General features: G+C 39.4%; 4 protein-coding genes across 6 annotated transcripts; 2 read left to right on the top strand and 2 right to left on the bottom strand.

Annotated features, from left to right (window-relative positions):
• The first annotated feature begins 9,353 nt into the window (after nt 1-9,353).
• On the top strand, nt 9,354-10,681 carry LOC148154896 (asialoglycoprotein receptor 1-like). The gene is made up of 4 exons (XM_088014030.1): nt 9,354-9,853; nt 10,099-10,244; nt 10,338-10,435; nt 10,531-10,681. Exons 1-4 carry the CDS (start codon nt 9,616-9,618, stop codon nt 10,679-10,681), a joined length of 633 nt encoding a protein of 210 aa, XP_087870156.1. The 5' UTR covers nt 9,354-9,615.
• Nucleotides 10,682-12,682: 2,001 nt separating this feature from the next.
• gpatch4 (G patch domain containing 4) lies at nt 12,683-16,270 on the bottom strand. Its single transcript, XM_014969106.2, has 8 exons — nt 16,174-16,270; nt 15,478-15,556; nt 15,337-15,410; nt 15,172-15,264; nt 14,593-14,712; nt 14,401-14,513; nt 13,854-13,904; nt 12,683-13,618 (listed from the first exon to the last, which is right to left on the bottom strand). Exons 2-8 carry the CDS (start codon nt 15,554-15,556, stop codon nt 12,982-12,984), a joined length of 1,167 nt encoding a protein of 388 aa, XP_014824592.2. The 5' UTR covers nt 16,174-16,270; the 3' UTR covers nt 12,683-12,981.
• A 3,185-nt stretch (nt 16,271-19,455) lies between these two features.
• pear1 (platelet endothelial aggregation receptor 1) lies at nt 19,456-79,588 on the top strand. Of its 2 annotated transcripts, XM_014969105.2 has the most exons (20): nt 19,458-20,890; nt 50,106-50,216; nt 51,981-52,082; nt 52,162-52,262; nt 56,670-56,762; nt 63,023-63,269; nt 67,098-67,200; nt 67,311-67,447; nt 67,922-68,134; nt 68,611-68,785; nt 68,883-69,003; nt 69,083-69,246; nt 70,429-70,531; nt 72,266-72,418; nt 72,491-72,709; nt 73,335-73,444; nt 73,520-73,646; nt 74,659-74,721; nt 75,630-75,824; nt 76,237-79,588. In XM_014969105.2, exons 2-20 carry the CDS (start codon nt 50,110-50,112, stop codon nt 76,386-76,388), a joined length of 2,685 nt encoding a protein of 894 aa, XP_014824591.2. In that variant the 5' UTR covers nt 19,458-20,890; nt 50,106-50,109; the 3' UTR covers nt 76,389-79,588. The 2 variants fall into 2 exon arrangements, with proteins under 2 accessions (XP_087870410.1, XP_014824591.2); XM_088014284.1 differs by having other exon boundaries at nt 19,456-20,890; nt 72,266-72,709.
• A 35-nt stretch (nt 79,589-79,623) lies between these two features.
• Nucleotides 79,624-117,350, bottom strand: LOC106904678 (lamin-A). Of its 2 annotated transcripts, none has more exons than XM_014969104.2 (13): nt 117,161-117,350; nt 110,858-111,224; nt 89,092-89,248; nt 88,560-88,685; nt 87,762-87,932; nt 86,971-87,096; nt 85,768-85,988; nt 84,963-85,284; nt 84,774-84,881; nt 84,003-84,122; nt 83,865-83,924; nt 82,599-82,751; nt 79,624-81,307 (listed from the first exon to the last, which is right to left on the bottom strand). In XM_014969104.2, exons 2-13 carry the CDS (start codon nt 111,184-111,186, stop codon nt 81,272-81,274), a joined length of 1,929 nt encoding a protein of 642 aa, XP_014824590.2. In that variant the 5' UTR covers nt 111,187-111,224; nt 117,161-117,350; the 3' UTR covers nt 79,624-81,271. The 2 variants fall into 2 exon arrangements, with proteins under 2 accessions (XP_014824590.2, XP_014824589.2); XM_014969103.2 differs by lacking the exon at nt 117,161-117,350 and adding an exon at nt 113,300-113,850.
• Nucleotides 117,351-117,635: the final 285 nt, after the last annotated feature.

Below are 117,635 nucleotides of genomic sequence, written 5' to 3'. Positions count from 1 at the left end.
AAGTTCAATGTCAAAATCACATTTATAACCTTTTAGTTTCTCTGATTTAGCATTCATTTGTAATTTTATAATAACCATTACGTGTTAGTTACTCTTATTATAATCATGATGTGAGTTATTACAGACATTTCTGAAAATAAACCAAGAATAATCCATTATTCTAATTATTTGATACCAAAGTAAGTTCTTGTTTCACCTGTAAGTACTTCCATAAGTTTAAGAGTAAGTGTAAATATTCTTATAATCAAACCAACATCAACCACTGGTTAAACCAATATTAATTATTAGTTTAATCATAAGTTATCATTATTAATGTAAGTATTTTACTCAGGGTTTTATCCAATTACTCAAAATGTTTAGATTTTATTCTTTAAACCTTTAATGCTCCGAAATGAGCAATCTGAACTATTTTTATTCACTGCAGGCTGGAAACTTCCTCCCTTTTCAGGAAACCTGCTTTTCCTGTTCCATGACTCTCTTTCTGTCTGACTATGAATTTTTATGATTAAATAGAAAAAAGTAGAATTAAAGCAAAGTTTGGAGGACACTATAACAACACACACAACCAGATTAATTTTATTACCGTCTGACTCTACTGTTGGGTCTTGATGTCACCTGTGTAATTAGTTTTAAAGATAACTTTATTCCTTGTTATTATTAAACTAAAATCTCCAGCATGGGGAAGTGGGATGAGTTCGACTTTTCTCGACAACCACGACGTGCTCTGTTCTGTCTATCCGGATCGCAGAATCGAACTCGACACTTACATATCTCTCATAGCAGATCTCAATCTCAAGTATGGTCGTTCTTCATTCTATCAATATCACAAGTAATTCGCCACCAAAGCTGCAACAGTCCTTTCCCAATCTGGCATCTGTCTCGATTGGTCTGTCCTAGACACTGAGCTGCTTCTCATCCTTGCTCAAGCCTCAGCGTGCCACACCTGTTCCGCAGTCTGTCACCTAAGCACTCTCTATCCCACACTCCCATTCGTTCCCCCCGCTCCCCTTATCTAGCCGACACCACTCCGCCCCGACAGCCGACCTTTTGACAGCCGGGGAAGGAAAATAGAGGTATTTAACAACGCTCCCGTTTGTAATAATTTTAACAAGGGGGTTTGCACCTTCCCTCAATGCCATTTTCTCCATGTGTGCAGCTTCTGCAAAGGAGCACATCCGAAGTACACCTGTCCCGGTCGGTGTCCTCCCAGCAGAGAGCGCTGCGGATCCAAACCCTGATTTCCAGCCATCTTTCCACCCCTATTGTAATTTCCGAACTAGCCTCCCTTCTTCGATCCCACCCCGACTCCACCTTCGTTGACTTCCTACTAACCGGCCTTTCCCAAGGGTTCCGCATAGGTGTCTGTGCTCCTCCTATGCCCTCGCTCGTTTGCCCCAATCTTCAATCCGCGCTCCTCGAGCCTGACATAGTATCTAGCCTGCTCCAACGCAAGGTTTCAAAGGGATATATGATTGGCCCTTTTCGCTCCCCCCCTTTCTCTCAATTCAACGTCAACCCCCTTGGAGTTGCCACACGGGAAATACTCCGGTAAAAAACGTCTCATCCTCGACCTCTCCGCGCCTCATTCCGGTCCCCTCCCTAGCATTAACAGTCTCATTCCAAAGCCCCCCTTTTCTTTATTTTATGCATCGGTTGATCACGCTTTCTCTCTCATTAAAATCGCAGGACAAGGCGCATGGCTCGCCAAAGCCGATATAATGGATGCTTTCAAAGTGATGCCAGTCCATCCCTCCGACTGGCATCTCCAGGGCGCAAAGTGGAAAGGTTCATTTTATTTCGCCGTGAGACTTACTTTCAGCTGTAGGAGTAGCCCAAGCCTATTCGATAATCTTTCCGAAGCCCTGTGCTGGATACTTCTTAATGTTTCTGGGATCCCCGCTGTGCTGCACTTGCTAGACGATTTTCTACTCATCGACCCCCCCTTTCTCTTCTCCCCAGTTCGTCTTTAGCGAAGCTCCGGCAACTTTTCCATCAGGTGGGAGTGCCTCTGTCCGAAGAAAAAACGCTTGGCCCCGCGACGTCACTAGACTTCCTCGGCATTACCCTCAATTCAGTTTCCATGGTCGCTTCTTTACTGGCGGAAAAACTGTCCCGGATCCACGAAGTTTCTCGCTCTTTCGTGTCCAAGCCAGTCATCTCTAAACATCAACTCCTGTGCTTATTAGGCCACCTTAACTTTGCCATGCGCATCATTCCCCAGGGTCACTCCTTCATTTCGCTCTTGCTAGATCTGGCTAACTCTGTTCCCTCTCTTATAGACCAAGTCACCTTGGATGACGGCTGCCGCTCAGATCTGGCGCTCTGGTCAAAACTGCTTTCTGACTGGAACGGCCTCTCTTTTTTTCTATGACGACGTCATTCTCTCAGCTGATTCGCTCCAGTTCTATATGGACGCAGCTCCGTCATCCGGTTTTGGTGGGTTTTTTCAAGGTAAGTGGTTCCCAGGCATTTGGCCACCTTCGTTTTCTCAGTCAGAATCCATAGCTTTTTATGAAACAATCCCCATCACTGTCATCTGCTGCCTCTGGGGCCACCACTGGAAAAGAAAGCGCATCTCTGCGACAACGCCGCCGTAGTCCAAGCAATCAATAAAGGTCGCTCATCCTCTAACCCGATCATGCCTTATATCCGTCGGATCACATGGCAAGCCGTGACCGATAATTTCATCATCACAGCTCGACACGTTCCCGGTCTTCCGCCAGCTGTGTCCAGACGCCGGCCCACTCCCCTCATTTCAGGACCTGATCCTGAATTAAACAGCTCTTGTCTCCCTCTGCTCCAGTCGGCCCATTTCTACATCAAAGCAGGCCTCGCCCCCTCCACTCTCGCTTCTTACAACTTTGCCTGGCGCACTTTTGCCAAATTCTGCTCTGCTCATAGTTCGCATACCCTCTGTTCTCGCTTTCATCTCGTTCTGTTTTGATTAACGCCATTTTAAACCTCCATATATTTGCACTCTTTTGGCGGGAATTAATTTTCATTATAAACTCCATCAACTCAGCATGTCATCCAGCCTCTTCTCTAACCCCGCAATCAGGCTTCTTCTCAGAGGGATAATTAAACACAGCGCTCCTCTTCCCAATAATCGGAAACCCATCACTCTCCCTATTCTCAGAAACCTTTTAAAGGTTCTCCGTTCAGGCTCGTTCTCCTCTTATATTAAAGCACTCCTTTCAAGCGCTTTTCTCCTTGCCTTTTATGGTCTACTAAGATTAAGCGAGTTCATGTCCCCGACCACTACATTCAATTCTTCCTGAGACTTATCCACTGACGACCTTAAATTCTATCCCGACCACTATGACATCTTCATTAAGCATTCTAAAAGAAAAGGCCCCTGCACCATTTCCGTCGCACGTATAGGCGGCCCGTTTTGTCCTTTCCTATACATGTTCAAATTTGCAACTCGGTCGCTGGTCATCCTCGGCCTTCTCCTCCTACATCAGACCAGATCTCTCTGCAGTATTGGATGCCCAACGTTCCCTGTGTTCATGTAAGCATTTTAACAAATCTCTGGTGGTGGAGTACTCCGTCATATATAACACCTATTCTACATTTAGGGGGTCATCCGAGCCAACCAGGGTCGAATCAACCTGCATGCCACGCCTGTGTTCGCTGCACGTCCTCGCCCGAACCATCCCGTGACCGGCAACACAACGTTCATTCAGGCTCAGAACTGCCCATGACCACGGTTGACACCGCTGCCCTGCACCACCCCAATTCACCTGTAAGCACCTCGCCGTTGCACCAAACGAGGTTCGAACAGCCCGCAGGCCCCTGCCTCATTGCCCTGCCTATCAAAGCTTCGTACAGCTTGCGGGCCAGCTACCGTAGCGCCTAACAAGGCCTAATCCGCCCGCTGGCCATGGCCATCTCCGCCCGTCTAACAAAGTTCGATATGAGCTTGCAGGCCGGTCGCCGTTGCGTCTAACGTTGCGTCGCCTGCAGGCCTCAGCTTCTCTGCCTCACCTAACAAAGTTTGATATGAGCTTGCAGGTCCGGCTTCCGTTGTACCTAATGAGGTCGGTCATCATGCAGGCCGCAGCCATCACCGCCGCCTAACAAAATTCGATATGAGCTTGCAGGTAGGCCGCTGTCGCACCTAACATGGTTCGATCATCTTGTAGTCTGCGGCCGTCACCACCCGCCTAACAAAGCTTCACTATAAGCTTGTGAGCTGGCTGCCGTCGCGCCTATGAGGTTCGATCAGCCTGCAGGTCTCGGCTTCTTTGCCTCGCCTAACAAAGTTCGACATGAGCTTGCAGGCTGGCTGCCATGCGCCTAACAAGGTTCAAACAAGTCTGCAGGTCACGGCATGGCCTCGGCCCGGCACCCTCTTTTGGGGGGAAGACCTACCTGAGCTTCGTTTGAGCCGATCATTCAAGCTTGCTGCGATTCTCAGCACGCACGTCTTCCGCCGGTGTCCGAGCGCCAAATTCTCGGTCCAATAAAATTGTCTAACTGCTGTTTCTCTCACTGTGTGAGTCTCTACAGATTGAAATCACATCATCCTCGCCCAAAAACCTTTTATCAAAATATTGAGTTTTTTCAAAATTAGTCTGTTTCCATAAAGCAAATTTATTTTCAGAATTTCAATTTGCACAACTATATGGTTAATGGGAACACAGTTAATATCTCTGTTAGTTGAATGACTATGTTGTTTCCACTGGTGACAGTTATTTTGGATCATTAAAATTAAAACAAAACAGTATGTAAATCCTTATAAAACTTAAGTCACGCAGGAGGAAATGAGTGCTTTATTAGTTCAACTAAACATTAATTTAGCTTTAATGATTTGCTGTGTCCTCACTTTTTAAACAAAGACAAAACAAAGTTTAAAAACAGTTTTAAAGAAGACAAATATGTAACTAGTGTTCAGATGACTGAACATATAAATTTCCAACTGATTTTATGTGCACTCATGCAAATCCTGAGTGACATTTTAAATAAATTCAAACCAATCTTTTTTAAGTTCCTGCTTCTCACAATGAGTTCAGTCAGAAAACAAACCTCCAGTGAATTTACTCTTCATCCCCATCTGATGAAGACGAGTTGATCTCTACTGATCCGTTCTTCTTAAATCTTCACCATCGGGTTCTGATTTGCTCAGTGTTTCCCAGACATCAGCGATGGACGCCAGCAGAAGCACTGAGGCGATATATGAAAACGCAGAGGAGCTGGAAAGAGGTAGGAAACTCCTGGTAAATACTTCCTCCTGGGATTTTCCCTAATCACAGAAATCATTCTGAAACAATCAGAATGATTTAAGGGGAAAGATTTATTGTCATTGTTTTATTATTAGCTTAATTTGACAGAAAACCTAAATATACATCTGGTTCAGATTGAGAAGCAGGAAATAAATACTAATTTATCACTTAATACTAAAGCATATAATGATTTTATAGCTTTATGTTCAGAACTTATGTTCTTAAAATTAGAGATATTATTGTTCTTATCATATATCACATAGTTCCCTGATGGCCCAACCTGAGTATTTCACCACTCTCCTTATCCTGTTGATGGATATTTCCTTTAAATAAGTTTAAAAGAGGAAAGTGCTACCTGTCTGAGAACATTTTATTGCAAAGATCCTGTTTGTTTCACACAAATAAGATCAGAAAAATGACTTGCAGCTTCGTTGCAGCATTGTGCCCAGAATGGATTGCTAGGTTTAAACCAGAACCCAAAGATCTGGGATCTTTAATAACCGGGTTATATTCAGAAACATCAGATGAAACATGATGGATCTGCAGCCATTTATTAAAACAACCTTAGATTAATGAAGAGCACATGTATAAGATTGTTTTGGTTCATAACAATTTTCTGTAACTCTATTTTCCTGATGGTAAATATCACACTCTTTACAAAAATATAAGATTTTTCTTTAAAACTAAATCATTTGTTGTTTAATTTAAATAAATATCCATTGAACTTCTATTGAAGACATCTGTGTTTATTCTGTAACAGGCCGTAACAGACGATGTTCTTCTTTCCGCCTTCTGCTGGTTTCCGTGGGGATACTTTCTGTCCTACTTCTGGCCAGCATCGGGATCATCTGCTGGGGTTAGTCAGTCTTTTTTCCTTTCACTGAACTTTCATCAGGTGAGTTTTAGTCAATCAGAAGGCTTTAGATTCAGAGCATCTGCTCTCTCTGATGCACCATTTTGGCCTCCAGCACCCAATGATCCCATGTGCAGAAGTGCAACAGCGACTCCTAATGTAATTAGGCCTTTGCAGTGAAAACCACTTTAAATAACTTTTTGGAAGTTGGTCTCATTTGGTTCAAAGCACAAACAGTTTTCATTAGAGGCCGTTGTGGCGGGGTGAAGTCACAGGTCACACAGTTATCATACGTTTGGCTCTAAATTCCACATATTTCCGCCAAGCTGCACCAAACTCACTGTGATCGAGTCTAGTCCAACCCCCAACAGGAATCCAATCCAATATTTGGTGGGTCTGATATAATTGCTCCACACCGTCCCCTATAAATCTTTTTAAAATATCTGCCCCAAGCTATGCTATGACCAATTATGAAATTTGGTACACGTGTGTCTTGACAGGACCTATAAATCGTCTCAGAGCTGTTGTCCCACTGGAAGTCAGCCATTTTGGATCAAAGCTACTGTTTTGTCTCTTACACATGTTGTATCTGAGTGAAATGTTCTTATGGCTTTTGACATACAGACTTCAGAGTCACTCAGCACAGTCTTGAGGACCTGAAGGTCAAAAGTTATCAAAAGCTTTTGGCTGTATCAAAGCATGTGGGCGTGGCCAGGCCTCAACTCTGACCATGAAACCTCAAGTTTCAATAACTTACACAGATATTGTTCCTTTTACTCTACAATTCGTTAAGATTCGAACATGTGTTTAATGACAACATTAAACATTAAGTGTTTAATGTTTAAATGTTAAATTGAGGCTAAATTGTTCTCTGAACATCGGCTGGTAGCTGAACCATGTGGGCATGGCCGAATAGCAAATTCGGCCTCGCCTTTAGAATACGGCTGGATCTAAATCACACATAGATAATCTGATTTGCACCAAACTGGATATGAATGACCTTTGTTAACCTCTAAAAATCAGAATCAGAAGAATTTTATTGTCATTGTCAGGAAGACAAAGAAATTGCAGTTTCAGTTACAACCATCCATTGAGAGGGGATAGTTGGCTGAGGCCTCGCAGCCTGACAGGCACCGCCAATAGGATTATCTAGACTCCAGTGCGCCGATCGCCACCAGATGTTTTGTGTATTTTGTGCACTGCTACACACACTGGTGTGGAAGTTAGATTACATCATTTAAGCCACGCCCACTCAGAGAAGAAAATGAAGATTATTGGGTGACTCCTCCAACTTCTCCCTGCGTGTGATACAAGATTGAAACCATGTCCACTATCTCTTTATAACCACATGTAATGTTTAAAAGCATAAAGGAAGTCCTCACCAATTACTCACCATAAAACAGGTAGTGAACATAACTTCTTTGTGGAAGATCGGTTTTTGGACAAACTTTACAGACTTGCTGCTGGACTTTCACTGAACTTGACTAAAGACAATTTGGAAGATTCACCAAATGTGCCACCTAGTGGACAAACGTGTGAATGGGTTGAGAGCATCATGACGCCAATGGGATGGCGGTCCTGGAGCTCCAGCGGTTGCCGTGGCCCTGAGCTGTATGAGGCTGCTCACAGCTTTAAGATAGATTGTTTTTGCTCAAACACAGGTTTTACAGCAAGAAGAAATGTATATTTGCAAAACTACATTTTATAGTTACATTTCATGCTTTGTGCAAATGGATCTGTCAAAGGTCTACAGGTTTCCCTCCAAAATGCATTTTTACAGCAATCAGTTCCTTAAAATACCGACTGACAGCGTCACATATTAGTTATTAGAAACTTTGAAAATACCTTTACCACTAATAAAGTGATCAGAGTCAAAAAGTTTGCTCTCCTTCATGGGATGCAATGAAAACTTCTCTTTACTGTTTTATCACCTTTGTTTTTAAATCCATGAATACAGCAATGCCTAGCAATCGCTGTTCTTTGACATTCGACCAATGAAGCAGAAAGCTGCTTTCGCCTATCAAATTGGCGACGGGATACCTGGATGAAGGATGTGACAACTACGTATAAAATATATGCTATTCTATTCTACAACTCCCTGCTGCGCTCATGTCACTGTACCCATGCATGCTAATAAAAATTGAGAAGACATTTTGCTTCTGTGTTCATTTAAAGTCTTTGTCAAAGTGACAAAGGATGATTGTGGAGAGATGCTGCATAGTGGTGTATGCGTTTGGGTAATGCTGCATGGAGTTTTTTTCTTTCTTTTTCAAATTTTACGCACACCTTGTTGATGCATTGGATGACAGTAGAGACAGGAATTCTTTACTACGGTAAAAGCCTTTCCTGTCATTTTAGCATGCAGATTAAAAGTAGGTAAACAACATGACTGATGCAGTCAGTAGCGCCTGCAGCTGTACAGACACACCACCTCAACAAGGGAGTCTCCATCCCCCACGTCCCGTGGACCACACGGGGTAGGTTTTGCTTTCCTGTCTTTATTATTTAGTTTAATTCGTAAAAAACAACAAAAAACACAACACCAACAAAATGCTCATTACCCACGTGTGGCCTGTATTTGTGTGGTTCAGATTTGTGCTGGTTTTGTATGATATGCATATGATGCATGTTGGAGGTGTGGTTGCGCTCTTGCGCGTCAGGTGCAGTGACGGTATTGATGCAGTGTTCATTTTGAAGCTAAAGGAGGAGGAAATATTGGCAAATGAAGCACCCTCCATTCCTCTGGAACGCACTTTCTGTTTAATGTCTTTTCAAGATAAACAGTTCAATCCAAGTTACAAAGGTCCAAGTCAGTTCCTAAATCATTTGTGAATTTATCGAGACAAGTCATTAAATGTGTGACTTGAGTTTGAATCAATTTAAATGACGACTAGTCCAAACTTTGCTTTTTTGTCATGCCAAATTTTTTATAACACACCTGTCAGATATCAATAAGTTCAATCATGTTAGATAACGAATGTCAGAAGATCAGGAAAAACCAAATGTGCTGACTCCTTCAGAATAGTTTGTTTAGTTCCCTTTTGCTAAATCGAAAGCTGTATAAGTTGGATAACACAGCCTTACTGATCCAGTGGGCATTGTTCACCGTATTTAATTTGGTCAGTTGAGCAGAACCGGTTTGGCTGTACATGTGGTGTTGTCATTGGCAGCTATTTTCATGTTAACAAAATTCAACAAATCTACAAGAGCATTAACACTTTCAGATTATCAAAAATAAATGTAGTCTGATTGAAGGGAGATTTGAATAAAAATAAACTTGTTAAAAGCAGAATTACATTAAAGCTTTGGGTGAAATTTTACTTTTGGACTTCAAACTGGTCGTTATCCAGCAGGTTGTTGCTAAGCAACCAAAGAGTTGATGCCACCAACATGTCCGTCTTGTAATCTGTATGAACTAATAATTTCCTATGAAATCTGTTACTGTTCTTTAACTTAAATATTTTACAACAATAAATCTTGTATTGTATTGATTTTTCCTTTATAATCCGTTTCCTCTCATTTACAGCCGGTTGGAAAATGAACCAACATGATGAAGCCATAAAAAAACACTCAGAAGAGACGGCTGATCTGGGGAAACAGACTGAAAATCTGAAGACTGAGAATGAAAAATCACAGAACGAAACTGAGAAACTCAGCAGACACGTGGAAAACCTAAATGAAAAATCACAGAACGAAACTGAGAACATGAATCAGAAAATCCAGTTGATCCAGAAATTCAACACCTTTCTGATAAATGAACACTGCAATGGCAGTGGTGAGTGTCTAACTGAGTCATTTCTCTAAACATCCTACATGGTTAAGAACAAATAAAGAGCAAAGTAAACGTTTCATAAAAAAACAACATACGATAAAATAAATGTAGCTCATTTATAATTATAACTGACAAACAAGAATCAATAAATATTGATAAAATCTTAGTGTAACAGTAGAACCATGTTACAAAGGGACATTTTTTTTAAATATTATTTTTAAATTAGTATAATTATTTTCTGTCTCCAGAGTGTCTGCTGTGTCAGACAAGTTGGACCTTCTTCAATGATTCATGCTACTATTTCGGTAATGTTCGGTGGACCTGGGATGAAAGTCGTCGGTACTGTTGGGATAAATCTGCTGATCTGATTATTATTAATAATCTGCAGGAACTGGTGAGCTCTGACACCAATTATGTTACAAATTCAGATTTTAAATATGGGATAAAACTCTGTTGACTTGATAATTTTCAATGTTGTAATTAACAGAAATTCATTTATGACAACATGAAGACTTTCCACTGGTTGGGGCTCTATAGAAGTGGGAATAACTGGTATTGGGTTGATGGTCGTATCGACACACTAAAGTAAGAGATTTCACACACAGAAAAAAAGTAATAAGAAAAATAAATTAAAAACATCTGATTTTACACTTCCTGATGTTTGTGTTTCTCATTTTAAGGTTCTGGCGCCCGTCTTACCCGATCTCTGATCATGACTATGCAGTCATGTATCGATATGCGAATCTCACAGCGAGCTGGTACTCAGTATCAAATACATACGCACGCTCCCCCCTCTGTGAACAGAAAGCCTTCAAAGTGTCTCTTAATTAAATCTGTTTCTATTTCCTCCTTTTTCTGCTGCAACTTTTCCAGATCAACAAATTTTATATAAATAACCAGAATTTTCTGTCAACTTTAACGTGAATATATTTAATTTTTATTTTCTGATCATTTCACTATTCAGTCAGTATAATTGTGTTTTTACACATCTATACTGTTGGGTTTTTTTTGGAAAACAATCCAAGAACTAAAATAATTTAACTCAGTATATTTGGATCTACTTTTTTTCATAGAGTAAATGTTAATTACAGTGTGACATTTTTGCTGGATTTGCTTTGCTGATACTTGATATTTAAACTGTTCATTAATGACATTCTTAGTAATAATACATCAAGTTTATTTAGAGCTATTAAAGTCTGTTTCCATAAATCCTTAAACAATGATTGTTCTTTACTTTGATTCAGTTTGATTTGTTTTATTGTCCCATTTAGTTAAAGTGATGCAAATTATAATAGATTTTTATAGTTTGTTTTGTAATAATCCTGATGACAGAAACATTTATTGTTTTCATGTAAGGCTGTAAGTTTCAATATTTGCCTTATTATAAATAGTTATTATTGATCTCCACGACAAAAATGGACAGGATTGTAACCAAACTTTGACTTAAGATAAATAATTTGCTTGTAACTGAAAAATACTTTTGATAATTAAACCAAGCTTTTCTATAATGAAGTCTTTTATCTTAATATTTTCTGAAATAACAGAATTTAATAAAGTTTTTCATTATTTATTGTATTTTAGTGTAAAGCCGGGGTTCATAAAGCACACGGAGCTTCACATAGAAGGGGTTCTTTATTCTCAAAAAAAACGTGAGTGTAAGAAAAATAAAAGAATGAGATTCAATATATGGAGAAATAAATGGCCCGTATTTCGAACGGTAGAAAGCTTTAGCTTCAGTGAAATGGCGGGCTTACAATGCGGTTAGCACTCAACAGAGTAGAACGCAGCTTCACATAAAAGCTGAAATCGAACAGCATATAATGGCTTACACGGCTGAACAAACGGCAGTGGCACCTCTAGAAGAGGACAAACAGAAAAACATGACATTAGCATCATCTCTGTAGCTTTGTCCACGGAAGATAATTCAGTTCCAACATTAATTACCGAACACTTGGATTCTTTTCTCATGTGGCCATAGAGTCTCTTCTCCACCAGGTCTCGGATCAAAAAATGTCCTTCTCTTCCGTTTTACCAGTTAGTGCCACAGTACATAAACGAGGTTTTTTCTACTTCCGGTAATTTTAGACCTCTCTGTAACAACAGCACCACATGCTGACAAAAACAAGAATTACAACCAGTCGGTGAAATAAAAGCAAAACATGGTTTACAAAATACATTTGACATGTACCCATTTTTCACCTGGTTACATTAGTTTGAAATGTTTTTGCCTCTGATTGATTTCTGTCACTACATGATTGTAATCAGCTAGTTTATGATTTGTTTGCTTGTTTTAGCTTCATAATTTTTATCTGCAGATAAAATAATAAAACTCATTTATTGATGTCGTGTTTCAGCCTGTCTGGGTCCAGATCTGCCTCAGAAAACTGGAACCTGTTTGACTCTGACTGAGGTTGGATCGGGTCGGGTCGGTTCCCCTCACACACCAACAGGCTCCAGCAGAGACAGACTGAGACTACAAACAGCCCTGGACTTTGACTAGGCCGGCCCACAGGAATCAGTACGCTGAAAGTTATCAACACCTGGCACAGGTGTTATAATATTTATATACAATATTTAATCATGACACAAAAAGGCATTTAAACTAAACCAGCACTGATGCCGATTGTGGATTATTAATTAATGGGTTTTATTCCAGTCCCTCATTCCAGTTATAAAAAAAACTGCATCTAAACCTGAATAAGCAAAAAAGACTAGTTTTTATGAATCCAGTTGATCATATTTTATAATCAATCTTATTAATTTTTGGTGGAAATGTTGCTAAAACAAATGAGGTTCATGCAAATTATTGATGCTTAGTGAGGACAAAATTAATTTCATCAGAAAGTTTCACATTTATTTCATAAATCTAAACAATTTCTAGATGTTTCCATCAGTAAAATTCTGTTTTCATTCATTTTAACTCCAGATTTCATTCTGATGATTCGTTAAAAATCCAGGAAACAGAAAAAAACCTGCAGAGAAAAGCAGCTTCACTTTCTACCAGCAGAGATAAAAACCATTAAACTGGTTCTGAAGGTTCTGGTTCTGAAGGCTCTCTCCCGTTAGCTTGGGTCGGGTTCAGGTATCAGAACCGGACAGTAGTTCCAGGTCTACAGGTCAGAACCGGCGCCTCAGTTTGATCCACCATCGCTCTTCTTCCTCTTCTTCCTCTTCTTTGGAGGAAGCTCCTCGTCGTCGGCAGGTTTCTCCATCACTGATTTGTCCTTTCTGCTTTTTTTCCTTCTCTGCATCTCTGTTGCCATGATAACCTCTGTTTTCTGCTGGGATCTGTGATCTGATTGGCTGGATTCTCCAGGACTGCGCCCAGTTTCTGCAGGGTCAGAATCATGCTGAGCAGATTTCTTCTTCTTCTTTTTCTTCCTGTTGCAGTCAGAGGGAAGCGGCTCAGTTTCCTCAGCAGACGGATTTCCTCCATCTTCTTTCTGATCCTCAATGTTTCCTCCAAAGATCAGTTCTTCTTCTTCTGCCTCTCTTCTTCCCTCCATTTTATCTTTCCTCTTCTTTTTCTTCTTCTCTGCTTGAAAACGTGTTTCAGGACTTTCATCACCGTTTAGTTCACCACAGCTCTCTGTGCATTTCTTCTTCTTCTTCTTCTTGTGGTTCGTCTCCTCCGGATGAGTCGCTGTGTCACAAACTGCTGGAGAACTTCCTGTTTGGTTCTTTTTTCCATATTTGGTCAGGAACTCTGCTTCCTGCTGCTCCAGTCTGGCCAGCTTGGCGCTCATGGTCAGACCGTGCCGCGCGCCTCTGAAGCAAAACAACAGGATTTATAAAGAAACGTTGGTTAATATGGAGCTTCAATCTTTTACAGCAGCGATTTGAAATTAATCTCTGAAATTTTCTAGAAGAAACTTCAAAAGCTGAACAGTTTCTAAATTTTCAGAAATTTTTGATGGAAATTCACTTCTTCTATCTACTGTGGCCCTAAAATGCTGTTGTATCCTTCAGGATTTGATCCATTTGGTTTTAATTTTCAACTTACTTGTGAGCCGTTCGTCCTCCACAAACCTTCATCAGATCAGCGTCTGAAAGTCTGAAGAAAAGAAAAAGATTAGATTTTAATCTGAAAACCTGAAACAGGAGTAATTAATTAAAACAGTTAAAACCCAGACATCCCATAAATAAAAAGGTATTTCTGGGTTTTATGGTTTTACAGCCTGCCGTAGTTCCAGAACAGATTCAATTCATGTTTTCCCTTTAAACTTGACACAAACATCCTGAGTTTTTCCTGTCTTAGTTTTTGGTTTTTGGATGTCTGGATTGTACTTAAACAACACCCCTGAAGAGTTTCTGTTCTGCTTAAACTGACTGAACTCTCTGATGTTTTCATTATGTTGCTGATTTCAGCAGCAGGAAACCAGTCAGGATGAAGGGAAAGATGAAAACAGCATGATGGGGAAAACGTCTTTCATGTTGTTACTGTTCAGAGTTCTGTGTCAAATTCTGAAGGAAAAAATAATTTATTTCCATTTTAATTTTCCACCTGAACTGGAGATGAACTGGGATTCAGTGGTAATGAAAGACTTTACCTGGTGCTGCTGGACAGATCCAGTTTCTGCTCCTCTTCCTCATCTGAGCTGCTGCTGTCTGAACTGGGGGCCTTCGGCTCCGGCTCCTCCTGACCGGACAGCAGCGTGGCCGACTGGAACAGACCAAGACGTTTTAACCCTCTAACGTTGACCTACGACCCCGGAGCTCCGCCCCAAAGACAGAACCTTTACCTTCACAAAGCGGCCGTACAGTTTGGATTTGTTCTGCAGGAATTTCCGAGGCTTTTTGTTGGAGATCGCTCCCTCCTCTTCCTCACCTTCCTCAGACGTCTTTTTCAATTTGATTCCATTCTGAAGGAAACAGAAAAGTTTTCAGACTCGAGTTGGAAGCAAAATATGACAACATATCAAGTTCAAAGTATGTGTATATATATATATATATTTCTGCCAAGAAAGTCAGAAATTTTGAGATTAATCTCAGAAGTTTTCTAGAAAAAAAAAAAGGAAATTTCAGAGTTTCAAAGGGTGAATATTCCATATAGAAAAATTTTGAGTTTTTCTAGCAAATTTGTGACTTTTCAAACTCAAATTTCCACATTTTTTCCTAAAAATGTCTGAGCTTTTTGGTGGAAGTTTTCAGCCTTAATGCGCCATTGTAACAAAATGTTTAATCATAGTGAGGCCAGGTTTTCATTCAGATTTCAGCAGCTGATGGGGATAAAACATGAATAATCTCAGAAATCTACGGCGCTCTATAGAGGACATGGGGGGAACTTGTTGCCTCCAGGTGATGTGTGACCTTTGACCCACCTGGCCGGCCTCCACCTGCAGACTGGATGAGGCTTTGTTGAAGACGTGGTCCCACCAGTGGAAGCTGAACTGCTCTCCTTCCCTGTGGCCGATCTGAAGGAACAAACAGCTCCTCGCTCTGATTCCTGCAGATGTTTACAGACCCAGAGCTGCTGGTCGACTCACCCCTCCTTTGTCACATTTGACCTTGACCTTGATGGCCTCTGATATGCCGTTCTCCGCTCGGCCAAGTCCTTTACCTGGAGAGAGAGCGGACCCAGTAAGAACCAGACTGGTGGTTTCTGGTGGTTTGGAAGTGGCTCTCACCGCGTTCCCAGCCGTGACTCAGGAGCAGCTGCTCTGCAAACTTCAACCCTCGGCTTTTCTCCTGCTCAGCTTCAGCCATCTGAGCGAGAAAACCAACGAATTAAACACATTCACAGCTGAAACTGCATCTAAGTTAATCTGTTTAGTTAGTTACTGCAGAACAAACAGCAATCCGAACATTTCTGGCACCAATATTCACATCAAAATAGGAAAATCCAACCATTTTCTAGGTACGTTTTCAAACTTTTGTAGCACCACACAAACTAAACTTTCAGAATCAAGCGATTTGATTCACAAACAATTTTACTATTCAGTCAAGAGATTCTGCTTAAAGACCGTGTAAACAAACAGAACATGTCATTTCCATTAGTTATATTTCTAAAAACGTCGCTCAGTTTATTTTTCAGTTATTAATAATCACAGGAGGCTCCGGAGGTTTGAGGATCTCTGCACTATAAGACCTTCACGGTTTGGATAAAATGCTTTTTAGTTCAAACAGCAGCAACACGTTAGCTTTAGTCAGTTAAACTGACAGTTTTAGGGATGAACTCAGAGCTTTACCCTAAAATATAAACCACTGACGTCATCCAAACATGTACGTCATAAGCAGCATCCAATCAGATCGCTGCATTAATCCCGAAAAACTCAACAATGAAACCGGTTCATGTTAAATCGCAGAAGAAATGTTTAACGGACCTTTTCTTCACGTTTTGTTTTGTTGAAGTTTCCTCACCGGTGGCTGGGAAAGACCCACGTGTTTCCTGAATGAAACCGGAAGTACATTTCTTCTTCTTCAAACGCCTGGACGCTTTACCGCCACCTACTGGAATTCACCATGAACGATCCCAAATGTAGAAGAAAGACAGATATTTGTCCAAATGTGCCAAAAATTATACTCAATTTATGGTTAAAAACTAGCCGTTCAAGATATTTCGATAATAATAAAATATCTGAATATATGTAAATATTATTAAATATATGAAAAGGCAACTCAAGTACTGAGTAACTGATGATAAAATGATTTAATGTTTTTAAAAACTAATATAGATAAATAGGTACAACTATTTATCTATATAGATAACAGAATAGTTATGTGCAGATTCTGGCATTTTGAACACGAGAATAAAAAAGTTTAACAGTTTTCTAAATAAATTTGTTCCAACATCAAATTTATGAAACAAATATTTATATTATGGGATGCCGTTTGTAAAGTTACACAGCTAATTAACAACAATAATTCGGTTTATTTGACATGTCATAAAGAACAAAATGTGCGCCAAAAAAAGTTTGTGGTGCATTTCTATGCTAAAGAAAAATATATAAAACTTCAAATATTTCACAACGAGATATTAACTCAGAAAGATTTGAGAAGAAACTTGTAAAAACTCACAGTTGAAAAACATATAAAAAAGATAGGTGAATTAAGTTTGTGATCTTACAACAAATTGTCAGCAGGTGGCAGCATTTCTCACCAAAAAAAAGAAAGAAAAGCACAATATGTGGATTGTCATCTGACAATTAAAATTGATTACTGCCTGCCTTAAAGCGTGTTTTACTAAAAAAAAGTTCAACTAATCCACCTGCTTTGTTCTCTGTCTGATGAGATTATTTGAGATGCACTGTCAAAATGAAAAGCATTTTGTGATTTTTCAAGAAAATAAATATAATGGTTTATTATAGATAAAACTCACAAAAAATTTCCAGGGTTAAAGCTGCATTGTGTAACTTATAAAACATATAGGCTATGCATATATTTTTACATATTTATGATGTAATAACAGTATATTACGAGACATATAATCTGTGAAAAGATCATTCTCCTCCATCTCATCCCTGAGCTGAAGAATTTCTTTCTGAAAAAAGAAATTGTTCCTGACCAAAAACAACCAATCAGAGCTAAGAGGAGGGGCTTAGCGTTGTCAGTCATCTCGTATACTTGCTGCTAAATGTGCTATTAGAGAAGAAACACATTACAGTTACAGGGAAAGTATTTCTGAAGCATCATCGGTCAGAATGCATGGACTGGATCTTTAGCATTCATGACAGACTCTGCTAGCTGTAGCAGGGTGTGTTAGATTGATTAGCGTTATCAATCAACATCATGTACCTGCTGCTAAATGTGCCAGTAGCGAAGAGACAGCTTAGAGCTACAGGAAAATGTACCTGCCATTATCAGTTGCTATGCTAACTAGGTTTAGCAAGAAGGGGAACAGAGGAGGATGATTAACAGCGCTAAGGCCCGCCTCCTTGTTCTGATTGGTTGTTTCAAGTTAGTATTGGGAGAAGGCAGAGGAGCTTGATTTTTTTAGAGATTGCCTGTCTCATATTATAATGTCATAAAATGACAGTTTCAACAAATATGTAAAAATATATTTATATAAAAGTTACTGCAGCTTTAAATGTTTTTCTTTTATTTTTATGTTTTTAGTTGGAAAGCCGACCGCGTTTATCTGCTCAACCAGCAGAAACCAGTCAGGCTGAAATGTTTCCAGGATTAGGAAATCAAGCTAATCTGAATGTTAGGAATGAAGACAGTTACACCCAGAACGGCTGAGCTATGGGAGAACGTCTCTGAAACCAGTTAACCCTACTGGGTCATTCTGGGTGTCTGACAGGAAAAGAACCAGCTTCCTCCTGACTGGTGTCCATACTGGGAGGACGTTTCCTCCTGACTGGTGTCAGTCCCAGTATGACTGGTGTCCATACTGGGAGGACGTTTCCTCCTGACTGGTGTCAGTCCCAGTATGACTGGTGTCCATACTGGGAGGACGTTTCCTCCTGACTGGTGTCAGTCCCAGTATGACTGGTGTCCATACTGGGAGGACGTTTCCTCCTGACTGGTGTCCATCCAGGTTGTGTGTCAACATGGAGGGAAGCGCGCTGTTGAAGCCGGCCCACCGTTTGGGAAGGTGACGCCATGTCAGTGACATCCGTCACGCCGTCTGGGTGAAGAAGATAAACACTTCAAACGATTCATTGGTTTTGACTCAGTCAGTAAAAATCTCCAGACTGAGAGCAGAAAAAGAAAAACAGAGTGGATTATGCCAAAATGCTACAAAATATGTAAACAAGCTTTTATAATGTTTCAATAATAAAATTTATTCTATTTAATTAGTAAAAATGCTGCCTCATACCATCTGATTTTAGAGTTCTGTGGAGGAAAACTTTATTATTTTATCATTATTATGACTTTATTCACAGATCATACAATTTTTCATCACAATCCTCTGTTTCCATTATAAGAAAAAATTTAACTATTTGTAGTAATAATATAAAATGTAATTTCATTCACAAAGTTCTTGTGTTTTTTTTCTTTTTACTGACAGTTAATTTGGTCTTTTTCTTGAAAGAAATGTTTCCATTTCTTGCTTGTTTGAGACACAAAATGAGCATCAGAAATAAGGTTTAAATCAATTATTCTAAGATTATTTTTTAAGACTAAATAACAAAACAACTAAAGATTTGATGAAAATTTTAAGGTAAAAAAATTAAAGTATTAAATTCCTTAAATTACTTTTGCTTTTCTTTCATCAGTTTCTCTTTAATTTTCTTGGGCTCCCACAGCGCCCCCTGGCAGTCCCTTTTTGAATAACACTGAATTGAATCCACAGCATGGAGTCCCAGTTAACCTGAGCTGGTTGGTTTGGGAGTCCAGTGGGGGAAAAACAATCCCAGTTAGAGGAAATTTCCAGTTAAAAAGACAAGACTCGTTTTTTGGTTCTAAAGATAAAAAAAGACCTTAGAGGACAGATGATGCCTTCAAAGACATGTCCGTTCCCAGGACATTTCTGTATTTTCTGGTTCTGATCTGATCTTCATGTTTTGGATTATCTGGAAAACTGAGACTCTTTCCACCTTTAACCTCTTTCCACTGTTAAACTTCAAATTAAATGGTGGAAACTTTAAGCTCTTTTAATTCAAATTATGCACAAATTGGAGAACTTCCATCATATAAAATCCCAGCAGCCGATAATTTGTATTTCTGTCACCAAATGTGAAAAACTACCATGGGTGTAAATACTTTAGCTGCTGATGTTTCCTCCTGTTGAGCATGTTCTGGTCAGTAGAGACGATTAAAGAGCCATAAAGATGCCACCGACTGCAGGTGAAGTTTAATAAAGTTTATTCAAAGCCAACAGCAGCAGGAAACATGGAAACATAAATCCAGAGTTCAGATAAACTAAAATGACAAGAACATAAACTCAGGACCTCACAGAAGATCCGACCCGGGAGGAAAGAAACAAACCTGCGACTAAAAACGAAACGATGGCAAATCATAGAGAATGAAAAAAAGAACAAACTTATGCAAAAAAAAAAAAAAAAAAAAAAACTCAGAAAATTTGAAATGAAACACAGAGATTTCTTATAGAAAACAAGAACATTTCTCAGTTTGAAAAGTTGAAAATTTGCTAGAAATTTTTTTTAGATGAATCTCATAAATTTCCTTGAAAAATCCAGGAAATTTCTGAATTTGAAAAGTTGAAAAATTGCTGCCTGGAAATTTCAGAATTTCCAAAGGTAGAAATTCTCAATTTCATAACCTAATTTTTTTTTTTTTTTCAAAAAATTTCAGGGATTAATGTCAAAATTTCTGAGGGTTTTTTTCTAGGAAATATTTGGTTTTTCAAACTTAAAACTTTCTTTTTTTAAATTTTCTCAGACTAAAAAGAGTTTCAAAAGTGCAAAATTTGCAAGACAAAAATGTACATTTCACAGGTGGAAGATTTTCGAAAGTCAAAAACATACAATTTTGCCAAAAGCAAAAAAAACAAAAAAAAAACCAACTCAATCTCAGAAATTGTTTTTTTTTTTATTTTATTCATTTTTTTTATAACATTTCTGGGTCAAACGCAAAGACTTTTTGTTTTAGAGGAAATGTATTTTTTTTTCTATCTGCAATGACATAAATACACCCTCGTACAATCAGGAGAAAAAAGAGCCATAAATTTATGTAAAAGACGAAAATATTTATATAAAACAAAAATAAACTTATTTACCTCTGAATTATCCTTAGCAGACATGATTTTCTTCTTATTTTGTAAGTAAATGGCTTTTGTTCACCTATCAGAGAGGAGCTCGTCTGTTTTCCAGGTATTTTCCCAGCGGATCATTTATTCTGTAAAAACTCAGAGATAAAAACAGTCAGACCTCCTTCTCCTCTTCTTCCTCCTCCTTCTCCTCTTCCTCCTCCTCCTCCTGTCAGCCCCCCTCTTTCTCTCTCTGGCTCCCCCTCAGTTCCCTCCCCCGGTTGGATGCTCGGCTCTATTTCTTTTCACTTCTTAATGTTTACTCGGACTTGCAGCTTCTTTGACACCGAGATTCGTTAGAAACCGGAACCGAACGGGCCGTTTTGTCCTCGGTTCGGTTATGAACTGAGCTCCTTCCGACCCGGGCAGCTGTTGGCCGACTTTAGGTGAGTGAATTAAATTTTTTTTAAAGCGAAGTGAAGCTGAAATGTGTTGTTTTTATTGTTCAGCGTGAGGTCAACGTTGGCTGCTTTACTGCAGGAGAAATTATGGGAAATAAAAACCAAAAACTGGGAACTTGCTGAGCGGAAGAAACGTGATGCGCTGGCAGCTTTTATTTCAGTAGTTAAATAACCAACTACAGCAGGAAAACCCTAAAATAAAATGCCTTCACACCGAAATGGATTTGTTTAATCTTTAAAGTTAATTACAAGTTATAATTGTAATTTACGGATTTTGTCTTTATTTACGGTCGTTATGAGTTATCCTGTCCAGCTGTTGTATTATAATGGACTGGAAAAGCCTTAAAACTGAAAAATGGGCTTTAACGAAGTTTGACTCTTTAGATTGAACCCAGAGAAACTGTGAAATCGTCCCATCAAACAGTCCGGCAGTGATAAAAATGCTCCAGCTGCTTTTTGGCCAAATGATGGGTTTAAATCTGTTTAAGTGCTTGTTTAAAGACGCGTCTTTCACACCAAAGCGGGATTCTTTGCACTAGCTTTTTCATTTTTATTGACTTCATGCAATCTGCTGTGGACTTCCTGGATGTTTGGATTTGACTTTATTGTTTCTAAAACTGTTTAAATTGAGTATTTGATTGGTTGTTAATGTGATTATTTTATCCTTGGACCGTACTTGGATGAATTTAATTGATCTAATTGAGTTCAGACTGAGCTGATTCAGAACCAGAGCCTGCTGAAGAGTTTTTGGGGTCCATTTTCTACTTAAGTGAATTGAAATTGTTTTGAAAAATCCTGAATTTGATGTTTTAATAAGAAAACTATAATTTATTTACTCACTAATTTACAGCTACATTACTGTTATGAGACATAATCTGTGGAAAAAAAAATTGAGCTCCTTTGCTGTTTCCCAGTCCTTACCAGAAACAACCAATCGGAGTCAGGAGGCGGGTCTTAGCACTGTGTGCTATGCTGCAGCTAGCACCTGGTTGTGAATGCTAAGGCTAGTTAGCAGAGCCACTGATGACGGCAGATAAACGGTTTTTCTGTTCTTTCTCCACCACTAGCACATTTAGCAGTGACTACATAAGGATGATTGACAGCGCTAAGACCCGCCTCCTGGCTCTGATTGGTTGTTTTTGATGCATTTCTTCAGACGGCAGTAGAGCTCAGGGAGGTCTTAGAGGATTTTGATCACAGATCATCTCCTGTCACAACATGGTGAGATGTTTAATAAATATGTAAATCTGCAGCGCCCCCTGTTGGCTTGGAGTGGGCTAGCATGTGGTTTAATTTACACTGATATGATTTAGTGCTCTATGTAAATAAAATGAATCTAGCTGCCCCCTGTAGGCAGGTTCAAGGTGCAAATCTTAACACTGCAGCAACAAAACATGACTCGGAGCCCAGAAGTGGAACATTTTTAACAGGGTTTGATGTATTTAAAACAAAACAAAAATAATTTGGACTAAAAAATGTGATTAAACCCCATCAGAGGTGGAGGAAACAGGGATGGGAGATGTAAACCGTAATGTTTGTCACAACATTTGGGATAATATTACAGAAGTTAAAATAAGTTTTAAAAAATTCACTGTAATTTACTTTTTTGGCAATAATTGCTAAACTCGACAGCCAGAAGTAAAATGAAGACCAGTGGATTAAAATCACTCATCCTTGAAACATGAAAATGATCAGATATATTTTCTCATGACTCACAGACAGACTTGATGCTTTCATTACTGTAAAAGTATTTCCCTTAGTGTACTTACTTTAGTTAAGAGTGTTTAAAGTATTTCTGCTTGATTTGATTCAAATTTTATAAACAAACATCAGCATGTTTCATTTTCAGTGACAGATAAAAATCTGAAAAGTGTGATGTGCTTTTGTTTTCAAACCTCTGTGTCGTAACTTACTGAACTTCCTCTGAATCTGCAAATACAGCTCCAAGTTTTTTTAAACTTTGTTCTTCTATTTCTTCACAAAACAGCTCAGTTTCAGTCTGAGGAAAATAATCCCCACTGCATGATGCTGCCACCACCTTGTTTCATCGTAGAAGTCATATGTCCTGACTGTGCAGTGTTCCCTTTCTTACGTGATTACAGTTGTGCAACTTGAGTGGATTAATTTAGGAGTATCTCAGTAAATACAAAATAAAGTAAAAATACCAAGAATGTTTTAATCGGCAGTAATAAGTACATATAAGAACAATCAGTTTAATTTATGTTATTAAAAATAAATTATAGCATAAATTTATATTTTTAAGAACTCTTTCTGAAATTAGGAAGCAACATGGCTGCTCTTTTAACCCTTTAACATTTTTTACCAGTGTTGTTCTGAGAAGTAGCTCATATACCGAGCTCAGCAGATCTGCAGTTCCTCCAGGTGTTTGCTAATTGCTGCTGGCTAGTCTGAAGGAGCTGAGTGGAAGCTCGAAGCTTGGAAACTGCAACTGTGAGGAGGAGCAGTGCCCCGAAGGCGGGGCTAAGTCCACCCAGGCGTTTTGTTCATCTCAATGGTTGCCATGGAGATTAAATCATTCTGAAACATCCATTAAGAATCAAGGTAACACTCCATGTTGGCAGGTTTTTGATGAGGGGCTAAAAGTACAACATGATAAAAAAACTCAAGAAAAGAGTTAATTTTACTTAACACTGCCCCTTTAAAAATTACATTTTATTTTCCTTCCATTTTGTTTCCCTTTAATTACCTCTATACAGCTATGATTTATTCTCTAAACAGAAGGTTGGTGGTGTAAGTCCTGTGATCTACCTGCTTTATTTGGGATGTTATTTCTGCGCTCAGTCTCTCCGGACCTCCACAGTAAATGTTTCTGTATTTTTATCGGTGTCTGTCTCAACTTTTCTCATTGTGTTCTGTGATTTTCTGCCTTTCCCTTTCTGTGTTTCTGCCGCTTTGAAAGCCTCTCCAGATCCGAGTGTGACTCATTCACGCTGTCCTCTTCTGCCAAGTCTCCTCCATCGATTAATTGCAGAGGAAGTGGCTGGGAGTGGGTCCGCCGCTTCCTCCGCCTCTCCTCTGCCCCCGTTTGCTTTTCATTAAGCCGCTCCGACTGGGTCCAGGTTCTGGAGCGAGCCGGGCTCGTGAAACGTGGCGGCTGTGTGACGGTGACTCAACCGTCATGAGCTGTCAGAGAAGTTAAGCAGAAGAAAACCCGAGTGGTTTCTGCATCCTTGGAGACAATAACGTAACTTGTCTCTGGTCTGCTCCATTTGGACTTGGTTAAGGGATAATTCTGACATGTTTTGGTCCAGAACGTTAGAAAACGTGATGCTAAAGGACAGTTTTAGCACCAAGTGAAAGCTAAACCACTGTGAACAGTTGTCTGTAGTTTGTGTTGACAGGCTGATGGATTAATGGGTAGATTTAGAGTTTCAGGATGATTAACTTCATGAGCATTGAAGCGTACTGTTTTGGCAAGAACAAAATCATTTCTTTTTCACACTGGAGCCATAAAAATGACAATAAATCACAGCAAATTTAGCTTTGTTGCACTTCTGTGTCTGGGAATGAGAAGCTTTTTGATTAAGAAGGTTTCAGCACTTTGTGACGATATCTGCTGAAAATCGACGATTAGCTTCTGTCTGGATCTGACCTCACCTCCGTTCTGAACGTCAGCGAATTAGGGTCAACCTCAGAAAATTTCAATGAAAAGAACGTGGAAATTTCCGGGTTTCCAAAGTCGCAAATTTGCAAGAAAACACATCAGAAATCTTTTGACTTTTTTTATGTCTGAGATTCAGAAGTAAAAAATTATCGAGTTTTCTGAGTCTCAAAAGTTGAACATTTTTGACATTTGAAACTCCTGAATTCCAAATTTGTGCAACTTTTGAAACTCAGAAATTTTCTTGTTTTTCATGGAAATTTTAGAAAATACTAATATTTCTATCACATTTGTTATTTTTCAAAGTCTGAAGTTTTGTTTTATTTCCTAGAAATGTCCTGAATTTTTCTATCAAATTTGCGACTTTTCAAACTACGAAGTTTCCATGTTTGTTTTTCCAAAGATTTCTGAGACTAATCTCAACATTTCTAAGTTTTTTCTAGCAAATATTTAACTTATAAAAATTCAAAATTTGCATGTTTTTCCCCCAAAATTCTGAGATTAATCTAGCAAATTCGAGACTTTTAAGAAATGTCCTTGTTTTTTCTAGAATATCTGAGATTTTTTGGCTTAATATTCTCCAACCTTTTTTCCATCTATAATGACCCAAATACGCTGTTGTGGTACGAACACCTAAAGATCTCTGGGAAATTTCTTTTTTTCTTTTTGAATTCTTCCTGAAAGCCTCCGTGTTTGCCATTGTTCTCCAGTGTCGAGCTGAAGTGTGCTGAGAAACGTCTTTGTTTGCCTTCAGCCTCCTCATATGAGATCCTCATTAGCGGAGATCGGCCCTCTTCGGGCCGTTCAGAGATCAGAAACGTTAAGTCGTGTCCAACAGCTGGAGATCTGGTTTCCCAGCGTGTGTTTGTCCAGAGCAGCGTTCGGTTTCAGGCGGGGGACTGGATATGTTTTGGTAGCAGATGAAACTGGCCAGAGACACACAGGGATTTCAGAAAGCAGAGCAGAGGCTGGAGTCTTTCAGGCGAATTTGATCCCTCTGGACTTTTCTACGGTTTACTGAAAGAGCGCCGAGGCGGCAGTGACACGCTTCGACCCCACAGCTCAACACCACAGCCTGACGTCTCTGTTTGGGCGAACCAGGCGACCACAGGTAGCAGATGATTGATTTACCTGAACTCTGTAACCCAAACACATTCACGCCACCAGCCACGTCAGCTCTGCGTAACTCCAACTCGCTGAGGGTTGGGAAGAGTTTCTGCTGCCACAGACGGAACGGACCAAACCGTAGTCTGGACGTTAGCCATCAGTTGAATTACGAAATTTGACATTTGGAAAATAAATTTGCTTAACTGAAACATGCCAATTTCGTGTTTGGTTTCGCATTTCCATTACAAATGTGTACAAAACTTTGTCGATACACACACACACACACACACACACACACACACACACACACAAGATTGCAGTGTTGCAGCGTTTCCATCACATAAGAAGTACAGTTAAAATAACACGTAAATAAGTTTGTTCACTATAAGTTTCTAGAAAACCACTCCGCCATCCTCCAACTACTTCCTGTTGTCTTCTTCTTCATGATTTTGTCAGTAGTAACATCTGGTTGTTGATTATGTGACGCGAGAAAAAAGTTTCCATTGCAGTTTTGTGAAATAAATCAGTTCTGATTCTGACGAAAAACCGCCTCATCATAGTCAAAACTTATGAAAAAACTTTTTTTTAGCCAGTTTTTTTTAAATTGCTGTTTTTCCATTAAGTAAATTTATTTTTCCAATTTCAAATTGTGCAATTATATTAGATTCACTTTATTTTGGTAAACCAACAACAAAAAGAAAACCAATAATTTACCGTAAATTTTATATGGACCAAATCTCCAACGTCTGACACTTTTTTAAGACGTCAGTTCTCTGATGACATTAAAAATTTAAGTTTTTAAATATTTAAAGCATTTTTTTCCTCTGATTCTTGTGTTTTCACATCAAAGGTCTGTGGACTCGAACCTCCTTGTGTTTACATGCTGCAAAGTTTCCCAGCAGCCTTTCTGTCTCCGTGCTGCACGAAGAGTCACGAGGATGTAAACGAAGAAGCTTATTGTCTTCGTAAACGTTCCTTCTTGAAGTAAAAATAGCCCAGTTGAAAATAACAAAGGGCTGTGGGGTTTCAGAAGAAGGTGACGCTGGTGAATATTCCTACCACAGGCTTATATAAGCCTCCATATGTTCTGCAGCCGTGCAAATAATTTGGAGCAGATTGGACTGCAGCCATCGTTCGGCTCCGGCTGGAGAACACGAGCAGTTTCTTTTGGGCCTGGATCATAAAAACACGAGGGGTCGGGGGGTTTGTGGAGGCAGCCAATGGGCCGGCGGACCGACCGCAGGCTGCTTGTTCTGTGGCAAGGGTCCTTCCTGATGCTGGCGGTTGGTGGGCGGAGCCACATGGAGACACTGTTCATTACGACTCAACCTGGCGGCGCGCACAGGGCGGCTGGGACCAGGGGAAACCTGAGAGGGTCATGTTTGTTTTCGTTACTCGTAAAATCAAAGTTTGTCAGAGTGGAGATTAAGTATGAGCCTGTCGGTGTTCAGCACGTGAAAAACAAACGGCCTTGATGTCATGCTTGGCACCGCATGGACACCAGGAGGCTTGATGTTTTCCTCCATCCACTCCTCCAGCTGTTTTAAACTCACAGCGTCCATCTTGCTTTTTATTAGACTTATTTTCCTCTGTTTCTTACTGCTTCGTTTTCCAGGCCACTTCAGAAAGACAAACTTAAGCCACGTTGAAAGATTGTCACAGTTTGTCAGCAGGCGCATTATTCAAAAGAACACGAGCTCAGCCTGGAAGAAAGGGAGTTATTAGTGAAACTGGAGCAGAGAGGGACAGAAAAGGGGGAACGGAGTCGCTGCAGGTCCGATGGTTTCATCCAGGGACTGTTTCATTTGTTGACATGTCAGAGGAAATAATTGTGGAGATGCAGCAGTGGATGAACATGCAAGATGTTTCCTTTAGGCTTCCTATCGTTTTCCGTTTGAGCTCTGCAGAGCGGATCCGGGTCCAATTCAGTTTGAGACAAAACGGATACACAAAAATCTTACCACTTATGTGTTTTTGTTTGTTTGTTTGTTTTTACATTTTTTCATGTTTCAAACCAGAAACTAAGTGAAACTGAGGCTGGACAATGTATACATTTTATATCAGTCAGTATTGGTAATTGTTGATTAGTTTTTGTTCTGAAATATCACTCCACATCATTTTTTTTAACCAGGTTGTTGCTAGGGAACCAAAAAGTGAGCTTGTTGATGCCACCAAACTTGTGGGCAGATTGAAGCTGAGCGGCTAAAGTCTTTCCTCTGCCTACATCTCCCAGAATGCTGTGCGGTTCTGGATCAGAGTTCAGTTAATACTCTATCAGATGTATTATCTATTGATATTGATCATGTGCCGTTCGCGTTATATATTTTTACTGATTTATTGTCCAGCCCTGAAACAAAGCAGTATAATAGTGACTTTTCTGAAATTTAATTGAATAAACCCATAAAAATTGGCATTTTACAGATTTTTATCACGTTAAGATTTTTTTTACACAACATTAGAAACACACTAAAATATGCAAAAATATTTTTGTTTGGATGAAGAAAACAAACATTTTATTGTCTAAAAATGCAGAAATTTATAAATGAATCTGAACCTGTTGCACCTAAAACTATGCTGAGAAGTTTTGGCTAAAATATATTTACAAATGTTTTGATTTTAAATACATACAACACAGTTTTAGCTCAATTATTGCTCTAACTATGTTGTTTTTTCAGTAAATTGCCTTTATACTCCAGTTAATGATTAATCAGTTACTATATAAGTTGATGATTCTTTCAATAATTGGTTTATCTGATTAATCGTTTCAACTGCAGCACGTTGAAAATAAGAAAAGAAAGCAATGCATATGGAGCTAAATTGGGGCCTTAACATTTGTTCAAAAGAAGAAAAAAATTAAACTAAAAAATTATTTTAAGCCTGAAAAAAAATGTCAGAATTACTTCTCAGATTCAGTTTGCAGTTTTTCTTCAGTTTAATTTTTTTTTGGCCCAAATGTAGCTCCATAAATGCATCCTTTTACATCCCATTTGCAGTTACTCTGCTTTTGTTGATCAATCTGATAAAATCCTGATAACTTACATTAAAATGTATGTCTGATAAATGTGAATACTTTGTCTGAGGTGAGTAATAAAGGTGAAGTTTTTCTTTAAGGACTAATCTCACCTGGAAGAAACCTCCACTTTATTAACGGTGCCAACAATAAAACTGCTTCATGCTCCTAAAATAATAAATAATTTGCAGTAGCTCTTAGAAACCTGCTGTGCCTCTCGCTGCTTCTGTTTGCCTTTTCCTGGCCAAAAAAATAAAAAGTTGTGCCCACACAAGTAGACCGGTGATGTTGCCCCTCCCCCACACGCTGCTGTTTGCCCAGGATGTCCTGGATCCTTCCTCGGCTTCCTGTGGTGCTGGACAGATATGCAGGTGCCAAACAAAAACGTCTCCAGAGATTTGTCTTCAGTAAAGCCTCTCCTTTTGCCACGAGGCAGCAAAAACAGACGACTGAAAGGCCCCCCGCCCGGTGGGGGCTGGAATGGTTTCAGTACAGAAAAACAGCATAAAAAAAGGCAGGAACGTCTCTAAAGGTTCACCTTCAGGCTGCACACGTGGCTCCAGTTTTGGAGAGAAGAAAATAAAGCTTTAACATCCAGATGCTGCAGAATGGGGCCCATCTGGACTGGGGGTGGGGGGAGTTATTAAGTGGAGGAAAAAGCTCTAAAGTGATCACCTTAATGCATTTCAGGTTTTTACTTTGTCTTCCAGAAAGGCAGCACTAATTGTGCCAGAAGAGTTTGGTCTGTAAATCAATAGGGCTGAAGCTTAGGAATTTACTACTGCGGTTTCTGGAGGTGGTACCTGCAAATGTTTGCAAAACTTTGTTGATATCAAAACTTTTTATCTAAAAATGTGTTTTCAAAATTTTTGTGTTTCCAATAAGCAAATTTATTTTTGTGATTTCTTTGTCTGTATCTAAATTAGGGTAATTCCCAAAACTGCAATGTAAACACTTTTTTTTGCATCACATAAATCCAGCGATCAACAACAGGATGTTACTACTGGCAGAAACCACAAAGTAAACAGGAAGTAGTAGAAAGATGATGAGGCAGCATGTTTTTTAATGACCTATGGCATGAACAAGCTTATTCACATGACTTTAATGGTCTTTCTTATTTAATGTTTTTTTTTTGTTAAGGTTTTGTGTACATTTGTAATGTTAACGCAGCTATTGGCTGATAAAAGCATCTGAACTGATTTCTGAGCAGCTGCAGTTCATTTAGGATCTTCAGTTCTCTCTTCTCTCCCGGCGTCGCCTCCCTGAAGATTTACCAAACTAACATGTCTTCATGTCAGGTGTCACATGTGCAACAGGACCTCCATCTTAGCCACCAACGGAGGAAAACAACCAGAAAACGATTCTGCGAATAGAAGCAGCAGAAAAAGCTGCCATCCAGCCGCCACTGAGGTGTCGTCTTAATCTGAAGCAGATGTGGCGACGTTCGAGACGTTACCGTAAATTACCTCCTCCTTCGTACAGCAACCACCCAGAGATTTATGTTGGAGTCGAGGCGTAGGAATGTTATCTGCAGAGAGAAATCCAAGCGCCTTGAGTCACAGTAAAACGCGGCGCTTCCCACAGACCGTCAGGGAGTTCGGGGTAATGTTGTCAGTCAACACCGGCCCCCCAGAGAGACGCAGCCGATGAAAATGTTCAGCCGTAGATCCAAACATCTGCACGCTCTCGTCCCAAACAAAGGCCACAGTGGACATTTACGGCAAAAATCAACATATATGTCGAGCTGCGCTCAGCAGGAAAGCGTTGCGTGTTCACATCTGTGTTTATGAGGATGTTTGACGCTGGGTTTTTGTGATGATTGGGCAGTTTTTCAGTCCCTGCAGGTTCAACGTTTCCTCATAGAGACTCTGATCGCCTGTTTCCTCTCATAAAACCCACGAATCAAACAAGCGATCAGAAACTGCTCACCTCAGGCCATTCAGCAGGAAACATGGATTATTTTTAGGCACGTCTAAAAACACTTTCAGTACAGAGGTAGTTGTCTTAAAAGCCTGTTTTATTCTGGTGAGGTTAAAAATAATCACATATCTGGTCCGGTAAAAACCCAACATTTCCTTTTAGTGTAACATTGGATGCCTGGTATATTTGAAAGTTACTTGAAGCTTCTAAAAATGCTTAAAACATAAAAGTTCAAATATAAAATAGAACTTAATATAAATTAATACACAGCCAATAACTGGTCAAGAGGTATTTAAGCTTCCAAAGTTGCAGTTTCTGGAGAAATGTTTAGATATTCTCTATAAAAAACTTTTTTACCTTTGTTTCAGCTAAGTTTAGATTTAAAGAGAAATATCAGTTGTTGGTAAAATTTTTACTGTCCATAAACTTTGACCTGTCTCTTTAACTTAAAATTTCTTCTGTAAGAAATTGCGCAGAAAAAGAAGCGATGCATCGTCTCTGGTAAACTTTCATTTATTTTGTGTTTTCCTGGGTTTTCATCTGGTTATGCTGTAATTAAATTTACTTTGCACACATTAAAAACTGATCTTTGCACATGAAATATTCGAGATAAAAAAAACCTGTTAAGTATGAAAAATGTCAAAGTGCAGCTGCAGCCACTTTCAACACTTTAATCACACACCAACCCGAAAACCTTTGTCTTTTTAAACTTCAGAGAACAATCTTTATCTTCATTCTCCATGAAACTGGATTTCCTTTGATCATTAATGCATCTCTCTTCGCTTCATATCAGTGTGTAAGTAAATTATTTCAGTCCTCCTCTGCTGGGTCAGAAAGCAGTGGGAAGAACAGCCACAGAAAACAAATAAATGGGGCTGCTGCGTCTCACACAGACCTCCCGTCACACAACTTTATTCATTTGTAGATTTACAAACATTTACAGAACGGGCCTGGAGGTCAAAAGCCCTCAGAGCTTTTCAAAGAAGCCGTAAAAACACAAAGAGCCTCCAGTGAACGCCGAGAAATTCATCTGATTAGATGAAAAGACGAGCAATTAACTGAATTAGTGCGTTTAAGTTTCTTCGCTCCGTTCTTTGATGCTTATTTTGACTCGGCTGCCATAAAACAACCTTCTTTTTAAGAGTTTATGAAGCCACTTCTGTTGATTCTTCATTTAGTTTCTGCCTGTTAATGCAAACAGCCCAAAGACAGTAGTATTATTTATAAAGGCTGTCAGTTTAAACAAAGACTACAAAGACCGCCAACAAAAAAAACATTCACATACGTTCATTTAAACACATAAATGACGTATTTCATGAATTTTACGCTTGTGTTTACTGGTTTTCATCTCCAAACTCCAGATATATAAATAACCTGTGAGTTTTTATTTACGGAGCAGCTTTCTGTGGTCATAATGTTCTGCCTGATCAGACCACACTCATCGCTGGCATTTGTAGGGTTTCCTGAGTTTCAGTAGCAGGAAAAGATGTGGAGGAAGTTTGTGTCTGAATCAACAGATCCCTGCTGGAACAATGGCTGAGAGGATCAGCGACAAAATCCCACAGAGTCAAATAATCAGCCGGAGGTCTGGGTAAAAATAAAACTCCTGCCACAAATACAGAAAACAGAGCAGAGTCTCTTCCTTCGATCAAAGTTCAGTTTTTGTCTCATTGAGTTTAGATAGTCTCTCTCATGTGACGAAGCTTCTGTGTTTTAGTTGAGACACACATGAAGCCTACATGTTTGTTACTACATGAAGTTTCTCTGCCAGTCAGCAGAAGCTTGTTATTCAGTTTGTACGTCTTATAAATCCGTCTAAACACTGAAACAGGCCTGAAGCTCCTCCATGCTGTAAACACTCTGTTTCACTCAGTAGTGAAATAACCAAGAAATCATTACTGTTTAATTTTTTAAAGTGCAATCAGTAATACTTTCATAACAAATTTATATCAGTAATGATTTCTTGGTTAATGTCAAGTTGTCATAACAAAGACATTTTGAATAATGTCAACTTTGTATTAAAAGTGTCATAATTTACTGAATGACGCTTTATGACTGTTGTCATAAATATTCATGAAGACTTATTGATGTTCATGACAGGTGTTATGTCATGTTAATGACAGTGTCATGTCAGTCTTATTCACCCCCCTTCAAATAAAGTGTTACCTCTTTCGGTTGCAGAAAGGGTGGCGGTCATGGTTCAGCCATGCTTTACCTACCAAGATGGCGCCGGATCACTTCCTGTTCAGACTTGTGGGGTCTATGTATTCCTTCTCCAGTGGATCACAGACATTTTGGAGTGAGAGTTTGTGCAGGTCTGGTCCTGTGACTGAAGCCGCCATGTTGGATGACTAGACATTTATCCAGTTTCCACAGGAGAGCTGAATCTGATTCGGTTCTTTGCTTTCATTGGTAAATAAGTGAAATGTACGCGCCTGAACGCAGTAAAAACCAACTCTGTTGGTGGTTGCTGGTTTATATCAGTGATTTTGTGATGAACCTGCTGATGTGGTGAACCCTGACCCACACGTTAATCTGTCTTACAAGCAGCTGGCCCGTAATGTCTGAGCCGCTCTGCTCCGTTCCCGCTGTGTGAGTCTGCAGCACAATGCAAAGCTGTGTTTTTGGTCACAGTTTGTGGACAGCTTGTGTTTTTATTTTACAAGAACTCCGTGCATCCTCGTGCCAGCGTGATCCACAGAGCATTAGAGCACATATAATTACAGCGCCGTATGGTCATGTCCCTCTCAAACCTCAGCCAGGGCCTCCATTTTGGGTTTTCCACCATCTCGCTCGCTGGAGTTTGGGTTTCTGAAGCGGCCGGCTCGTGCTGAAGGTGAGCGGCTCGGTGAGATTTATCTCACTCTGGGTTTTTGAGGCGCTCTGACCAGCGCAGCCGCAGCCATCCAGCCTGCGGTTTCTGCAGAGTGGAGGACCAGGCAGCTGCTTGCGCCGCGACAGAGCTGCAGGCTGAAACGTGTCGGAGGGGGAGAAGAGGCCCAGATGGAGAGAAAACAGAGTATCAGAGTAAACCACATCACATCCCACATCTGCAAAAACCCAACACTTAATGAGTGAAAAAACAAAGATTGGTTTGTTGTTTTCTCATCAAAGTCCCCAGAGAGAGCCGTAAAAAGCCTGGTTATAAATCCACTCACTCGCTTTTAACCCGCGTTGCATTATTGGACCTCAGAGATCGGTTTGTTTGCTTGGAGAGAGGGCCGGTCCGCATGATGCTATCTGTTCATCCTGATAATCACAGCGAGAGTTAAAGAAGTCAGAGCGAAGCCAACTCACTGATTTCTGGCTCAGAAACTCTCTGGTTGGGCAACTGTTGCTGATAAAACTTGTTATTTTTGCTGTAAATCAAGAAGGTTTTAAAAGTTTTTTCAACATCCTTATTGTGAGTTTTTATAGAGCAGTTAAGAAGAATAAAAACCATTTCAACAGTAACTGTGTTTCCACTGACCATATAATTGCATAATCTGACAGTTTTAAAATAATTTTTCTTAATAAAAACAAACCGATTTGGAAAAAAAACAACAAAAACAATCTTTTTCCAAAAAACATTTTGTCTCTAGGATGAGAAACAATTTTTTTGACCGTTTGGTTGAACTTTTCACAAACTGTCATCCACTTGGACTCTAATAACTTATCGCGTGAACAAACTTATTTTAATTGCGTTTCTTATTTAATGGAAACAGCACAACAGCAAAACGTCTTTTTTTTTTTTTACATTGGTAGAATACTGACACAGATTTGCACACATTAATAATGGAAACACAGATTCTTTAGATGAATCTGTGGAGCTTATAAAACCACAAACTGTAAGAGATTATTATAAAGGCAAAAATAAAATGGTGAGTTAGTACAGTTTTATGCATAAAACTAGTTCAACTGGCAGATTATTTCACTTATTACAAAAGAAAAAAATCTGTGAAATAATCTGAAAATGGAACTAATACGTTTTTATTCAATATTTAAGAATGATTTAAAATTAGCTTCTATTTCTTGCTCAAAAGTTATTTGTAAGTCAGTTTTGTCTTATTTTAAGTGTACAAATATTTGCACTACAAACTAGACCGAAAATACTTTAGTGTTTTTGCAGTGAAGGGATATTTGGGCCCTGGTAGTGGAAATGCCCCGTTAGTTAAAGGAAGTTTGCATTTGGAGCTAAACTCCTTCCTCCTGCCCTGCTGAGCTCCCATCAATCTGGTCCAACACCCCAAGAAGACAAACTCAAGGAGAATCTTTTCCCTTCTGGGGGAGGAAGAGGAAGTTTTCCCGCAGGACTCAGGAGTTAAATCCCGACTGAACCTCCACTTCAGTTGATCTGCTGGATAAATTCCTCACAAAGTTGCACGTTTCTTTAAACTAAACAGAATCAGACTTGTATTGGTTTTGTTGCAGCGCCTCCTGTTATCTAATATTTAATACCGAGTCGTTCTGAGGCACCAAACAACAGCGTTGCCATGGCGACCCTATCTGCTGCTATCTGGATGCTCTGCTCTCTGTCACCGGCCGATCTCCAGGAAAAACAACCAGCAGGAGAAAAGAAACATCAACATGGTTATTATAGTTAACTGCAGCTAACAAAATAACAAAAACTGAAACTGAGAAAAGATTTTTACAAACTGAAATAAATAAAAACAATAATTAATGGGGGAAAAAACTATAACTTACTGGAACTATATCATGCACTTATAAAACTAAAACAAACTGAAATGATTGATATAATGTGCTTCTTTTTGTGTATTAGCTTTTAAACTGATATGAAGTTGATTTTCCATTTCCTCACGAGCTGTTTATGTTGGCAATTCCTGTTGTCGTCCTTGTTTTTTTCCGTCTGTAGTAACAACCAGCTGTTGATCATGTGACTTGTGATGCAAAAATGTGTTTCCATTGCAGTTTGCTAAATAAACCAATTTTGATGTGGTCAGAAAAACACCTCATTCTAAAGCCAAAACATTTTGTTGAAGCAGATTTATTTTCAAACTCTCAAACTGTTGAATTGCATGACTTATCGCATGAACAATCGTAGTCACATGTGATTTCAATTTAATTTCTTATTTAATGTAAACAGAGCGATTGTGAAAAACAGAATAAAAAGATTTGAAATGGAAATGCAGCTACAGATGTGCACAAATCTTTGTCAATATTCTGCTAGTGTCAACAAACTATTTCGCAATTGTTTCCATAATTTTGTGTTTCCATTAAATTAGAAACATGATTAAAATCATAAGAAAATAAGTTTATTCACATAAGTCATTAAAAACCATTCTGCGCTGTCGACAACTGCTTCCTGTTGTCGTCTTTGTTGTTTCCGCCAGTAGCAACATCAGGTTGTTAATCATCCCAAAGAAGTGTTTCCATTGCAGTTTTGGAAAATAAATCAATTAATGTGGCCAAAGAAATACTTTCAAGTTTTTTCAAAACTGACATGTTTAGAAAAAAAGCAGAATATCAACAAATGTTGGCACACACACTTGGTCAATATGTCAAAAAAGCAGTTTCACAATTTTTGTATTGCCATTTAATAAGAAACGTAATTAAAGTCATGTGAATAAGTTTGTTCAGGCAATAAGTTAAAAAACAACATGCATCCATCATCCTCAAACCACTTCCTGTCTTCTTCTTCTTCGTCTCTGCCAGTAGTAACAGCCGGTTGTTGATCATGTGACTCATCTGATGCAAAAAAGTGTTTTCTTTGCAGTTTTGCAAAATACACAAATTCTGATACAGCAAAAGACACCTCTAAGCTTTTCATTGAAAAATTTGTTTTGTTTTTTAAATTGCTGTTTCCATTAAGTAAATTTATTTCTGTAGTTCCAATTGGAGCCATTTGAAGGTGAATGGAAACGCAGCCGGTGTGGCAGATAACGAGTCCTGGTGGATGTGAGTGTGTGAAAAGTTTGACAACGGATTGAGCGTCTTTCTGGTTCAAAAGGCCAGAAGTTCAGGAACTCTCAGCATTAGTTTAGCAGATAGCGGCGCTCACTCAGCGAAACGCTTCCTGCCAAGGCCTCTGCGCCTCCTCCACTGGATCTGCGATTGTCAGGGGCGCTACTCCCCCTGAAAACATCAGCTGCTCTCAGGCTGAAACTTTTCCACTCAGGATCTTTTTTCCAGAGTGGGGGTTCTGCTTTGGGTGCCACCTCTTTCTGTAAGCCTCATCATAAACACTTCAGCATGTGCATGAAGGCTCTGACATTTTGGGTTAATAATGTGGAAAATTGACAAATGTCATTAAATCTGAGGGTGTGTTGTGTTAATGTGAGCTGTTTTTTTTGTTTTTTTTTTGGGTGTGGCACTTTCTGCAGCGTTTTCTGCACGTCCCCAGAGTCTCATTAGGGGTCCCTTTCTGGCCCCCGCCCCCCACCCGCTGGACGTGAAGCATGGCTGCAACCGGAGAGCGTGTGCCAGCCTCACAGCGGTTTGCAGAATCCGTCCCAAGAGCCAAGACGATAACCCAGATGCAAAGGATTATGGGTCTTGCGCTCAGTCACTCTGGGTTTTGTGAGGCTGTGGTCGATGTGTCACATGCAGGAATTTATTCCAGTTTTTCTGCTCTGGAGCCACTTAAGGGATTTCTTCTTTAGCAGATTTGCAGATTTTTCATGCGGATGTTTGGCTGTTGACTCCACTGGAGGAAAGTTTCAGGTTTGCGTGTTGATCCCGATCAGTCGGCGATCGTTTAAACCTCCTTAGCTCCACATCTTCAGAGGGCAGCTGGGAGTGAAATGGTGCAGAGCTTCGCTTTAATCATGAAGACTGTGACCAGCAGGTTGTCAGGAAACGTTTGGGCTGATTTCTGTCTTCTGCTCTGCGTTTCTTTTGTCTTCTGCTGGAGGTTTTTCCAGGTTGGGAGCCACAAAGCATCAGATCTGCAGCTCAGGGGCCTCAGAGGGCTGGCAGGGAGCCACGCTGCTTTCACTCAGATTTGCTCTCAATTTGAGGAAATTTTCTTTAGTTCTTATGAACTCCTGGAAAAAATGTCTGCAGCAATTGTTTATTTCTGTATTCTTGCGTTTAAATGGCTCTTTAATGGAGTTTAACCAGCGGTTCTGGGTCCCTTGGGGGACCAGCGGTTCATTAAATCAGGCCAGCATGCAGCTGCATTAGGAGGCAAAAACCAACCCAAGAGCCATGAAATGAATTTATGTCATTCTTCTGTTACAATTATGTAAGAGTCAGAAAACACATTTAACCTAAACTATGAAGTTTTACTCTTGTGTTGGAGAACATTTCTGCCAGAATACTTTGGAAAACTTTTCTGAAATATATTTTTTAAGATGAAACCTGTAGAAACTGTACAAATAACAGACATTATCAATCCATTATTTAATTCTATTTTAAAATCACCAAAGTTTGGCCTGCAGTTTTAAAGCTTTAAGTTAAAAAGAGAGACCAATAAAGTCCAATATTTCAAGTTATTGCTGCTAAAGTTGGATCTGAAAGCAACTGAATCTACCTGGATTTAGTTTTTTACATGGATCGTTCTGTACGGCAGAGCATTAGGATCATTTCAGACGAGAAGAAGAGGAGTATATTTCAGCCATAAAAATCTCAGAAATCATTTTAAAAAACTTGGAACTGTTGAGTGTGAAGTCAAAACATTTATAGAAAAAAAACATTTTTTGACTTTTCAAACTCAGAAATTTCCAAATTTTTTCTAGAAAATTTGAGATTGATATTAAAATTTCTAAGATTTTTGTTGTTTTGAATTTTTCTTTTTCTCTAACTAAAATGGCCCTAATGCACCACCGTAGCTCTGTGTTCTGACTGTTTGTGCTGCATAAAGTTCAACAGTTCATCTAAATTTGTTTGTGCCTTTTTCTGAGAAATTATAATCATTATACGTCTAATTAACCGGGCCAAAAAGATGGAACAAATGTCATGATGTCAAAAACACAATTTGAAATGATGCAAATTAGGCAATTTAAGCATCAAAACAAAATTAACACACAGATTAATGCACACACAAAAGATGTTTTAAAAACCAAAGTGTCAGCAGCATATGATGATCTAATCTGTCTTGGACGTGAAGGCGTCCAGGTTTTGGATTTTCGGTCAGAATGAAATAAAAACCAGCCTGATGCAGAACTGATGAACAAACTCGGTGTAAGCAGAGAAAGAAAAGTGCAGCAGTTGCAAGTAAAGGGAGACTTTTGTGTTTTAACATAAACCGGTGGATTTCGTGGTGGACGGCCAGTTAAGAACACGATGCATACTGCAGCGGTGAGTTTGAAAAAATCTGATTTATGATTTGATCTTACTCTGCAGATTGTTCATGTGTTTTAAAAAAGACGGAGAATCGACGTTTCCAGGGGTCTCCAGCTTTACGATTGTCAGAAACGTTTTTGCTCCAAGTCCAGCTAAATAAACTGATTTCAGATGTAAATGTTACATGAAATGAAAAAAGGAAACATATCTTATTCCAAAAAATATCTACTTTCACAGGAAATTTGCTGTTATTTTCAAAACAACCAACATATTATTCCTACTACTGGTTAACGTGAGCAAATCAATTCCAAATATCAATACCAAATCAATATAAGTATCTGATTGATACTTTGCTTTCAGAGTCCTTCTCACCTCTGCTGTAAAAAAATTCTGCTTTGATCTGCTCTCAAACTATATTCTTTTTCACTTTGTTTATTTAGTAAAAACTTGTAGAGGTGTGCCGATCGATCAGCCACCGATCATAATCGACCGATTTCGGTGAAAAAGTGTATGATCGGTGATCGCTTGTTGCCGATCACCAAAATCGATCACATTTATCTCACTTCGCAGCCTGGATAATTTAACGTCCATCAGAGACGCCATGTTGGCTCAGAGACGCCATGTTGGCTCGGAGAGAGACGCCATGTTGGCTCGGAGAGAGACGCCATGTTGGCTCGGAGAGAGACGCCATGTTGGCTCGGAGAGAGACGCCATGTTGGCTCGGAGAGAGACGCCATGTGAGACGCCATGTTGGCTCGCAGAGAGACGCCATGTTGGCTCGCAGAGAGACGCCATGTGAGACGCCATGTTGGCTCGCAGAGAGACGCCATGTGAGACGCCATGTTGGCTCGCAGAGAGACGCCATGTTGGCTCGCAGAGAGACGCCATGTTGGCTCGCAGAGAGACGCCATGTTGGCTCGGAGAGAGACGCCATGTGAGACGCCATGTTGGCTTGCAGAGAGACGCCATGTTGGCTCGCAGAGAGACGCCATGTTGGCTCGCAGAGAGACGCCATGTTGGCTCGCAGAGAGACGCCATGTTGGCTCGCAGAGAGACGCCATGTTGGCTCAGAGAGACGCCATGTTGGCTCGCAGAGAGACGCCATGTTTGTTCAGATAAACGACCCATTTTGTCTTAACTCTTTTCCATTTGTGCTTTTTTTCCACTGTATTTTTCCTTTACGTAATAAATTGACACAACAACTTGGTAAAACTGTGAAAAAAGTCGTTTCTCATCCTCGTCAAGCTTTTTAGTCATTATCCCATAAAGACTGGATTTATGTGGTGCATTACGGCTCTGCAGGTTGCTTCTTTCCACGGAAGCACAGACCAACCCTGAATCCAGAGAATCACTGCAGCTGCAGTTAACATTTTCATAACTCCAGAGAAGTGAAAGGTCGGCAATATTTTACCTCCACTATTTGGTCTCGGTGTCCATTTTAGGAGTTTTTAACCAGTTCAAAGAGAAAAAGCATTTAAAGGTTCCTGGTTATTAATTGCAGAAGCTTTGAAGAAAAAGGAAAATATGTTTAAATCTTTCAAACTAAAGATTTGCTCTGAGTCTAACATACAAATGAACTTTATTCCCAGCTGGTATTTCAGCTTCTTTCTGCTCCCCTCACAACACCTCGACTAATTCTCGTTCTTCCACTCAGTTTAATTTTCTTTCCTGTTGAACATTTCTCTCCAGCCTGTGACTAATATTTTCTTCCCTAATTAGCGCTGAAGCTGTGCAGAAACGTACAGAGCAAACAGAAATCTGTGGTGAGAAGGATCAGAAACGGTTCCACCGGTGACATTTGCTTTGCTTCACTGAATGTCGAGAGCTTTTTTTTTAATGCAGACTCAGAAAAAGCCTCTTTTATCCGTTCATAACAGGAATTACATCCTTTTTTAATACTGACCAGTTTTGCTGACGTGTTTGTTTGACTTGCTGGAGAGTTTCTGTCTTATTTGTGACAAATCTGAGAGAAATGAAAGAAAGATGCTCCGTAGTTCATAAGAAAAGTCGCTGGAACAGGTGTTACTTTTTGGAGGTGGTTCAGCGTTCTTCTTGTTTTTACGACTGATAATAAAAATAATGGGACAGTACGAACAGTTCTAATAAAAATGTTTTTTATAACTAACTTTTCATTGCAAAAAGAATAAACTAGATTTATTCCATGTTTTATTTTTCATTCCAATCTACCTTCAAGGTATTAGACAGACCCTTTTCATTACTAATAAGTAGATAATAGGATGATAAGATGTAACTTATTGATTCCAGAATAGGGGAATTATGAAAGAATGAATAATTCTCTTTGTTTTTCAACTGTCAAGAGGAGAAGGTTTGCTTTTAAAGTGTGCGCAGAAGAATAAAAATTATTTAGCTGCAGTTAAAGAGCTAATTTGAGATTATCAATCCCTCTTCATCTGGTTCTACATTACAAATGGTAAAAATTAGATAAAACTAATTAAATTTAAACATTTTTGCAGTATTTATGTCACAGAATGAGATTAAATGGGATTGGTAATCTCAAATTTGCTCTTTAACTGCAGATCATCTTATTTGTATTTGAATAAAAACAAATTACAACAGATATAATCTCAGTACAGATTAGCAGATAAACTGGTCCAGTTCAGATCCATTTATGTAAACTCTGGTTAGAGTTTATATAAATATCGATCGACTCCAATGTTTCATTTTAGAATTTAAATTATTATTTTTAAAGTGTCATGAACAAAGTCAATGTCGTTTTTTTCCAGCAACGCTTCAAATCCAAAGTAAATCAGACCATTTCATCCCAGTTCATGCATTTATAAAGTAAATCACTAATTCAGAGAAAATAAATCTACTTTGTGCAATACTGACCATATTTAACAGTTTAACAGTTGTTTATACGATAATTTCTCTAATATATAAAAGTAATCTTTTCAGTTTTTACGTTGGTTTTGCTGCTAAGCCAGTTTGGTATAAACTTTTTAAATAGGTAAATTGCTTTTTAAATATCATCTAATGTTGTTTTTAAGATTAGAAAATAAATTTTTTTGGTTATGATCATTAAATGAGAGTAAAAGCTTGACTTTACTCTTTATTATTGCACAAACGTAGAAAACCAGGCGATGAGTCAAAATGGTTTATTTTGTAGAATGAATCATATTTAAGACTCATTTTAAATGAAATATCTGAGTTCTCTGCTCATTTTTGATGTTATCGGGCTTAAAGTCCCAGAAGTCGTCCAACCATTTCACATGAGGAACGCATCAGACTGCAGCAGAGAAAGCGTGCAAAACCAGAACTTCATCTAAATCAAGTTCAGCCTCGGTTTGGCTTGTTTGGGTGAAAATGTGAGCGATGAAAGAGGCTAATTTTGGTAAAACACGCAGCTGTCTGATGAGCTCCTTTGGTGTTTATTTCAAAGACTTGGGGTCTCATTCATAAAACATTGTGTAGGATCTATACTGAAACTCTACGTGTGACCAAAAGCCGAAAATGATGCACACCAAAAAAATCCAGATTTATAAAAACCAAAAGCAAAAACACCAGAAAGCGATTTCCGCTTTATAAACAGAGCCGAGCCTCAAAGTTAGCGCACAACTCAGATTCTGCCCTCATTCAGCAATCAGAGCAAAGGACTTCCTGGTGGTTACCAACGGCAACCGTGGAGAAAAAATACAGAAACACAATTTCACAAAATGGATCTGAGTGGAGAAAAACATCGTTTTTGATTGTCAAAGTAGCAGCGTATGAAGTGGTTTTTCAGCTGCAATCAAAACTGCAATGGAAACTTTTTCTGCATCACAGCAGTCAACACATGATCAACAGGATGCTACTACTGGTGGAAACGACAAAGAAGACAAGAGGAAGTGGTTAGGATCATGGTGCTGCTTGTTTATAAATGACCTATCACATCAACAAACTTAATCAAATATGATTTTAATCGCATTTCTTATTTAATGGATAAGAAAATTGTGCTTTTTTGACATTAGCGGAATATCTTCTGTGCTGTTCTGGACGGATCGCCGCATTCAGACTCAGCCGTGTGCGTAAACACGAGTCGATTCCTTCGACCTGGACAGAATCAGAATCAGTTTGACATAAACAACATTTCTGACAGACTCTACACTGAAAAAACACAAAATCTTTCAGAGTTTTTTGGTCTAATTTCTATCACAAATATCTTATAGCACTTGAAATAAGACAAAACTAATTTACAAGTACGTTTTCAGCAATAAATATGAGCTTGTTTAAAGTAAATATGTCCTTAATATTTATGGAACAGTTGTACTTCCATTAGCAGATTATTTCACCTATAGCAAGATACGTTTTGTACATTGTAAGTGAAATAATATTCCAGTGGAACTACTTTGTCATCAGTACAATATAAGCTTATTGTACTGACTTACAATAAGCTCATATGTCTTACTGAAAAGTTACTTGTAAGTTAGTTTGGCCTTATTTCAAATGTTAAACCAACTAAACCAAAAATACTTGGTAGGATTTTGTGTTTTGCAGAGTAAAAATAGAATTTGTTTGAAGAGTAATCGTCTCAAAAACATGAAAATTCACCATCAGTCCCTGTTAAGACTGAATGTTTGGAGCTTGTTTGAATGTTTCAACACATTTCTGTGTGTGTGTGTGTGTGTGTGTGCACGCGCCCGTGTGTGCGTGTGTGGTTATTCGCTCATTTTCTATTGGTTTATGGAGCCACATCAAAGTGGGACTGCCCTGCTGTTTTCATCACTTAACGTGTCTAAAAATACCCCAGAGCTGCTACAATGGAGGCTTTCCACCGATCTGAAGCCAAACTTTGTGGAGGTGTGACTGCGTGACTCAAAGCATCAAAAGGGATTGGAAAAGTTGGCGATACCTCATCGAGTTTCAGGCTTTTTGGATGAATTTGGAGGACTTAATGGCTGCTCCTGTCCAGTGTTGGAGAAGCTGTTTCTCTTTAAAAAACCAAAACATGGGTGTGAACACCTGCAGCTCCAGACGCCTTCCCACCTCTGCAGGTAAAACCAAACACCAGCAGACTGTAAAACAACTCCGTCTGCACTCATTAAGCTCCATTTCTCAGCGTTTAAGAATTCCCATGCGGTTTGAAGTCCTTTTCTAATAAAGGGCAATTAAAACAGAGAGAAGGTAATGAAAAATATTTACCCCCAGTCCAATGAAGTGGTGGCTGAAGTTGATGAGTCCTCTTAATAAAAGCCACATGTCTGTTCCTATAAAGCGTTGTTTTTGTGGCAGAAATCTCCCAGCCGGTTGTGCCAGCCAGTGAATTGAGTCCTGGCGGCGGGCAGGAGAGAGAAAGACGCTAATCAGAGCCAGAAGATCTCTGGTTTTGGTCCTCATCGTGAAAACAAGTTCATCAGTCAGTGATAATCAGCCACTGAACTCTGTTCATGGACATTTTCTGTCATGGCGCTTTCTATATCTAATCAGGGTCAAATTATTATTGCTGACCTATTTTTCATGAGGTGGAAAAGTTACATAAAACAGAAAATAGTCCTATTTTTACCACCAAACTTTTACAGAAAAGCCGACATCACTGCAACCAAATCAGTGTTCATTTAATTTAGTAAATTTGGCAAAATAAAGCAAGTGTTTTGAAAGAAAGTGACTCCAATTCTGCTTTTATTACACAGAATAAATTTGTTCAATCGAGCTCAAAATAATCTATAACATAACATCATTTTTCTACAAAAACAACTAAAACAAAAAGGCTACTTTACTTGCTTCATTTTATTTATGTATTTTTTTTGACCCATCAATACTTTTGACTCACATGACCAAACATTTGAACTCCCCTGGTGTCTTTATTCAGTTTGGAAAAATCAGAGATAAATCTGCAGGAACTTTTATAAATAAAAATGTTTTCTGTTAAAACTGTCACCATGTGGTGACAGTTTGGTATGAGACAGGCAATCTGTGAAACGATTGATTTCCTCCACCGTCTGAAGAAATGCTCCAAAAACAACCAATCAGAGCCAGGAGGAGGGGCTTAGCGCTGTCAATCATCCTCCTGTACTCACTGTTAAATGTGCTAATGGAGGAGAAACAACTTACCACTAGAGCAGTATTTTTTATCTGCCGTCATTGCTAACTAGCCTTAGCATTCACAACAGGATCTGCTAGCAGCAGAGACACACAAAGGGTGATTGACAGCGCTAAAACCCGCCTCCTGGCTCTGATTGGTTGTTTCTAGGTAGCACTGAGGAACTGGGAACTCGGATTGTCTGCCTCACACCATACAGTCACGACATGGGGACAGTTCAAACAAATATTTTAAAAATATATATTTATAATAAGTTACATACTGTAGCTTTAAAAAGACCAACACAGAGATCTTAAGAGGGACATGTAATCTGTCTCTGATAGATATTTAAACTAAATTCAACTTCTATGCTCCACAAATCTGGAGCAAACTTCCAGAAAACTAAAAAACAGCCGAAACACTGAGATCCTTTAATCTAAAGACCCGGCTGTTTAGAGCTGCTTTTGAAGCATTATAAATGAAACATTAATCAATAATCTGATCTGTGACGATCCTGGCAAAATGTAACGCTTCAATTTTTGATTATTTTGTATTTTCTTGTGTTTTTATGATGTAAATTAGTTTTAACTGCCTTGTTGCTGAAATGTGTTAACAAATAAACTTCATTGATTGATTGATTGGTTGCTGGACAGCCGGTTATGAACTCCCTGACCCTCGGCAGATGAGCCCCAGTGGTTGATGGGAAACAGGCGTGATGCTGCGGTGGATCAGTGAACATTGTCTGTGGTCGGAGTTTTGTGACGAACAACATTCCTGTTGAGTCAGAACCACAAAGAACCGAAGACCCGGATCACAGTCACTGGACCACGAGCCAATCTGCTCATGATTCATCACCGCATTTCATCTGAGGCTGAATATCAGCAAACACCTTCCGATGTGCTCCACAAAAACACACAACTGAATAAAATCACACGACTTTATACTACAAACTGGCTGTCAGAAAGTCGGATAGATGCAAACTAAATGCAGAAAGACTGAAAAACTGATCCAGTGTGTAGAAATCATCACATTAGTGCTGCAGTTAGATAACAGAATGAATGAAAGGTGGACATTTTAAATATTTTTACATAAAAAAAGGTTTGAGATTGCAAACGACAGCAGATATTTTAGTTAAAACCTCCATGCAACTGAATAACATGACAAACTTCCTGCTTTCGGTGTAAAAAACACTAAATGCATTAATGGATAGATGAATAAATTGAGTGCAACGATGACATAACAGGAAAATTGTGTGAAAAAGGTTTAAAACTGAGAATGCAGCAGATATTTTATCTAAAACTTCTGTACTGTTTTAAAGTTATTTTGTTTTCTTGGTTTTGAAATGCATGAGTTTAACTTAAGTTGTTAAACTGGTTCTCCATTTAGGTTTAGATACAAAGTGGTTAAGTTAAATCTGCCAGTAAGATTTTATTTCCACTGGTATTAACGAGTTTACGTAAGTATGAAGGATTAAGTATTCAGACCATGAATTAAGATGTAATTCAGAATTAAATGAAAGATTGAAAAATATTACAAAATTAGATGTAAATGCTGTTTTATTTGTTTTATATGTTACCTGAACGAATCAATAAGAATCGGTTCCTGATCCTCTGAGATTCTGCGACTGCCGTCTAACGCCATTAGAAAATAAACAAACATGAAATGATTCTTAAACATTTTTTCGAAGCGTCTCTGCTGGGAATTGAACCACTGACTTTACAAATATTAAAGCCATAAATTATTCATCAAGCCACAGGCAAATTTTCCTCTGGTTTCAGCAAATTTTCCATGCTTTTTCCAGGCAGAGTTGCTCTAAACGTAAACACGTGCATGAAGCGGGAAAGGAAAATGTTCCTCCACAAACAAAAGACCTGATGAACGAGACGTAAACTGCAGCGCGGAGACGCCTCCTCTAGTTATCCAGCTAGTTTAAACGTCTCTTAACCAAAAACTGGAGGAAATGTCAAGAAGTGTTCGAGCTGCACTGGAGGTAATTATCAGGAAACACTAATCTGGAGCCATTACTTATCAGGAGGTCAAAGGTCAGAGAGGAGGCAGAGGGATTCATCTACATTAATGTTCAGGAGGGAAATTAAAGAAAAGTTTAGTTTAACAAAAGTGTTGATGAAGTGAGAAGAAGAGATAAAATCGGCTACAAAACAAGCAGAAAACGTCAGGAAACAAATCTGAGACCACAGACTATTTTTAACTCGTTCTTCGTTTTTGTTGTTGTTGCTTAATAAAAGTCGTGGGTTTGGGTAGAAAAAACATTGAGGCTTTGTGTTAAAATATTTTAGCGTCTATAAAAGCTATGAAGTGAATCATGAAGTTTTTTCCCGAAAGCTTCGCCAACATTTTCCGAGCTGCTGCGACGACGATTCCCGGAGCAGTTTGGAAAAAATGACCCGTCAACAAACGACACTCCATCATATCAGGACAGGCTGAAAGCGGAAGAAACACGGCCGTTTATCGGCGTTTTCTTTCAAAGCAACCAGCGAAACGCAGAAAACGTTTTTTCATGTTAAAGGCGATCTGAAGGGTTTTCTTTCTATCTACTTTTCATGTTCATACACTGTAAAAAACGGCCATAAAGTTTACATAAAAATCACACTGTAAAATGGGAAACATGAATATTTTGTTTAATTCACAGAAACCTTTGGAAACGATCAAACAGAATCACTTTTATAGCATCAATATGTGAGGATAATCACATTTATTTTCTCAAACTACAAACAGAACAATATTGTAAGAGACATAATATAGTAATATGGCATCCAAATACTTGAAAAACTATAATTTGTTTTTGAAAATATTAAACATAGTTTATACTTTACTCTTTACATTTTACTGCTGTTCAAAATTAACATTTAATTTTTTGTAGATTAAACAGATTATTAATGTAATTTAGTTAGTTACTAGAGTTAATAGCTAAAACATGCGATGTAACATTATAGTAAAACACGTTTTAAGTTTCTACAACGTAAATATTGTATAAAATTGATTGTTTATGGTGCAAACATCAAAAAGATCTTCATATCTAAACATTTGGAGTCAAGATGCCACATTAATTTGAGGTAATTTTTGGGTTTTTTCATCCCTGAGTCGATCCAGATACATCAGGAAGTGTCTCACGGTGATCGCCATGGCAACACAGCCTTCCTGGATGCGGTTCAGGTAGTGTAGTTTTGTATCTGTGGAGCTTTACGGTGGAATCGGATCGCATCGGAGGCTGCTGAGGAACAGCAACGTCTTTCTGTGGCCCAATCCAAGCATGAAAGAACCTAATTAGAAGTTAATGTCTACCAGCCAGAGCTTTGTTTCCATCTGGATAACATGCATGTGTTCAGAAACATGCCTGGCAACGTGCAGACGGTAATCTGCTAGCATTTATATATTTAGGAAAAGAATGAAATACCTTTCAAAATGTTTCTAAATGGGGGAGATTTTTCAGCTTCAAATGTTAAAATGTAAAAAAAACAAAAAAAAAACTGATTGTTTACTGATCGATCTTTTCACAGATTATCTCATAAACGTGTTGAAAGTTTTAACAAATATGTAAAGAAACATATTTTTGATAAAAGTTACAAACTGCAGCTTTAAAATTGTTGCATTTATTGATATGATTCATTTGGTTTCTTTAGCAAAATACATATTTACTGTGCAGAAATACCAGAAAATATTTAAACTCAAAGTAAATACCAAAATATATTGATGGAACATGATGATGGAATATGGTGGAATATAATGGATTATGATGGAATATGGCAGATTATGATAGAACATGGAATAAAATGGATTATTATGGAACATGGTGGAATATTATGATGGAATATGGTCAAATATGTTGGATAAGTTTGGATATGATGATGGAATATGGTGGATTATGATGGAATATGGTGGATTATGGCAGAACATGGTGGAATATAATGGATTATTATGGAACATGGTGGAATATTATGATGGAATATGGTCAAATATGATGGATAAATTTGGATATGACAGAATATGATGTTTCGTGGAAAGCTGCGCTCCCTGCTGATCCCTGAGAGCCCGACAGAGTCCCTGCGCTGGGCTGCTGTGCTTGGCTGGTTCCCTGATCAGATCCAGATGTTTGTGGAGCGCGGCGGCCCCTCCGCTCTGGTGCAGAGGGGTCAGAATGATGCTGGGAGTCGCATTTCTGCAGGCCGGTCTTTCTCTCCTTCTTTCTTGTGGCAGCTGAACCTCAGCTTTACGTTTTGGGGGCTGCGTTCGTTTCTGGCTCCTCGCCTCTCCTCTGCACGACTTTTATTAACTTCCTTTATAGTCAGGAGGGCAGCCTTAACTTTATATTGTTGGTAAACAGAACCAGTGTACAATAAACCTTTCCATTAATCACACAGAGAGAGAATTGTCACTCATGATGAATTAAAACTGAAAGCGTGACTGCAGATCAGCAGTTGGGGATATTTTCCATTCTGAGTCAGTCTGAGTTCCCAAAACATTTTACTCAGACGATCAGCACGACTTCAACATGTTGCTGCTCAGGTAAAAGTAGGGCCAGGCAATATGGCGGACAATAGGCGGTTCATGCTAGGGCCTAGAAATTTCCTAGAAGACACAAGGTAACTTCTGAACTAGAAAAGTCTCAAATTTGCAAGAAAAAACAATAATATCTTCAGATTAATCTCAAAATTTTTCTTCAGAAAAACAAGAAAATTTCAGAGCAACAAAAGTGAAAAAATTGCTGGAGTAATTTTTTGAGATTGTCAAAAATTTTCTAAATAAAGAAATTTCTGGAATTTCAAGTTTAAAATGTTTGACTTTGGAAACTCGAGAAACATCCATGTTTTTTATTCATCTATAAGCAAATTAATTAATCACATAATAAATTAAAACAAACTCTATATAAACTCTATCCGTATCTCGTTTTTCTCTTTCTCTACCAAAAACTGGATGCATAAAGTCTTCAGTCTTTGGTCTCAACTAGCTCCTTTCAATGAAGGACAATTTGCATTAAATGCATTTTTTCCAAAAAGTTACTCAAGCAAATGTAACTGAGTAAACGTAGCTAGTTACTACCAAACTCTGGTCACTGCTGAGTGACAGTTTCCTCCAACTTATTGAAAGACTGCAGAAAGTTGTAACTTTTCCAGGGATTATCGTTGTTTAAGTCGATCATTGAGGGACACTGATGTTTCTTATTGCAGCCTGAAAATAAAGCAGGATCTGTTAAAACCATGAAACCTTTTTTCACCTCGTACTGTCCAGAGCTGAGCGGTTTTGCAGTCGTCTCTGAGCGTCTCTGCTTTCATTCGCCCCTCAGGACCATGCAGGCTTTGAGCTCCTCTGCAGTCCTGCAGCTTTTTGGCTTCCTGATTGGACTGAGCAGCTCCCTGGACCCCAGAGACCCCAACGCCTGCAGCCTGTGGGAGAGGTGAGGCCCAACGCACCGGCATGTTTACACACGCTCTGCACGGCTGCGGTTTTCACCATTACTGAGCTGCACGTTTCCAATGGGATCATTTATCTTTAATGAACTCCAAGTCTTTAACCTTGAAAGGGCCTCCTATCACCAGCTCTCTCCACTGAACTCACATTTTAACTTCTTTTTCTTGAAAGTTTCTGAGATTAATCCAAGAATTTCTGTTTTTTTCTAACAATTGTTTGACTTTTGAAACTGAAATTTTACAAAAAAAAACTTGAAAATTTCTGAGGTTGAAAGTCAAAAGTTTTTCAACTTTCCAAACTCTGAAATTTCCAAGTCATGGATAGATAAAAAAGAGGAGTAAGTTTCCACTAAAAAACTTTAACATCAGATATTTTCTAAGAAACAAGGAAATTTCTGAGTTTGAAAATCAAAAATGTTTAACCTTTGAAACTGAATTTCAAAATAACATAGAAAATATCAAAAATATTTCTAGAACCAATAACATTTCTGAACTCCAAAACTCAGAGATTTGAAAGGAAAAACTGAAATTTTGAGAATATCAGAAATCTTCTAGAAAAAACAACAAGGAAATTTCTGAGTTTGAAAAGTTGAAAATTTGCTTGAAAAAATAGTTGAGAAATGTTCAACTTAATCTGAGAAATTTTTCAGAAAAAACTAAGAAATTTATGAATTTCAAAGTCAAAAGTTTTTGACCTCAGCTCAGAAATTTCAAAGTTTCTGCCTGGAAAATTAAAAATTAAATTCTCCAAAAGAAATTTTTTGTCAAATGTTCGACTTTTGGAAATCTATAGAAAAACAAAACGTCTTTTTCACCAAGAAACATCAGTAATTTTGAGTTTAATCTAAGAAACTTTCTTGATAAAGAAAGAAAATTTCAGAGCTCCAAATTCAAAAATTTACAAGAAAAAAAAAAATCGGAAATTTCTGAGATTAATCAGAAAATTTTTGGATTATTTTTGGAAATTATTTTTGCTTCCTTTTGTTCTATAATGGCCCTGATATGTTGTTATACAACATAATTTAAAAAAAATCTTATTATTCATAAAACATTTTATTTAATAGATATTTTGTAATTTTTTCCCTTCATTTTTGTGAAAATCACAAGAATAAAACACGTTCATGCTGATATTATACATTTTATCTCTGTTTTAGTCCCATGTATGTTTTGGAATCCCCCATTAATAAAAAAAATGTATAAAAATATTCTCATCTAGAGACAGGTTTATTATTGTTAACCTTTGCTTCATGAGCTGTTAATGGGCTGATGAGCGTAAATAAAACACCCTCCAGGCGTGACGGTGGATCTGATTTATTGCTTGAAGAACATTTTCTGAAAATCCATCCTGGACGGTTATTGAATTATTTCCTTTAAAGCCACAAATGAGGATCATCAAAATCATTTGGTGTCGCCCATCTGGGAATCGTGTCAGACGTTTTGCCCCTAATTTAACCAGCAGATGTGGATACATTTTCCCGTTTAACTGAATATTTTCCGGTTGAGGTTGAGGTGTGACTACTGGATCACCAGAATCAGGACAACAGTGAATCTTTTGGGACATAAACGTCTGAACCTGCAGTCTGTTCACCAATTTGAACATTTTGGGAAAAATTACAGCATCTGTGTTATTTATTAGCTCTCTGTAAGGCACAGCAGGGGATTAAAATGGCAGACTTTTCCGCCTCATAGCTCCTCAGTTAACCCCAACTGCTTCTTTAATCACATTTTCTGCTTGTTTTTCTGCTTTTCAGCTACACCACCTCAGTGAAGGAGTCCTACTCTCACCCCTACGACCATGTGACGGAGGAGCCGTGCTCGGACCCCCGGACGTCTTACAGATGCTCCCGTCACAGGTTCTGCTTCTCCTCCAACCCCTGACCGTCGGTCTTTACATCCAGGCTTCCTGTCTGACTGACTGTGGGAATCTTTCAGGATCACCTATAAGACGGCGTACAGGCAGGCGGTGAAGACTGAGCACCGCAGGCGGTACCACTGCTGTCCAGGCTACTATGAGAGCGGAGGCCGATGTGTTCGTGAGTGGAACTTTTATTATTCTTCATGCAACACCAACGATGACTTAAACATAAAATCTCTGATTTCTACAAACCAGATTTTAATTTTCCCCCCTTGTTTCTTTTCTTGCAATAAATAAATTACAAATGACAGAAAATAATCAGTGCAGAACTCTGTCAAACTGCAATGTCACAGCAGTTCATGAGCTGCTAAAATGCAGTGTGAAACAAACATATAAAAGCTAAAAGTAGCTAAAATGCTAATGTTGACATTAATTCTGTCAATAGCATGCTAGCTATCACTGCCATGTTGACCAGTAATCACTTTGCATTTAGTCTGTTCACATTAGCATTTAGGTCAAAACTAGCTGAAAAACTAATGTTAGCTAAAATGCTGTAAATAGAAACCCTTCTTGAGAGAGTTCAAGACGGGTTTCACGTCCTCCTGAACTCTCTCTTCAAAGTTATTTTCTATTTTCCCTGTTTGTTGACTGTTGGTCTCATGCTGGTATTTAGCCTTAGATTGAGTTTTCCACTTGTGTTAAAGTTAGGCAACATGTTGAATAAATTTAAAGCATGCTATTAAGTCAGCTAGGATCAGCATTTGTATCAAAATTAGGTAACATGATCTCATATTAGCTCAGATGCTAACATTAGCATGATGGCTATCACTAGTATGTTGACCTACACTAACATACTCCTTTCAGTATAAAAAACCATCTTAAAGCTAATAGTAGAGTAAATGCTATCAGTCAGATGTTGGCTAACAGCAACTCTCCTTTCCGGTGTGGTTTGAAAATAAAGTCATATTTTTTAAAACTAGATCCAATTTCAATGGATTTTTTTCACCTTTTTTTTCTTCTGAAAAGTAAATTAGAAATGACAGGAAATAATAGATGCAGAAAACTGCTTAAAAAGCTAAACTGTAAGGCCACAGCAGTTTATAAGATAAAATTAGCTAAAAAAGCTAAAGGTAGCCATGCAGTGTGAAATAAACCTTGTAAAAGCTATCACTAGCTAAAATGCTAATGCTGACATTAATTCTGTCAATAGCATGCTAGCTTTCACTGCCATGTTGACCAGTAATCACTGTGCATTTAGTCTGTTCACTTTAGCTTCTCTTAGCCACTATGCTAACATGTGTGCTATCACCAGCATGTCGCTTAACCTTAACTCACACCATTAAATCAATTAGGATTAGCTCATCAAAATTAGCTGGTTGTGGTATTTCTTCTTTCTACTTCTCAGCCTAACTTGATCTCAACTTGTCGTTTGTTTTGGCGAGTAACAAAGTCACATTTAAGCACAAATGTAGCAAAATTTCTTGCAAATATTTCTAAATTAGCACCAAAAATCTGTGATTTTGATTGCAAATAACCATAAAAACAATTGCAAAATCCTGGATGGAATGATCAGTGTGTTTGTATAAATTCCTCTTTATGAAACAGATCCAGATGTGTCAGATTAGGTCACTAGTTAATTTTGAAAAGCAGTAACTTTAACTCCATACAAGCTACAAAGTGGTCTTCAGTGTTTTTTTAAGTGGTGTAAATATTTTTCATGTCAGCAGGGAACAGATTGTTTTCCTCTCTGTCCTGTGATCGAGTACAAGAACAAATTATTCCCTCCTTCTGAACTTATTCCCAAATGGGTTCTAATAATAGTCCTGAATATTTTCCACATTGTCATCAGAGCAGCTTTTTTGATTTCTCTGCTAATGGATGCGAATCATTCTGTGACCTGAGTCTGGATGTCGATGAATCTGCTGGAAAACACTCAACACTGCAGCAATTAGCTGGAACAGCAAACTGCTTATGGCTGCTGTGGTTTTTCACTGAAACATCTCATTTTCATAGAAAGCTGCTTTTCTTTTCCCCCACTGTGAGCCGGCGCAGTTTGTGGGACATAAATAAGCCAAATTATGGGTTTGATTTTCACTAAAGCTTCAGAAATTCAAACTAAAACATATCAAATGAGTTTGGCTTTCGTTACACGTAAATCACCCAGATTTTGTCAGCTAAGCATCTTTTAGAGTTTAAGGACTGGAGCTTCACTGTTTGCAAAGCTCAGGTTTTGATTCAGGACATTTTCAAAGCAGAGAGCTTTTCTTCCAGGGGCGTAGCCAAAAGGGGGCAAATGGGGAACAACTCCCACACAGACATTTTTATACAGGTTTTCTACAGATTAGCTGTGGCAGAAGATTCTTTAGAGATTGAAAAAAAAAAATCAAAAAGAGTAAAAAAAAAATCCTAAAACAAAATGATGCCACAATATAAATAATTGTGGTATCATTGTGTTACAAAAATAAAAACAGAACACAAAAGCATCAAATTCTCGAGTAAATGTATCATATGGAATGACATAAAATAATAGTAATTATAATAAGCAGATAATTAAATAATGATTTAAAATAAGACAAAGTTTTCTTTTTATTTTAAGTTGTACAACTCTACTTATAAATCTGGATATGTCTAAGAACTAGTAATAAAAATAATAATGTGTTATATTTTTAGCACATTTTACATTTACAGACATTATATTGCTAGTTGCATTAATTCACTTATAACATGGAAAATGTCTTGTTATAAATGTGCCAATAAATAGAACAAGGAATTTTAAGGAAATGTTGACGTACAACAAGTTCCTATATGCTACTGAAAGTTATTTTTAAGTTAGTTTTATTTTGATAAAACTAACAAACAAGCTCTGATAAACACATGAATTTATGAGAGCGTATTAGGGCCAATGTAGATAGAAAAATATAAATTTCTGCTAAAAAAAATCATAAATTGTGAAATTAATCTCAGAAATTCTCTAGAGAAAAAATTATGAGTTTGAAAAGTTAGAAATCTGCCAGTAAATACTCAAAAATGTTTAGATTAATTCTCAGAAATATTCTAGAAAAAAAAGAAAAGGTATGCCTAAAAAGTGAAATAAATTTAAGAATGATCTCAGAAATCTTGACAAAAACTTTGAAATGTCTGGATTTGAAGTCAAACATTTTCCAAAGATTATACAAAAAGTCACAATAAAATAAATCTAAACTGTAATGAAAAACCCAAAACTATTAAAACTCTGCTTCTGCCATTGGTCCAGTCCTTTCATAGCATGATGCTGCCACCACCATGTTTCCACAGACCAGTCAGATCGGCTTGTGTAAACCAGTGAAACCAGTGAAACCATATGAAGTTCCACCTCCGTGTGGAAGCATCTGATTTGAGAGGAGCTGGACGGTAATAACAGTGTTTCTCCGCTCTGCAGTGGAAAACGCTGTGAGGATAAACGGTCGTCGTTCAGCAGAGACGGTCTGGGCTGCAGCTTCAGCCCGGCTCCTTTTCCTTTGTCCTCAAACATAAACGCTTCGAATGAGAAGCCAGGCGTGACCTGATTTTCAGCTTGCAACGTGTCATCTTCTCCAGAAAGCAGCACTTTTAATTATTCCAAACATGTCTAATTACATGTAATCATACTTACCTCTTTGGTCTGATGACACGTCAGAAATCTGCCTCGTTTCCACACGCTGGCGAGGAAAAGGGACAAAATAATCAGTGAAATTGTTGTTTATTGACGAGTTATGCAAGAAACCAAATACAGATTTGTGGTGAATAATCATCTGCTGGTCATAATTGAATGTTTGTGAAAGAAACGTAAGTGAGGAAGCTTTACGTCGCTTCCAGCTGGTGAGAAACTTTTAGACGCACAGGTTTGTTTTATTCACGATTCAGAAGAGACAAAATGTCAAAGTTTATTCATAAAATACATTTACAACACAAATGTTTACATCAACAGAGTTACAGCCTTTAAAAATGAATTTGAGCATCTTGACTTTACTGACATTTTCAAGTGAAATGGACAAAAACAGTAACGGAGAACGCCGACCCAACCTGCGGCTCAAAACAAAGAACCAACAAAAATGCATTTTTAAATCAGTTTTTTTTTAATGATGGAATAATTGCAACATTTTTCCACAGCAGACTGACATTTTAATCTGTAATTTTCCCATAAAAGAGAATTTATTCATCCTCTTTTCACAAACGTTTAACGTTTTTCTTCATTTCAAAAACAACAAATTTACTATAAAACATTATATGTTCTTTTTTTTTTTAAAGATCAAGTAATATTAGCAGCTCTGGCAGTTTTGTTTAGGTGGACTAAAGGGTAAAATGTATTTTTCTCCCATATCATCTGTAACTTTATTGCACCTGAATTTCCCACTGAGGAATAATAATATATATATTTATTCTATTATCTATTATTGTAAAGATTAAAGACTGAAGGAGCTGCTGCTTCTTCGTTTTATAGTAATCCGTCTCCTTGCAGCTTTTGAAACGCCTCATGCTGAATTAGAAATAAATGTCCATTATATTGCTTTGATGCTTTAAAAATTAAATGTATTTAATTACTAATGTGTCTCTTTCTGATTAACAGCTCACTGCAGTAAGGAGTGCGTCCACGGCCGCTGCGTCGCTCCGAACCGCTGCCAGTGTGAGAAAGGATGGCGAGGCGACGACTGCTCCAGCTGTGAGGCTCATTTCCTCTCATTCATGCTTCATTTTTAAGCTTTTTCTCTGCAAAAAACTTTTTTCACAAGCTGCTTTTTCATTGGACATATAACTGCATAATTTGACAATTAGGAAATAAATTTCTTAATTGAAACGAAAATTTACGACAGTTTACTAGAAAAAAAGTTAATTTCTGCCAAAAAAAACTCAGAAATTTTTAGATTAACTTCAGAAATTTTCTAGGAAAATTGGAAATTCATAAGTGTCAATAAAAATTTGCTCAAAAAAATTCTGAAATATTGAGATTAATCTTGGAAATATTAGAAAAATTTGTTTTAGTTTAATTTCCAAAATTAAAAAAATAAAAATCATAAAAAAATTAAAATATTTTCAACAAGAAATTTCCAAGTTTTTTTCTAGCAAATCTTTGGAAATTTAATCCTCCTAAAAAGTTTTGTTTTTGGATGAAGAAAATAACTATTACTATTTCGTTAACATAAAAAAACACCATTTTGCAGTTGCAGCGTTTCCACTAAGTAGAAATTCAACTAAAATCACACATGAATAAGTTTTGTTCACGTGAAAAGTCATTAAAAAACACGCTGCTACATCATCCTCCAGCTACTTCCTGTCGTCTTCTTTGTGGTTTCTGGCAGTAGTAACATCCGGTTGTGGATCACGTGAAATCGTGCAAAACAAGTGTTTCCATTGCAGTTTAGAAAAATAAACCCAATTCGATGAGGCCAAAGAATCCACCTCATCCTTTCACCAAAACTTATCGACAAATGAAATTTTGTCAAAACTGGTTTGTTTCCATTTAGCAAATTTAATTTTGAAATGTCAAATCGTGTGATTATATGATCAATGGAAACAAATGACAAATTTGTAATGGAAACTCAGCTACAGGGTAAAACCAACATAAATAAGAGGAAGTGATTATTAGCTAAGTGGAGCTTTCTGCATCCATCACTTCCCAACAGAAGGTTTTTCAGAGGGAGCAGCAGGGGAGCATGACACCATGCCATGAATCACCCAGCGCTCTCACTCCAGGAAACCGTTCAAGTTATGAAACTCTCTTTAATTCACTCCTCTGCTCAGAGTAAACTGTAAAAATAGGCCAGTTTTTAGGGTATTGTAGAGGTGAAACGTGTAGATAAGGCTGAATGTTGAGCGGTTATATAACGCTTAGCTCTAACCCACAGCCACGTTTTCCAAAGATGATGTTTCCCTCCTGGAAATGAAGTTTTCCACTACCTTTTCTCCTCAGTCAGCTGGGTCAATAGTACACTGCGTTTCTCTTTCCTCTGGTTTTTCTCTTTTTTTCCCCTCCCATTATTTTGCAAAACTCTCAAATTAGCTGCAGCGTGTAGCGGGAGGATGGGGAAGGGAAATGGAAAATGTGACCCCACTCTCCTTCTCCTCTTACTCTGCCTTCCAAACCCTCACTTAAGTTGTCGTTCTGCTTCTCCGTCTGTTTTCTCCTCAGTTCTTCTGTAACGTTTTCGGCCGAATATGAGCCGACGCTTCCTGTTTGCCTGCGTGTTTGACTTCTCTGGCTGCGGGAAAGAGGAGAGGGTCCCGATGTTTTCATACGTGGTGAAGATTTAAGGCGCAGCCACAGTGTGCTCTGCTTTACGAGCAATAAAACGCGTTTTGGAAACGGAGAGATGGTGTAAAGCTTGGAAGTGTCGCGCCGCTCACCAAACCAGCAGTGGGGAGCGTTTATGGAGCTCATATTCGAGAGCAAACCATTTAAGATAAAACTCTGAGGGCATAATTAACTATTAATTGTGTCAGAGGGAATTCATGTGAGTTTTTATGCAAATTCTGCTTTGGATCATCCTTAAAAATCTCCCAAATTCAGTTCAGAAGTACTTTATTTATCTCAAAGGGGAATTAAATGATGTCAGATCATCCAAGTATCTTCAGAGATTCACTGCGGTTGGTGATGCTGTTAACGACCTCCAGTAGCAGTCAGTATTCCAATAAATACAGGGCCTCTGACTGAAGACTGATGCTGTATGAGAGTCTCATCATGACATGCTAACAGCTCAGTATTTGGACAGTAGCGACGATATTTCATAGCAACACGTCCTGGATGACATCATCTGTTGGCTAGCACTGCTAACCCACCTCCTTTGCTTTTGCCACTCCTCTTTGAATTGGTCTGGTTAGAAAACCTCCTTTTCTCTTCCTCATGGATTGTGAGGAAATAACTGTCCAAACCAGAAAAAATAATGAATAAAAGTAAAGAAAAAGAACAAGTTTGGCCCAACATAGCAGAGCTACGCCAACATGCTGCCACCATGAGCTGGTTGTTCTACCGCAGCAGCTTTGGACAGCATGTAAAAGATTCATCTTTCTGACCTCCAGCGTAACATGCAAGGGGTTCAAATGTAAATATTTAAGACTATATTATGTATGAATGTGACACTGTGTGGACTAGAGAAAGACCAGTTTTATGTAGCATTAATACTAACTCTGGAAAAAGAACAGCCCAAATAAATCCATAAAAATCCCAAAATTAATTCAACATGTCTGCTATTAATAAACCTGTGGCTGTAGCTGGGTGTTCAGTTCCGGTCCGTTTTTTCTCGCGCTGGTTCTCAGCGGCTGTCAGAGGCTGCAGGCCTGCAGAGCCTTCAGCGAGTCACTCAGTGATCTGGAGAACGTCTGTATAAACATAATCCGCTCCAGCTGAGATCCTCATTACTCAACCTGCCGCGGTGTGAGCCGACCTTTGCGCTGTGCCCACACAGAGACCAGGAGAAGCTGTGATTCTTTATAAACAGCAGGAGGCAGCGAGCTGTCCTCCACCTTCCTGCTGTAAACACCGCAGCCATGGTGGGGGTTCGCTTCAGGCCTAATTTGGTTCCATTCTACACTCCGACGGATCGCCAGCGGAAATTATTGGGCTTTTAACGTCATGGTCGAAACCAGATGTTTACATACACCCAATACAAAGATACTGAAGTTAAATCAGAACAAGCTTTTCTTGTTTTAGCTTAGCAGAGTTGGGTAGTAACTAGTTACATGTACTTGTATTTACTTGAGTAACCTTTTAGAAAAAATGTATGTTAAGGAGGATGCACTAGTTCCACAGGCAGATTATTTCACTTGCTACTAGGAGTGGGAGATATTGCCCAAAAAATTACATCACCATATATATTTAAAATACCTCAATAATGATCACAGATGATATTCCACATTTTCTTTCTTTTTCGTGGGGATGTCGATTTTTTTATATATATACAGATCTGGAATAAGTAAGAGACCACTCATAAAATTATTAGTTTATCTGATTTTACTCTTTATATTAATATGTTTGAGTAAAATGAACATTGTTCTTTTATTCTATGAACTACTGACAGCATTCCAAGCAAAAATTTAGTATTTATTTGCAGAAAAAGATGCAGCGCTTTCATACCTCAAATAATGCAAAGAAAACAAGTTGGTATTCATTTAGAAACAACAATAGGGCTGTAGAGATACAATAATCTCATGATACGATACACAATATTCTGCCCACGATACGATATATATTGCGATATTCAGCAAACGATACAATTCACTACACTTTTGCAATTTTCTGAAAGATTTTAGAGGGACAGAGTGATTTTGAATTAATTTAACTGAAAACTCATTAAAAGCACCAACTACACAATACCTGGCTCTGGTTGGACATGAACACAGACTTAAAGTCTATAGCTGGACAAAATGAATCAAAGAAGTGGTGAGAAAACATGTTTCTTTTAATTGAAACAGTACAAACTGTAGCTTACATGCATTTGTAAAGTAAATAAAGTGCACCAAGTACCTGCTCTGAATAGTTTGATACCTTTTGAACCTCGACACTTAACATCTGAAGGAGTCACTCTAAGCCTGATGACCTAATCAGTCTCCCTGCGAAGCAAGCAGTGAGTGAGCAAGGTGACAGTTGGATGTTACGATACTTGCGGATGAATATCGATGTTTTTCCTAGAAAAGAAAATATCGATATATATCGCAATATCGATATTATTACACAGCCCTAAACAACAATCCTGATGTTTTAACTCAGGAAGAATTCAGAAATCAATATTTGGTGGAAAAGCCATCAGGTTTTCAATGGGGTTCAGTTCTGTGGACTCTTCATTTTTTCCAGAGCTCTATATTTTTTACTTTTCATAGCTTAAAAAATATTAATTTATATACAAAATACCACAATATGTTAAATGTGTCAAAGAAAATACAAAATAGATAAATAGAAATGTAAACTAAATGGGCTGATAAAAAACAGCCTGAAATCAGCTAACACATGGAAATAAAAATACTTAGATAAACAAATTGTTATGGTTTGATTAATATTAGTTTTACAGGATGTTTAAAAAGTGTTTCTCCCTCATGTTTTTCTTAAATCGCAAACATTATGTGCAAAACTAATAATTTAGCATATGACAGTTTATTTTATCACCCATGTTTTTTTACTGGTATTATCCTGAATGATTTGAAATGGCTCAGCCCCAAAGTAACAAAATATTTTTCTGTTATGAGTGAAATAATCTGCCAATGGAACTGTTATTTTTTGTCAATATTAGGGAAATATTTCCTTAAAACAACCTTCTGCATCTTGCTGAAAAGCTACTTGCGAGCTAGTTTTGTCTTTTTTCAAGTGCACAAGAAACTAGACCAAAAGTTCTTGGTAAGATTTTGTGTTTTTACAGTGCAGCTGCAGACGACAAGATGTGATGAGAACACAAATGACCTGCAGCTCAGACTGACTGTTGCTCCCAAACGAAGGATTGTTCAGCTTGAAATCTGTGGAATCATTCTTGTCGCCCCTCCATGAGTTTCGTCAGCATTACTGGAGATGATGTGTTCTCAGTGAAAACGCAACGCAGTTGAAGTAACTGAGCAGAAATCTGAAGAATGCAGCTCTGAACCAATCTGAGGACTTTTCATCATGAACTGAAATCCAAAACTTGTGTGAAACTCTGCGAGGAAGCAAACTCCTCCAGAGCCAATCTGTGATAGTCACCGCCAGGAGCTCGTCTTTACTGAAACCCTCGTGTGTTTCAGTCGGTAATCTGACACCAGAGCGACTCTAATCCTCCTCTTTCTGCTACAAGAGCAGCAGACGCCAAGTCCATCACCGCTTTTCTGAAACGAATCTGATGCTTGTATGACATGAGGTCGTAAACTCCTGCAGAGCGAGACAGACTGTGACTGAGAAGAATTAAAAAAACATTCAAATGACCAAGAAATCCCTGCAGGAAAGATGCAAAGATAACACAGATCTTCAAGTTGTTAGATTTCAACATGGGAAAACAACAAAGGGTTTATGAAACAACTAAAGCTGCAGTATGTAACTTTTATGAAGAATATGTTTTATAGATATTTGTTAAAACTCTCACCATGTTTTACTCTCCAGTAAAAGTGTTTATCTGCTATCATTGGTGGCTATGCTAACTAGCTACAGCATAAATTTACATACTTCATCTTTAAAGGGATTTATTGTGTTTATTATTATTTATTATGTTTTTTATTATGTTTTTATTATGTCTGGTTACTTGCTGCATTTTGCCCATTTTTATGCTTCCATTTAGATTTCTACGGATCTAAATGAGTCGTTTCAAAAACTTACAGAATATAAAGTCACAACACAGCAGGCAGTAACTGCAGTAAAGCCCACCCTGTTACCTAGCAATCCCAGCTGAGCTCCAGCATGTCTGGTCAGCTGGTTTTATTACTGCTTGCACTGTACAATGGCTGCTGGAAAACACAAGAGTGTTTTTGCTGTTGATTTACCACCCAGAAACTTGGGGATCAGTGATCGGCCGATGCTTACAAGTGAAGCCGATCTTATTTCCAGATCTTATGTTCCTGAGCAACATAAGATCTAAAAATCAGCCACTGTCCTCTCCTGCTCTGCAGTGAGAGATGTTTGACTGACCAACCAGGTCATGCATTTGAACTTAATAGTCACCTCACTGTTGCCAACTCAGAGACTTTCTACCTACATTTAGCGAGATTTCAGACAAAACAGTTGTTTTGGCACTGGCCAAAACTGGAATCGGCAGGTCAGGCTTTTTAAAGATCAGCAATTAGCCAGAAAACTGCATTAGGTGCAGCCCTACCAAAACACTTGCTGCATTCTTTCTGGTTGTGCAGGAGGGTCTACTAATGCTTCTCAATGATGTGTGGTTGTATAACTGTGCATCTGTTTGCATTAACTTCATAACCAAACTGTTGGTAGGGAAGCTGCAGCGTCGTATTTACCACTGTGTTTGTGTCCTTCAGCCTGCGACGACAGACACTGGGGTCCAGACTGCCAGAAGGAGTGTAAGTGTGAGAACGGTGCGCTCTGCGACCCGGTCAGGGGCGTCTGCCAGTGTCCGCCCGGGTTCATCGGACGCCTCTGCGAGGACTCGTGTCCGGCCGGGACCTTTGGGAAGGGCTGCCAGCAGAGGTGCAAGTGTGGCAACGGAGGATCCTGCAACAAAGCAACAGGAGAATGCACATGTCAGAAGGGATTCACCGGGACTTTGTAAGTTCAGCAACACGAGGAAACACAGAGATGGGAAAATGGAAAACCTGTGTGTGAAAATCAGAGTTCACCCCTCTGAAAGTCATCAGATGCACGAATGACTTCCAACAAAGGCAGTTTTGTTACTTTAATGCTCTAAAGCAGTTTTTCAAAATGGAATATAAGTTAAAAGACAAAACACACAATCTCATAAATAACATGAGGAAATTGTCTTATAATAAATTTATCTGCCGATGGAACTAGAACTTTTTCATCAATATTATGGAAGTATTTAAAACAAGCTCATATATGTAGCTAAAAAGACACATGTAAGTTAGAATAGCCTTATTTAGAGTGTAATAAGATATTTGCACAAGAAACTAGACCAAAACACTTGTCTAGTATTTGTCTAGACAAGTATTGTCTAACTTTTCCACACTGATTCTACAGTGTAGAAAAAGTGTTTATTGTGTCACAGGAGAAATTCAAGAAAATGTTTTTTGCCATTTCCATCTTTCTGATTGGCTGCCAGTGAAATCTATCAAGTTGGTTTGATCCTGAAGCTGGAAATGGAAAAGGCCGAAGGAACCGTCCAGTGGCTCTGCCTGGAGAAACCTGCTGCAAAATATTCCACTGTGGTGGAAAATGTATCTGGTTATATATTCACAGCAGAACTAATGGCCAACTAAAATCACAATAGTGAATAAAACTGAGAAAATGTAACATTTAAATGTTACTTTACATATATTGTAGTATTGTCTGTTTGGAGGCCTCCTCTGTAGAGCACACAGTTGCACGTTAACAACAAACTTAGAGGCACAAATTTCTGTGCATCAGTCAGAAAAATGTTAAAATGCCTTTTTAAACAAGCTGAAGGGATTATTCAACTTTTGAACCATCAGAGAATGAAACTCCATCCGAGACCCTTCAGAGTTCATCAGAAACCCTGAATAAAAGCTTTTATGCTGAGGTTTGGGCTGCAGGGTGGGGCAGTGGTTAGCATTTTAGTTTGCAATAAGAAGGGCTTGGCGTCACCACGTTTCCATAGCAACCACGTAACATAAAGCTGCGGCGTTTTCTAAACATCTGTGGGATTTCAACTAGGACCGGGTTTGATGTGAAACAATGGATGATTGTGTGGAAAAGCTCCTCAGTCCCATGTTAAAGGAAATACCGAAACTTTAACAGCAAAGTCAAATTAAAGACAGAAAATATGAAGTTTATAGTTCAGACGCATTTTTCTAAACATCTGTAAAAACAGAAAAAGGCTCCAAAGACAGAAAGTTACACGTTTTTCAAGAAAATTTATCAGATTAATCTCAACATTTCAGTTTTTTCTCGCAAGTTTTTGACTTTTCAAACTGAAAAATTTCCAAATTGTTTCAAGAAATTTCAGAGATTAATCTTAAAATTTCTGTTTTTTTGGGGGAAATTTACTCCTCTTTTTCTTCCCAACTATGTTGGCCCTGATACACTGACATAGAAAACAGAAATAATAAAGAAAATGCACTAAAATAATGTTATTTCGCAGTTTCTCTCCCACCACTTATGAAAATAATGTTGAAATATTTCCAGGGCTCAAAATGTATTTCAATAAAAAACCAAGTGCCATAACTGTTTTTCTCACTAACAATTCTGGTAAACAATGTCACTGAAATAGACTCATACTTCTTATTTGCACATTAATCTGAATTTTAAAGAAACTTTAAAGAGTAACTGCTGTTTTAAACCTACTTGGTGTTGGGGTCACCAAGTTTCCATAGCAACCAGGTAAAGCAGAAGAGTTTCCTAAAGGTCACCGTCATGTGCACTTAGTTTTTCTCTCTCAGCGTTTTGTTTGGCTGCACAATAACTGTATGGAAAGTTTATGTTTTTGTGCATTTAAATAAAATTTTTAGTAATTTTTTTTAACGTCCCAAAGTATAAAAGTATCAAATTAAATGAGGTTGTAGTCAGAGGTGGATAAACTACCTAACGGTTTACATAATAGTAAAAAATAATACTCCAAAAAGTTTTTTTTTCAAAGTTACTGAAGTAAATGTGAATAAATGTAAAAACTGCCAAACAGGGTGTAATCTATTTTTAATACTTTAAATCAAGGCACTTTGTAGCCTCACATAAATCCCCCCTGAACCGCGTTTCTTTTATTTACAGCTATGGAGCCGTTCAGGTTGGATTTGTGGATGTTTTTTCAGGTGGAGATCGACTGCCTGCGCTTAAGGTTCAGACTTTAGGCGAGAAATCTTAACATTTCCATTTTCAGAGCTAAAATGAACACAGTCTACTTCCTGATTTGGTATGAGGCATCTTTAAAGCACTCCAAGTATTTCTTCAGGGAGACTCTTTACTCGAGCTTCATTACAGATCGCTTCATTATCTTAACTTTCCCTGTAGGTAAGTCAGACGCGGATCTTTTATGGCTTTAATGAGGGGCTGTTATGCGTTTCTCCAACTTAATTTGGAGATGGAAAGACACCCCGATGGTCTGCTCCATGACTCATCCGTTACGCCCAGCTTTTAGCCGCCCCAGAAGACAAGTAAACAAAACTCTTCCCCACAACGCATTTACAGAGAGAGCCCATCATCCTGCCAGTTTCAAACCTCAGCACCTCTCACTTCAGGGAGGAAAAAGCAGAAACTTGGCAACAGGGAGGATGAGACACAGCCCTGTAGTGAGTTACGAATATTTGAAGTGTCCATTTTACCTCCGGGATGTGTTCACAAAGTTTCATCCAAACGTCCTTAAACGGGCTGATGTGACAGAAAACATGCACTGAAAGCATCAATGGAAGCCGCGTTTCCGTTTCACATGTTCAAAAATCTTTGTCAATATTTCGCTAATGTCGAAAAAACACAATTTAGCAGATGCGATGTTTAAATTAAATAAGAAAAGACATAAAAATCACATATGAATAACTTTGTCCAGGCAAAAAATAATAAAAAACATGCCGCGCCATGATCCTCCAACTACTTCCTGCCGTCTTCTTCTTCGTGGTTTGCATTGACGGCAACATCCGGTTGTTGATCATGTGACTCGTGTGATAAGAAAAAAATGTTTTCATTGCAGTTTTGCGAAATAAATCAGTTTCGATACGACTGAAAAACCACTTCATCCTCGGGTCAAATCTTTTAGATCTAAAAACAAGTTTGTTTGTTTTTTAATTGTGGTGTTTCTTTCCGCTAATGTATTTTCGGAATTGTAGTTTGCGCAATTCTATGCGCAGCTTAGCTAACGAAACTAATGCAGAATTCCGTCGCAGTTCTGCATTAGAACTGAGAAATTGATCATGTGATTTCCGTAATTTCAATTATGATAATTGAAATTACGGAATTAAACCTGCTTAATGGAAACAGGCCAATTAAAAAAAAAAAAAGTATAAATTTTTTTGCTCTAGGATGAGATGTTTTTTTTTTTTTTGTCTGTATCAAAATTAGTGTTCTTCGCAACACTGTAATTAAACATTTTTTAGGATCACACCAGTCATATCAACAACCGGATGTTACTACTGGTGAAGAAGATGACGACAGGAAGTGGTAGGAGGATGATGCATGTTTTCTTCAGTGATTTATTGTGTGAAGATACTTATTAACGTGTGATTTTAATCCCCTTTCTTATTTAATTGAAACACCACAATTTGAAATTGTGATTTTCCTACATTAGCAGAAATTCAACAAAGTTTTCTCTCTCCTAATTGACATTGATTCAGAGAATCAGCACTTCAACATTTGTACTCATGGTTTCAAAAGACGAGACACAAACACTGACTTTATTCCTCAGGAATGTCCCCAACCTGTTTTAGCCAGATCATGCATTGACTGTCTGTCTCCGTCTCTCTGTCACTCCTGCAGCTGTGCGAAGACGTGTAAAGGCTCATGCCAGCCGAGATGCCCCTGCCAGAACGAGGGCCGCTGCAAGGGCAACGGGGTCTGCGCCTGCCTGGCTGGGTGGACGGTACGTTCCCATCATCCCACTGTGATCGATAATCCAGATTGTGCGGATAAAAGGTCTGGATTGTGTCCTGTAACACCAGCTTGCATCTAATATCCAGTATTGTTTGGCAGGGTGCGATCTGCACGGAACAATGTCCAGAGGGAAGGTTTGGAAAAAACTGCTCCGAGGAGTGTGTTTGCCATAACGGCGCTAAATGTGACCCTTTAACTGGACGCTGCCAGTGTAGAGAGGGTTTCACTGGCAACAGGTGGGTTTGGAGAAAAGTCTGGGACGTTTTTAGACGACACTGCACGAAGCTATAGACGTCTTGGCATTTCAAACAGTCACATCAGGGGTCCCTCAAGGCCTGGTTAAATTCAGGTTTAACCAGGCAGCATTTAGTTTTGAAAGTTGGGCATTTTCAACTTTTGTAAATTTTCTGAGTTTCGAAAGTTCAAATTTCTTGACAGTTGTAAACTCAGAAATTTAGAAGTTATTTTCTTGAAAATTTCAGGGATTATTCTCAAAATTTCTTTCTAGCAATTTTTGGACAATTGGAACACTGAAATTTCCTACCTTTTTCTAGAAAATTTCTTACATTAATCTCAAAATTTCAGAATTTTTTTCTTGCGAATTTTCAACTTATCAAACTCAGTAATGTCCAACAGATTGTGCATGCAGAACTAAACCTTCAGCTTGTTTTTTCTGGAGATCAGCAGGATCCATCTGTTTCGTCCTTCAGGTGTAACGAGGAGTGCACCGCAGGTACCTATGGCCAGGAATGTAAAGGTGTGTGCAACTGTGCAAACGGCGCGCGCTGCTTCAACATCGACGGCAGCTGTTTCTGTGAGCCCGGATTCAGCGGGCCGCAGTGCAGGAACCGGATGTGTGGACCTGGGAACTACGGCATGCACTGCGAACACAAGTGTCTCTGTGAGGAGAAACACACTCTGAGGTGGGAATGATAGCTGAACGTCAGTCTAACAGTCGCCATGTTCAGCAAATTATTTTTATGAATGTCTTTAACATGATAACGGCACAAATGAAGCTTTTTGCTGCACAGACATTTGACACCGATCTTCTTAGATTTGAAGAAGGTGGTGCAACAACTTCACTCGGGTGATTGTTCACTGAACAGACGCCACTAAGACACGAATGTTTATGATATTGAGCTTATAACTGGTAAAAACAAAAAAATAAAACTAGAGGTTTGTTTTTCTGCTGCTGCAGCATTTTAAATGATTTTCAAATGATTAATTTCTTTCTGGGCTGTTGCCATGTCTTCAGATGGTGGAAAGGTTTCTGCCCTTCATGTTTTGACATCTAAATTGTTAAAAATGAATTGATTTGTGTTAGTGGGCCAAATGGCACCCAGCAGCGACCTTTGACCTCCTGCAGTGATTGGAGGAAACTGTTTTTGTCCGTCTGCAGCTGCCACCCCATGAAAGGCGAATGCACGTGCCAGCCGGGCTGGGCGGGTCTGTTCTGCAACGAGACGTGTCCTCACGGTTTCTACGGCGACGGCTGCATGGAGCCGTGTCTGTGTGTGAACGGAGGCGTGTGCGACAGCGCCACGGGACGATGCCACTGCTCCCCTGGATTCACGGTGATCCACATAGCGCCTTATTTTAAATCGATTTCTAATTGTTAATTTCTCCCCTGACTTCTGGCATTTATTTTTATTTTATTTTTTACATCTTCAGGGCGTTCACTGTGAGAGTCCCTGTAAAAGCGGCACCTACGGGAAGAACTGCTCACTGGAATGCTCCTGCGAAAACTTTATCGACTGCTCACCGGTTGACGGCACGTGTTTCTGCAAAGAGGGTAAGAAACTGTCAGGAAACATGCAACGGCTCAGAAACGTCCATGCTGCCATTTTTAACCGTTCCTGCTGCGCCTGCAGGCTGGCAAGGGCCAGACTGCTCCGTCCCCTGCGCTGACGGCACCTGGGGCCCTGGGTGCAACGCCACCTGTCGCTGCACCAACGGGGCCAAATGTGACCCCGCAGACGGATCGTGCAAATGCTCAGCTGGATGGCAGGGGGCGCTCTGTGACCAGCCGTGTGGTGTAAGGCCTTTATTTCTGCACCAAAATGAGAATTTAATATGTAAGAGCCGAGTGGAATAATGAAGTTATCATTAGAAATACTTCAGGAAGAATGCAGGAAAATCTAAATATGGTGGATAGATGAACTGATCATCGATGGTGTGAGCTGCGTTTACGAAAATAAATTTGTTTAAAGGAAAACAAATTCTTGTTTTTTGAAAAAAAAAAAGTTTTTGAACTAGGATGAGGTGGGTTTTTACTCCAAAAAAAAAAGTAATAAATTTTGAAATCTAAGAAATTTTCTTGAAAAAAAAAGACAAAAATTTGCTGAAAAATAATGCTGAAATATTCAGATTAACGTCAGAAATTTTCTAGAAATTTTTTAGTTCAAGTGACAAAATTTTTTAGTTTGAGCAATTCCAAAAAATTCCTAAAGTCAAAAAGATTTAACTTTGAGTTCAGAAAATTTTCACATTTTTCAAAAAAGAAAAAAATCCTGACATTAATCTCAGAATATCAGAGATTTTGTCCAGCAAATTTAAAACTTTTGTAGCTCAAAAATTTCCATACTTTTCCTAGAAATTTTCTGATATTAATCTAAAAAAGTTTTTTGAGGAAATGTTCTCCTCTTTTTTTAAGCTGTCTTATGGTGCAGATCTGATCATTAAACTGCTTGATGAAAGAATCAAGTTGCTGAAAATGGCCTAGTCAAATCCAGACATTAAAACTGATGTCTGTAAACTTCAGTGATTTAGATCTAGTTTTTCCACTCTTCTTGTTCATTTAAAACATTAAACAGTGATTGAGTTGGAAAAACTGCAGTTTTGCCTGAAATTAGGCGAGATGCAATGGGTTCAGTAAAAGTTCAAATTTACCTCTTACCTCTCTGGACTGGAGCCACGGCCCAAACAAACCAATTCACTAAAAGGAAGAGAAATGTCATGTTAATGTCAGGCAGAGTTTGGTTTGCTGATGTTTTTAAAGAGAGCAGTGGATCGATCACAGAGACGTTACAGGACATGTTTACTGTGGTTTCTGTTTGCATTAATCTGGGTTTTGGACTCGCTGCGTTCCTGCCGTCAGCGTGCCAGGCCGACAGGCTGCGCGCCCGGCCCGCCGCGCCAGCGCAGCGCTTTGTCTGACCCCACAGCGGAGAGAATCCCCTGATGACTCTCTGCCCGCTGGCTCTCGTTCTGCATGCAGATGGGCTCGTTCGGGCCGGGCTGCCTGAAGAGGTGCGACTGTATCCACGGCAGCGGTTGCCAGGCGACCAGCGGGGAGTGCCACTGTCTGCCAGGTTGGACGGGTAAGTGACGACGTCCCGCCGCCGCTGCCAGGTTGGCGCTGGCTGCACAGGACGGGTCCAAGAGGACGGACAGAGCCACAGGTTTTAACTGGCTCAGCCGGATTTGACAACACGGCACGGCTGAATTAAAGGAGCACACTGCAAAAACTAAACTCTAGATTCTAGTGTCTAAAAAAACTGACTTACAAGTAACTGTTGATTTTTAAGTCAATAATCCCTTAATATTGGAAAAGCAGAATTCAGCTTCTATCCACCACAAATCTGGAACAAACTTCCAGAAAACAGCTAAAACCTCACCTGGTTAGAGCTGCTTTGAACCGTGATAAATGGAACATTAACCAGAATGTTCAGTGTGTATTGATTATTTTTATTATTTTGATAATGGCATTGGAAGACAGAAAAAAGGGAGTAAATTTGTGCCAAAAAACAAATCAGATAATATCTGACATTTGGTAGAAAAGACTCTTTTCTGAGCTAGAATGGTTGCAAATATGGGAGGAAAAAACTCAGAAATTTTGTTGGAATATTTAGATGTTTGCATGTTTATGTAGGTATTCTTGGACTGGAAAATTTCTGTATAAATGTCACAGATTTTAGGTTTTTTTTATTTTTCCTTTCGCTGTTTTTTGTTGTTGTTGTTTTTCTTAATTGTCCTGGCAGAATAATGACATTAACACATTGTTCTTTTGTTTTTTATAGCCCCTATAAAAATAGTCTTGAAATTATTTTTAAATTCCTCTAAAACCTGGTAATTACCAGATAATTTATAAGGTAGAACAATAAGGCAGGGTGTAATTTCTATTTTCCCTTCATGCATTCATCTCTTTTTCTCTTCATATTTGAAGAACAATGAATGGATGAAAGTCAGAATTATTTTGGGTTAAAGCTACAGTATGTGCCTTTTATTAAAAGTGAACATACTTGTTAAAATTATCATTATGTGGTGGCAGAATAATGAAAAACAATCTGAAAAAAAAAATCTCTCCCTGTGCTAATTAGAAACAACCAATCAGAGCCAGGAGGAGGGTCTTAGCGCTGTCAATCACTCTCATGCTCACACCCTCCTGCCTGTTCTCTGCTAAGCTAAAGCTGTTTCACCCCAACATAGCCTGCCATGAATGCTAACGCTAGTTAGCATGGCCACTGATGACGGCGAATAAACGGTTTTCTGGAACAGCAGATTTCCTTTTTTTAAATTTTCTTTTATACTTCAACAGCAGGATAATAATTTAACACTGGAATTGGAAGACATTTTGAATTATTAGATTATTCTCATGTAATGAGAATAACTTAGAATAACAACAGGCAGCCGTCTGCCCACATCTTATGGTGTTTGTTTGTCCCAACTCGCCCTTTTTTTGAAAGACAATTTTGTTTCCAGATTCATTAATTTCATTTATTGTTTCTGTTGGTTTTTTTATTTTAATTTTGGATATTTAATATGTTTTTTAATTCTGGTGTTAAATGTTTATTAGAATTTAAAGTTTATTGATCTCTGAAAATGTGTTTTTGCATCATTATATTACTTGAAAAAGGTCCCAAAACAACAATATTATTGTTTATTGTTTATCACAATAACTTCTAGGACAATTTGTCATCCAGTGAATTTGTTATGGGCCCAGTTACCACATGGTGACAGTTTTAACAAATATGGGGAAAATATATTTTTGTAAATGTTGAACACAGCAGCTTTATGTTTTCTGGTTTGTAACTGTGGGATTATTTGCCTCCCAGGGCCGCACTGCAGTGATCCATGTCCGGAGGGCCTGTGGGGCCCCCACTGCAACCACTCCTGCTCGGACCACTGTCCCAACAGCGACACGTGTCTGAGGAAAACCGGGGAGTGTGTGTGCCGGCCCGGCTACTGGGGCGCCGCCTGCCAGAACAGTGAGTCCGGCTCCGACCCACGGCGTGACGGACGGCCGCTCCGCTTGCTGCAGCTCTCTTCCTGTGTTTCAGATTCGTCTGAGCAGGTGGGCAGCGTCATGGTCCCTCTGCCCCCGGGGGAGAAGGAGTCGTGGGGCGCCATCGGCGGCATCGTGGTGCTGGTCCTGCTGGTGGTGATGCTGCTGGCTCTGCTGCTGCTCTTCCGGCGCCGGCAGAAGGACAAGCAGAACAACACGCCCACCGTCTCCTTCTCCACCAGCCGCACCGTCAACTCCGAATACGCCGTCCCAGGTCTGAACCGAAACGTCGCCGCAAACAGTTCACCTCCTCCCTGCACCGGCGACAGATCGTGGGCTGAATGTTACCCCTGGAACCTTCAGATGAAACAGGAGAATGATGCAAAATTTACCTAAAAAACCTCAGAAATGTTGAGAATAATCTCAGAAATTTTCTAGAAGAAACATTAAAATTTCTGAGCTCAAAAAGTCAAATATTAGCAAGAAAAAAACTCAAATATTTTGTGAATAATTTCAGATATTTTGGAGAAAAACCATTAAAATTTTTGATTTTGAAAAGTCAAGTATTTGCTAGGAAAAAATAATCTCAACAATGTTCTAAAACACAAGGACACTTCTGAGCTCCCAAAGTTGAAAATTTACAAAAAAAAAATAAAATTTTGAGATTAGTCTCAGAAATTTTCTAGAAAAAACCTCTGAAATGTTTAAGTTTGAAATTTTCTAGGAAAAAAAAAAGAAAAATTAAAAGTTTTAAAACTTGAAAATTTCTAGAAAATGTCTGAAATTACTCTCAAAATATCTGATTTTTGTGAAAGAAATTTGCTCTTTGTTTCTATCTTTATTGGCCCTGATAGGCTGCCGTACCATTATGAGTGACGCCATGTTTGTTTTCCCTGCAGATGTTCCTCACAGCTACCATCATTACTACTCCAACCCCAGCTACCACACGCTGAGCCAGAACCGGCCGCCGCTGCCGCACCTCCCCAACAACCACGACCGCATCATCAAGGTGGAGCGCCGCTCGCTCTCGCCCCCTGCTGGACGCCTTTCAGGGTTCTGATTGGTTCCTGTTTGTGTCCCGCAGAACACCAACAATCAGCTGTTCTGCAGCGTGAAGAACGCGGCCAGGGAGCGGCGCGGCCTGTTCGGGGTCGAGACCAACGCCACTCTGCCTGCAGACTGGAAGCATCACGAGAGCCGCAAAGGTTCAGGTCCGTCCAGCTCAGAGATAACTTCCCTGAACTCGGAGCCAGAACCGCAGAGCATTCTGGGAGATGTAGGCAGAAGAAAAGCTTTAGCAGGTCAACCGCCTGAGTGAAGTCAGTCCTCAACCTGATTCAAATAAGTTGTGAAGCGAAAAAGAAATTTAAAAAAAAGATTCCAGAGGTCATCAGAGGTCATCTTTAATATATTCAAAGCAAAAGCAGCACTTTGTTGTTTTTTGCTGCACAAACCAACGCAAACATAGTCCAGTTGACTGACAGCAACTGTCTGATTTGGTTAATGTGGGGTCTTGGTTGACCTTTCATGACCTCTGGAAACATTTATTATTATCTTTAAATGAAAAGTTTGACATCAGTTTTGTTATATTTGAAGAAGGTGGAGGAGTTCAACTTCACCCAGGTTGTTCTCTCTCACTGCTAGCTAAGCTAAGCTAGGTTGGTGCAATCAACTAACTGACTCAGTCTTTGGTTACCTAGCAACTCTCACTCTTTGGTTACCTAGGAACAAGTTGCGCAGCAGCAGTTTCAGGTTTCACCGCTCTGCCTCCTAACTGCTTAAAAATAAAAAATACTACACAATGAAAACTGGATAAAACAGAAAAGATTACACCACCAGTTTAGCAATATTTCAGATATTTAAAAAAACTAATCAGTAATTATCGATATTGACTGATATGAGATGTTTATATTGTGAGGCGTTTTCAGCCATATGATCCTTCCTGTCTGATTTATTAAACCTTCACTTTACGTCTGATTGCTGCTGATTGGAAACAAAAACTTTTATCCTTAATCTGTCTGAAGTTTTCCCTCTTATTCCACTTTATCACCAGCCACATATTTCCTAATCTAGACCTGATATCAGGCCATAAACACCCAGAACTTCATAAAAGCTGATTGGCAGCAGAATCCACCCACCTGCTGTTGATTTTAACAGCCTTTCTGCTTTTTATTAGCCTGACACAGATCGACTGAATGAAAGTGTTTCTGTTGCGGTTTACAGGAGCGTTTGGCATCGACCGGAGCTACAGCTACAGCGCCAGCCTCGGAAAATATTACAACAAAGGTAGTTTATCATCGCACTTTCTCTGCTTCCCCCTCCTGCTGCCTGCAGCCTCAATCATTACCGGTTTATGAGAGCCGGATAAGACGTGTCAAAAAGCATAAAGAGGAACATCAAACTGCACTAAACACGTTTATTTATCTCTTTAAACCTGGATGGAATAACTCAACGGTTCCCGCTTCGCTTTATTCTGTATCGATATGCTGAATGTTTTTTGTATTTCAGACTTTAACTGTTAGATGTTCTGAAGCTCAGGATTGTTTTTTGCTTGATGAATTAATTTTTAACCTGTGGTTGTTTGACTACAACAGTGAAGGGCCACTGTAGAGACATAAAAACAGTACATTTTCATCAAAAGAACTCTGAAACTTTAAAATTAATCTTGGAAAAATGTCCTAGAAAAAAAAATTGGAAATTCAAAAAGTTGAAAATTTTGAACTTTAAAGTCTTTTTTTCTGAGATTAATCTCAAAATTTCAGATTTATTTCTAGAAGATTTTCAACTTTTCAAGCTCAGAAACTTTCTGAGATTAATTTGAATATTTTAGAATTTTTTTTAATAAAATCATCTTATGTTAAAACCCAGAAAATTTGCAAAAATAATGGTTGCCATGGAGATTAAATAATTTCTCAAACATGCAGAATCAAGGCAGCACTTCATGTTGCTCATGTTGGTGAGGGAATAGCTTAATAACGTGATGTTTCAAAACGTGATTTTTCTGTTGTTTTACAGTTTTATCTTTGGTTTTGTGTGAAACACTTTGGGCCACCTTGTGTTTAAATGGTGCTTTATAAATAAACCTTCCTGCCTCGGCTCATTAAAAACATTTAATGACCTGAGCGGTTAAAGTGGACGGGTCTTGGCGGCCGGTTTAACCTCCGCTGACTTTCCTTCGTCCCGCCTGTGAGCAGAGCTGAAGGACTTGGTGGCGGCGAGCAGCAGCTCTCTGAACAGTGAGAACCCGTACGCCACCATCAAGGACCTGCCCGGCCCGCCGTTCTGTCCCCCGGAGAGCAGCTACATGGAGATGAAGGCGGCCGTGCCGCGCGAGCGAGCGTACACCGAGATCAGCCCGCCGCCGTTCAGCATGGCCACGCTGCGCAGAGGTGAGGTCCATCTCTAGAGGTTCCCACAAAAAACATGAACATTCAGGAGTTTCAAAAGAAAAGACATTTACAGAAAAAACTCTAACTTTCAGAAAACACTTAAAATTCAAAAAAGAGGTAACAATTTAAGAAATTCTCCAGAAAAAGCATAATATGTCAGAGTTTGAAAAGTCAAAGTTTCTTGAAAAAAAACTCAGAAATGTTGAGATTAGTCTGAGAAAATTTCTAGAAATCTTGGAAATTTCTGAGTTTCAAAAGCCCAAAAATTGATCAAAATAGCCCAAAATTTTGTGATTAATCTCACAAATTGTGCAGAAAAAAACCCTTGAAATTTCAGAGTTTCAGTGTCAGAAATGTTTTATTTTGTTAGGTTTTCTGATTTATTAAACCTCTCATCCTGCTGTTGTATCAGAGCGGCAGAGCTCCCTGGGTCACGCCCCTCATGACGACCCCCAGAGCCACTACGACCTCCCCGTGAACAGCCACATCCCGGGACACTACGACCTGCCTCCGGTGCGCCGGCCGCCCTCCCCCCGGCCCGCCCCGCGCAGAGCGCTGCAGTGAGAGCCGGAGAGGCACCGCGGCCCCACCCTCCTCCCTGAGGCCCCACCCTCCTCCCTGAGGGCCGATGTTAGAAGAGCAGACAGTTTGTTCTTCACCTACAAACTCAGTAAGGTCCTGTTTGAGGGCAGCACTGCCCCCCGGTGGCCATCAGATGGTACTGCTGCCACCAGGACTGAAGAACCAGGAAAGCTGGTGACATCGGAGGAGCTTTACTGCGACGTGATTTCAGCTTTCATTTTGCTTTTCTGACTCCATTAAAGTAGAAAACATAAAAAAAAATGCAGCCGGCAGCTTCTCACAAACTCTAAAGTTTCTGAAAATGTCATGAAAGCCAAAGAAAAGCTTCAATCTCCAGGAATATTGGGCCCAGAATGTGGATGAAAAACTCTGTACATATGGAAGTAAATACAGCCTCACCACAAGTTTTCTATCACCAGAGGGACGTTGTAAATAAACCCTCTCCGGGGTTGCAAATCATGGTTATTTGGTGTCATGCAGTATTTAAAGCTGTAGTAAGTAACAAATATATAAAAAATATTTTACACATTTGTTAAAACTGTCATCATGTCATGAGAGTTTGATATGAGACAGATAATCTGAAGGCAGAGGAGCTCAGTTTCTTCACAGATTGTCTCACACCATGGTGTCACAGCATAGTGACAGTTTCAATAAATATTTAAAATATATTTTGTATAAGTTATATGCCGTATTTTCCGCACTATAAGGCGCACCGGATTATAAGGCGCACATTCAATGAATGGCCTATTTTAAAACTTTTTTCACATATAAAGTGCACCGCATTATAAGGCGCATAGAATAGACGCTACAGTAGAGGCTGAAGTTACGTTATGCATCCACTAGATGGAGCTGCACTAAAGTGAATATCAACAAAACAGTCCAACTCCGGTCTGCGAGGAGAGCCCTCCTGGGCCAGGGCGTGGCCAGACGATGGTCACCCTTCTCCGTTGCGCACAGCATGTTCCTGGAGAACGTGGTGCTAAATGACCTGTTAGAGGCCCCATGGGCCAAATATGAGAGGCCCCGCAGACGACCTGATTCTAGACGGTCAGTAGGTAGATAGGTCAGTCAAACTGTATTAACAAACCAGCGTTCTGACAACTATCCCAGCATGCACCGAACGCTTCTTCTTCTACAGACGAAAATGAAGTCGCCGCTTGCTTACCGTACTTACTTGACCTGTTGTGGCTCAATATTGGTCCACATATAAGGTGCACCGGATTATAAGGCGCACTGTCGGCTTTTGAGGAAATTGAAGGTTTTTAGGTGTGCCTTATAGTGCGGAAAATACGGTACCTTTAATATCAATTTTAAAAGTCAACGCTCAGTTTTCATGTCGTTTCCTTCAGTGGTTCTTGCTGCAGTGCCCCCACAGGCGAGGAGGGGAAAGTGCAGTATGAAAGTGAACCAGAGCAGCTGAAAATGTACCAAATGTTTTCTTTTTGGTTCCCAACCGAACCGAGTCTAGCAGACCGTCAGCTTGAAGCTGATCCCAGTTTGTTGGTTTCATTTTCTCAAACCTTTTTGGAGAACCAACCCTAGATCCTCAGTGCAGTTCAGACTTTCTGAACTCAACATTTTACTGTTTGAGTTATGAGCCTTGTGACGCCATTCATCATGCTGGATAATCACCAAACTCTTGATGGATTTTTTTTTTTGAAGAAGAAGTTGCTCTACCTTTAACTTTTGATCGAACTCAATCTTGGGAGGAAGTCTTCCTCAGAAAAGAACCAAACATGGAATGCAGACATTGACTTTTCCACCCTTGACAGCTCATTTTCAGAATCTTTTCCGTCCTTAACGGAGCAGAAACAAGTTTTCACCCGTCTGTCTGCAGATCTGCTGCAAATGCTGAGCAAGCTCTGCTCTGGTGGCAACATGAATGACTCTGCAGCAGCTTCCAGAGGATTCTCTGCAGCTCAGATTCTCAACTTGAACTTCTTGAGGATCCAGAAACTTTCCTCCAGCTGCAGAGTTATCACTGTTTTAATGCAAACAGAAATAAATTACAAACACACCAGCAACCTGCCAATTAGATGCACACATTTCCAGCTGAACTATTCCTGAATGGAGTTGGATTAATTTAGTGTCAAGTGAAAATAGCTTCATTAAACGTTTAATGGTGGAGCGTTTTGCAATTACAAGACATTTTCTCAACCTGAACCTGTAAAGGTCACGGATTCAAGCCTGGAGCTTCTCCTGCATCCATTAAATGTTTAATGTCATTTTCTCAACAAATTGACTTTCACCAGGTTCATAACTGATGAATATTACAGAGCAGGTGTGTTACCTACTGTGATCGGTTAAACTGTTTTTGTAAGAGTTCATACTTCAAATATTTTACTGACTCAAACGATTGGGAGAAATGTACAAAAACTGACTTTAAACCTGCACATTTCCGTCTTTTCTTTTCATAAATGACTTAACATTCTCAGAGCAGTCAAACATTTTCAGGATTTTAACACTTTAAATGCCAGTTTCAGATTTTATTCATTACAAAAAAAGTCCTGAATGTCAAATTAGCAACAAAATGCATTTAACTGCATTTTGTAATCAAAACTTCATTGATTTCCATCATTACAAAAATCTCTGTCACACTGCAAAAACAAAATCTAAAGTATTTGTTTTCTACTGCAAATAATTTGGTACACTTGAATTAAGACAAATAGTAACTTTTCAGGAAAACAGGCTTGTTTCAAGTCCACAGTTCTTGATTATAGATGAAAAAATTAGATTGTTACACTTAAAATGGGAAAAATGTGTCGAGTGAAAAAATGTCAGCGTAATTAGGACTTTATATTGAATTGACTTCAAACAAGCTGAAAAATTAGTTAAGTTAGTTTTATTCCATGCGAGAAACTAGAACCAAAATACTTAAGATTTTATGTTTTTAGTTCAGTGTTGCATTTTGAAGTGGCGACATTAGAAATGAAATGCCTGCCTTTCTGCAGCGATCATGGATGTATGACCACCAGGGGGCGCCAGAAGTTTGTGAATATTCAGTATTTTTCATAGTTTTCCACAGAGCAGATCTGACATCTTCAGTTAAAAACTTTCCCCGATTCCACCTGAATGTACTTTGTGTTGTAAATATTTTTTAAACATGTAATCTTGTATTTCTGAATGTAACTGTGGGTACATATATGTGTTTGTATGATGCAAATAAAAACGTTCGCACTTTTTCAGCTGTTGTGATAAATTGGAGGAAAAGAAAATATTGGGAAAAATAGCTTTTATTTGGCTTCATTTTAGAAAAAAAAAAAATACAATTACAAGTCAAAGCATGGCGTTTTCTTTCTAACCATTATTCCACTTTAAAGGGAGGAAAAACTTTGACATCAACAGATTTGGGTAAAATTTGAGACGTTTAAACAGGATGAACATCTCTTCTGTCTGAAAAAATGATAACTTCTCAATATAAATCATCTGAACATAAAAACATGGTCAAAACTAGATCTTTGCTCGTTCAAATGGAGGTCATGGGGTGTTTTTAGAAGGTCGCTGAGGCACTTTATGGTTTTAAAAATATTTTTGGCCTGAATGACAAATCAGACAAAAAAAAAAAAAAAAAATCCATCAAGTATTTTCTGTGCTGACAAACTAACATGGAGTATAAATGCATAAAGCTGCCTAACTACAGTACAAATCTACCTGCTTTGCATACATGCTGCAGACCTCTAAAAGCAGCGCATAAAGTCCAAAATCCCAAAAATATTTCTAAAGATGCAGAGTTCAACTGGAACAAAGAAAGAAAAAAGCCCTTGTGACCAGTTTTACAGAGCGACGCAAACCGAGGAGGAGGAGGAGGAGGAAGGCTGACCGTCACAAGACCGAAGAATCATGTGAGCAGAAAGTTTTTCCTCTGAAGGCAAATTTAACTGCTGCCTCCAGTAGCCTCCTGTTCGTTCTATTCAAATGAATCCAGGAAAGAAAATTAATATTCTCAGATTAGAATCACTGGAAATTAAACATCTAGAATGAAAACTGGTTCCACTGGGTTCACATGCAGCCCAGCGATGGGAAGGACTGGATCTAAAGGGACTGTGGCATGTTGAGAACAGAAGGAAAAGTGACACCAGGCAGTTTGTGGAGCATCCGACAGTCAGACAGCGGCTTAAAGCTGCAGTCCTCCAGGGTTTCCTCCACTTCCTGACCTTCCCTCCCTGTCTGGACTGTTGGATGCTCCTGCTGCTGCCTGATCAGCGCTTGTGGACCAGCTGAACCACGCTGTGCTTAGAAAGAGGAAAAAGGGAGTAAAATTAAGCAAAACATCCAAGCTAAACTTTTTCTATAAACCAAGCCATCTTCTATAGATGCTCTAAACTAGAAGCTGAACTTTATCTGTGCAAGCAAACCTAATTTCATAATTTCCACGCACCACAGCTGCACGACTACGTCGCCTAAAGGAAACATACAAGATGTTTGTTTAAAAACCTGAGCCAACAGTCTTCTTCTTTGGAGGATTTTTCCTGCTGCATATACACACAGAAACGATGCTGTTCCAGCAAACAAAGTGTAAACAGAAGTCTTCCAACAGCATGATTATTAAAGCTCTGGGGTTTGTTCGCCAGCTGTGTGTTCAGCGGCGGCAGGGAAAGCCCGGACTGGACCGGGCCGGACCGGAGCAGACCGGAGCGTGCAGACAGAGCGGAGGCCAAAATAAGACATGCAGGAAAAATGAGTCCAACAAGAGGAAATCTGAACATCCTGAGCCCATCCCCCAAAACCGTGAAGCAGATCCAACCTGCACATTAATCTGGATACAAAAAAGAAACAAATAATCGTATAAAAAAATAAAAAAGAGATCCTGTTGGTAGAAAAGGATCCTGCTCTGTGGTGCGTTCAGATGAGGTGCTCTTTGGTTTTTACATGACGGAGCAGTTCTCCGGCTTCATGCCACCCTAAAGGACAAAATGACAAAAAATTTAAAATAAATACATTTCCTCCTGAAACGTTGTGCTTATATTTTAATGTGTTGGGTGTTTTTTCTTACAGGACATTTCTGAATGAGTCTTTGACCGTGAATGATCAGAAAAAGGTTATAGGCTTTTGGCAGTTTTGTGTAAATACATGTTTTAGCACTTTCAATTTAATAATGCTCAATTTTACACAGCTAACAAAGTGTCCCTTCATTTGGGCTCAAAATGAAAGATTTACTTTGTGTCTTTCAGGGAAAAACTGAATTATTTCATCCAGAAATGGCCCATAGCCTTTCCCTCAGGGAGAGGTCAGAGTGACTGCTGTATGCAGCAGACAGAAAGGCTTTGTGTCTTTCTGTAGCTGCTTTCAGCTTCACTTTATTAATTAGATCATTAAGCTTAAGCTTCAATTTTTAAAATCAATCAGATTAAATAGATTCTTTTGCACCAGAATTTTATTTATTGTGAAAAGATAAAGAGAAGCTACCGCAGCATCACAGCTAAAACACTAAATTTTACCAACTATTTCTGTTACTTTCTAGTGCAAATGTCTTAGTCCAATGGAAATGAGACAAAACTAACCTTTAAGTAACTTTCCATAAAGATATGGGGACTTGGTTTAAGTTAATAATTGTTTAATGCTGATGGCAAAAATACTAGTTCTATTATTTAACAGAATTATTTAACACATTTTCTATATGTTGTTATAAGTGACATAATATTAAATGATTAATGACTTACAAGCATCTCCTGTATCTTACTGAAAACTTTAACACTGATGAAAAATTGCTAGTTCTAATGGTAGATTATTTCACTAAAGACATTTTTCCCATGTTATCTGTGAAATAATCTGCCAGTTTAACCATTATTTCTTTATTTTGACCTATTAAGGAAACATTTTCTTAAAAGTAGTTCCTGTATCTTGCTGAAAGTTTTAAATTGGTTTCATCTTATTTCAAGTGTACTAAGATATTTGCTTTAGAAGCTAAAGGAAAATACTCCAAGATTTTGTGTTTTTGCTGTGATTCTGTTAGATTTCTCTCAGATGTTTTACAGACAGAATCTAAAATAAAAACACAAAGTTACATAAATGACAATTTAATCAGTTAATGGGTTTAATTGAAGCGAGGAATATTGTTGCATTATTAAAATATTGAATTTACTTTGATTTTGTTAAAAAAAAAACTCTGCAGTGACTGAGTGCTTCTGCTTTTTTCTGGTTTATTGAAACCGGTTCTGGTTCTGCTGGTTGACCAGTAGAACTGGGCGGTACCTGTCTGGGATCGTTGGTTCCCATGAAGGAGGACTGTCCGATGAGGCCGTCCAACCCGCCGGAGCGTTCCGACGTCTGGCCGCAAGAGTCGCAGATGACCGTGCGGCTGCGCAGGTTGTACTCATTCTCTGCACCGCTGGTGCTGTGGGCTCCCTGCAGGGGGCGCCAAACAACAAACATGACCATCATTTACCTTTTGGACGTTACAGTTCAACAGGATTAAATGACCAACGAGCGTCTTCAGGGATAATTTGTTTGCATCAATGTTTATATTTCCCAATATTTAAATACTGCAGCCTGGTTATTAGATAATTTATAGTTTTTCTACTTTCAGATGAATAAGTGGCATTTCATAATAAAATGAATCAGAATAGTTTTCTTTTAAAACTGAGTTGTTTAAAGTTTATCATTACTTTTTTAGGGAACTTATGGCAGTGACTGTGTCACAGCAGTTAGTCCCACAAAGAAATACTGATCTTGAAAAACATTCCAATCATATAAAGAAGTCTGAGTTTCATCACTAAACCGCATCTTATTACATCTGCATTTAATTATATTTCAAATTTATTGATGCTTTTCATTGAACAAGACATGGAAAAAAATAGTAAAAGTAACAATCCAGACAACACGGACAGTTTAAAAAAAAGAATTAACTGGATTTTATTATAACGATACATTAGAATAATATAAGAAATTTAGAATGTTACATGATTAACAATACAATAAGTACTAACCCAGCTGCATCAGTACAGAAAATATACACCAAGACATTAACGTCTGAACGATACAGCTGAAAACTTAAGTGTTTCATATCAGTCAATATCAATAATTATTGATTAGCTTTTTGTTTTAAATATGACCAAACTGGTGGCTCAATTTTTCCTGTTTTAAACAGTTTTCACTCAGAACTGTTTTTAAGCAGTTATGAGGTAAACTGTTGCTGTGCAAGTTACTTAGTTGTTGCTAGGTAACCAGAGACTGCGCGAGTTGCTAGGCAACGAAAGTGTGAGTGAGTTGGTTGATTCCATCAATCTCTTAACTAGCCTGGAAAGCCAAAGTCTCTCCTCTGCCTACATTTCCCAGAATGCTGTGCGGTCCTGGATCAGAGTTCAGTGTATATTCTGTCAGATGTATTATTTATTGATATTGGTTACGTGTTTATTGTGATATATTTTGTTGATTTATTGTCCAGCCCAATAATGAATCCAGTCAGGGAAACACGGCTGCTCCTCATTTTAAACCAAATGTTAGAGAGGAAGAGTTTACCATGTCATCATCATCGTCATCCTGGAACAGGGTGCGCGTCACTTTCCTGGAGGCCATTTCCTGTTGAAGGATCAAAGAGAAAATGGTTCAGTTTTTGAAACCAACAGAAACTGAATAAAATGTTGGATCTGGACCGACCTCTCCGGCGGCGTTGATGAGCGTGGTCTGCAGGAGGTCGCCGCTGCCCCAGGACGCCTGGCTCTTCCACACCAGATCAGTGGGCGGGTTGTGGGTTCCACCACCAGAGGCCGCCCAGATCTGCACAGTTCAGACCCATTTAATCACAGCTCGGTTTAAAGGGACAGTACCTATGATTTCCAGGTATTTTATAGCATAACCCGAGTAACTATGTCACCTTCAGTTATTATAAAAATGCTATATGTATCAAATATGACCTAAAAGAAGTTTGAGTTAATAATTTAATGCCTTGAAATTGGACCTCTGTCTCTTTGAAAGCGCCTGCTCTTTCAATGACTTTAGGAAGTCATTACAACATGGCTCTTCTATTAACCCTTTAACATCAGTTTTACCAGCGTTGCACTGAGAAGCAGCTCCACTAGGTGTTTGCTAATTGCTGCTGGCTAGTCTGAAGGAGTTTAACTAGTCTGGGAGGAGCCGCGCCTTGAGGGGAGAGCTGAATGGTTGCTATGGAGATTAAGGGATTTCTCAAACATGAATGAAATCCATTTCTGATGACTTAACATAATAACATGAAGCTCAAAAAAGCTTAATGTAATTCTTAAATACGTTTGTTTTATCTTATATTGTTTAATATTTTACTAATTTTGAGTTTGAGAAACAAGAATTACAATAAGCTCATACTATAATGCATCTGGTAAATTATTCCATTTTGTACAGTACTTCCCCTTTAACAGAACAGAAACCAACCAAGCCGGGCGTTGGACTCACCGTCACGGTGGATCCGGCCTTCAGGGTGAATTTGCTGGGGAACTTGTAGACGATCGGACTGCCGCTGCCGACTTGCCTCTTCAGCTGCCAGTTGCCCAGCGATTGATCCTGGAGGGAGTGAAAATGTTAATCATCTCGTCAGTTTGGTGTAATTCTCAGGGACTGTAAAGTCTGAGAGCAGCTTGTTACCTCGTCCGCCTTGTTGCTCAGACGGATGAACTTGCCCTCCAGGTCGACCTCGTCCACGGTGATGCGTCCGCTGGCGGAGGCCTGCTGGCTGATGCGGGTCTTGGTGATGGTGCCGCCCACCATGCTGGACGTCTCGCTGTCGTTGTCATTCAGGCGGCGCTTCTTGCTGGCGCTGGACGAAGTGCGGCTGCTGGAGGCGGCGGCGGCTGCTGCAGCAGCAGAGGAGGAGGCGGAGGAGAGGAGCAGGCGGCTGGCGTGGCCCGACCCGGAGGACCGGGTCACTGTGACCTTAGTGGAGGAGGGGCTGGGAGAGAGGCGGAGCCTGGCGGACAGAAGGAGTACAACAAAAACAAAGTTTTCAAAGTTAGCAAAAGAGCTAAGCTAAAATTTAGCTCTGCTATTAGCAGAGTAGCAGAAGTGTACCACCAGTGTGCATCGCTAACCAGTGGCTAACGGGTAGGAGTGGGTGACACAGACTAAAAGTAGCCAAGTATGCTAAACGTTTTCAAAGTTAGCAAAAGTGCTAAAGCACTGAGCAAAAAATTAGGAGTTTTTAAAGAGACAGAGGCCCAATTTCTAGGCATTAAATCAGGATGCAGAATTTCTTTTAAGTCATTTTTGATGCAACTAAAGGTAAGAGTTACTTGATTATGCTATAAAATGGCACCATGTCTGGAAAATCCACTGGTATTACTGCACAGGCCCACCAAACTGAATCCAAGCCTCAGTTTGGCAGCATCAGAGCTCATCTTCCCTCCGTCTCCTCCTTAGAAACACGTCCATGTTTGGTCGACCTTCAGCTCACCTCTCCTCCTCTCCTTCCAGCAGCTTCCTGTACGCGTTGATCTCCATGTCCAGGGCCAGCTTGATGTCAAGCAGCTCCTGGTACTCGTCCAGCTGCTGTTGCATCCGGGCCCGGATCTCGGCCATGTCGCGGTCCTTGTCCTCCAGGCGGCGCCGCATCATGTCGCGCTCCCGCGCCATGGACTCCTCCAGCTCCCGGACTCTGGCCTCGCTGGCCGCCAGCTGCCAGAGACACGAGGGTCGGTCAGAGGAAACGCACCGCCGATGGGCCCATTATCGGACCCGAGGAGTCACATGACTCATCGAGAGTCACATGATCGTTCTGCACCGATATTCATCAGGGAATTGAGCCGTTTTTCAGCTGATATAACGGTCATCAAATGAGACAAAATACATCATGAAGTATTTAAACTACGCCTCCTGCAGCAGCAATTACTGGTATGTAACATTAAATGACCATTAAAAAAAAAAAAGAATTCATTTAATCCCCTCCTGCATCTCAACAGAAACCAAACTGTTTATAGATTTCATATCAGGGAAGAATACACGTTTTATACGCATCAAAACATCTGAAGTTTTCTCTGCTTTAATTTCAGACATATTTTATAGAAATCAGGTAAACAAAATGACGGTGCTGCGAACAGTTCTGTGACAGATTGCTGTTTATTTCGCATCAGAACAGTTTGTTTCTGTGGCTATGCATCGATTCATAATCATGGCGCCTGAAGGAATGTGTCACTACACTGCAAAAAAACTAAATATCAAGTTTTTTTGTCCAATTCTTAGTGCAAATATTTGCACCAAGTTAAATATCTTAGTGCACTAAGATAAACTTAGCAATAACTTTTCAGCAAGAAATAGGAGCTTATTTTAAGTCAGTAATTCTTTACTTTAAAACTGAGATTATTTCACTTATAACAATATTTTTCCATGTTAGTGAAATAATCTGCCATTGGAACCAAAACTTTACTTCAAATAAGCTCTTATATTTTACTTAAAAGTTACTTCTAAGTACACTAGAATGAGACACTAGAAAATAGACAAAAATTACCTGGTAATATTTTGTGTTTTTGCAGTGTAGTGGCTAACGTTTGCTTTTCGATCCAGAAACATTGTGGTCTGTTGCTGTGGTTTTTGATAAATTGGTGGGAAGTGACGGCTGTCTGGGTGAATCCCGGTGGGTTCTTGTGTGAGGAAGCGGTACCTGTTTCTGCAGCTGGGTCAGCTGGACCGTCATGCCCTCCAGACGGACCCGGGTCTGCTGCAGCTCCTCGTGAGCCTCGCCCACCAGGTGGTTGTGTCTGTCCGCTGACTGACGGGCGTTTTCCAGCTGCAGCAACGAGACGGACAAACATCAGAACACAAACCTCCAACTTTCATCTTCTCACTGAAAAACCCCTCAGTTTGGAGGTTTTTAATTTACTGTGAATTATTTTTCAGCAGCTGCATTTCTATTATAAATGAGTGTAAATCCTTGTTAATGTCCTGCTGATGTAAAAAAACAACTTTATAATTGTGCCATTTCCATTAGATAAGAAATTAAATTAAAATCACACATTCACGCAAAAAATTATTAAAAAACATGACATGAAATCATCTATTAATCAACAGAGGAGACATTTCCATTTGACATTTTGAAAATAAATTTACTAAATGGAAACGCCAACTTTGAAAAAGCTCCTGTTTTTCCAATAAGTTTTGGTGATAGTTTTTCACTCTTATCAATATTCGTTTATTTTGCGAAACTGTAATGAAATGTTTTTTTTTTTTTGGATAGATTACTTCATGTTAAAATGTTAACAGTTGTTACATTTTAAGTACCAATTAAAGTTTGTTAAATTCTAGTTTTATCAACAAATTCTGCCGTTTGAGGACATCAATGATCCTGATGTTGCCTGAAACCAAAACGAGTTGAATCTCCTGGATCTAAGTGATGAATCTGTGTTAAATGAGACACAGCACGGCCTGCAGGTGGCGCCGGCACGGCCCTCCCACCTTGGAGTGGTAGGTCTTCTCCAGCTCCTCCTTGTAGAGGCGGACCTGGTCCTCGTGCTGCGCCCTCAGCTCGGTCAGCGCATCGGCCAGCTTGCTCTCAAACTCCTGCTGCCTGCCGCTGTCGATCTCCACGATGCGAGACTCGTGTCGACGTTTCGACTCACGCAGCTCCTGCAAAAAACCCCCAAAACATTCAGAGACGCTGAGAAAACCCAGCTCATCTGCATTTAAACAGTAGTAATCTGAGGCCTCGGTAAATTTAATTTGACTGCTGTGACGAAATTACTTCTTAGGAGCTCCAGCAGAAAAATCCATAAGCAGATCATCATCACATTTAAACATAATTTTATTCACTTTTCACAAGCTGCAACCAAAACAAAACAAAGATTAAAACTTAATTACAGGAAGAAACGGCGAGTCACAGCAGCAGCTTTTTAAGTGAAATAAAAACGGAAGACGATTAAAAAAAAAGAATCGACTTTTCTCAGAATTCAGATTTTTTTCTAAAATTTAATTCTGAGATTTAAAAAAAGTCAATTCACTAATTAAGCTCCAAATTCTGAGATCAAAGTCAGAGTTTGTGAGAAAAAAAAATCTGAAGTTTGAAATTAAATTTAGATTTCCAAAGCAGTTTTTAATCCCCCCCATCTCTAATCCTGTTCTGTAGAAATCCCAGTTGAAGGAAGGTGAAAAATGCATCATGGGAGCAAATCTGGAGGAGGAGATGCAGAACCAGCGGTTGCTGTTTGGAAGCGAACAAACTGCCTGCAGAAATCAGAAGAGATGAGGAGCACCAACCTCGGCGTAGATGTTCTTCTGGAACTCCAGCTCCTCCTTCAGGGTCTGCAGGCGGTTCTCTGCATCCACCCGCCGCAGCATCTCATCCTGCAGCTGCTTCTTCGTATCGGCAAGGCTGACGTCCAGCTGGGAGAGAAGACAGAAAAAAGATCCAACACCGAGAAAATAAAAATAAACTCTGGACAGGAAGGTGCAGTTCCTAGGTTTGGACAGTAGGTGGAGCGCAGCCACAGCGTTGAGCTTCGAGCTGAGATTCATTGATAAAACTGGCAGAAAGCAGTCGCCTCATTCATAATCAGCTGCAGAGCGATTATAGGAAATTATTTTCTGCATGAAGCATGCAGTGATAACTCGGAGGGAGCGACGGCGGCTTCAGGCAGGTGAAAAAGCCGAGCGCCAACGTCGCTCTCCGCTCCAAAAAACCACAAATCAGACTGCAGAGCAAGGATTTCTGCCACTCTGAGGCAGGAAGTGCACCTTTCCTGACCGCAGCACCCTCAGGAGGCCTCGGTCGAACTCAGGCCGCGCTCACCTTGGCCAGCTGGGCCTTCAGCTCCTTCAGCTCGGCCTCCAGGTTGCGCTTCTCGCCCAGGGCGGTGGTGTAGGCGGCGTCTTTGGAGTTCAGCATGGCCTCCAGGTCCCGCAGCCGCAGCAGCGCCGCCTCCAGGTCCGACTCCTTCTTGGCGTTCCTGCGGAGCGACGAGACGTGGGCGTTAGTTTGCTCACCGTGTTCTGGAGAAGGTTTCTATCCTTTCATACGATCCAAAATCTTTACACTTTATTTCTCTGCTGAATTATGACCTTTATTTCCTAACAGCTTCACAAAAAAAAACATTTGAAATTGTTTGGTCTGTTGCAATAAAACCAATTAAATGAATGATAAAATAAACTCAATAATGCAGCCCATTTTTTGAAGGACAATTTTCCTTCATAATTCATTTCATCAGTTTCTGTTTTGTTTATTTTTTGGATATTTAAAATATCTTCCAGTTCCAGTGTTAAATGTTCCACTTTTATATTGCTTTAAAATGTTCTCAAAACAATATTATCGTTTATCGCAATAACTTTTGGGACAATTTAGCATCCGGAAATTTGTTTTCATGACAAACCTACAAATCATGTTCTGCACATTTTTAAATTTTAAAACTATTTTATCCAAAATTAGGAGGAAAAAGAGACGATTCATTTTATTACAAGAATAAATTGTTCATATTGGTTTCATGGATTATGCATTAAAAGTGTAGCCGGTAAGTTTATCACAATATTTTGTGGTACTATTGCGATAATAAAAATGACCAAGTACAGTCAAATCCACTAATAGTTTCACAAGTTTGATCAAAACATGTAAAAACAACTTTAATTTGTTCAGTCAGTGCAGTTAGGAATATAACAGCAAATTTATAATAAATCATAAAGAAACTGACGACCTGTAAACGTGTAGAAATAAACTGGAAACAAATCTTCTCTCAACTGGTTCAGAAATACGATTAGGAATCTAAATGTGAAGTAAAATAAATAAATCATAACGTCGTTCAGAGCTTTTATTGTCCAAACTGAAATATGAGGTCAAACTATTTATGTTAAATAAAAAAACAAACATACTCAACCTTTAAACAATATTTTAATGACCAAAAATTATTTCTGAATGTTAAATATTTAGTAAAAGTGAATCTTTTATGTCGGATGGAAGGAGCCATCTTTGCTATTAATCAATATTTTATTTACTAATTGATCATTTATTAATCTACCTTTAGAAGCTCAGATACTCTGTAGTCTGACCAGATGCTGCTTCAGACTCTACTGGGCAGCCGGACCAACCTGGCCTGATCCGACCAGCACCAGGTTCTGTTAGAACCCGTCCCGACTCAAAGCGGCTCACGTTCGGTGTGCATGTGATCGTCTGCAGCGCCGCCCCGTCTCTGCAGGAATCGGTTCAGAACCAGTGGGAAAAAAACAATCAGGAGGGGAGGAAACGGGCTCCAGTTCTCCCATTTGGCCTCATTGTCTCTAATAACGGCCATCTGCCGAGGGAGACCTCACAGACCGGACCAGAACCAGAACAGACGGGTTTAAACCAAACGCTTTACGACAAAGATGCAAACCTCATTAAAAACTAGAGTCTACATCCATTAAAGGGGAATGGCATGTAGTTTACAGGCTCATACTTCCATTTTATAGCTTAACCAAGAACTTCAGTTCTTATAAAAATGTTGTATCTGTCAAAGAAAAGAAATTTAACACCTTGAAATCGGGTCTTTCTTTTCTGAAACGCCACCTTCAGGAAGTCATCCCAACATGGCTCCTCTATTAACCCTTTAACATGTTTTTTACCAGCGTTTAACAGAAGTAGCTCCTATAATGAGCTCAGCAGTTCCACCAGCTGTTTGCTGCTGGCTAGTCTGAAGGAGCCAAAGGGTTGGGAGCTTTGTCTCGAAGGCGGCCCAGGTCCACCCAGGCATTTTACACAGCAGAATGGTTGCCATGGAGATTAAAGGATTTTGCAAAATGCAAAACTCCAGGAATGTTTTTGATGAGACCATTAAAATCAAGTGGATTTCATGGTTCTGCCCCTTTAAAAACTCCTGAATCAACATCTACTGACGGTTTCTGTAAGCAGCCGTGATGAGTTGCCTCCAGAAAACGACAGATTAGAGAGAGAAGTCTGCAGGTCCATTCATGGGACACACTGGGCTCCGGATGTTTGGTTTTTAAAGCGTCGGTTCTGATCTGCTACATTTACGTCAGCTGTACTGGAGCACAGTCTTCAAATCTATTTACAATCTATCACATTTATGTCTTTTTTTTAAATAAACATTTTCAGTCAATTCAGCTGTTTTTATATTTCAGATATCGTATCGGAAGTGAAAAAAGTTCATCGCTGCATCACTAAGCTGTTTCAGTTTGTCGAATCGAACAGTTTCACGGTTTCCATGCAGTAAAACACATCGAGGATCTGAACTCGTTTCCTGGAGCAGATGTTCATGTTTCTGTTACAACATGATGAGCAGGTCTGATCTGCAGGAGGAACACGCAGCTCTTTACGATCCAGGCGTGCCACACCTTTACGTTCAGACCGGAAACATTCCCTGAATTCCTGCGGTAAACACGACGTCACAGCTGGAGTAAAAACCTTCTGCTGGTTGGACCACGGAGGCGATTCACACCAGGTGTAAGGCCTTTTGTCAAACATGTTGCTGACCAGGGATGAATCGATTAATCAGATTGATTATTGAAAAACTAAGTAATCAATTAATCATTAACTGGAGAGAATTTTAAAAAAGTCAATTTGTTGAAAGAAAAACACAGTCAGAGCAGTAAATAAGCCAAAACTGTGCATTAAACATTTCACATTTAGGATTAAAAATAAAGGATTCGTTAAGTGTCACTTTCAGCTTCATTTGGTTGAAATTCTTTCATTAAGCTCTAATTATCAGCTAATCCATGAAAATAAACAGATTATTTTAACACTGCATTGATGTTAAATTGAGCAGAAAGAAATTAGCTTTTCAAATGTCGATGTTAGAGGTGATTTATTTATTTTTAGTTGTGGATGCATCATTTGCCATTGTATTTTACACAACATGCCTAATTTAAAAATGAGTTTTGCCTTTTTCAATGCATTTCTGAATGAAAAATCTGTGACGTTTCCACTGGGATTCTGACTCTGAAGTTTTGTATTCTTACATTTTTCTGAACATTTTTTAAGTATGTGAATCACTTCGTTTCATGTTTTTTATTGTAAATCTGGACATAAGCGATTAAATTTACTAAAATAACAGCTACGGTGTAATTTAAAGAGACAGTGGTTTTGTTTTTCTGTGTTTTCTGACGTTTCCAGGATTTAAGCCTCAAAACCCACGAAGGCGTTTTAAGACAAAGGCTGAAGCATTAAATCCTTGTCCGTGTGTGCTTTTAAACTTATTTGTGTAATAATGTGGGCGTTTTGACAGCAATACATTCAGATTACCTGAATTAAATGTAACCATGGAAGCATAAACCGGTGAAATGTGATGAAATGTTTATGCAGGATGAGATAAAAATGCATGTTTTTGCTCCTATAAACAACCAGATCCGTGTTCTGTTGTAAACCAGTGAATTTCTTCATTTCAGCGTAAATAAGCTGCGTTTCTGTTGACATGTTGCTCTGCTGAAGCAGTGAAAGCTGTGACAGTTTGTGTGGAAAGAGTCTGCAGCTTTTCTCAAACAATCTCACAATGATTGCAACCATTGCAACCAGCAGGAGGACAAACCAATATGGTCTCAGCCCAACAGATGAGCAAACACATGCAGACCGCGTCCCACTTCTTCGGATCGCATGAATAAAGTGGAAAAACGCGAGAATGTTTGGTGATACACGGAGACCTCTGTGCTGGAAGGGGAGACGGAATATTCTGGGTTCACAAACAGAAACAAATCTGTTTTAATAAAAGCTGTTTGGGAATGTTCACAGCGCACAGCAAAAAGGGGAGAAAAATGAAAAAAAAAAAAAGGGCAGACAAAGAGACAGGGAGGAGGAAGAGGAGGGAGTGATGAAGGGGAGGAGGAGGAATGCTCTGGCTCGGCTCCCGGCCTCCAGGATGACTCACAGCTATATCTTTGTCCGTCCCAGTAACAAGAAACAAACTCCGCCTCGCAGACTGGGAGGGAGAAAAAAAAAAAAAAAAGAAATCCTGATCACTTCAGCCATGTTTTGCTGTGCTGTTGCCATGGTAACCAGGGCCTCAGTCGTCAGCCCTGGTAAGCTCACGTTGCTGTGGATGCAGACATAATATATGCACACACACACACACACACACACACACACACACACACACACACACACACACACACACACACACACACACACACGTCTGCGCAGCCCTGAATGAACCCAGTAGACAATCAGTGCAGAAACGGAAACAAACGTTCGTCTGACCTTTGCACTAATTTAGCAACATTTTATGTTTTGTTGCTGCTTTGCAAATCAAATCGGCTCGTCATTCTGCTTCGACCCGACTGCTGGTTCTGAAGAACATTAATGATCCAGTCTGAGGAAAGGTGTCCAGCTGTAACACTGGAGTATTTCTAACTTTTAAATTACATCTAGTTGGGTTATTCCTTCACTTTTGAGGAGAAAAACAAAAACATTTTAAAACCACAGAAATTGTACATCATATTAAGTTGATTTAAGTAGTATGAACAACCACAAAAAAATGCAACATTTTTTTGTGGTTAAGCAAAAACAGAGCTTTACTGCAGTGAATGCTAACGGCTATTGGCTAGCCGTACTAGCTTAGATGGTAGCGCTCATCCAGAGAGTGCTGAGGGGATTTATATTCAGAAAAACAAATAAGTGTCCAAGTGTTTAACAGAGTCAAGATTTTATATTTTCCCCATCATCGTGCAGCTTTAATTATGATTATTACAGATAAAATAGCATATTCGGTTGTGTTTTGTACTAAAAACCACTGAAGGAAACGACAAAAACCGCCAAACCAAACCGAGCGCAACTTTATGAAATATGAACAAAAACAGAGTGTCACATTTTAGCAGTTGTAGGATTTCTCTTTTGTCGAGTCATTTCTCCTGCTAGCGCTAGGCTAGCACATTTGTTTTGGTTGGATTTACCCAGAATGCCATGTGTTCGCATTCACACTTCCCAATCGAACCGGACTTTGTTGGAGTCGGACTCCAGCTGGTGTGATTGAACCCTTAACGACCACGGATGCTTCAGCCATTAACCAAAGGAAGCTTTGCTGCTGCAAACTGAGTTATAAGAGAAAAACGTTTCACTTTTCCAGAACCGGGGATTCCTTTATTAAAAAAAAAAAAAAAAAAGCTTTGATAAAACAGAACCAGCTGCAGTTCTGCTAACTGAAGCTGTTCTGCAACTTGTTTCAACATCAGAACCCCAAACCCACATTCAGCACCTCGCTCTTTTCTGCGGCTCTGCTGGCAGAAATCCTCCCACATCCATCAAAACGGCCAGTCGGCCATTAAAGCCACCTCATCCTGGTGAGGGAGGGAGTTTCCCCGTGACTCACTGCTCCGGCACCGGGTGGAAAGCGGACCGGGTTCTCCCCGACGTTCCCCAATGTCTCTGTAAAACACTGCAGCTCTGTGAGGAAGAGGAAAGCTGAGGAAGAACGGGGCTTCTGCAAAACAAATGCAGGGGCCCTGAGACAGAACCAGGAAATGAACCGTGCTGAAGGAAAACAGCTGAGAGGCGGCCAGAAATGTGCCTGCTCAAATTTTATCATGAAATATTAAGTCATAAAAAGCTAAAAATGTGATTTTTTTTAAATGCAGCCTTGTAAACATCCACAGGTTTCTAAAAGCAGAACAATAAAACGAGGAATGCTGCTAAATAAAAAGGCTTGTACATCATGAACAAACCAACCTAAAACAAATATTTAAGATGAGGGGTAAAAATATATCAAACTAAAAACAACAAAATCACTTTAATTACTTTGCACTAATCTGACCTCAGTGACTTGATGAAACATCCAGAGATCAAACCTTTTATTTAACTTTAGCCTAATCATAATTTTTTAGAAAGCAGTAAATAAGCATTAAGATTTGATATGATTTATTAATGCTGCTTCAGTCCGGCCCGTCTTATTTATGTGTTTGAGTCGACGTTTCCAGAGCCATGTTTTGTGTTTAGTGGGTCCAACTCCTCCCTGCCTGCTGATTGGCTGGATCTCTCAGCCAATCAGAAGCCATCGTGGTTTATAGTAAAGCTGCTGGAATGAAGGGGGATTTTCCCTGGACTTTTGATTAGTTTTTGGCTCTTATGTGAACATTTAACTACTTTTTCCACTTACTGTGTCGTTTCATTGTGGGAGAGAAAGTTTTTCTGTATTTTTAAGTTGTTTTTGCTCTACTAGCGGTTTAAACATCTCTGTTCTAATGTGAAAAAAAAATTAGACCACAAAGTCATTTAAAATGATTTCCTCTCCTATTCTGTAAAAATAAACATGAAAACAAAAAAAGAAAGTATTTTTAATGCAACGTGTGATTCAAATATAATCTTCAGTGAGTTTTCACCTGAATGGAAAGTAACTAGTTACATTTACTTGACTTCCTGCAAGTACAATTAATTTGCATGTTGCATTCAAGTTGTTTATAAATGTAACATTTTTTACTTTTACATTAAATTATTTAGAGAAAAGTATGTTACTCAGTTAAATGTTAAATTGTATCAAGGAGTAAAAACAACATGCAGGAGAGACGGGATGAAGATGAAACTGGAAATTTATGTCATTAAAATTAATGGGACATATATTCATGCAATTTTCCAACACGTTTTATTTTTTGTTGCTTTTTTGTTCGTAAAAGCTGCTCATTAATTTAAAGAAAGCTTTTCATTATCAAGGTAACGGTTTACCTGAGTACTTCAGGTTTTCACCTGTGTGTATAAATCAGCTAATATTAGCTGCATATTTTGCATTTATAAATGTTTGCATCTTTTCATCTACTTTCAGGATAAGTCAGATTATAAAGTTTAATTTGTAAATTTGTTGTAAAAAGCAGATTCATGCCATTAGTGGCGACTCCTACTGTTTGGAAAGAGAACTGCAGCTATCAGAACAGAAGCAACATTTAAACGTTTGGTTTATTTGATCCTGATCAGATTGATTTGTTATTCCTGAAGAAATGTCTCATAAGAACAGAAGCATGAGGGTTGAAGGATTTTAACAACAATTATTCTCACTTTCCAAACATCACTGAATTTAAATCACCCCTTAAATTTATTGAATATTAGCAGCTTAACCAGATGAATCCCCTGAACTGGTCGGGTTTTGAGTCTAACTGGTATTTGCTGCTCCTGTATGTTTAAACAGAAGCAGATTACAGCAGCTGCAGCAAAATTAAACTGGTTTTTGTAAAGTAAATCCATAAGATCAGGTTCTTTTGAGCCGTTGGTGTCCTGACTGTTCGGCCGGAGTGAGGACGCTTCCTCCAGCCCGGCTGAATCATTCCGAGTCTGAACAGAAACCGATTGGTTCCTCCACCGGTCCGTCTGCACACAGATCCAAATGCTGCAGGCTGGCAGCTGGCCGCTTTCTGTCTCCTCTGAGACAAAGAGCACAAAGACAGGGATTGTGTGGGATTGGGGTAAATAGTTGTAGCCAGGGGCCACCCGTTCGGAGCCACATGTTGGAGAACGCGGCTCTGTGTTGGCAGGCGGACCGGGACAGATGCCGACCGGGTTCGACCCGTCGGAGAGGCCGGAGCGCATGTGACCGAAACACACTCCTACTGAAGCAACGACTCGTCCTGGATTTGGAACGGTCCACACCCAGATTAACGCCTGGCAGCGTTCACATAAAACACGCATGAATCGGTTCCTTCTCCTCCCGGCCGTCTGACTCACTCTGACTCAGACGGTCGTCGAGTTTTAGAAATTCTTCACAGGAAAATCAGACGGAAGGTGTTGCAGATAACGAAGGCAAAGATAAGAACCTGTTAATGTTTCCTGAGACAATCCAGAGTTACAGCATAAATACGACTTGAACTTTATCCAACGATCACAAAGCCCAAAGTGTTCTGTTGGGATTTTATCCAACAGTAGGAAATGGCTGCAAAATGAAATGAAAAGTACAAACCGAAACACGTGTGGCCCTTGAAATTAATCTGATCAGAACAGCGACTGCAAGTCAAGAACGGTAAAAATTTGGCAAACAAAACAGAAACGGAAGATTAAAAAAAAAAAATGTAGGCAATTGGACTGTTTCTGTGTTAAATGGAAAGGCAGACAAAGTCTTTATGATTTAGAACTTGAAGGATTTCTAGATTTCATAAAAACGTTATCGAGCAGGAAAAACTGAAAAAAGAAAAATCATATTAAACTCATTTTTTGTATTTAATGCATTTTGTGGACAGCAAGTAGATTAAACAGACCAGTTTTGGCCCAAACAAACCAAGTTTGGACCCCACTATGATGCATAAAATCCAAACCCATTAGGCTCTGCAGGTGTTCATTAAACTGTAAATACTTTTCTGAGGGAATATTTGTCTTTCATTTTGAGCGTTCTGCTCAAACCTGAAAAACTTCTGCAGTTAATTAAAGAAAATCTTTGAAGCTGGCAGGTTTTTAATAACAGGTTCGGCTGCATCGTTTGGAAACTTTCCGTTTAAGTTAACAGGAAAATCTCTGGCTGAGACTGAAAACACCTCTGCTGGATCTGAAAACACTCAATTTTAATCCCAAAAACCTGATTCAGGCTCCACACATTGTTTTCAGGCTCCAATCAAAGATGGCTGCAGTTTTTCCACGAGCACAGTAAAAAAACAAAGTAAAAGAAAAAAAAAAAGCAGAGACGAGCGCATGATAATAAAACCCATGTGGCGCTTATGAAACTTCAGATTTCACGACATTTGGCTGCAGCTGCTTTGTAAATGTGGAAACGGGAGAATCTGATGCTGGGGGAGCAATCAAGCTGCGGTTGAGAGAGAAGGCTGGCGGCTGGGCGTTCACACGCAAACGCTGCAGCCCACTGGCATCGCGCGCCGACACGCAGGAGACCCGGGAGGCAGCGGAGAGCCCGGCGCTGACGAGTTCGGCCCGCAGATCAACAGGATGCAGCAGTGAAACTCCAGGATCGTTCGCACAGCGTCAGGTGAAACGCCGCTGCTCCATCAACTTTAATACGCTTCCTCTAATTGTCTTCACCGCTCTGGCCGCGCCCGCTTGGTGGCACAGAAAAAAGTTTGTTTTTTTCCACAGAATCTGCCAGCAAGAGCTTGGGTTAAAAAAAAAAAAAAAAAAAAAAAAAAAAGAAAGAGAAAGAGAAAAAAAGAACGAACCATGGATGGATGACCAAGACAACTACAAAACATTTCTGTCATGTTAAATATGAATCAACTAAAGGCCAAAGCGTTGGATTATTAAAGCGGCAGTGCTATGAAAAATAAAAAAAAGTTTGCAGATTTTTATCTTGTAAACAAACCTGGAGGGTTGGTTTGATTCTTTCATGCATGTTTGAGAAATCCCTAAATCTCCATGGCAACCATTCAGCTGTGAAAAACCCTTGGTGGACCTAGCCCCGCCTTCAAGGATGAAGCTCCTCCTCAGCTCCTTCAGGCTAGCCAGCAGCAATTAGCAAACATCTGGTGGAGCTGCTGAGCTCATTATACGAGCTGCTTCTGGTAAAAACGTTGCTGAAGGGTTAATAGAGGAGCCATGTTGGGATGACTTCCTGGAGGCGGAGTTTCTTAAAGAGACAGAGGCCCAATTTCAAGGTGTCAAAATTGTCTCAATGACAAATTTTACTGGACAATAATTGTGGAATTATTGTGATAAATATTGCTTTTGAGACTTTCTAGTAATCCAAGTTCCTCCCATCAAAGACAGACTTTAATTTTACAAAGAACTCTTACTGTTCTTACACTGGAACTGGGAGACATTTCATATATTCAAAACTACAAAAAACAAAATGAACATATATGTCTGATTGCCCTTTAAAAAATAAAACAATGAATATTGAGGTCATTTTAATTAACTATGTGATTAATTGATTGCTTGTTGCGACAGGCCAACATTATAACCTGTCAAAGGACCGCAGATATAAATTAGCTTAAAAGCTACAATCGCATCAAATGATGACAATGTTTGAGCTGAATATTGCCCCTTTCTAAATAATAATTATTACATATATAGTGTTTTTATTACAACTGAAGCCAACATATTTACTTGCCGGTTATATAAAATGACTCTGTGCCTGGAAATCCTAACACCGGCCCTTTAAAGGAACCACATTAAACCGGTCAAACTTGGATCTGGCTCCCAGTTTTCTGTCGTCTCATTACAAACAAACAAAAAGCAACAGATAATGCTGAACATCTGAGGCTGAGAGCTGGAGGAACACCCGGTTTGGATTATCAGAACCGGTCCCGAGCCTCAGCAGAGCCGGAACTTGAATCGGGTTGGAAACCGAGTAAAAGATGTGAACAAGATGGAGGTGGAGAGGGAGAAGAGCCCGGCCATCTTAAAGCCATTCATTTCCTTCAGAGTGACTCATCGAGAGCTTGGTGAGCTGCGAAATGGAAACTCCACAAACACACACCAGCAGTCCAGCAGGCTGCCAGAACCTCCGATCGGCACCGGGTTCTGCGCCGCTGCGGCCCGGCTCTGTCATTACTCGCTCCCCTCCGGGGGCCAACATGGCTGCCCTCCATCCTGATGTTTACAGGCTGCCACATGTGGCTCCTGTTAGAGGCTCTCAGCCTGAGCTGGAGCCATTCATCACGAGTAACTATGAATAATCACAATTAATCGATTGATTACCAACTAATTCAGGAATGAATCGTTAACTGAAAGAAACAGCCTCTAAAAGAACAAAAAAAAAAAAAAAACATTTTCTTAAACTCCATCCTCAGACAAAACTGTAATAAGTAACATTCTGCATTTAAGATTTAAAATAATTATTTTTAAATCCGTTCTGCGGTTTTTCCAGGTTCAGATTCAGTGAAATAAAACAAAAATAAAATCTATTAAGCACTGAAGCATCCATGGTTGAATAATGGTCACTTGCACTGGTGGTTCAAACAATTGTGTGTTGAACACTGTAAGAGCTAAAAGAAAATGAATAAAAAGCAACTTTTCCTCTTAGATACACAAAAAGTTCACTTTAGTGTGACTTTAGGTCATTCTAAAGTGAACAAATCTAGATAAATACCATTAATTGATGTAAAAACAGTCTTTTATACCAGTTTAACACAAATGCTAAACTGCGACAACCAGCTGTTGGCATGGCAACCACAGGTTCGCTTCTCAAAACAAACTTAACTTTACTTTCATTAATCCTGCACACATTCATAAACATCCTAAACAAATTAAACTGACGTACCTTGCGCCTTCTGCCATGACTTCAACGCTTCCTTCTTTCACCATCTTTGTTTTCTACAGTTGAATTCACTTCCTCTAATGGTAATATCACCAAAATAAGAGCCCAGATTTCAAAACAAAACAAACTACTTTAAATTTTACAGTTAAATAAGTAACAACTACTTAAATGCATTTACAAGCACATTTTGGTGGTCAGTCCTGCACTGTCTGGCATAAAGAGTTGAACTTTTATTGACGTTATGAGATTTATTAAGCTGCAGATTCATCCTCTGCTACAAATGTTCGCTAAAGGACTGCTAGTGCTGCATTTTAGGCAGCAAATGTTTATTTTCTTATTTAAAAAAAGGAATTTCCATCTTTTAACATTTATAATTTTGTATAAAAGGCTTCAGTGGTTAAATGAAAAATCAGCAGAACGTGCCAATTCTTTTTTAAAATTGTGATTAAAACGTCAGAATAATCAATAACTAAACTAATTATAGCTGCAGCATTAAACAAGATGTATTTTTATTTAAATTGTTGAATTTGATCCGATCAGAGAAATCCTGATTTTCTTCATTTTCTCTCCACCCGTTATTCAGGATCAACTAGGGACAAGTGCTGCGAATTAGCTGTTGCTATTGCACCATGATGCAAACATGGGACTGCTGTTTTATTCAGTTTGTCTATGTCGATGTGTCTGTCCCCATCAAATAAACTTTATAATAATAATCTTGTGCCCTCTAGAGGCAAAACTGCAGAATGCAACAAGAATCAAACCAGCATTATGATCTGATCTTTCATAGTGATTTCACATACTTTCTTGAATGCATTTGGCTCACCAAATACATAAATATTACTATAAATACTTGTTAAAGAAATCCACGAAGGTTTCCTGCACATCTGACATCATGAAGCTCAACCAGAGAAAAAATAAGAGTTGCTCCAGTTCACAATTAGAGTGAAACTGCAGAGGAGGTTCTTCTGATGAAGAAGTTTCCCTCCGGAGGTTTTTCTGGGAGTAAAATCCCTGCAGATCCACGTCTTGCAGAAGAGCCGATGTCTCCCTGTTGGTCAGGAAATACCCTGGGATTCCCTATTAGGAGCTGCAGAGTCTGACTAGGATGAGGAATCCCAGAAACCGATTCAAAGAAAGAAGCTTCAATGCAGGGATCAAAATCTTTTCATATTCATTTAAAATTGCTTTTATGTACTTTATGAACAAAAGGCTGCTTGCTCAGACCTGATGTTCTCCAGCTCCGGAAACATTGGGTAATATGGAACGCTACAGGCTCAGTTCATGCTCCAACACAAATATCAAAAGGCTGATTTAGCTCTCAGGCATTTCAGCAGGTTCCACCAAACTCTGATCATTTACTGCTCCTGCACACCTGGATAAAATCAACAGAGATGCATCCAAAACCTGCAGGACTCCTGCTGTGTTTCCACTGACCATATAACTGCACAAACTGGAAATACAAAAATAGGAGCTTCAAAAAAATGGGTGTATTTCACACAGAAACATTTTTCACATTCCATGAGTCATGATCAAAAAACAGGAAGTTACTACTGGAGGAAACGACAAAAGTAGTTGGACAATGTTGGCTTTTTAATGAATTATAAAAAGCAAATATGAATTTTTTGACTGAGTTGATTTAATGGGAACACTGCAATTACATTTTTTTCCAAATAGACAGTTTTGCACATATTTAAGGGAAGTGCAGCTACAGGGACTCAATAACTGGGGTCAAAGTTTACACAGGTTTCACCAACTCAAATTTAAAACTTTTTAATATCATTATGAATTACTTAAGACCTGCAACTCCACAGAATGCATGGATTTTATCCAGCCAACTGGAGATAAAACTGCACTTATCTCTGTTAGACACAAAAATCTAGCTAGCTTACTAGCTAGCAAGGGCAAGGTAGCAGTTAGTTAGCTTTAGCCTCAACCGACTTGAATCAGAACGCAAAGATGATGTCTGAGTGGGACTCAAACATTTACCTGACAGAAAAATCATGCAAGAAAACAAACAGAAGACAAAATTTAAAGGTGATCCATAATGTGTCCTTAGACAGGTTTTCGAAATGGCTCATTTTCCAGATACAAAAAATGTTGTGAAAAAACAGCTTTTTTAAGTGCTTGTTCTGTTTTTAGAAGTAATTGAAACTCAAATGAAATTATTAAAACATGCAAAATGTGAATTCTTTAATTGAATTTTGCATGCGTCTCCTTTAACTTGTGATTTGCATTGGAAGGTCAGAGGTCTGATTCAGGCAAATTTTACCTGCAGGAGCTCCATACAGTCAACCTTCCCAGGTTTTTACCCTTTAATTCCAGATCCACCAGAGGAAGCTGGAAGACATGAGGGCAGACTAACGAAGAATACGAAACTAAAAACTGAAAGTATCTGCATCTCAAAGATAATTCAGCTCTGAATCATTTTTCTAACAAGCCGTCTGGTATTGGGAGTATTTTCCGGCCCCCCCGGAGCGTCTTCAGAGCTGATGGAGCGCCGTGATTCAGTTTACATGACTCCCAGATAAAAGAGCGCTCTCTGAGCTCAGATCTTCCCTGCCATGACTCACTGTGACAGACAATTGTCCGCTGACACAATCCAGGCTGAGATCATAGCATGAGAAGAAGAACAGAGGAGAAGTGTGATCAAATGACATGAAGAAAAGCTGCAGCTGGGTGAAGAGAAGCAGCTCTAACTAACCACTGATCACCATCATGACATACTGGGCCACCATCATGTAATGGTGCCTCTGTTAATGTTATTAGTTCCAGCAGCGCTGTTCCTGCTGGGCGGAAAGCCGAGCTGCAGTGATGATCACTGGAGGGCGAAAGCAGCGGAGCGGCGCTCGGTCACGATGCTGAAGCAGCAGGAAGCAGCTCTAAATATGGTCACAAATTAACGCACAACAGATCAATTAAAAGATGGACACGGCTGAAACGTTTGAAATTTCAACCCTGATTCTTTTGAAATTTTCCACTCTGAAACTGAAGTTTCCTTCGATCACAATGAAACTTTTGTGGATGTGAAAATAATAATTTAACTGAACAGAGTTAAATTTGCATATATTGTGCCTGTTGGAGCATAAAACCTTTGCAAACTAAACTGACCTACTTTTTGTTTGCAGCAGGTAATCCTGACTCCAAGAGTGATGGCGGATTGTTCCAGAAGGAAACCGATCACTTAACCTCACATCGTTTTAAAACATACAACATGCATTTAAAGTTAAAAAGCAAATCAAAACATTCATGAGAATCCAACAATTAAAACTCTAAACCTCCTAATATTTGTCATTTTCCAGCTGCTGCAGCTGAATAAAGCAACGTTTCATTCTCTAACAAGCTGCTGCTGACGGACGGATCTGCTGCTGTTGTCGGGTTTTCAGACGCTCTACAAACAACTGAAGGCCAAAATGTTCAGTGCCAACTTCAGAGCCGCCAACATAAACACATTTAATCAGAGACAGCCCAAGGCATAAGCAAACCCAGCTGCTTAGGGTCCGAACCATCAGGGGCCTCGCATAGATGCTTGAATCAATCAATAATATATTTTGTGATAGACATGTGATCAATTAATCTGATAGAATATTCGCAAAGCCTTCTGGGAGATGTAGACAGAGGAAAGGCTTTAGCTCTCCTGGCTAGCTAATGCGACTCACTCACTCTGGTTACCTAGCAACAGCCTCGAGTAACTTTGCCTCATAACTTGGAAAAAAAACTTCATCTTGTAGTGAAAACTCTGGATTAAACAGTAAATGTCACGCCAGCAGTTTGGCAGTATTTCAGATGTTTAAAACAAAAAAAAAAACTAATCCATGATTATCTATATCATCTTATATTTAACACTTATATCATGACATGTTTTTCCAGTCGTATCATTCAGCCCTCTTGAGGAAAAACTAGTAAATTGGATTTTATGGTGTCAGCAAAGATAAATCAAGATAAAAGCAGCTTTACTTTGCAAGACTGTGATCTTCATGGTTTGTTGTGTTGCCATAGTTACAATCTGATGCTTGGAGGTTAATCTTTTTCAAGTTTGAGGTTCAGTTTGTTCACAAATATCTCAGCTGACCATTTCTAGTCAATTAAACTTGGCCTCCTCTTCCAGATTTCTATCAACTCTGAACTGAAACGCTGCTAATGGTGCCCTGCAGGATGAGGGGCCCAGGCCCCCAATTTAACCTTCCACCGCCCCTGGCTTTTTGAGGTAAAGAGAAACATCTTCCTTTTCTCCATTTTAGGAAAGAAACAAATGTTTGATCTGAGCAGCTCCATAAAACCTCCTGAAGGCCCTAAAAGGCTCCGATGTTTAAAGCTGTACCTCTGCAACGTGCCTACGGTTCCCCTTAGGTTAAATATGGAAACTTTACTCGCTGGGATAAATGTTACGCTGCGTCTGATGATGACTCTGCTTCCTCTTCAGAACGGTCAGTTTATTATTAGATATGAGCCTATTTGTTTCTCACAGTGTCTGTGTTACCCGGGTGTTGCCTTTACCCTCCAGCAAACAAAAATATGAGACCTGTTGCACAAAGTCAAGGGAATTTCCAGTTATATATAGAATATCTGAATGGCTCATAGTGGAACAATACACAGTAATAATTCACTATAAACTGTACAGACTTGATGCTCAGCTACGGTCCGACTGAGTGGTGAAACATTCCCAGCACAGGAAGCAGGGATGTGCTGCATGATAAATCTACTTCCTGCATGGTTATGACTGTTACCACAGCAACATACGAACCATCTTCGCCTCATTCACAACCTTCAGTCTGCAGAGAAACGTGTCCGACCATGTTAGAGCTTTTTTAATCCAGATCCAAAGACGGTTTCCCAAAAGAAAATAAAAGTCTTAGCAGAAGCTCGTCCTGCCTGGAGCCACGCCCTGAACCTCCACAGGTGGGGCAGCACTGCACTTTGTGTCTGGACAGGAAAAGGGTTCGTCTGTTTACCTGAAGATCACTATCAGACAGAACCTGTCCGTCTGTCAGAACCGCAGTTCAGATGTTCTACAGCAGAGAGGTGGCGGGTGAACAAGTCCGCACTCGTTTGGGGGAAAACAGTTAAGGAATGTGCTGCAGTCACGTAGAAATGCGACTTCCTCTCTACGTTTTCTTGTTTGGATGAACGAGAAAAAGACGAACCCGCGTTGCCTTCAGATGCCTTTAAAGAGCCAGTTTTCATGTAAAATGGACTTCATGTTATAATGTTATCCCCTCAAAAACATACCTGGAGCGTTGCCATGGCTCACTCAGCTCCTGCAGACTAGCCAGCACCAATTAGCAAACTGTTGCCTTCAGTTGTTATAAAAATTATATTATATATATATATATATATATATATATATATATATATATATATATATATATATATATATATATATATATATATATATATATATATACACACATGCATATATATGTATGTGTGTATATATATATACACACATGCATATATACACACACATCAAATATATTGGGCCTCTGTCTTTAAAAACTGGTTTCCATAGCGACTAAAGGATTTCTCAAACATGGATGAAAGAATCAAGGCAACACTTCAGGTTTGTTTATGATGAGAGAATAACATGATGTAAATCTAGAAAAAAGTCAATTTAACAGTCTATTAGCAATTAATCAGAAGACGGGAGCAACTTCAAGCACTCAGCATACTGAGGTGAGGAAACTTTCCCCAGAGCAGACAGAGAGTCTGATGAGATCAATAATGTAAATGCTTCATACTAATGCAGTACACTCTTTAACATCCAGCATCAGATGCACTGACAGGTGATACCTGAGGTTTATTTAAGTGACTCCTTGAAGACAGAAACACAATAGTCATGAATAATAATATATTCAGAATGTTTTATCACTTTTTCAGCCATAAATTAGCAAACAGCTCAGGGCTAAATGTTTCAGAGGTTTTCTGAGACGTTTCCCAGCCGAACCCAGCAGAAGGAGCTGCAGCCTCCACCCTCTACTTGCTTCTGCATATTTCACTTTCCAACCGTTTTTAAATCATTTATGAAAGCAGCCGGAGCTGCAGGGGGAATGAATGTCTGGCATCCCGAGCAGGCAGCTTGAGGTTCTCCCTGCGGGAAGGTGACATGTGCTACAGTTAGCCAAACAAAGCTGCATGTGTGAGCGCAGCCTTCAGGCTGAACAGGTGTGTCCCTTCAGCTGGACCGGACTTAGAGCTTCACCTGTTGCGTCGCATTCAGAGGGAAAACGAGGACAGAAAGGAGCAGGAAACCCATCCAGTCACTTCCCATCACACGAGACCACTCAGCCCATTCCACAGGCCTCAAAAAATCCTCTGAGTCACCGCCGCGTCACGGCGCCATGGCAACCAAACACCAAACAGGCCGGCTAAAAGCAGCAGAGAGGAGGGAGGCGTTTCACCACACAGGCGTCAGAAGATCTGCTTCCTCTGGAAAACAGCATCAGAGCCGAGGAGCAGAATCACAAGAGGCTGAACGCTGCTCTCTCAACACTGAGATTAATCAGTCAGCAGCAGCTAATGCGACGGCTTATTAGGCTGAAAGAAGAGTAAATTTCCACCAAAGAACTCAGAAGTTTAACAATGTATCTCAGAAATATTACAGAAAGAAAAAAAAACATGGAAAAATGCTCAGAAATTTGAAGACTACTCTCAATTTAAAAAAAAAAAAAAACATGCACGTTTGACAATTTGCGCTCAAAGATTTCAAGGGGGAAAAAAAAAAAAGACCTACATTTCTGAGCTCAAAGTTAAACATTTACAAGAAAAAAAACCTTAAGTTTTCAGATCTGACATTTTCTAGAAAGAGAATGGAAAATCTGAGCTCAAAAAGTCTAAAATTTGACAGACATTTTTAAACTTTTGGAGCGCAAAAATATTTCCAGAAAAAAAAAAAAGAACAAATTTCTGAGATCAAAAATACACAACTCAAATTTTGAGCTCTCAGAAACTTTCCAGAAAGAGCATGGTAAATCTCTGAGATCAAAGTTGTAAATTTGCAAGAAAAGTCAGAAATTTTGTAAAAAAAAAAAAAAAAAAATCTTGGAATTAACTTGGAAATTAAATTTAAAAAATTTTCTAGAACATTTCTGAAATTAATCTAAAAAAATAAATAAAATTTTATTCACGTTTTCAACTTTTTGAACTAAAAAATTGGCAAAGATTTTTCCTACAAAATTTCAGAGATTAATCTGAAAGTGTACATTTTTAGGCACAAATCTACTTTTTTTCCACCCGTCTACGGCGTCGTAAATCCAGGCCGACTTCAGGACAAAGTCACCATGAATACAATGAAAACCCAACACAATGATCAGCCGCTGCAGGACAAAGAAACGTCATAAAGATGCATTTCCTGCAGGACTGGTGGAGAGCTCAGCGATAAACTCCTCTGGCTGCTCTGCATCTTCTAAAGCAGAAACAGAAACTGAACCATTTCATAATTAGAAAAAGGTTTTGAAAGGGTTTGATGTCGAGAGTCTGAATGATGCGGTTTAACTCTGCAGGAAGAGAAATGGTGTGATGCTCTCAGCTAAACTCAACCCGTTTGCAGCAAAAGCTTAAAAATGTCAAATTACTGGCTCAAAACAGAGGAAATAACTGAAAACCTCCAGAACGTCACTGATCGGCTTTCACAGACAGATGTCACAGATATGTTTAAAAAAATTTATAAAATGAGGAAATGCTGCAAAAATGAGATGCTGTGGATTCATGAGGGCGTGCAAATAGGAAACCTATAGTAGTTTCATTTTCTCTGACCTAAAAAAAACCCACTACAGTCAATAAAGCTCAGGTTATTTTTGTTTTGTTAAATCAGGAGCCGCATCACAAATCCACAACCTTCCAGGTAAATAAAACATCAGCTCTAAGGCCTGGATGCTAACTGCATTAAGTTGGAGAAACATTTATGTTGTTGTTATGATGAAGCTACAAGCTAACATGAACAAAGTTATGAGCCGTTAACATCCCATAATAATCACTGACCAATAATCAGGCTCATCATGCAGCAGCTGCAGCCTGTAGCACACATACAAGCATCGTTTCACTATAATATTGGATAAAATATTAGAGACTAGGACTCGAGTCTCAGACTCGAGTCCCAGCCAAATGTCAAGCCTTATTTTGTGACGTACATTCATTTCTTAATCAGGATTTCCTGAACGAGTTCCTTTACAATGTTTGAGCCCCTGAAGAGAACAGGAGACGTTTGTTTTTCTGCAGCAGCAGTTTTTCCATGCTGGAGGGAAAGATCTGGCTGCTGGAATGTTTCAGACGCTGGGTCTAAATCAGAACCAGAACCACTGATGGAAAATACAAAGCTAAAACTGAAAAGCTTGATTTAAAAGCTGCATTTATCCCTGCATGACGACAGGAACTGAGCCTCAACAAGGCAGTTGGAGTGAAAGGTGGGGCATTGTGTGCAGAGGTGTGTCCCTCTAGCACAGCCCAGGCCTGAGGGACACAGAGAACGTAACTGGGCTTGTTAGCCAACGATTCACACAGACTCAGCAAGCGGGAATGTCACTGTATCAGGTCTGGCTCCCTGCAGCATTCCTGCTACAGCATTCCTGTGAGCCGCAGACAGAAAGAGCCTCGCAGTGAAAATGCAACAATCAGGTTTACTCGTGCAGATCCGGATCCAAAGTTCCAGAGAAACACTCAGACTGAGTCCGAGGGCTGGCCGATAAAAACAACATGTCACGGTAATCAGTATCAATACATAGCTCTCATGTGACTTTGTAGCTGACCGCCATCTTGATAGGGACTGAAGCTAGCTGTCATGATAGTTGCTATGACAATAAACAAGCCACAAGCTTAGAACTACCTCATTCCTAACAAGAGAACGTTGGATCACAATACATTGGTATAGAATAAATTAAACAGTCTAATGTACTTATACTGTTACATTAACCAACACAAATACAACTGTTACTCCATTACAATTTGAGTACCCAGGTCTGCGTAACACTAAGATAAAGATAAATATCAGTGATGTATACTGTGGTACTTATGGCTAAGCTAGCAAAATTAGCTGCTTCTATGTGCTAGCTAAGACAAACGTAGCCTACAAGTAAGTATGTAAGATTCTGGTGTCTCTGCCAGTCACCAGAATCTTATTATTCATGTGAAAGGGTTCGTACGACATTTTCCAAAATACTTTTTTGTTGGACTCGAAGCCATAGCTCATCTATACTTTGCTCTGCACTGACCTACCAAGATGGCGCGGATCACTTCCGGTTCAGACATGTGGAAACGATTTCTGGTCCAGAACCACACAGCATTCTGGGAGATGTAGGCAAAGGAAAGGCTTTAGCTGCTCAACCTCTCATGGCCAGCTAGCAAGATTGGTAGGATAAACTCACCACTCTTTGGTTACCTAGCAACAACCTGTTGAGTAACTTGCACAGCAGCAGTTTGCCTCATAGCTACTTAAAAATAAACAGCATGGAGTGCGAACTGTGGATTAAACAGCAAAGGTCATGCCACCATGTTGAAATCCTAACTTCTGAACTAGAACGTTTTTACCTCAGGTCCAGGTAAGCAGCTGACAAGTTTCAGCTTTGCGCTACACTGCCCCCTATAGGTTCGGCATGTTTAAAACAAAACTCAAGGGCAGATCTGTTCATGTGGATGAAAACTTCTCTTTTCCTATATGTACAATATTTTTTGAATCAAAGATATTTGTTTTCATAAAGAACAAAGATTCAAGTTCAACAGAAAAAAAAACGGGATGAAACGAGCGTCAGAGGGATGGGCTGCGTTTGCTGATGAGCAACAGATGGAAAGAAACACAAAACAACACTTTGAAATCAAAACAGTCGCTCTGAACACCAATTTTTATCAATCAATCACTTTGTGCAGAACCACAAAGCAAATATTTAAGAAACAAAGATTCTCAGCTCCCCCTGCAGCGCGGCGCAGAACCGCTTCGTTACAGTCAGTTAAACTCAATCTGGAGTTACATAATCAGTGACTGGTGTCGGACTGGGAACCTGCTGGGCTTGTCACAACACATTTTACTGGATGATAAACCGTCACTGAAATTATTGTGATAAACGATAATACTGTCATTGCATTTTGCAATTAATATAATAATGGAATAATAATGCATCTTCTGAAGAATAAATTTAATTTCCCAAGAACATCTGATATTGGAACTGGAAGACATTTTAAATATACCAACTATATAAACAAATAAAACAGATCATGAAGTCTTTGTAAACAAAATTACCCTTCAAATGGACAGAAAACAGACAATAATTGCCAGTAAGCACTTATGCAAAATAAAAAAATTTAATTGAACTGCTTTGTTCTGTGTGTCAAATGTTTTTTTTTGTTTTAAATGGCAGCTTTTTGATAACATTAAAGGGCAGCATCAACAAAAACAAGCATGCAGATGGAAATCATTGCTCTCAGTTTGATTAATCATGTGATCAACTGATTAACTGGTTGATGTCTGGAACCTGCCGCTCCTACCTGGCTTTCAGCTCCTTGTGCTCCTCCCGGATCTTGCCCAGCTCCAGCTGCAGCCGCGCCCGCTCCTTGGCCACAATGTCCAGCGTCTTGCGGGCGTCGGCCAGCTCCGTCTCGTACGCCGTCTTGATGCCGGACAGGTCGCGTGTGACCTCCGACTCCGACTCGGAGATGCGCAGCCTCAGCGAGGCGTTCTCAGACTCCAGGGAGCGCACCTTGTCGATGTAGACGGCCAGCCGGTCGTTGAGGTTGCACAGCTCCTCCTTCTCCTGCAGCCGGGTGATGCGGGCCGGGGAGACGGCGCTGCGGCGTTTCTGGCTCGGGGTTTCCATGGCGAGTGATGGTCAGAGGTGCAGATGTGGGGAGCTGGCTGTAGGGAAGGAGAGGCGAGTTAATGTGAGGTAACCAGTTAAACGGTTATCCACCAGAGGATTGTCAGAACTGGATTGTCTAATAGTGAGTTCACACCAGCTCCATTTAATCCGTTTGTCTGGAAAGTCCGATTTGCTTGGCGTCAATCACATCCTGATGAGATCTGGTCCGCCTACCAACCTCAGTCTGGGTCTGGTTGAAGTGAACTCCGGTTCGGTTTGAATTCTTATGAAACAAGGTTTTATTTTAACTTCATTATAGACGTAAAGTTTGTCAAAATCTCTTCATTCACTCTGAATTTATTTTGTTTAATCAAAAAGTTGTTTCTCCAGACCTTTACTGGTGTATCAAGCGCTGCTGTTGATGGTTAGTGGTTACCATAGCAACCATCAGCTCCGCCACCTTTTTCAGTTACTTTCTGTAACTGTAGAATCAGTTCTGCATTTACATTAAGATACATTTTAACACACATTTTGGACTCATTTAATCACATACAGTGTTTCATGAATAATTTTGCCATGTTTTGTATATATTTTTTAACCGTTTATTAATAATGTTGTGCCTTTTAGCTGCATTTTATTTTACTGCTGCTAACTGGAAGAAATGGCTCGTTACCAAAGACGAGAGATATTTAGTATGTCAACTGGATATTTGAGGAGATTTATATAAATTACATAGGAATGTTTAACCAGGGACTGCAGAAGTGATTAACTGTAGATAAACATCGGTTAGATGCTCATTTCTGTTCTGTTTGTATGCATTGTTCTTATCAAATAAACTAATACATTAAACTGTGTAGTATTTTAGAGTAGTTTCTAGTGTAAGTATATTAATACAAATGAAATAAGACAAAACTAACCCACAGATTTTGTTTCTGTAGTGAAACACAAACAGGCAACGCAAAATTAAAACATCTCTCTTCCTTTTTCTTTCCAGACTTTTGAATTAAAGAGAAAAAGCTCCTAATTGCTTCGCCTCTCCGGAGATCCAGAAAAAAATGTTCTGCTCCAACGTTTTCTTTCCACAAAACTTGCAACATCTCCAGATATAAAACAATCTGAGCGCTGAGTCATATGATAAACAGAGCGGCAGGATGCCCAGAAAAGGGCAGCAGGACTCAGAACGAGTAAGAGAAACTGATTCAACATGTATCTGAATGTCTAAACAGAGTTAGAGATCATCTGTGCTTCACAGAAACTCACAGGTACAAAAACGTATCAGTGTCACTTCAGTCAGAAGGAGAAAGAAGATTTATGCCAAAAAACACTCAAAAATTGCAATTAGGTTCATATAATTTGTTATTTACTTAGAAAAAAGGGAAGTTTCTGATTTTGAAAAGTAAAACATTTGATAATTTTTTAAAAACTTTTATAAAACCAGTTTGAGTTTCCAAAAGTCAAATGTTACTTTTAGAAATTTTCTATTTTTTTTATAACTAAATAAAAATAATAAAACATTTCATTGCAGCCAAGAAGATAAACAAAAGCATCTGAAATTTCATGTTTTTTGTGGGGAACAAAAAAAAAATCATGTTTTTTTTTCTAAGATTTATGAGGTTAATCTCAAAAATTCTGAATTTTTTTCTAGCAAATTTTCAACTTTTCAAGCTCAGAAATTTCAAAATTTTTCCTAGAAATTTCCTGTGATCAAAATTCTAGTGTGCGTGTGGGTTTGTTTTTTTTTTTTCCATAAATCTACTCATTTTTCTTTCCATCTACAATGGTCCTAGTTCACCATCGGACCCGAGTTTAAACAGATTAAAGTAAACAAGTAAAAGAGGCTCCGACTCTCCGCCAATAAACCGTAATAAAGCGTTTTTTATCCGCCGCTATCTCCACCGATAATCGTGGAGGACAAGAACAGATTTGGTGAATGTTTGATTCTCCAGAGGAGAGTGGGCGGGAACGCCAAACTTCGCCATGCATCCCAGCGCCGCTGTCACAAAGTCTCCATGTGGGAGGAAAGCCCGAACACGCCCACAGCAGCGAACTCACACTCCGAGGCTTCAGGAATAGCCGAGTCCAAATGAAGCCCGTCGGAACAGCGAGTCACAGAAACACGTGAGGATCTTACCGTGGCGGTGAGAAAGTCCTCCCTGCAGACTGCGGAGGGGAAAAACGGGACGGCTTTGAGGAAGTGGCTCTGCTGCGGTGAGGGAAGGATCGGCTGAAGTCCTGCTCTGGTGGGTGTGTGTGCGCCTTTGGCTCAAGCCCTGAACTGCCTGCCTGCCTTCGCCGCAGCGCCTCTACCTACTGCTGGAGCAGGAGAGGAGGCGGGGGAGGGGAGGCTGCGAGGAGGAGCCAGGAGCCGGCTCCGGCTCCCTCCTACCGCTTCCCTTCTCATTTCGATCAGGCTGACCTCAGCGGCTGGACTGAGCGGTCTGTCAATAAAACGCAGCCACTCTGAAACCGAGCAGCTGGAGGCACAGGGAAATGTGCAGAAACATCCCTCAACTTGCAGGAAAATAACTGAAAAATCCTGCAGCTGAAGAAGAAAAAAATACAAAACAGCTTTTTAGGAGGAGAAACTTCTCTGAAACAAAACTAATCAACCAGGCAGAGTTGAAATCTGGCAGGAAAATAACCTGAAGTCCAAACCTGAAGGGAAATAATCCTTAAAAACAGCTAAATAAATCCCATAATTCACCCTGCAAGCCTAAAATGTCTGACACAAACTGACCCCGCTCTTATATTTATTTCTCCGGGGTGGAGTTAATGGAGTCACAGGTCCAATCAGGTTGGGATGCAGAGAGAAACAGCCGTTGTTATTTACCTCCTCACCATGGAAAAGTGTGCGCATGAGGCCAGACGGCGGCTCTGTTTGGGCATGGGGAGTATCCCGGCCCGGTGCCGCGTCGGCCTCCCAGTAACACGTCCCAGTTAGGAGCTGCTCACGCCTCCTGCCCACACCAAGACCTTCCACTGAAAACCAGGCAGGCAGCCAAGAGGAGCTTCTTAAGAAAAAAAATCTGCCAATCTTCAGATCTTTTCTTTATTTTTCACCCAACAAAACCTTCTAAAGTTTGTTTGTGCAGCACATTCAGGCAATTTTAGTCAGAACTCCAGCAGCAGCAGTCTGGATCAGTGACTAAAGATAAACATGGATGAGTTTCTCTAGATCTCGTTTTTTTTGTCATCTAATCCTGGAAATGCTCAACAGGTGATAGAAGGCCGACTTTGTAACTGACTTTATTTGGATCTGAAGGTTCAGGTCACAGTCCATCACTACAGATTTCATCCCGATTTCTCGTTTCCAGCTCTAATAACTGAAGCTGTGAGTTGATAGATCATTCCCCTTTTGCTCCAAAGATAATAAATGGTCATACATCGATCCCTGATCTTTAAAAAGTCTGAGCTGCCGAATCCGATTCTGGCCGATACCAATTTCTTTAGTCAGAAATGTCGCTAAATATATCAAGAAAGTCGCTGAGTTTGTAACAGTGGGGCAACTATTAACTGCAAACATGCAGACATGACCTGGTGGGCGAAGCCAACAGTCAAACCTCCCACTGCAGAGCAGAAGAGGACAGTAGCTGATTTTAAGACAGAGATAAGATCAACTTCACATTTAAGTACCGATAATCTCTCCCTAAATGAAGAAAATCTGTGCCGATAAATCGATGCGTTTACTTAGTGTTATAGTTTTAGAAATGATCCCCTGCTATTCCTCTTCTGAACTCGTTCCATTCACATTAAAAAGTTCCTTCATAATAAACAGTGGAGGATTTAATGATTTATTATCACCACTGTATGAACGACTGCTTCACTTTGGTCCTGAACAGTAAAACAAATGGTCAACAACAGAGATGTGGTTCTTATTCTGAACCAGAGAATCGACCCGGCCGACTCAGACGTCCATGTTAGCTGTGGATCCTCTTCCTGTTTGCCACTTTTTCTTCATGGTAAACAATGAAAGCAGGAAAAACTAAAACCAAAGACAAACCCGTTGGGTTTCTCAGTGACTTCCTTCTCTTCCAAGAAAAAGGGGATGCAAAAGAATTTCAGCCTTGAAAGGAAAGTAAAAGTGTTCAGATCGACTTCAATCCGGTTTAAAACCTGAGGAACGAGCTCTGCAGAACGAACGAATGTTCCTCTTTCAATCCGGCCCAGCCTGCATTCATTCAGATTACAAGTTAAATATTCACAACTCAAGTCAGTTCGCAAGAAACAATCTACATTTATGACCAGTCAGCTGCTTTTTCTCCTTCACAGCTCTTCACTCGTGGATGTTAGTCATCCAGAAATCCAGAATGTGGCTCAACATCAAACAAATGTTGCTTTGTGTCTTTAGTTTCCAATGCAAATGATGATAAAACCGTGCAGGGTGGGGTTCAGATCGCCGATAGAGTCAGAGATGCAAACAAACAGCCAGAATCGACTCTGATCCGACGACAGGAAGCGGCTCTCCAGTGGGAATCTGAGGAAACTCTCGTGACAAACTGCCCACATTCAGAAGCACTGACTCATCTGAAGCCTTTTCTCCTTGAATTCAGCCTGATTTCTGGAACCACATGTTTTTCCTCCAGCGTGCCTCATCGTCTCCGTCTGGGGAAACTCTCAGCCCGGCACACATCTGATCACCAAGGTTATTACAGTTAACCAGAACCAGCAAAATTAACGGAAAATTCAGAAAACATTTCCGTTAACAGTAAAAATATAACTGGACCCTTTTCTAGGTTTCCATAAACCTTCGAACGCCTCCTGAAGGTGGAGCTTACCGAGCAGCCTTTGGGTCAGAACCCAGTAATAACCAAACCAGAGGCACAGAAATGCCTCGTCATCATCATCATCTTCACCTCGCATTAGTATTATGCATTGTAGATAAGGAAAAGGAGTACATTTTCACCATAAGAAAAAAAAATTTTTGAGTGTAATCTCAAGAATTTCTTACATTTTTTTTTTATTTCTGAGTTTCAAAATGCAAAATCTTGACTTTTGAAACAGAAATTTAAGTTTTTTTTCTAGAAATTTTATATTAAAATTTTTTCTGAATTTTTTGTAGCACATTTTCAACTTTTGAAACAGATTTTTTTTTTCTGCTAGAAAATTTCTGAGATTAATAAAAAAAAAAAAATCAGTTTATTTCCGTATACAATAGCCCTAAAATGCTATTATAAGGTTAGGACAAAGTCCAGAAGGAAAATATGAAATTAAGTGCCAATTCAGATTATTGCATGGACTTTTATTTACAACATAAACAGAAATAAATGCAAACGAGATCAAAATCTTTTGAAGCTCAGAAATGTCTAAGTTTTTTTTTCTAAAACATGTCTGGCATTAATCTCTTTAATCTCCCTTTTTATGCCTTTTTCCGCTTCAACAAACTTGATTTAAATAAATAAATCACTAGCGGATCTCTGAAGAACCTGCTGGAATGCAGCAGAGGTAATTCCAACATTTAAAGTACTAAATTGATTCAAAATGTTGAAAATAATCACCTGAGGACCAAAGTTTCACCAGACTTTCTTAATCCAGGCCTCAACATCCACAGAAACTGAAAGGAAACTGATGTCTCACTCTGAGGTCAAACATCCAGAGAAACTCAAACTGATCATTAAACCATTAATGTACCCAGAGATTCACTGTTTAGGGTTTACAGACTTTGTTTAACTGACTGTGTTTTAATAAAATCTACTTAATTTCATCAGTGTTGCAAACAAAGCTGCTTTCTTCATGAATCATCTTCAACCTCCCAGTTTGCGCCTCTCTGGCGCCCCCTGCTGCTACTCTAGCTGCTCTGAAGTAATTTAGTAACAAACATAGCGCCACCCAGCGGCTGAAACTTTTTTCCCCCTTTTCCACAGCATGGGTCACTAAGTTCATGAACTGATTCAACTCCTTGTCTGTCTGCCCACTTTAATAAATCAACACAGGGAGGAACAAAGGGGGAAACTTTCATGAGAAAACCAGCGCGTTGTTGAGCATCTCGCCTTACCTTCTATCTTTGCAGCTGTTTCCAAAACGCCTCTGCTGTTCACGATCTCCGCTGACCTTTCAAAATGTCGGCAAGCCGCTTAATCATCGCTTTATCTCTTCTCTGAAGGGTGTCTTTGAACCTAACTGAGAGCTGCCGAACCGAACCGAGCCGAGTCCAGACCGCCACCACCTGCAGATCTGCTCTGCTGATTGGGCTGCCAATCTCTGCTAATTACACTGAAACCCGCGGGCGCCCTCTGGCGGCAGCCATTAGCAGAGCGTGGAAGTAAAGCAGCATTAAATCATAAGATTTGAACAACTTGAGTCTGATTTCAGAACTTTTAAACCTCTTTGACTTGGACTCCGCTAAATTCAAGATTAAAATGTTATTTTTTTAGGTCTTATTTATAATAAATATATTTTCAGAGCATAACATTTTAATAAATTAGAAAATTGGTAAAATTAAGAGTTTCAGTCCTGAAAAATATTTACAG

This window comes from Poecilia mexicana, unplaced genomic scaffold, assembly GCF_051168715.1.
Source record: "Poecilia mexicana isolate PSO_F unplaced genomic scaffold, ASM5116871v1 scaffold_16, whole genome shotgun sequence".
Classification (NCBI taxonomy): domain Eukaryota; kingdom Metazoa; phylum Chordata; class Actinopteri; order Cyprinodontiformes; family Poeciliidae; genus Poecilia; species Poecilia mexicana.
This window is presented reverse-complemented; position numbering and strand designations above follow the sequence as displayed.

What these genes read in the sequence shown, in the direction of transcription:
- LOC148154896 (XM_088014030.1), top strand. Translation starts at nt 9,616, where the DNA reads ATGAACCAACATGATGAAGCCATAAAAAAACACTCAGAAGAGACGGCT. An exon ending in TGAACACTGCAATGGCAGTG is followed by an intron (nt 9,854 to 10,098) that starts GTGAGTGTCTAA and finishes TTCTGTCTCCAG; the next exon opens with AGTGTCTGCTGTGTCAGACA. An exon ending in GGTCGTATCGACACACTAAA is followed by an intron (nt 10,436 to 10,530) that starts GTAAGAGATTTC and finishes TCTCATTTTAAG; the next exon opens with GTTCTGGCGCCCGTCTTACC.
- LOC106904678 (XM_014969104.2), bottom strand. Translation starts at nt 111,186, where the DNA reads ATGGAAACCCCGAGCCAGAAACGCCGCAGCGCCGTCTCCCCGGCCCGC. An exon ending in CACAAGGAGCTGAAAGCCAG is followed by an intron (nt 89,249 to 110,857) that starts GTAGGAGCGGCA and finishes GTCGCTCCGCAG; the next exon opens with GAACGCCAAGAAGGAGTCGG. An exon ending in TGAAGGCCCAGCTGGCCAAG is followed by an intron (nt 88,686 to 89,091) that starts GTGAGCGCGGCC and finishes CTTCTCTCCCAG; the next exon opens with CTGGACGTCAGCCTTGCCGA.
- pear1 (XM_088014284.1), top strand. Translation starts at nt 50,110, where the DNA reads ATGCAGGCTTTGAGCTCCTCTGCAGTCCTGCAGCTTTTTGGCTTCCTG. An exon ending in AAGGGATTCACCGGGACTTT is followed by an intron (nt 63,270 to 67,097) that starts GTAAGTTCAGCA and finishes TCACTCCTGCAG; the next exon opens with CTGTGCGAAGACGTGTAAAG. An exon ending in CGAGAGCCGCAAAGGTTCAG is followed by an intron (nt 73,647 to 74,658) that starts GTCCGTCCAGCT and finishes TGCGGTTTACAG; the next exon opens with GAGCGTTTGGCATCGACCGG.
- gpatch4 (XM_014969106.2), bottom strand. Translation starts at nt 15,556, where the DNA reads ATGGCTGAAGCTGAGCAGGAGAAAAGCCGAGGGTTGAAGTTTGCAGAG. An exon ending in TGTACGGCCGCTTTGTGAAG is followed by an intron (nt 14,514 to 14,592) that starts GTAAAGGTTCTG and finishes GGTCTGTTCCAG; the next exon opens with TCGGCCACGCTGCTGTCCGG. An exon ending in GGAGGACGAACGGCTCACAA is followed by an intron (nt 13,619 to 13,853) that starts GTAAGTTGAAAA and finishes GTTTTGCTTCAG; the next exon opens with AGGCGCGCGGCACGGTCTGA.